This window comes from Felis catus, chromosome B4 (assembly GCF_018350175.1).
Source record: "Felis catus isolate Fca126 chromosome B4, F.catus_Fca126_mat1.0, whole genome shotgun sequence".
Classification (NCBI taxonomy): domain Eukaryota; kingdom Metazoa; phylum Chordata; class Mammalia; order Carnivora; family Felidae; genus Felis; species Felis catus.
The window spans coordinates 70,565,461-70,709,639 of record NC_058374.1 but is presented as its reverse complement, the minus strand read 5'-3'; the positions used below and the strand labels follow the sequence as shown (position 1 = coordinate 70,709,639).

Here is a 144,179-nt window from a genome sequence, read left to right as displayed (position 1 = left end):
TGTAGCCCAATATCCAAACAAGGTATCTTCGGACTACTCACATATAGTCTTGGTGGACTAGAATAATTGTGTCAGATTATTTTGGACTCTATTTTTTGGGAAGTTTTGATGTTCTGACACTTTCAGATTTATAATTGTGAGACACTTAACATTATTCTGGACCTTATATTGGGTCTGGAAGAGTGTCCAGCACACACAAAAAAATCCTTTTTAGAATTTCAGACCTTTCACAAGCCTTCTATGTGAGCTCTGTTGATAAAAGATGACATTAATGGGGAATTAATATTGTTTTAACAGAAGGTTTCTGTTCTTGCCTTATTTCCGCTTCCCCTTCCCCCAGTTCCTGACTGTTGAATCTACTAATGGGCTTTTTAGCAGGTTTTGGCCTGTTCCAGTTCTTAAGCCAAGTCTGACTGGGGCAGGAAGTAATGTTAGCCAAGTCTTCTGAGGGGGCTTCAATGTGAGTCATGCTGGAGGCCTGCCTGGTTTACTCGGCCAAAGTGGGAGTCTACATAGCTGCATCACCTCTGGGCCTTTCCCTCCTCCCTCCCACTCCCCCTTGTGTTAGATCAGACTTCTGCCTCTTATTCCACTCCTCGAACACTACGTGAAAGCCACAGAGACTTAGAAGTTTAATAGTTCCTCTTACTATGTTCGTGTTAATGAATATATTGCTGTAATATGCTGTATTAAATGATACACTGTCTCAGTGTGTGTGTGTGTGTGTGTGTGTGTGTGTGTGTGTGTATGTGTGTGTGCGCGCACGTTGGGGCAAGGGCGTTGAAGGAAAAATAGAAAACCTGATTGGCTAGAAAAAGTTTAAGTCTTTGGTTTGATTTAGAATAGGTTCATCAGGGCATCTACTTAACTTCTCGTAAGTGGGATGATACAGTAGCCAAAACAGTACACTGACAAAGTTTACTTTCATGTGAATTTACTATTCTCTCTGGGATAACTGACAATTTGGTATGGTATAAGAGTTCCTGAAATTTTTCTGCGCATTCACGGTTAATGCCATACTCAGAACATTCTTTATTCATTCAACTTTATGTATCTATTGAGCATGTCTTCTGTGCTAGACATTAGGGAAATACAAGTGAGAGAGGGTAACAGCATCTATGTTGTAGAGACCAGAGTGATGGAGAAAGTGCTGATGAAGTACAGGATAGGAGTGCCTCACTTTTCCTAGGGCATGCAATGCCAGGGGACATTTCCCACACTAAGGCCTGGGGCATGAATGAAAGAAGTGGAACATTATCCATTCATTCAGTGGATATTTCCTGAGCATCCATATGTGCTCAATGCTATTCTGGTGCTGGGGACATAGACTCATGAAACAAAACATCTGATGCCCCTGACCTCATGGCCCTTACGTTCCAGTGATGGGAACAACAATAAACATCACAAGTAACATAGGTGTTTCAGGTGGTGATAAAGGCTATGGAGAAAATTCCAGCAGGGAAGAAGGAATGGGAGTTTATGGAGCAGATAGGACAGAGCTAGGCTGGCCAGGGAATGTTTTAATGAAGGGAATTTGAGGAGAAGGAGTGAGCCTCATGCCTATCTGAGGGAAGAATGATCTGGGCCTAGGGACACTAGTAGCTGGCCTGTGATTTTGGAGAAGCAGTGGCAGGGCCAGACTGGCTGGAGCAGAGCAAAGATAGAGATAGGAGGTGAGGGCAGAGACATAATGGGGAGACCAGAGTGTGGTGCCCCTTGGGTCATTTTCAGTAAGTTTAGCTTTTACTTGGCATGAACTAGAAAGACAATACGATGCACAAGAACCAATCAACAAAGGCCATCCCTCTGGCATGAGTTCAGGGATGAGCAAGTGACTCAAACCCATCAATGAAGCCCCAATCCAACTGGATCTGGGGACTTTGTACATTGGCATCACTCTTCTGAGATGAAGGTGATGGATCTGGATCTGTGTAGCCATCTTGTGTCTACATAGGGACTGACAATAAAATGACATCAGCTTGCAGTTTACATATGTTTTATTTGCTTAAGTGTGGGAAGAACATGGATAACACTTTTATTTTTATAAGTCAAATTTGTAGTATTTTTCTACAGTGGTTAACAAAATAGCAAGCTTTTAAAAGATGGTTTCTCATGCTCAGGTGGTGCTCCTTGCTAAACAGTATTGTGTTGAGCAGGAGTAAAGCCAAGGAAAGCCAAGAAAGACTTTAAGAAGTCCTTCCTTATTGGGAAAAAAATCATGAATCATTTCAATACAGACCATAGCTCAAAGGGACAAAAATTAAGAAAGGAATTCAAAAGGATCAAAAGGAACATCCAGAATACAGATAGGAAAATTACTTTTCTTTTTTTCTTTTTTTTTTTTAACGTTTATTTGTTTTTGAGACAGAGAGAGACAGAGCATGAATGGGGGAGGGTCAGAGAGAGGGAGGCACAGAATGTGAAACAGGCTCCAGGCTCTGAGCTGTCAGCCCAGAGCCAGACACAGGGCTCGAACTCACGGACCGTGAGATCATGACCTGAGCTGAAGTCGGCCACTTAACCGACTGAGCCACCCAGGCGCCCTGGAAAATTACTTTTCAAATTATAAAGTATTCTGCTTGACTAACTCAGAACCCAAAAGGAGGAGTTTGTGCCTTTTTCTATAATGTGGAGTTTTTGAAGACACTTTTAAAGAAATCATTTGGATGTCCTACCTTCAAAAACAGCTCCTAGCCTAGGTCTATAGTTTGACCGTGTCTGAACAAATTTAAACTAAGATAACAGGATTTATTTAACTATTTTCCTCATTCAAATGCACATCAACATCGCAGAGGTACAAGTTCTTTTCTCCCTGCTGCGTTTTAGCCTTTTAAAAACAAAAGAGTAGGGGCACCTGGGTGGCTCAGTCAGTTGAACATCTGAGTCTTGATCTCAGCTCAGGTCACAATCTCCTGGCTTCCTGACTTCAGTCCCCAGTGGGGCTCTGTGATGGCAGTGGGGAGCTTGCTTGGGATCCTCCCTCTCCCTCTCTTTCTCTGCCCCTCCCCTGCTCATGCTCACTCTTTCTCTCTCTCTCAAAATAAATAAACTTAAAAAAATAGTAGAGTAAGATTTACACATAACTATATACATACACAATATATGTTGCAGAATTGAGACTTACTTTATGCCAAGCATAATGACCATTTATTAAGTACCTTATGAATGTCAGAAATTTCACGTTTCCAATTCTTATAACAAACCCTTAAAATTTGTATTATATTTCCTATTTTTACATAAGAATTGAAACTGAGGCATAGAGAAGTATGTGAATTGCACAATGTCAAACAGCTGGCAGATGGGAGGTTTGGTGGAGACTTTTTTTTGGCCAGGCACTGTATTCAGCACTTTACAGGTGTTACTTCATTTAAGTTTTACAACAGTCCATTAAAGGTGAGGATATTTAAGAGGAGATTCAATAAAGATAGAGGCAAGACTTATCTGGGTTAGCCTAACTCCAGAACCCCTGCTCATACCAGTATATAGTTTGTCTTTCTAAATGACTTCTGGGGACACCTGGGTGGCTCAGTCGGTTACGTGTCTGACTTCAGCTCAGGTCATGATCTCATGGTTCAGTTCATGGGTTCAAACCCCACGTCAGGCTCTGTGCTGACAGCTCAGAGCCTGGAGCCTATTTTGGGTTCTGTGTCTCTCTCTTCTCTCTGTCCCTCCCCTGCTCGCTCTCTCTCTCTCTCTCTCTCTCTCTCTCTCATTCTCCCTCTCAAAAATAAATAAACATAAAATAAAAGACTTCTGAATTTTCTACTTGAAAGCATTGCTAAAGCTCAAAATGCGTTGTACTTGGTTTCTCATTTAATTCTCAAACAAGTCCAAATGGTTAGTTTTCACCCAATAATTCAAAACTGGACCTATGGGCACCTGGGTGGCTCAGTCAATAAAGCATCTGACTTCAGCTCAGGTCATGATCTCACGGTTTGTGAGTTCAAGCCCCATGTCAGGCTCTGTGCTGGCAGATCAGAGCCTGGAGCCTGCTTCAGATTTTGTGTCTCCTCCTCTCTCTGCCCATCCCATGTTCATGCTCTGTCTGTCTCTGTCTCTCAATAATGAAAAAATGTTAAAAAAAAGAAACAAACAAACAAAAAAAAACTGGACCTAAAGAAATGAGCACTGCCTACATCTCTCTGGAAGAACTTTTGCTTCAAAACCTGATGTGTGCCAAACTTCCGGGTTATTAGTATGTTAAGGCTTAGTCTTCAGATTTCCTTTTCCACAGAACACATTTTGGATGGTCTGACATTTGGACACATGTGGAATACTCAACAATGCAGCATCGGGTTGAAATGGCCTTGAGATGACTGTTAGCTTCAGAAATTATATTTGGCCAACTAGAAAACCTCTCAGGTCTGAAAGGATTCTTACCACCATAAGGGATAATATAAAATCTATTCTCATTTGTCAGATTTATGGTTTGTCAACACAGCAAATGTGAGAAAATTTAGTAGCAAATTCAATGCATGGAATGATTTCACTAATATCAATTAAGGAGAGAAAATAAATCTAACCAGAGAAGCTATATCCCTTAAAAATCATTGAAGATATTTAAAAGTTTGTTTTGGACTTACATTTTTTGTGTAAACCCTCAAAAGCAGTAACAGAGGTTAAATAACCATACTAAACAATGGGTTTTTATATTTAGGAAGAACTAGGTTTATTAGTATTTATGTCTAATAGTTCTCAGCTTACTTGGACAGTGATATATGAACGAATTCTAAACTGCCAGTACATTGAAGGACAACCTAGGTGAAGTAATCAAAAATATTTTTTTTATCAAAGATTTTCCTCTTGTAAAATGCACATAAGATTTTCAAAATTATTTACAATAATTTGATTCATTCTTGAGATAATCCAGACCAAAATATGAATGACAATTGAATTACTTTCTGATTTGTATCTTATTTTACCCATTTGCTCAAAATTTGGAACCCAAATTTAGAGTCTCATGTTTTAATATAGCTTCTTAAACGGGTCTCTTTTGGTCATATTTGTTGTTGTTTATAATTTTCTCTCTCTTCTTCTATCAAAATCTGTTATCCTTATGGGACCAATAAACAAATTCATGACTTCAAGTCAAAAATCATAGCAGTCTACCAGTAGGATTCATGTTACTTAGGGATTGGAAGGCTTAAAGCTAACAAGAGAAATAATAATTGTGCAACTTCAGGAATTATACATTCTTTCTACAAATATTTATTGAAACCCTAGTAAATGCTAAGAATGAACATAGTGGCTAAGAGCACAGACTCTGGAGCCAGGCTGTCTGTGGGAAAATCCAGGCCCTACCACTCACTCTCTGTGGGTGACTTGGAGCGAGTTTCCTAATTTTCTTACTCCCATTTCCTCACCTTTATAATGGGATGATGATAATAATAACAACATCTCATGGGTATTGGAGGTAATTGAGATTAAATGAATCAATGTAAGTGAAAGATTAAGAACACTACCTGCCACCTTATGAAGTTTGCATACGTAGTAGTTAAAGAATGATTATCACTATAATTGTGACAATGAACCAGATACACCCATTGCCTTCACAGGGCTGAGAGGCATGGTATGTAGAGCACAGAACTGATAGTCATCACAGGCTTGTTATAGTCTAGGTACAATGGAATTATGTTATTTATTATATTATTTAATTCTTATAACTATTTCAAGGAAGGTTTTATGCTTTTCAGTTTAGAGGTGAGAATATTGAAGTTTACAGTGATAAAATAACTTTGCTAAAGGTTCAGCCAGTAAATGACAAAACCAGAATTCAAACCAGAGTTCTATGCATTTCACCACACACAGCTGATGAGTTACATAAAATGGCTTTACTTACTAGGAAGACAGTAGAGCACAGTGGTTTAAAGCACATCTGAAGACACATCATGAGGGTTTTAATTCTGTCTTTTCCAACTCCAGAGAACGGGTCCGTGGGCAACTTTTCTGTGCCTCAACTTTCCCGCCTATAAAATGATCATAATAATATCTCGAAACAGAGATGATATAAAGATTAAATGAAATAAGTTCTTGAGTTGTACTAAGTACTCATTTTTATTTGATTCATGGAAATTAGACAGTGTATGTGGTTGTCTTTCAACTTCTCATTTCGTGTTCACAAGTGTCAAAGCCAAGTTTCTAGAAATTATTATGCAGGCTCTAGATGATTACTTGGCTAATTTAAGAAAATTAGACTCTCATCATTTAATTACCTATAGAGCCCAGAACATTCTAGGCAGACCGACAGTTAGCTGGTAAGCACTGCCGAAAACATACTGGCCTTTCAATTATTGAAACACAGGCCTTCCATACCAGATGGTAAATGATTTAGGATATTGAGCCCAGGTGTTCAGTGCCTGCAGGTGAGGGTCACTCTCAGCAGCTGCAGAGTGGACTGAGATGGCCAATGACAGAAACATCCACGTCACTCATATCCTGCTCTGGAGTGGCCCAAAGTTGATGAGGGCGACAAGGCACATAACAGGGCAGATGGTGGGGATAACAGTGATGCTGGTTGGGTCAGGTGTCTGGATGTAGGCTCAGTGCCCAGCCTCTCGCAGGCAGCAATTAAGTACCAGCAGGCATCTAATACTACTCATTTAATGGGGAGAAACCTTCCCCATTGTGCAGTTGTGCAGTTCAGATAGGGGCATCTTTGAACCAGTAACAGTAACATCAAGCAAAAGAGCACACCAATAATTCCTAAAATTCAACAAATGACTTTAAATTATTAGAACGATTTGGTGATCTACGGGCACAATGACTCCTATCACTTTGTAAGCAATTCTATGTTATCTGTATCTTGGTTTATTTAGAAAATAAGAAAGATTAAAAATGTTTAAAAAATTTTTATTTGTTTTGAGAGAGAACGCCCAAGCTGGGGAGGGTCAGAGAGAGAGGAGAGAGAAGAGAGGAGAGACAGAGAATCCCAAGCAGGTTCCACACTGGGAGCACAGAGCCTGATGTGGAGCTCCTTCTCAGGGACAGTGAGATTGTGACCTGAGCCAAAATCAAGAGTCAGATGCTTAACAGACTGAGCCATCCAGGCACCCTTAAAATTTATCTTGATTTAACAATTGACTCTATATTATATTTTTATTTCCGGTTGTTAAATATGTTTAATTACAGGCAATTATAGACATTAGAGAGACCACGGTACGAGAATAGCAATATACCACATAGGTACGTAAAATATATTTGTACAACGAAGGATGGAATAATCTCTCCCAAATAACCCAAAACTTTGTTTTCTAGGTAGTCTGCAGGTGCAGTACACAAAAAAGGAATAAAGGAAAGTGGGGGAAACTGCTAGCCTTGTCAAGTATTCTAAAAATGAACCTTTTCGATTACTTGTTTTTGTCTGGCAATATTATTGCCTCCTGTTTCTGTTCGCTTTCTTTAGCTGTTCGTTTCCTTTTCTCTCTCTGAGGAGCATTTGCAGTTCTGAAGTGGTTAAATGCCCCCATTCAGGGTCCACAAGCTTGTATTCACCTGACAGTATTGTCAGAAAATGTACCATCATCAAAAGACATTAGAATCAGCATGGGCGTGGGCCAGTTTTCGGAATCTAAATCTGGACACATGGTCAGACCACGCTTCCTCACGTCATGAAATACCTAGTCGGGTCTACCACTTGCCATGCACACAGGGTGCAAACAGGATGAGAAGGCTGCCGCCTCAGGGGCTTTACGGTCTAATCTAATCTGGAGGCCAGGTTGCTCAACGGTGACATACCATCACAATTGCTTGCTACAGAGGTGGTAAGAAGGAAGATGATCCTCTACCCTCTGGGAGAAGGGAATCAAATCTGAGGATACTCTTAGCAAAGTTTTGGAAGAAAAGCATTTCCTTAGCAGGCAGGTGTTAGGATTGTGGGAAGGACATTCTGGGCCAACACAGGCACACAAACAGGAACTACCGAGAGAACATAATCTACCCCATGCCTGGACAACTCAACATTCTCCAGGTCTATGCACCTTGAAAAAAAATTCACTCGGAAGCCTTGGGATCTGATTTGTCTTGATATTTTATTGTGTTTTATCCAAGTGCCTTGGTTCTCCTAGAAGCAGGATGACTTCAGAAAGGCAGCTTATTGGTTACAGCTGAAGGAGCTTCGGACAAGGGAGGAGAGTGACTTTGTCCTTTTGCTTGTTAACATAAATGTAACCTTTGCTTCGTTTGTGGGACCAACGTTCTTTAATGTATCTTGGGTTGGATACTGAGAATTTTCTCAGTAGGCTACCTTTGGAAATAAGCTCGGGGCTGAATCACAGCAATTACAAGCCTGAGATGAAAGGAGCCACATGTACACGGAGGCCTTTTAAAGACCCAGCCAGGCTTCATTTCCTCTCACGATGGGAGGCTTTGGGTCTCTACTGACTAGGATGTAACCACAACAAAACAATATCTCTCTGTGTGGGTTTTAAAAATAAACTGAAGTGATTTGTATGTACAAATGGCATCTTAGAAGAAGGAGTGTAGAAAAGCCAAGTTAAAAAAGAAAACAAACAATGCTTGAAATCCTTCCTTTTCTTTTCCTACAGGTTTTCTTCCTCAGAACTGTTGTCTGGAAAACTCATCTACTGTCGCACTGCATACTGAGCAGCTCACTCACCCTGAGTTTTGCTTGGGATTCTAATGCTATTATTATAAATAGTATTATAGATAGGCTATAGCACTGGGCCTTCGCAAGGATAACTAAACGCCTCCAGGCTTTTAAAAGGAAACACGGGGAATTTGCATTTATTGTCTTGGCTGCATTATTGGCAACATAAAGGATTCTTTGGAGGCTTGAGAGGTGGGGTCAGCCATGTCATTTGCATTTTAGGAGAGCTTAATCAACTGATTAATGACACAGAAGAATGTATCCACTCACCTGATGTTTCATTTGCATAGTTTATCAGTAGGAGATTTTTTTCTGATAATTTGCATACTCTACTGCTTTCACAATTAGGATAACGATGAGAAACCATCAAACTCTATAAACAATGGCCACCGGCTAAATCTAAATACAGAAGGGGAAATTAGAATTTATCTAGACCACTGACGTTAACAAATATATATTTTTAATTATTATAATTGCTACTCAGCAGAAATTGACCAAGTCATACAGGCTTCACACATTAAATTATTTAGACTTTATAATTATCTTTAAATAGATTTTATAATTATCTTTAAATAAATACATCTAAATAAATTATTTAGATTGTATAATGATCTTTAAATAGAGTCTTATTCCGAGTAACTTAGGGTGATTGAATCATTAGGTCAAGAAATTAGTTAAGGTATACTTTATATTCAAATTCAGTTTGTATCTGAATGTGCTTTTTACTTGTAGAATCTCCAAGTATGTGAAAAGTTATAAGAAGGCATTTACATTAAAGTGATATGGAGGACAGTATTGCATAAATCTAAAATATCTAATTAAAAAATAAAAATTTCAGCCAATTGCCAGTTATTCTGTCTATACAAATATCAGAATGCTGACACACAAGTGAATATCCCTCCATATATGTATATAATTAAGTTTATAATTATCAAATAATGTTTTTGAAATAGTTTTAAAGGAATAAGTAATGGCATGAAAAGTCAGTCCACCTTTAAAATTCTGCTTTCATTTCTGATGTTCTGAAATACTTTTAAATATAGGAAATAAAAGGTACTTTGATAAAACTCAACAAAACATCAAGACAGATCAGATCCCAAGGCTTCCACATGATTTTTCTTTTTCTTTTCGGGTGCATATGCCTAGAGAAAACTAAATTGTCCAGTCATGTGACACATTGTGTTCCCCCCGCCAGATTCAAGCATCTGTGACTGTGTTGGCCCGGAATGCCTTTCCCATAACCCCAACATTTGACTGCTAAGGAGGAACTTTCTTCCAAGACTGGGTTAAGAGATTTGACTTGTTTCCCCACAACAGGTGGATGATTCTCGTTTGCCAGCTGGGTTGCAATTATCGCATTATAATAATGTAACTATGATATTGTGTCTTCCAGAACTGACTTTATAAATCACTGTATTTAAATAAAAATTTTTCTTAATGTTTATTTTTGAGAGACAGAGAGATAGAGCATGAGTGGGGGAGGGGCAGAGAGAGAGGGAGACCCCAGAATTCGAAGCAGCCTCCAGGCTCTGAGCTGTCAGCACAAAGCCCAACGTAGGGCACGAACCCACAAGCTGTGAGATCATGACCTGAGCCGAAGTCGGAGGCTTAACCGACTGAGCCACCCAGGCACCCCTTAAATTGTTGTACATTGAAAAATTTTACTAATTCGTAATCTTCTTTGAGTCAAAGGAATGTAGGTGCATGAAAAAAGAATTTTCTCACAAAATTTTATGTACCTTTTTGAGTAGTTCCAATAAAAAACTGAATTTTGATTGAACACAAACTTTCTTTTAAAAACATGTTCAGGAATACTATTGACTAGTTAAAAATACTCTGGACAGTCTGAAAAAGTGAAAATGACATTTTCAAAGGTTCCTGTTTTCCTTTATTTAAAAAAAAATTTGTAATGTTTTATTTTATTTTTGAGAGAGACAGAGTGTGAGCAGGGGAGGGGCAGAGAGAGAGGGAGACACAGAATCAGAAGCAGGCTCTGGGTTCTGAGCTATCCACCCAGAGCCTGATGTGGGGCTTGAACTCATGGACTGTGAGATCATGACCTGAGCTGAAGTTGGATGCTTAACTGACTGAGCCACCCAGATGCCCCACCTGTTTTCCTTTATTAAAATTGATAAAGTAGAGCTAATTTTTTAATTGAGTTATAATTGGCATGTAACAATTTATTAGTTTCAGGTGTACAACATAATGATTAGATATTCTATATATTGTGAAAGATCACCGCAGTAAGTCTAGTTAACATCTATCGCTTTACATAGTTTCAAAATTTTTTCTTGAGCAGACTTCTAAAATTTACTCTCTTAGCAACTTTTAAATGTGCAAAACGGTATTATTAACTATAGACACAATGGTGTACATTACATCCCAATGACTTATTTATAACTTTTTTTCAATATGTGAAATTTATTGTCAAATTGGTTTCCAATTTATAACTTTTGACAAGCTTCAAAATAGAACTTATAAAAGAATAATCGTAAACACTTGTGTTTTTTTGTTTCAAGTGGAAATATCTGATGGGTTCACTAAATGTCTAAAATCTTCATATAAAATCACCGGTATTAAGATATTTTATTCAGTCTACCTGGTAAAAGTAAGCAATACAATAATGTCTTCTGGAAATTAAATAGAACTCTTGTTTTCCCCCACACCATTTGCTTCCTCCAAGTTTTCCGGTGTTGGTGAAATGGCCAATGTCTTACCCAGTTGCTGAAACCAAACTCTAGGCAGCATCTTTGATTCCTCCCCTCCCCTACTGTCCATGCAGTAGGATACTCCCTTTTGTCGGTCTACTCTCCTTGGCACATCAAGATCTCTGAGGATCCTGATGGTTTTTTGCTGGCGTTCAGCTCCTAGTTCAAAAGCCATCCCCCCCAGTGAGTAATTCCCAAGCATTCAATCTGAATTAGCGCTCTTGCCCCTCACAGCCCCGTGGGGCGTCAGATCAAGTCACTCTGTTCTACTTTCTTCACATCATTCAGCAACACCTGGTGTATTGCTCACTGCTGTGCTTACTTGTACTGTTTTCTCTACCAGAACATAAGCCCTCAAAGGTAAGGACATTTTCTTTCTTGCCTTTGTACCTAACAAAATGGTTGCATATAATACACACTCAAAACTGTATTTTAAATGGATATTTGAAAACAGATTTTTAAAAATTTGTCTCATCCGGGATGGCTGCGTGGCTCAGTGGGTTAGGCATCTGACTTCAGCCCAGGTCGTGCTCTCGCAGTTCGTGAGTTTGAGCCCCACATCGGGCTGTCTGCTGTCAGTACACAGCCTGCTTCGGATCTTCTGTCCCCACCTCTCTCTCTGCCCCTCCTCCCTGTAAAAAATGAATAAACATTGAAAGAAAATAAAATAAAAGTTCTCTCATTCAATAAGTACCTCATTTGTGCCTAGTATTGTGCTAGGACATAAATTGAAAGACAAACATTTTATCACTTTCTACTAACTTGAAAAAAATTAGATAACTTGGCATTCTTCCCTGTGCCTCCACCCCTTCTGTTTCCATCTCTCCTCCCAGGGACCTTACTCACAGGAAGAGAGAATGGTGAAATGGAATAGCACGGAGTTAGATAGGAGTTTGTGACTTCCAAACTGTGTGATCTTACACCAGTTGTATTGACTCATAGATGCTGTGTTTCCTCCCTTGAAAAACTGAAATAATTGTTTCTATTTTAGTGGTTGTTGTGAAAACTGAATATAATGATGAATGTGTGTAATAAATATCTTAGCACATTATTGGCTTTCAATAAATGGAAGCTTTTATTGCTACTATCTCATGAAATGATCTGAGGTCAGTCATGCACCAAGCCAATTTACTTTTGAATAGTGCTTGCATAAGCCCAATTTCTGAGCAGGTAATTGGCAACTAGCAAGCATACTAAAATACAATACGTATCATATTTTTAATGGTCTGACTCCTTTCCTTTCTTTAAGAATAAAGCAAGAGATAATTGTGACTCTGATTCCTGTTGTTTCTTGATGTGGCTGCCAGATTGCATGGCAAGCCCGTAGGCGGGAGTCTGTCAGTAATGGTCCAAGTGAGTAATAAGGTGCAGTCATGTCAGAAGCGCAGAGCATCATCTCATAGTTGGGCAGTGTGAGGTCAAGTGGCTGGCTAAGAAGGTAGCATTCTGTAGATTCAAAGCAGAGAGAAAGAAAAATAGTTCTTTCCATCCAGGAGGCAATATGAAGTATATCTGACTGTATGTTATTTTAAAAAATACTCTGGAGCTAAGAGAATATGTCTCTGAGGCGAAGAGACGGATCAACTATGGGAACTTAAGTCAGCAGCAAAGAAGTAAATTTTATCATAAACAATTAAATATCCGACAGGACTAATTTTATTTATTGCTCGATAGATAGTATCTTTTTAATCTAAAACAAGCTCATATAATAAGTTAGGTGCTTTGGCAAAAGGATCTAAAACACTTTCAGTTCCACTTCTATTTAGGCTTAAATCACCCTCTCCTTTTCTTCAATTCTTGATTAGAACTCTCAACGAAATTACCGTGTCTGGTATATATATCACCAGCTCCACTGGAGATACCAACACCTGAAGGCAAGTGTATATATGTGCTTGCGTGGGAGTATATACGTGCCTGCGTTTATGTTTTCATGCACACATACGGTGTTTCCTGCAACTACTGCTCTGACCCTGGGGGAGACCTTCAATCCTCTTCCCTTTTACGTAACTGAGATAACTAGAGGTTAATCTGCCTCTTCATCTCTTGCTCTAACTGGGACTAAAGCAGAGCTTGGGACCCACCGTGTTTGAGGGGTTGCAGGGGAACCTGGGACTCTGCTGTTGTGTGAAATGGCCCAATGCTGAATTAGTTCTATATTGACTAAACCCAGTAGAATACTTTGATATACGAACTCATCCAGGTCTATTTGTGGTTGAATCCAATCGGAGTCAATATTGAAGCTGGTTTCTTAGAGCTACCTTATATCTTCCTTGGAACCACCCCAGAAATATAAGACACCTACAGATTGAAGGGGTCTCAGTATAACTACAGTAGAAACAAACTCCTTAGGCTTCCTAGAGCAATTCATACCAAATCCCTCCAAAGGCAATGGTAGGGGGATAAGTTTCAGAATACTTTCGGCCCCATGAGAATCATCTATAACTATGCTGTCAAAGATGGTAGCTACTAACCCTCAATCTCTATTAGAATTACATTTTAAATTAATTAAAGTTAGATAAAATAAAAAATTTAGTCCCTCAGTTACATAGACTACAATAGTCACATGTCTATGTATTAACACAGATGTAGAACACTTCCATAAGAGCAAGACCAAAGTTTGGGGTAAACTTCAAAGTTAGTGCTTCTTGCGGGCTTCCAATAATCCTTTGTTGAACAGTTGAGTAACTCATCGATTTTCTACACCTGCTCGAGCACCTGCTGCCCCTTCTGTGATGCTAATCAGGCTTCTAACTACTCATGCAATATCTCCATTAAACTGCGAGCTCTCTGAAGGCAAGCGCTATGTCCGTCTAGTTTATCATTGTATCCCTAACATCTAGCATGATGCCTAGAACATAGTTATTGTGCAATAAATATTTGTTGAATGAATGAATGAGTGAATCCTAACCTTCCTTGTATATATCACTCATGGATAAAATGCCAATTCCTTGGGGTTAGTGTGAGGACTAAATGAAATAGCATAAATAAAGTACCTGGCACGTGCCTGACACTTAATAGGTGTTCAAATACCACTTCCTCTCTCACTCTTTGATTAATAGAAGCCTGGGTCTATTGGATCTACAGGTCAGAGGGACTTCTGGTCAAGCCAGTAATTTCCCTGGGTCTCAGCTGTTGTGTTTCCTTCCCTTTGATCAAAAGCTTGGCTTAAGTTATTAACTACAAGGGAAAGAGATCAGAGTTCAGTTCTGCTATTTGGCACTAATGCAGCAGTTCTCCAAGGGAACAAAGTACTAACTCAGAGCAGTTAGCTTCATAATTCATTCTAGAAATCTCTTCCAGACTAAAATTCTGGCCTTTTACCAACCATCCGGTTCATTCAGCCTTCTCTTCTCCTATCAGAATTCTTAATGCAAACGGTGCCAGCAATTAAGTGTCGACACCATTCCTACAGATTCCTAGACATAAATTAGCACCGCAGGGGCAATTGGAGGGAGAAATTTGGACTGAATAGTAGTTTAGGATGAGCGCTTGAAGTCTTTTTCTTTGTCCTTGCTCTCTGTGTTCAACTCTCCCCCTAAAATGCTACCTTTGTGTATTTTAGAAGTAGAGAGGGATGGCAAAGTTTTGTTTAGCTTAGAGGCAGTTATTGGAAAAGCCAATTCTAAGACGTACAAAACAAAAAAGGGAAAGGAAAAGACCCTGAGTGTTTTCCAGGGTGGTTCTAAGTATTATGGAGCATGTTGTGGAAAAATTCTTAGCCATCTGCTAACGGATATTAGTAAAAGTGGAGACTGCGCTAAATAATAAAGTGTCGGGTTGTCCTTTACAGAAAGTTAATAAAAAGAAGGAAGTGAAAGACTGCTCATTATTTTTAATGACTGTGCTTTCCAGCAGAGTGCCTGTGTCTCCCTGCCTTTACTTTCTGCCTTCTTTCAGTTCATTATAACACACTAAACTACTCCTTAGAATGATAGCTTTGTTCCGAAGCTCGGAGTTTATTAAGAGGCTCTCAGTCCCAGGCTGACCGGTTGTTAATCACAGTTCCAGTGCCCAGGTGACGATGCAAAGGTGTGTCCGTGACACTGTCCACGGAGCAGTCACCAGCCATGACTGCCCTGGATTTCCTTCGGAGCAGGTCCACGTCGTCTCAGGGATCCAGCCCTTAAGTGCTTCATTGTACTTGGTGGGTGATGTAAGTTTTAGCCATCCATAAAAGTAACCGTTACCAGAAGAGTTCCTCTCATTTTGGTAAACCAGGAGAGAATATCATGTGGTTGGTAGTCTTGGTCTTTGAAAATTCCACATAGATGTAATATTCCTATCACACTTGCTATTCTGGTTTTATTAGTTCCCCATACACCATTTGAATGTATGAACTTCATGCTGTACATTTAGAGTAAGTAGCTTTCTGTATTAATATCTTTGGCTATCAACGACCCGAGATCCCCCAGAGAAATTAGGGAAATGTGGATAATAAATTCAGTAATAGTGAGATAGAAAAAACAAGTAATCCTTTATTTAATGATGATGCCAAAAGAAGGTAAACTCTTTAATTTAGGCACATATGTGTTTCAAGAAGTAGTAAAGTATTGAAAGCCAACAAATATGAATGAAAATACTTACACAGAGAGAAGGGATGAAAATTCCAGATCTAAACTCTATTATTAGGTTATACCTGCTGTCTTTGTTAGGTTTTTCTTTTCAAAAAGCCATGTTTCTCTTTCTAAATAAGGGCTAATTTGGCTGTGCTCTGGAAAGCCCTTTGAACTTTGTGTTCACAAGTCCTTGTGTTTTGAAAAAGAGATACGTGCTCCAGAGAGCGCCTGAGATGGGTAAGTGACACCAGGCCCTTGAGTGGGTGGGGTCGGAGCAGGAAATGTGGCAGCAGCATTTTCTCTGAACTGACTGGGATTTAGTCCCTTTGACATTCTTCAGGCAAAATAATCAGACATTTACTTATTTATATACTCAAGAATTGGAGTGACACTGCCTGATTTACTTGCGTTTCCATGTGAGCATATGTGTTTTTTAAACAAAATAAATGTGTCTTTTTGCCAAAAGTATTCAGGCACTGTATCCTTAAAAAAGACTTGCTAGAAATAAAGTATATGTTTATTCATTAGCTGTCAAGCACTTCTGGGCTTGGTACCCACACAAACATGCTGTTTAATGTGGAGTTTAATAACATTTATATAGAACTGAGCTGACTATCTTGGTGGAGAAAAATCCATACTGTCCATACTGACACAACATGATGTTTTGTTTGTCTCCATTCAGGAGAGGAGAAGTTTGACTAGGGCTATCCAGCTTTATCTAAACACTGCCATGCTGTTGATGATGATGATGATGATGATAATAATAATAATAATAGTAATAATGCACTTTACTGTCATTTTAGAAATGAAGAATGAAGCCAGCCAGCCAATATGAAAGAAAAACGAACATATTATAGTTTTCTGCAAAGCCCAGTAGAGATTTAGTCAGAGCTATTTTTACCTTCTCCCCAATGATTTAACTTTCTTGTCTCTTGACAACGATCTAGCGTTGTTTGATCTATGCAGTTTGAAAGAGACACCGTTGATAAGCCGCTGAGCAGAAAACGAATTAGGAAAGAAAGAGTTCATTGGACTGCTGGAAAAATAACAAAGTGAACAAAGGAAAGAAAGCAAATGTTCTGTTCTGTCATCGACCAGGCTTACACTGCATGGAGGGAGTTAACAGTCATTTCCCCAAGGCCAGGCCTGCTCTACTTGACTTGTTATTAGAGTCCGTAGGAAAATCATCAGACTTGGCTGGGACAACACGTTCTAAGAACTGGTGATGTGAGAGGAGTAGGGATGGTTCCACGGAACATGAGGAACGATAAGAGGCGACACCTGGGGTGAGAGGGTGAAGAAATAACATTTAGGGGCAGTTAAGTGTTAATCGCATTGATAGTTAAACTACTCTGTTAGGGGTTACAAATTGAGAAGTTTAACTGCATTTCTGTTTCAGGATGGTAGGCTTTCCTGAGTCTTGTGGGACAGGTCTTTGATTTTCTAAGTGTGTACACACACACCCATGTGTCATTGCATGTGTGCAAGAGAGACTGAAGAGAAGGAAGAATGGAGAAGAAAGCCGTTTCCATTGCATACATCTCTGCTTCGAATTGTAGCATTTAAACAGATAAAAAACTATTACCAGTAGATTGGGACACACTGTCGTCTTGAAAACTCAGTTTGCTCATTTATGGGAGGCAATACTAACCGACTCACAGCTTAGTTACAAGCATTGAGTAAGAGGATACGTGTAAAGCATACTTTAATATCTATATAGGAACAAATAAACATTCCTTTTTCACCTCTCCACCCCAAGATCTATCCTGATAACCACCCCCTTTTGCAACCTATCCAGGACAGAACAAACAAGAAAATAATCCACAGTAAGCTACTAAATGCGAGAACTAAATGCTTATCCTACCTGTACCTGAATATATAATGAGGGTTGGGTAGGATAGAATAATGGAGAAATAGGTGTTCAGCAGATTATTGGTTTTCAATTTAGATTCCTATCTATTTCACTCTGATTATTTTGGCTGGATGCCCTAGGGTAGCACTAAGGGGACACATTGCTACAGTAATAAGCCCAGATTTGGACTAAGAATAACTTTTAAACAGTTCTACCTCTTTCATCTTTTCTCTTGTCAAGACTATTGAGCTCATTAGTTTAAAGTACCAGCATGAAAAAGAATTCCTAAAAACAGATAATGTTATGAGCCTTGGGGAAATACTCTATTATAATCTGCTCTACAGATACATTTAAAAAATAGCTCTACAAGAATTATTGCTCAATTAAAATAAGATTCCTATGACGTTACATGCTCTATGTTAATAAGTGTGAGCTCATTTTGGCCCACCTGTTATTACAGTGAACACCACAGTGTTGTGGTGAAGGGTCAGACAAGACCGGAACAGAGGATGTAGGTAACCAGGAAGCCAGAACTCAGAGCGGAGAAGTTAAAGACAACAATGGGTCTCCACTGAGAGAAAGAAGGGAGGCTGGGGGTTGTGCAATAAAATTTCTTTGTACTTTAAAGCTTAGCTTCCTGAAAATGTTGCAATACCATTGCTATCTCCAGAAGACTAAAGTTCTAGGCTTGGTAAGGAAGGAGTAAATGGAAATTGCATAAAGATCATTTTCTTCCTGGAACAATATAAAAATTTTGGCTGCCTTTTCTGGCAGAGAAATGTTGAATTATATTCCTTTTTCATATAATATATGGCTTTTCTATGAGATAAGTCTTTAGGGAAATGAACCAACATCCTTTCCCACCCTTACAAGTTGTCAGATTATTTTGTTTTGCAAATTTGGATTTGCTAGAAGTTATCCACTGAGATGGGCCAAGCAGAAAAAATGAAAGTGTGTACCACACACAATCATAATCAACTCAACATAACTGCAATTTCCCATGGAGCCCAGACTGTCATTTCCCAAATGTCATCCATCAGGGGTCAAAACAAGTTGAGACTATTTGATTTAATATTATCTGATAAACAGGATCAGGTCTGGACAGCACCTTAAAGAAAGTTCTTTGGGGGGCAAAAAAGCTTCACCCAGAAAGGAATAATGTTAGATAAATTTTACCTTTCCAAGTCAAATTGAACTCATGGTAGAAGATAGTTGATCTACTGGATGAATAAAACAGAACTGGATTCTGGTTCATTTTTTCTTAAGAACTCCATGTCTGCATACTTTCTGCCAGGTTTTTACAATATTATTGGAAACACATTCCAAGTGGTTATCCATATCCAAAGATTAGAAAATTCTATATTATTTGCACTGTTGATCCATTGCTACTGTAGAAATGATTTGTTTTTCTGTGTATAATGCCTCTAAATTTTATACTAAAATGCTCCCCAGGAAGCTTCTTACATACAATGGGCAATCTCTGCGTTGCTCTGTCAATAATAATGTAAAGTAGATTAGCAAACTACTTTTCTATTAATAATTAACCATTAATAAAAAGGTGCATTAATGGAAGACTTGTGACTGAAATCTTGGAACAGTTAATCCATTCGTTATATCATAAAACCTCATCTGCAGTTTGATTTAACACTGTAACCCCTTAGAAACTGGTCTGCCATATAATTGGATCTTAATAAGTATTAGTGGAATGAATGAATACATCGATGAGAGTTTATGAGTCTAATAGCTTTATTCAAAATGCTGTTTTGTGAATTACCACCCAATTTGTAAGTGCCCTTTCCTACAAAAATGAAGAATATATGGATACTGCCCTGATGACCTTACAATTTAAGCGGACGGAAAAAACATAAATCGATGAAACAATAAAACCACCAGCAGCAAGTCTGGCATTAGAGGAAGACAAAAGATGGTGTTATGAGAACTCAGAAGAGAGAGATGATGCTCAGCTGTGGTTGTACCACCCCAAAAAGAATATCTCAGTGTGGTGAGAAGAGCTAGCATAAAGTAGGCATAGACCCTGGAGCTGGACAGCTGAGATCAAACCCTAGTACAATCTGGCAAAGTTGGCCATGTACATTGGTGAAGTTACTTGGCCACTCTGGGTAAAATGGTGATAATAATAGATTCTGCTTTACAGAGTAGTCGTGAAGATTACCCCAGTCCCTATATGGATTAACCTGATAAAGGCACAGTAGCAGGCTCACCTCTACTACTGGTGATCTCATTCTTACCATACTTGGCAGGCCTTCTTTCCAAATGTTAGAATGTTGAAATTATTCAGCTGTCACCACTAACAGCATATTCTAGAAGGAAATGAATGTCAGATCACCTTGGAACATGTAATCCTGGACTCTGCCAATAGCTACTACAGCCAGCTGCTGAGGGAGTCTCTTCTTCAATGCAGTGTGGGTAGATCTGATCCTCAGCAGCATTTCTATAACCTGCTGGAAGTCCTCACAACATTTGCAGTGGAACTAGCACGTTGATACTTCGTCTGGCCACCAGCACACTTGACAAGAGCGTAAAACCATGGGTCGGGGGTGGATGGGAGCTGAGAAGGGAGGGTCTAGATTCTTAGATTTACAAACCTGTGTTGCTCATTCAAAAAACCTCTCTGATAAATACAACTTCCCTTCATGCCTTCAGCGAATGTTTTTCATAGGATGTGAAGAATTTACGGTGAAAACAACTTCATCTGAGAATCTAGGAGGCAGCTAAGCCCCAACATTCTTTACTTACTCATAACTTTCCAGGAACTGCAGTTGCAATGGCTTGATTCCTGAGACCATGGCAGAGCATTCCTCATCACCCTCATTGAGTGTAGAAAGAATGTTAGTCCTGGTCATTGAATTTCTTCTGATCGGAAATCTTCTATCCAGAAATCTCTACCCCCAAGTCGGCCTTCCATACCAGGCACAAAGACCTGTCTATATACACTCCGTCCAATTCACTAACTTTTTGGGGAAGACAGTAGAGCTATAGAAATAGTAAGTAAATATTCTTTAACATTAATAGCACATTGGGGCACCTACGTGGCTCGGTCAGTTAAGTGTCTGACTCTTGATTTTGGCACAGGTCACGATCCCAGGGTCGTGTAGTGAGCATGGAGCCTGCTTACGATTCTCTCTCTGTCTCTCTCTCTTCCTACCTCTGCCCCTCGCTTGCTCATGCTCTTTTTCTCTCTCTCTAAAAAATAATAAAAAATGAAATAAAATTTATAGCACCATAGAATGTCTTCTTGTGTAGCTTCATTACTGAGCAGCAACATAAGAAATTACTGGCTCCTAACAACAGGCTTATTTGTGCTTTTCCTTTAGTTGTTAACAAAAAAAAAAGTGAAAGAAAAATAGTGAAAATCAGAATATAATTGTTTATAGGTTTAACATCCGGGAAATTAACTTGCTTTCGGTGCAATCATGTCAGTCAAAATGAAAATTAAACTCATTTTCAAAGCCAGGTTTACCTGAATTCAACATACCCTCCAAGACTTAAAAAATAAGAATTAAAACTGGTACCACTGTTGTGTTTAGCTTCTTATAAAAACTGTTGTGTTTACTTTAAAATTCATTTTCTTCCAATCAGTTTCTTCTTAATGAAATACAGCATGCATTTATATATCTGATTTTCAAAGAAGGAAGACAAAAACTTAGCTTATATTACAGGTGGCTGATTTTGTTTCCTGCCACTACAGAGAGAAAATTCTTTGACTGCTAAACTGTTTTACTTTGAAGTGGACAAGAGAGGGCACTCATGTATTTCATATATAATTGTGCATAATTTTTTTTTCAGCTATTAAAGGATTGACTCACAATCCTTATTGCATTTTTAAAAATACATTTTAAAAAGGATTGGAAAAAATACAAAATTAATATATAACATGGATACAAATATACTATTGTTTATCAATAAAAGGGAGCAGGAAAAGAGAATTTTTGGAAGATAACCGTATACATCTCTTTAAGGGGATTTTGACAAACAAACATTTTTTGCTACTAAGTTTGATTTTAATGCACTCTGAAATGAGCATGCCTTAAAAAGTACTATTTGTCTGTTTAATCAAAATTTGGCAGAAGCTAGATTGTTACTTAAAAAGAATGATGTCCTTTGGCTGATAACAGGGAATTGCCAAAATTTATAACTGAAAAGAATGAGGTCATCTCAACTCAGTTGTAAGGAGAGGACTGTACCCTTTCCAAAGGGCAGTCTAATGCCTTCTTTGAACCAGCCCACTGAGCGGAAGCCGGGGCCTCCTAGCACAGGCCGGGAGGGAGGTGAGAGGCAGAGCCTGCTCTGAGTCCTTGCTGTAAATGTCACTTCTTGCCCCTGCGCCACTCTATTCCACATCCAAACCATCTTTCTGCAGAGGGTCACAGAGCCTTTATGTGGGTGGATGCTTACACTTTTCCCAGCATCATTTACCCGCCAAGTGTTAAATATAAAATCCCAGCCAAAGCCTTCAGACAGACATTCCTGGTGGACCTCAGATGGGAAGGAGCCCCGAGGACAGCATCCTTATCCAAAGATCAAAATGTAGGGCAAACAGCCAGAAATCATCAGAGGCTTCAAAGCAGAGAAAGAAATCAGGCATTCCCCCCCCACCCCCACCCCCACCCCAAAGATAAGGGATTATTCATTATAATCTTTTCCACAAGTATTTGGTTCAGAGTTGGAGAACAAGTCATAACTTTTGCTACCTTTAAATATTCTAATGTTTTTAAATTCTTAAGGTCTTGCCTGTTGTAATGTAAAACACTCAAAAGCACAGAGAAACAGTGCTGTCTCCCCCGTTAATTTCAGTTTTTAGCAAGACAGAGTGCTCTGCGGAGATATAGACGCTTTTGTGAATTTGATCTTGTTTATTGATCCTTACATGATTCTCCTAAATTGTCATAATAGCAGCGATTACTTCTGATGCATTATCAATGGGAAATGAGGATTCAGGACAAATAGAAGCTGGTAGTGATGTGAAAGCTACATCTATTTATTCATTCAGGCTTACAACAATGGGCAGTTGGAAACAGTGAATGGGTGGGAGTGAACTGACTCAACATTTATTGATGAGCTTACTGAGTGTGCGTCAATCACACAGGGTCATGAAAAGAAGAGATCTCGGGGAGATATGAAACAGAATCCCTATGACATGCTCTGTGGCCACCATTCTCAAACTTTTGGTCTCAGAATCTCTTTATACTTTTAAAAATTATGAGGACCCTAAAGAGCTTAAGTGGGTTATATCTATCTATATTTACTATAGTAGAAGTTAAAAAAAAGATTGAAATGTTCAATTTAAGGAACAGTAATAAACATTTTCTTATATCCCTCCCCCCACCCTGTGCCATACACACACAAAAATTACTTGTAAGAGTAGAATTGTTTTATACTTTGAACATCTTTGCAAGGTCTGGCTTAACAAAAGTTAGCTAGATTGTCATATCTGCTTCTTCATTCAATCTGTTGTGATGTGTTATTTTGGTTGAAGTATATGAAGAAAATCTGGTCTCACACATACAGAGTTGGAAAAGGAAGGAGTATTTTGATAGCCATTTTAGATAATTATGACTATCCTATCATACTATTCAAAAACTGGAAGTTTCTTAAGGATTAGTTACCATATAGAATCTGACACTATATTCATGATTTTTTTTGCACTCTGTTACATTGGCCTATCTTGCACCTTGAATATATGTGTTTTTATCCATGCATGATTTTTATAACATCATGACTTGTTATTTGGAACATAGTGGTTCATTCTTTTATGCAGATCTGCCAAATGTACAGTAGAAATCTGCACTATGAGGGGCGCCTGGGTGGCGCAGTCGGTTAAGCGTCTGACTTCAGCCAGGTCACGATCTCGCGTTCTGGGAGTTCGAGCCCCGCGTCGGGCTCTGGGCTGATGGCTCGGAGCCTGGAGCCTGTTTCCGATTCTGTGTCTCCCTCTCTCTCTCTGCCCCTCCCCCGTTCATGCTCTGTCTCTCTCTGTCCCAAGAATAAATAAACGTTGAAAAAAAAAAATTAAAAAAAAAAAAGAAATCTCCACTATGAGTGTATATTCATGAGAAAATTAGCTTTTGTAGGCAAATAATATACCACCATTGTTATAAAAATTATATGACTTCACAGATTCCCTGAAGGTATGTCAGGGGACCCCAAAGGCCCAGGTTCTTGGAAAACAGCTGCTCTCTGCCTTTTTTTCATCCACAGAGTATAAACCTCTTCCTTCTACTCCTACAGGTACCTTGCTATCACCTCTTTGAACTTCTTTTGATATATAATACATATGTCACACTTTTTTTCTCATTTTAGAGTCTTTGCTAACTTCTTGACTTTCAGTAAAATTTTAGTTTATTACTTTTTTTAAGTTTATTTGTTTTTGAGAGAGAGAGAGAGAGAGAGGGCAAGGGGTGGGGGGGGGGGGGGGGGGAGGAAGGGGAAGGAGGAGAAAGAAGCCAAAGCAGGCTTCACGCTTATCAGCACAGAGCCCGACATGGGGCTGGATCTCATGAGCTGTGAGATCATGACCTGAGCCAAAATCAGGAGTCAGATGCTTAACCAACGGAGCCACTGAAGCACCCCTAAAGTTTTAGTTCAGATGCTTTTTCTAAGCATTCTACTTTGACCTTTAATCTGAATTAGGTGCCCTTTCCTACAGGTATTACTCAAAACATGATTTGTCTACTTTCCTGAAGTTTCTAAATAGGTTGAAACCCCTAACAGACAAGGATTATGACTTGTCTTGATCATTATGTAACATTAATAAAGCTGGGGTTTTTCTTTTCCATTTTAAAGAATAAAAACCAGGAAATAATGGTATGGGGTAGAGGTAGAGATGTTTTTTATGCTACCTTAGATTCTATTTCCTTTGGTCTAGTATTAGATTCTTAAACTACTAGAATCTAGTATTAGATTCTTCAGATATAGCTCAAGTATGTTATATGGAATTTTCTCTTTGTAGGCAAAGATAATCTCTCTGCTAAATCCTCCCATTCTGCAAGGCACAGGTCAGCCTACACAGTCTTTTTTAAAAAAAAAGAAAAAGTGCTCCTGACCACTTCCATCTCACAGCTCTTGCTCATTCCTTTGAACGTACATAGCCCTAACATATTTTCATGCTGTAGATTTGGCAACTTACCAGTGCTACCTTTTAGTAGTGGTTTTTTTGGGTCTATATTTCCCCCACAAGCAGTGAGCTTCTTGAAACGTCCTCTTTATCTTTGGAGGCTCCCCATAAAATTCACATTTCCTGACACACAGCAGATGATTAATAATTAATTTTAACTGACTGGCTGATTTGTCATTGTGATCTCAGTCTTCTTTCCTAAAGGACCATTCCAAAATAATGTATCACTGACTTTGAACTTGCAGTTTGGTCTTCTATTACACTTTGATCTGGAAAACCTGCAAACTGCAAGGCAATAGTTGTCCATATAAGAAGAAAAGCACACCCTTGTTCAAACTGTTCTTGATTTCATTCACTGAGTACCTTCATCAAATTGAATAGGCCTGTGCCCCAAATAATGTGTTTTTTCTGGAAACATCTCATTGTGCAAGTAACAGTTGCACATAACAGAAAAGCAATTCAAAACATCTTAAGTAAAAAGGAAATTTATTGGCTCATACAGTCGTTAAGCCCATGGGTGGAGATGTTTGCATTTAAGCCTGATTAAATCCAGAAGCTCAAACAATAATAGCAGCTTATCCATCTCTAGGATCTACTAAACATCTATTTGTTTTTTCATCTCTCTTCCTGTTGGCCTCATTCTCTCATGCCTTAGGAACTCAAGGAAGGTCTGGCCTCTGTGCTTAGAGCCTATAAGCCTCAAGAAATAAACACACTATCTCCAGCATCTACCTTTGCAGTCTCAGTGCAAGCACACCGATTGACTCAGCTTATGTCATGTGACCATCCCTTAGCCTAATCGTTATAGATCAAATAGTAGAGTGCCATGGTTAGATAAACCACGATCCTATGTCCCCTACCTTCACTCCCCGGCCAGCCCTAACCAGATGGGATAAGAGTGGGGTAAAGCCTAACGGAAACTGAGATGCTAGACCAAAGAAAGATTATCATTTATGTCAAGGTTCAAAGATTTCTCTGTAATAATAATAAATTGTTGTTTGGGCAAGACAAGAAGTATTTAAAATTGGATACAAAGAAAAACAATGTTTGGTTTATCAAATAGGAAAAATATTGGTTACTTGGAGAGAAAGAAGTATTTCATCTTTAAAAAAATAACTAGATTCAAATTTGGAAGAGAAGAGATATGAATTTATCAACATATTAGCTGTGGATTGTAGGCAAATCATTTACCCTTTTTTTTGAAATGTTTATTTATTTTGAGGGAAAGAGAGTGAGGGAGAGGCAGAGAAAGAGATAGAAAATCCCAAGCAGGGATCCTCTACGCTGTAAGAGCAGAGCCCAATGTGGGACTTGATCTCACGGTTCATGAGGTCATGACCTGAGCCGAAATCAAGAGTTGGACGCTTAATCCACTGAGTCACTCAGGCACCCCAAATCATTTACCCTTTCTGAGTTTCAGTTTCCTTTCGGTTAAATGAAAGAATTTTATATTTTTGTTTTATGCTTTTAGGGAGAAAGTTAGATAATGTATTTGAAGTACCTAAAATGGACCTGCCATGTAGTGGTTCCTTGATACATGTTCAATCCATTATTTTCCTTCTCTCTTTCCCCTCCTCTCTACTGCAAAGGATGAGGCCAAAGTGACCAGCTTTGGAGCATTCAAGGTCCAAATACACTTGTCACCACCTGTCCTGTTCACACTTGCTCTAAATTAGTGGTTGTCACCTTAGGTTATACATTAGAGTCACCTGGAAAGCTCTTAAAGCTCCTGATGCCCAGCTGCACCCTAAACTAAGTCAGAGTCTAAGATAGGGACTCAAGCAGTACTTTTATAATCCTCTAGGTGATTCCAATGTATAGTCAAAGTTGACAACTCTCTAAATTCCTCAATTCTTTTGGCATTTGATACACACGTTAGTGGTAAATTATGTTGTTAACATTTTCCAAATTTTGGGTTGTTTCTGTATTAACCATGTCTTTTGCTTTATGTATTCTGGTGCTTTGAAATCTGGGGTTTTGTTGACACTGGAGAGACCACCTCCCCCAGGTGTAGCCAGTTCCTAGAAATGGTAAACAATTGCCCTGCAAGAGTGCTTTTCAAAAACAAACCAACCAATTCAGAGCCCACCCCTCCAATCACTTCCTTTGTTGGGCTTTCACACTCTGAAAGTAGTAGGTAGATAGATAGTAGCTAGGTAGATAGATAAGTAGGTAGATAGATATCTATCTATCTACCTACACCCCAGGGCCAGGTACCAGACAGCTACGGAGAGCGCCTATGTCTTAAATATGCTAAAATTATTCAAACTAGTCAATCCTAAACCTGCTTACCCAGCCTCACCTGTTTCTTCCTGGAGGAACTGCAATAAAGCCTCTCATCCACAGTGTCTCTACCTCCCTGCCTCCTCACGGACGCTTCCTGGTGTGGGGTTTCTTGACGGGTGTGCCCTCCCCGCTGCTTGGGAACGTGAGTAACACGCTCTTTTCAATGGCAATCGCCTCCCGATCTGGTGGTCTTACTATGCAGCCAAGTTTCTATTAATCCCCATCTTTGTAAGTTCCTCCTGTCAAGTGGACTACAAGCACTTTGAGGGAAGGGACTACATTTCACATTTTCTTAGTGTTCTCATAGTTCTGAATTGAGTGTGGTTAGTGTTGGCTTTTCGATAAATCTTTGTTACAGGATTCAATTTAGGACCTATGGATATAGAATATTGTGTTAAATTGAAAAGTATTCACTGGAAAAGCCCAAATATTTACCTAACGTGAATTGCAATCCATGTTAGTTCTTCAGGAAAATTGGTACAGGGCAACGTGAGAGACTAATATTAGGAGTTTCTAATGAACTCTGTGTAGTTCTTTCCTTTGTATCTCTTATTCATGTTCTCTTAAAAAAAAAAAACACCTAGGCTCATGATTTGATGTTTTTAATAGCCTTTTAAAAACAGGTTCTCACTTGCTTTGAAAACCAATATATCCATGAGGCCGAGAACAGGTTAAAACCTGGTCACCTTATTAATACATTTAGTGGGGGCCAAGATCAGGTTAGGACTTGGTCACCTCATTATTACCTTGTTGAGGCACCTCCAATTTAGTAGCCAAGCAAGGTATTAATGAGGTGGCTGAGTTCTAATCCACTTTTGGCTCTAGGAAAGGCACAGTGTGTAAGGCAGATTAGGACATGTTGTGAAAAATCCCCATTAGATATCAGTAATGCAACTTAACTATAAAAATAGTATGGTCACAAGATTATTAAAAATAATAATGCGTTCTTACCATACCAAAACCAAGCATTGTCCTAGAAATGTCATTTCATACCCAGAACAAATCTGTATGGAAGATTCTATCATCATTTGGAAGTGAGGAAATTAAAACTCTGAGAGGTTAAGTAACCTATCTAAGGTCACACAGCGAATTATTGGGAGAAACTGTCTGCCTTTTAGAACTGTCTGCAGTCACGCCCCATTCTCCCCTCGCCAGCCTTGGCTTATTTGGAGAACACTCCCCAGGTGATTTTGATGCACAGCTGGACATGAAAAATAATGAACTTTGGCAGTATTTTATAAACTGTGGGTCATGATGCACTTGTATGTAATGGAGTCAATTTGGTGGTGTGCAAAAACCACATAAAATTAAACAATATAAAATGGAAACTATCAGTGCATCACATGTAGTAAAGGTATATATTTTTCAAGAAGCTCTTGCTACAGTTTTCTATGTATACTGGCTCTGGATGAAAGTGGATTTCTTGCTGTGCTTATGGGTTCAAAGGCATTTGAAAGCTAGTCTAGGGATTATGAATTAGCACTACAGGCCAAAGACCAGACGGTAACTCTCTTGGAGGAGAGCCGTGTATTATTGGAACCAACTACCTAACCGATTTCTTGTTGGAGAATCTTTGAAGGGAGGTGAGGGGACAATTAAGAGCTGTAGGAATGGGATGGGGCAGGCTTCTGGGATAGAAACTGCTCTGTAAGAAGAGAATGCCTCCCTCATTTGTCCTTCAAATGTAGAAAGCCTCATGGTTCTTGTGGTTACGTTTCTCTACTTATTAGGCTAGAGGGTTTTCAGCTAACATGGCTCATGCAGAGACATGTGACTTTGATTCTTACATGATAAACCCGAGATAGTCTGAATAAAGCTGGCTTGCCAGGAGTTATGCTCGAATCTTCGCATGGCAGCAGACGAGATGTTTCTGTATTTTTGCAGCTGCCCCTGACTCTGGTTTGAACCAAACCACTATCAGCTGCAGACCTCACACCACTGTAGTTTTTAATACTAATAAAACAAATGTGGTTTAAGAAGATGGGAAAAATAAGTTTTACCAAATGTTGCAGTTTTGTTTTTTCTGAATAATATTTCCTGGTACTTTGGGAAGTTGGTTTCACTTTGAGCTTTAACTTCAGGGAGTTTCTCTGAATTATTCCCATTTACAAGTTGACGAAGCTGAACTAGTATAACCTGAGGTACGAGCACGCACTGTCAAAATTGAGGTTTAACAAGGTAGCTGTTACTTTAAAACCAAACAAAACAAATGCCAAACGCCGTGTATTTACTTCTTAGAAGAAAGAACATTAAAAGAATGAAAAGTAATGTTGAGTAAATATTGCTGTCGGTGTTTTCCTGGAGGCTGTGTTGCAAATCCTATAAACATGTTGCCCAACACTTGCTCATCTTGCCAAAACCCCTTTTCCAACAAGGTGCATACACATGCCCCCAAGACTGCCTACACACGTCCATTCTGACCTGAGTGGTTTATAAGTGCTTGTGACTGGAGCACTTCTTGTTTCCCCAGCAATGTTCCTGCTTGCAAACGAGGTAGCCATCAAGCTGAAGTTTTCAAGTAGAATCACAATAGGCAACATAGGGCATCTTCTTCTCCTGTTTGGAAAATTGTTACTAACCTCAGACATTAGGTTACGGATTATAGAGGTAAATATTAGCCTGATCTCTTTCCAAACTCTTCCCTGACCCCACCGCAGACGACATCATGCAATCACTGAAGTTCATGAAGTTATTTATTCCATTCAAAATGTTTCACAGTCTGCTAAGTGAACATGTAGTCATTGAAGTTTTATGTAAAGACCTGTTTATATAGTGTTCCAGAAATACTCACACACAATTGCGCACAAGTAGAGTAGAGTTAAACCACTTCCAGGGTGTTTCTGGTCTTGCTCAGCGGCTGATAAAGTCCCCAGAAGTACCTAATAAATAGGCCAGTAATTTTTGGTTACAAGAAAATAGATTAAAATCCTTACATACTAATAAATTGTGAAGGTTTTTTAGCTTTTTTCTCTTCTCCGCTTTTGATGTAAACATTCATAATAAGTCCCGAATCGATAAAACCTTTAAAAATAATTCCTTTATTACTAAAAAAAAAAATTAAAACCTACCAAGATTTCTAACTTCTGTCAAAGTTTCATGTCAAAATAGAACAATAATAATGAAAACGGTTAAACGACTGGCATGTCCGTGTGTGTGGGGGGGTTTGACACAATTTGGATCTTCTGCTGTAGTTGCCACTGTCAGTGTTTTATATGGAATTAGATGCCAGTATGAAAAAGAGTAGAATAAGCTTGCTACTTCTCAGGGCTGGTTATTACAAAGCTGTGAGGCCCCCCCCCTTTTTTTCTTTCTTTCTTTTTTTTTTTTTTTTTTTGAGAGAGGGCGCGAGTGACGGACAGAGAGAGAGGGAGAGAGAGAATCCCAGAGGGGCAGAGAGTGGGGGTGGGGAGAAGTTGGGCTCACCCCAGGCGCGGGCCCAGACTCACAAACCCGAGAGATCTTGACCTGTGCTGAAATCAGATGCTTAACTGACTGAGCCACCCAGGGGCCCCCAACAATTCATGCGTTTGAAGTGTGGTCAGCTCAGGTATTGATGAATGATCTTGTTGAGTGTACCAACCAAATTGATTGTGCCAGAAGTTTTAATTAAATTGAATGCACTCAGATAAAAATCCTTTTATAGATGGAGCAGCTGGGTGGCTCAGTTGGATAAGCGACCGACTTCGGCTCAGGTCATGGTCTCACGGTTTGTGGGCCCAAGGCCTGCACTGGGCCCTCTGCTGACAGCTCAGAGCCTGGAGCCTGCTTCCAACTCTGTGTCTCCCTCTCTCTCTGCCTCTCTCTTGCTCGTTGTCTCTGTGTGTGTCTCTGTGTGTGTCTCTGTGTGTGTCTCTGTGTGTGTCTCTGTGTGTGTCTCTGTGTGTGTCTCTGTGTGTGTCTCTGTGTGTGTCTCTGTGTGTGTCTCTGTGTGTCTGTGTGTGTGTCTGTGTGTGTGTCTGTGTGTGTGTCTGTGTGTGTGTCTGTGTGTGTGTCTGTGTGTCTCTGTGTGTGTGTGTCTCTCTGTGTCTCTGTGTGTATGTCTCTGTCTCTGCGCGCGTGTCTCTGTGTGCGTCTCTCTCTCTGTCTCTCAAAAATAAACATTAAAAAATTACAAAAAAACTTTTACAATGTATATATTCCCTATACCAACACTACCCACAATGCAATGTGTCCATTTAAGCTTTATAAAATCTTTATTTGTTGAGATTTTAATGTATACTTTTTCTCTATACCAGAAATACAGATGCAAGCATTAAACTAGAATATATGTGCTGTTAGTTTTTTTTTTATTAAGTTTTATTTCTAAGACAAAACAACTCTCAGTATATCACGAATCCAAGACAAAAGAAAGAAATCAAGTGATGCATCCATGGCCTAATTATGGAATAAAAACTGCCAATAGTGACATGGTTCTACTGAATTGGCTACCCCATCGTAAAATTTATTCGTGAATGTTGTTCCCAGTATCTGTATTCCATGCAAAACTCTGAAACAGTACTTATCACACAGGATTGTGGTTGCTTATTTGCTTGGTTTCCTACAGTTCTTGAGAGAGAACCGTCTGCTATGCCTGTGGCTGGGTATATATTATATATATTATATACCAGTGGCTAACTCCATTAGCAGGGTTTTTTTTTAATTGAGGAGCTCAAACTAACACACCCTTATATATACGCGTGTATACATAAGTGTGTATATAAGTCCATTATACACATAAGTATATAATGCCATCCCAGTCACCAATGAGTTTTCCCATTGAAGGCATTGTCCCACCAGAAGTGTGTGTGGGTTCCTTTTTTAACAAGAAAAATTGCCAGCAATATCCAAGTGTGCAGGAGAACAGGAAGTCCCTTTGGGATTGCTGAGGGCAGTGTCCTTTTGAAGGAGATTTCTAATAGCTCTGGCTATGAGGAGTGGCCCCAGTGGAAAGCATGTGGTTGCCAGAAAGAAATGATGTATGAGGATTCTAGGTTTATGCAGTGGTAGCTGCTGGGAAACTTGAAGTAAAAGAGATGAATGCCTAAAGCTGCACCCACAGAAGCTCATGCATGGGTAGGGCACCCTTTACCAGATTACCAAGGAAATGGAATCTTCCTTCACGGTAGTGGACAAGTACTATCTCTTGGGATATTTAGAAGAATAAAAAGCCCATGGCACTAAGAAAAGATACAATGGAGTGAGCCCTTTCAATAGTCCCTAGAATTTAGACAAGTGGGTAGGAAATTGGACTTTGTGCTAATAAGATGTGTAAGGATCAAAGAAATTTACAAATAAAAGATCTATGATTATGTTTGTAACTAAAGGTATGAAGCTATTGTGGATAAGTGTGTGTGTATTTAGCTACCAATAGTCAGAAATATATAAAAACTCTACTGCGTGACTGAGAATTTCACTTGAAGAGAAGGGTAGTTGTAAAACTGTCACATTTGTAAAGAAGAAAACACTTTATGGATGGCTAAAATAGGGATTTTTTTAAATATTGGAGTCTTCCCTTCTATAAGAATTACTGACTCATCATTCAACCACTTGTTATTTATTTATTTATTTATTTATTTATTTATTTATTTATTGTCAAAGCAGACAGTGTATTAGGGAGGAAGCCTGTAGTCTGCTGGGACTCTTCATTCCCTGGGACGGAAGGGAGTTAAGGAGTTTGTACTCCTCAATACATTTGACGTTCCAAGAAATCTTATAACAAAAGAGGAAGCAATTAATCTATGAAAGTTTTTTTTATAAAAGGGAAAGCACTAATACTTTGAGGGGAAAGAAAAGTTGTCAGGATCAACAGTAAATGCTCTGTGGATGAAAGGCACCTGCACAGCAACGGGGAGCAAATGGGGAGAATGGGGAACAGTGGTCAAAGAGGAGCACTCTGGTCACTGCCGGAGACCCAGGAGGGGTCTGAGGCAGGACAGGGGCAGCAAATAACCTTGATACTCACCCCAAAGGAGGGAACTGGGGGATACTGTCAACAGAATAGAACATTATCACAATGGACAACTGTTGACTAGGAACAGCCAAGGTAGAGAGGTTTACATCCAGGAGTAAAACATTCTTGTGACTTGTCCCCATTTTCACTCTCCAATTCTGTCCTGTGAAAGGAGATATAAGGGGGACCATGTTCAATAACAGGTTCCAAAAAATTTCAGAGAAGATGAATTATTTACAAAAACTGAGTGCTTACTGGGGCATATCCCTCTAAGCCACACAGTGGCAGTCCTAGGCACAGAGCACACACTCAGTCAATAGCATTTGAATTGAACCAACAGATGACTAAATATTGAGTTGCCTACTAAAATGAACTAAGGTCAAATCCCAGCTCTGTCCACTATACGGACCATGCACTTCCAAAATATTTTCATCCTTCACCCTCATGGTAAAAAAGTACTTGTTTTTGTCTTTCAACCAGAATTTAAGGCAGATAAAGATCAATGCTATGATTATTATTATATCCATTACCTTGCACAATGTTACAGTTACATAATAGCTACGCAATAAATACTTGAGTTTATTAAGAGTAATAGTGACTTGCAGGATTTATTTATTTTTTTGTCTGAAAATGTCTTTATGTTAGAAGCCTTCGTGGAAAAAAAAATCAGTTTCATTGAGCTGTAACTCATATACAATAAAATGAAACACTTAAAAAATCTACATTTCAGTACATTTTGACAAATACATACAGGTATATAGCCAGTGCCACAGTCATGATATAAAGCATTTCTAGCACTGTAAAGTTCCCTTATGCCCCTTGGTAGTTCACTCCTTCCCCCAGTTCTTGGCTCTGGACACTACTTCTCTACTTCTGTCACTAGAATGTGATGTAAGTAAAATCATACAGTGTATACTTCCATTTAGTACAATTCTCTTGAGATTTATTGTTGCGGGTATCAGCAGTTCTTTATTGCTGACTATTTGATTTTATGGATATACCATGATTTGTTTATCCAAGAGTTGATAGACATTTTTCATTTTGGCTATTATGAGTAACCTGTTAGAAACATTGGAGTTTATTTTAGTGTAAGCATAGGTTTTCATCTGTCTTTGACAAATACCTAGGAGTTGGATTAACAGGTCATATTGTAGGTGAATATCCAATGTTATAAGAAACTGCCAATCTGTTTTCCGAATGGACTATATACATACCGTTTTGTGTTTCCCCCAGCAATGTGTGAGAGTTCCTGGAATGCTTACCCTTGTCAGCATTTGGTATTGTCAGTCTTTTTCATTCCAGCTATTCTAGTGCACATGAAATCGTATCTCACATTGTATTTAATTTGCATTTTCCTAATAACTAAGAATACTAAGCATTTTTTCATATGTTTATTTGCCATTCATTTTGCCATTTATGTATCTTTGGCAAAGTGTTCAAACGCAATTTTTGAATGGAGTTGCTTGCCTTTGTATTACTGAGTTTTGAGATTCTGTATGAATTCTGGAATAGGTCTTTTATTATATATTTTGAAAACATTTTCTTCCGGTTGGTGGCCTCTTTCATAATGTGCTATTTGAAGAGCAAAAGGTGTGAATTTTTATGAAGTTCTATTTATCAATTTTCTTCCTTATGTCTTATACTTTTAATAATCTAAGAAATTTTTGCCTAAAGTTAAGATTTCCTCATAATTTTTTCTAGAAACTTAATATTTTTAGTTTTTCCACTGAAACTTAGGATCCATTTTAGTGTTTAGTATGTTGTTAGGTAAAGATAAAAATTTCCTCCTCCCCTTGTCTCTATCTCTACCTTTCTTCATTTATTCACATTGATATCCATTGTCTGTGCATCATTTGATGAAAGGACTATCCCTTCCTCATTACCTTAGAACATGTATTGAAAGTTTATTTATCAAATACTTGTGGATCTTTGTTCCAATTTGTACATCTATTCTCCTGCCAATCACATGTTATCTCAGTTACTAACTTTACAGTAAATATTGAACTCAGGAAGGATGCATTCTCCAACCTTATTTTTCTTTTTTAAATTGTTTGGACTATTCCTCACACTTCCCCATTTATTCTATTTATTTATTTTTTATTTTTTATTTTTTTCAATATATGAAGTTTATTGGCAAATTGGTTTCCATACAACACCCAGTGCTCATCCCAAAAGGTGCCCTCCTCAATACTCATCACCCACCCTCCCTTCCCTCCCAACCTCCATCAACCCTCAGTTTGTTCTCAGTTTTTAAGAGTCTCTTATGCTTTGGCTCTCTTCCACTCTAACCTCTTTTTTTTTTTCCTTCCCTTCCCCCATGGGTTTCTGTTAAGTTTCTGAGGATCCACATAAAAGTGAAACCATATGGTATCTGTCTTTCTTTGTATGGCTTATTTCACTTAGCATCACACTCTCCAGTTCCATCCATGTTGCTACAAAGGGCCATATTTCATTCTTTCTCATTGCTACCTAGTACTCCATTGTGTATATAAACCACAATTTCTTTATCCATTCATCAGTTTATGGACATTTAGCCTCTTTCCATAATTTGGCTATTGTTGAGAGTGCTGCTATAAACATTGGGGTACAAGTGCCCCTATGCATCAGTATTCCTGTATCCCTTGGGTAAATTCCTAGCAGTGCTATTGCTGGGTCATAGGGTAGGTCTATTTTTAGTTTTTTGAGGAAACTCCACACTGTTTTCCAGAGTGGCTGCACCAGTTTGCATTCCCACCAACAGTGCAAGAGGGTTCCCGTTTCTCCACATCCTCTCCAGCATCTATAGTCTCCTGATTTGTTCATTTTGGCCACTCTGACTGGTGTGAGGTGATATCTGAGTGTGGTTTAGATTTGTATTTCCCTGATGAGGAGCGACATTGAGCATCTTTTCATGTGCCTGTTGGCCATCCGGATGTCTTCTTTAGAGAAGTGTTTATTCATGTTTTCTGCCCATTTCTTCACTGGGTTATTTGTTTTTTGGGTGTGGAGTTTGGTGAGCTCTTTATAGATTTTGGATACTAGCCCTTTGTCTGATATGTCATTTGCAAATATCTTTTCCCATTCCGTTGGTTGCCTTTTAGTTTTGTTGGTTGTTTCCTTTGCTGTGCAGAAGCCTTTTATCTTCATAACGTCCCAGTAGTTCATTTTTGCTTGTAATTCCCTTGCCTTTGGGGATGTGTCAAGTAAGAAATTGCCACGGCTGAGGTCAGAGAGGACTTTTCCTGCTTTCTCCTCTAGGGTTTTGATGGTTTCCTGTCTCACATTCAGGTCCTTCATCCATTTTGAGTTTATTTTTGTGAATGGTGTGAGAAAGTGGTCTAGTTTCAATCTTCTGCATGTTGCTGTCCAGTTCTCCCAGCACCGTTTGTTAAAGAGACTTTTTTCCATTGGATGTTCTTTCCTGCTTTGTCAAAGATGAGTTGGCCATACGTTTGTGGGTCTAGTTCTGGGGTTTCTATTCCATTCCATTGGTCTATGTGTCTGTTTTTGTGCCAATACCATGCTGTCTTGATGATTACAGCTTTGTAGTAGAGGCTAAAGCCTGGGATTGTGATGCCTCCTGCTTTGGTCTTCTTCTTCAAAATTCCTTTGGCTATTCGGGGCCTTTTGTGGTTCCATATGAATTTTAGGATTGCTTGTTCTAGTTTCGAGAAGAATACTGGTGCAATTTTGATTAGGATTGCATTGAATGTGTAGATAGCTTTGGGTAGTATTGACATTTTGACAATATTTATTCTTCCAATCCATGAGCACGGAATGTTTTTCCATTTCTTTATATCTTCTTCAATTACCTTCATAAGCTTTCTATAGTTTTCAGCATACAGATCTTTTACATCTTTGGTTAGATTTATTCCGAGGTATTTTATGCTTCTTGGTGCAATTGTGAATGGGATCAGTTTCTTTATTTGTCTTTCTGTTGCTTCATTGTTAGTGTATAAGAATGCAACTGATTTCTGTACATTGATTTTGTATCCTGCAACTTTGCTAACTTCATGTATCAGTTCTAGCAGACTTCTGGTGGAGTCTATCGGATTTTCCATGTATAATATCATGTCATCTGCAAAAAGTGAAAGCTTAACTTCATCTTTGCCAATTTTGATGCCTTTGATTTCCTTTTGTTGTCTGATTGCTGATGCTAGCGCTTCCAACACTACGTTAAACAACAGCGGTGAGAGTGGACATCCGGGTCGTGTTCCTGTTCTCCGGGAAAAAGCTCTCAGTTTTTCCCCATTGAGGATGATGTTAGCTGTGGGCTTTTAATAAATGACTTTTATGATCTTTAAGTATGTTCCTTCTATCCCGACTTTCTCGAGGGTTTTTATTAAGAAAGGTTGCTGAATTTGGTCAAAGGCCTTTTCTGCATTGATTGACAGGATCATATGGTTCTTTTCTTTTATTAATGTGATGTATCACATGGATTGATTTGCGAATGTTGAACCAGCCCTGCATCCCAGGGATGAATCCCACTTGATCATGGTGAATAATTCTTTTTATATACTGTTGAATTCGATTTGCTAGTATCTTATTGAGAATTTTTGCATCCATATTCATCAGGGATATTGGCCTGTAGTTCTCTTTTTTTGCTGGGTCTCTGTATGGTTTAGGAATCAAAGTAATACTGACTTCATAGAATGAGTCTGGAAGTTTTCCTTCCCTTTCTATTTCTTGGAATAGCTTGAGAAGGATAGGTATTATCTCTGCTTTAAACGTCTGGTAGAACTCCCCTGGGAAGCCATCTGGTCCTGGACTCTTATTTGTTGGGAGATTTTTGATGACGGATTCAATTTCTTTGCTGGTTATGGGTCTGTTCAAGCTTTCTATTTCCTCCTGATTGAGTTTTGGAAGCGTGTGGGTGTTTAGGAATTTGTCCATTTCTTCCAGGTTGTCCAATTTGTTGGCATAAAATTTTTCATAGTATTCCCTGATAATTGTTTGTATCTCTGGGGGATTGGTTGTAATCATTCCATTTTGTTCATGATTTTATCTATTTGGGTCATCTCCCTTTTCTTTTTGAGAAGCCTGGCTAGAGGTTTATCAATTTTGTTTATTTTGTCAAAAAAATGACCAACTCTTGGTTTCGTTGATCTGCTCTACAGTTTTTTTAGATTCTATATTGTTTATTTCTGCTCTGATCTTTATTATTTCTCTTCTTCTGCTGGATTTAGGCTGTCTTTGCTATTCTGCTTCTATTTCCTTTAGGTGTGCTGTTAGATTTTGTATTTGGGATTTTTCTTGTTTCTTGAGATAGGCCTGGATTGCAATGTATTTTCCTCTCAGGACTGCCTTTGCTGCATCCCAAAGCATTTGGATTATTGTATTTTCATTTTCATTTGTTTCCATATGTTTTTTAATTTCTTCTCTAATTGCCTGGTTGACCCACTGATTCGTTAGTAGGGTGTTCTTTAACCTCCATGCTTTTGGAGGTTTTCCAGACTTTTTTCTGTGGTTGATTTCAAGCTTCATAGCATTGTGGTCTGAAAGTATGCATGGTATAATTTCAATTCTTGTATACTTATGAAGGGCTGTTTTGTGACCCAGTATGTGATCTATCTTGGAGAATGTTCCATGTGCACTTGAGAAGAAAGTATATTCTGTTGCTTTGGGATGCAGCGTTCTAAATATATCTGTCAAGTCCATCTGATCCAATGTATCATTCAGGGCTCTTGTTTCTTTATTGACCGTGTGTCTAGATGGTCTATCCATTTCTGTAAGTGGGGTGTTAAAGTTCCCTGCAATGACCACATTCTAATCAATAAGATTGCTTATGTTTGTGAGTAATTGTTTTATATATTTGGGGGCTCCTGTATTCGGCACATAGACATTGATAATTGTTAGCTCTTCCTGATGGATAGACCCCGTGATTATTATATAATGCCCTTCTTCATCTCTTGTTACAGCCTTTAATTTAAAGTCTAGTTTGTCTGATATAAGTATGGCTACTCCAGCTTTCTTTTGACTTCCAGTGGGATGATAAATAGTTCTCCATCCCCTCACTCTCAATCTAAAGGTGTCCTCAGGTCTAAAATGAGTCTCTTGTAGACAGCAAATAGATGGGTCTTGTTTTTTTTATCCATTCTGATACCCTATGTCTTTTGGTTGGCGCATTTAGTCCATTTACATTCAGTGTTACTATAGAAAGATACGGGTTTAGAGTCATTGTGATGTCTGTAGGTTTCATGCTTGTAGCGATGTCTCTGGTACTTTGTCTCACAGGATCCCCCTTAGGATCTCTTGTAGTGTTGGTTTAGTGGTGACGAATTCCTTCAGTTTTTGTTTATTTGGGAAGACCTTTATCTCTCCTATTCTAAATGACAGACTTGCTGGATAAAGGATTCTCGGCTGCATGTTTTTTCTGTTCATCACATGGAAGATCTCCTGCCATTCCTTCCTGGCCTGCCACGTTTCAGTACAGAGATCGGTCACGAGTCTTACAGGTCTCCCTTTATATGTTAGAGCACGTTTATCTCTAGCTGCTTTCAGAATTTTCTCTTTATCCTTTTATTTTGCCAGTTTCACTGTGATATGTCGTGCAGAAGATCGATTCAAGTTCCATGTGAAGGGAGTTCTCTGTGCCTCTTGGATTTCAATGCCTTTTTCCTTCCCCAGTTCAGGGAAGTTCTCAGCTATTATTTCTTCAAGTACCCCTTCAGCACCTTTCCCTCTCTCTTCCTCCTCTGGGATACCAATTATGCGTATATTATTTCTTTTTAGTGTATCACTTAGTTCTCTAATTTTCCCCTCATACTCCTGGATTTTTTTATCTCTCTTTTTCTCAGCTTCTTCTTTTTCCATAATTTTATCTTCTAGTTCACCTATTCTCTCCTCTGCCTCTTTAATGCGAGCCGTAGTTGTCTCCATTTTATTTTGCAACTCGTTGATAGCATTTTTTAGCTCCTCCTGGCTGTTCTTTAGTCCCTTGATCTCTGTAGCAAGAGATTCTCTGCTGTCCTTTATACTGTTTTCAAGCCCAGCGATTAATTTTATGACTATTATTCTAAATTCACTTTCTGTTACATTGTTTAAGTCATTTTTGATCAGTTCGTTAGCTGTTGTTATTTCCTGGACGTTTTTCTGAGAGGAATTCTTCCGTTCGTCATTTTGGATAGTCCCTGGAGTGGTGTGAGACTGCAGGGCACTTCCCCTGTGCTGTCTTGAATAACTTGAGTTGGTGGGCAGGGCCTCAATCAGACCTGATGTCTGCCCCCAGCCCACCGCTGGGGCCACAGTCAGACTGGTGTGTGCCTTCTCTTCCCCTCTCCTAGGGGCGGGATTCACTGTGGGGTCGTGTGGCCCGTCTGGGCTACTTGCACCCTGCCAGGCTTGTGGTGCTGGGGATCTGACATATTAGCTGGGGTGGATCGGCAGGGTGCACAGGGGCGGGAGGGGCAGGCTCAGCTTGCTTTTCCATCAGAGATCCCCTTCGGGAGGGGCCCTGCGGCACCGGGAGGGAGTCAGACCCACCGGAGGGATGGATCAGCAGAAGCACAGCCATTGGGTGTTTGCGTGGTGCTTGCAAGTTCCCTGGCAGGAACTGGTTCCCTTTGGGATTTTGGCTGGGGGATGGGCGAGGGAGATGGCGCTGGCGAGTGCCTTTGTTCCCCGCCAAGCTGAGCTCTGTAGTCAGGGGCCCAACAACTCTCCCTCCCATTGTCCTCCAGCCCTCCCGTTATCTGAGCAGAGTTTTTAGCTTATAACCTTCCAGATGTCAAGTCCCGCTTGCTGTCGGAACACACTCCGTCTGGCCCCTCCGCTTTTGCCAGCCAGACTCGGGCTCTGCTTGGCCGGCGGGCCACCCCTCTGTCCTGGCTCCCTCCCGCCAGTCCGTGCAGTGCACACCGCCTCTCGGCCCTTCCTACCCTCTTCCAAGGGCCTCTCGTCTGCACTTGGCTCCAGAGACTCCATTCTGCTAGTCTTCTGGCGGTTTTCTGGGTTATTGAGGCAGGTGTAGGTGGAATCTAAGTGATCAGCAGGACACGCGGTGAGCCCAGCGTCCTCCTACGCCACCATCTTCCCAGGATCCTTCACCCATTTATTGTAGATGCAACTTTCTGGGAGTTTGGTTGGAATTGCTTTGAAACTATAGATCAAGAGAGATAATTGACCTCATAATTATATTCTATGAACTTGCTAGACTCTCATTTCTAGTTTCTTTGTGAGTTCCTTAGGTTTTTACACATAGATGATTATATCGTTTATGAATAAAAATAGTTTTACTTCTACCTTCCCAATCCATCTAAGGATGAAAGCCAACTTCCTTGCTTTACAGTAGAAAATCATTAAATATGTTGCTGTAGGTTTATGTTGAATGGCCTTTATCTAGTTGAGGAAGTTCCCTTGTATTCCTAGTTTACTCTTTTTTATCATGAATGACTGTTAAGTTTTTACAAATGGTTTTTCTGTATCTACTGAGAAAACATGCTTATCCCCTCTAGTTTGTTAATATGGTAAATTTCATTGATTTATTATCAAATGATACAACTACCTTGTATCTCTGAGATGAATCCTACTTAGTGATGGTATAATTATCTGATAAAACTTATTTCTGGATTCCATTTGCTACATTGTCTTAAATGCAAAATTCTTAAGGTTACAAATTAGTCTGCTGCTTTTTTTTTAAATTTCTTTTTATTTTTTTATGTAGCTTTTTTTTCTTGTAATGTCTTTGGTTTTGGTATTTGAGTATTTCTGGCCTCATAGAATGAGTAGGGAAGTGTTCCCTCTTATAGTTTCATATAGAATCTTTTGAAGAAAATAAATTCTATTAGTAATATAGTTTTAGAAATTAAGGATACAAAGTGAGATTGGAATTCTGTGTCTTATAATACTTTACAATATAAACACTAATCTTTCATATAAAAGATATGTCATAATGTAAAATTACAGATAAGGATCAAAGTTAATAAAACATGTTATCTAGATTTTTGTTACGCATGCTACAGAAATGAATTGTAAATCAAAACAACTTAGAAGGTAAGATTGCTTTTATAAAAAATTTAATAACAGCATTTTGAAACCACACCCTATATTACATCATCCAAAAATAGTAATGAGTAGGGTGTGGCGAGGGAAATAAAAATCTATTGAATTTTTCATTTTATATAGGATAAAGTTAAGCTAAACCTTTCATTTCTTGATTTCAATTTTATGGAAACAAGGTTAATGTTTAAGGAATGTTTTACAGTACTTAAATTCTATTACTAATAGAATTAAAAGGAGTTTACATAACTACCATATTTCTGCAGAGTTTAAAAGAAAATAAGTCCATATGTTTATACATGTATGTATATACATGTGAATCTATCACATATTGTTAGTAAAAAATAAAAAGCTCAAGATGAGAACTACAATTTTAAACATGGAATTTATGAAAGAAAACAGTTGTCAGTTTTACTCCTCAATTTAATAATAATCATGGTTATTTAAAAAAGTTTCTTAAGGGGCGCCTGGGTGGCGCAGTTGGTTAAGCGTCCGACTTCAGCCAGGTCACGATCTCGCGGTCCGTGAGTTCAAGCCCCGCGTCGGGCTCTGGGCTGATGGCTCAGAGCCTGGAGCCTGTTTCCGATTCTGTGTCTCCCTCTCTCTCTGGCCCTCCCCCGTTCATGCTCTGTCTCTCTCTGTCCCAAAAATAAATAAATGTTGAAAAAAAATTAAAAAAAATTTCTTAAGCAGAAAATCTAAAGACAAAGTGCCAGAGAATTTAAACAACAACCAGAACAATATAAGGATTCTCAAGAATTATCCAGCAAAAACAAAAAGAAAAAGTAAGTATTGGAGTTAAAACCTGAGGCAAAAAATTAAGTGGGACCAGAAACATGTCAATAAAATATTAGATGCATATAAAGAAAGAGAAAGGACATATGTTATTAGAATAAATAACCTAATTGCAGGATAAAGCAAAACAAAACAAAAACAAACAAAAAACCTTGGACCTTGGAAAAAATTTAGCCAAACATAATGGCTTGAGTGACATTACAAACCTATCTCTGCTCTTAACAAGTAAAACTGGCATAAACATAAATGAGTATAGAAGTTAAGTTATAAGTAATGCAGTTCAAGGTGTCGATAAATGGATATATAACATACCAGCAATCATAGACTATAACTTAAAATATTTTAAACTTTTCATTAAAAAATGGTATATGAAAGGCCATGTATCCCTTATTTATCTTCAATTGTTAACTCCTAGACTGTATCACTTCATCCCACTCTGCATTATTGTAAAGCGAATCCAAGAGCTCATACCATTCCAACTATTGAAATTTACTTTCTAATCTTTAAAACATAACTTTAATAATATTATTACACTTAGAACTTAACAATTATTCCTAAACCTGATCAAATATCTTTTCAGTGATTATGATTATTTGAACATTTACTTGGTCAAATCAGGATGATGGCACATCTAAAAGAAAATAACAGCTATCTTCAGAAAACCAGCTTTACACTCAAACTCCCGGGAAAAATTGTAGAAGAAAGTACATCAAAATGCTAAAATATTTATTTCTATGTGGTGAAATACAAGCTTTTAAAATTATCTTTTTATACCATGTGAAAATTTTCTAAATTTTCTAATACCCAAGAGAACATTACAGTCATTCATTATCATAAATAAACTAATGATGCACTTGTTAAATGAAATCCCTTTTAATCTGGTTAAGAATGGTAACCAAGTAATTAACTGTTGCTGTATGTTTTCTTAGGTTGTGAAATATTTGTCTACATGTAAAATACAAACAACAACAGAAGAGATTATCAATAAGAAAACACTTCTTTTCAGTATTTTGTCTCTAAATAGAATTTTAAGGCATAGTTCCATTAGCCATAATGTTCATTAAGGTTCAAAAAGCAACCCTTTTTCAACCAAGTGCATTGCATTTTCAGATTCACTTTAAAGCAGAGTCCAGGGACCATTAAATTTAGGTTAGTAAAAAGTATGTATATTTGTATTACTTTGCTATTTATATCCAAGAAGCTCATTTCAGGAAATAGTCTAGATACTCAGTGGTATGTTTGAACCATAGGTCTGTTTCATGTCTTGTCCCTGTTGAGTTGATGTTCCTGCATGAAACTATGCTTAAACTCCTCTATTTATTTTTCTGTTCCTGAGTTCTGTCTGAGGCTTCCTAAGATATTGTTACAAGGATCTTCTTTGTGAACTGTCTACAGGTGTCTCTTATTTCGTAGTATTAAAAGGCAAAGTGATCTAGCTTGGCGTATAGCAGAAATTCAAATGTGTAGGCTCTGACATTTTTCCTCTTCCTCCTTAGGCATGCCCTTCTCCCATCCCCCCCATACACCTACACCTTGTTTGTTCTCTAAGAGTCTCTGATGAATCCAAGGATCTAAGGACATTTTATCCTCTATTGGGCTCAAAGTTTAGGCTGAGGAAAAATACTTCGGAGAGGAAAAAGAAGGATGTATCCCACATATTCCAAACCCTTTTCTACATACGTAATTCCCTCACAATACTACTGTGTTGTTAGCAACCTAATTTGTTCTTTTTTCCTAGGTGTTTACAAATTTAAAAATTGAATTTTCCTTGCAAAGAAGGCCTATTCAATGAAACTTCAGTTCTAGAATTTGAGATCAGTCACAAATAAGTTGGGGAAGGAGGATAGGGTTGAATTGGTGTACTTGGGGTCAGGAGGAGGGGAAATTTGCATGGCCTTCCTTAAATCATGCAAGGTCATTAGTAGCCAATTCTTTCACATCTGGGTAGGGAAATATTTTGCTAGTGGGCCCTCTGGAACACTACTCTTTATTTCCAGTACTTTTACTCACCCAAGGGCACATACCTGGTATATGGCAAGGGTTTGGATCAAAGAAGGGGTGTTCTAAGGAAAAGCCATGCTCATTCTTTCTTGAGAGATTGGTACATAATTAATTTTTTAAGTGTTTATTTTTGAGACAAAGTGTGACTGGGGGAGGGGAAAAGAGAGAGAGGGAGACACAGAATCCAAAGCAGGATCCAGGCTCTGAGCTGTCAGCACAGAGCCCGACGTGGGGCCAAACTCACGAACTGTGAGATAATGACCTGAGCCAAAGTTGGATGCTCAGCTGACTGAGCCACCAGGTGCTCCAGTGCCTAATTAACTTACTGCATGTTTTACTAGTCATCTTCTGGTGCATTCCATTCGGGGTTGTGTCGATGTCCAAAATGAGGTTAAAGTTTGGTCAGGTTGTTCCAGTCCCATTCTCCTGCCACCTTCCTTTTCATTTTTCAGTATATTCCTATACCATAGTTTATTTTTATGTTCCAGTGATTTTAAACCTCAGAAAATAGTGTGAACATGAAACAAAGGTCTTCGGTTGGACAGATTGTAAATATTTCCAATAAAAAATGAGATGGTTTCATGTTTTGAGTTCAAGTTAGATGTAGGCTGTGTAATAAATATATAATAACTTGAACATATAACATCTTTGCTTATACAATCAAGCTGTGGAGTTTGATGTATAGAAAAACACAGTTAGATCTTAGCTGAGCAAAGCCTTTATGTCGACTTGTTTCTAGAATAGGATTCCCTCCAGTCTGTGAACCTGAGGGTCTGAATCTCACTCTCAGACTCTAAAGAGAGAAATGTGGTGAGAGAAAGAAGTTAGTTCCACTGGAACCGTTACCTCAACTATTTGTCTCTGACTGCTACTTAACACATGCTTAACCAAGACCTTTGAAACCTACTACCTCAGACCATTGAAACAGCAATTAGCATTGCTAGCTTCATATGGAAAATAAAAAATGCTAGTTCATAACTCCAACTGTCAACCCACTTTTCCCTTGAGTTTCAGTTAAAATGTCCATGGATGAATACATTAAGGACAAAAACTGGCATCAATCTCAAGAAGTAAAGAAAAAATGATGTGTCAAAAGTCCAGGTGAAATTGACAGTAATTATATCCTTTTTGCAACCCACGAATGTGCCCAACCTTCATGATCCTGAGTAGAAAAGACAGCCCCAGAAGGCAGCATTACTCTTTGACATATCCACAGTCTGCCTGGGAGAACCTAGGTCACACAGACCTTAATTTGGGTCATTTTGTGGATTTTTATCTTTATATAAAATGCTGTGAGATTCTGTTGAAGGGTTTTAAGCAAGAGAGTTATTTACACTTTTCAATAATCACAAGGGCTGCAGTGGAGAGAGTGGCTTTTAAAACCTAAAAAATGTGTTCAAGACCAGTAGTAGATGGGGGAGGACAATAGTATTGGAGATGGACAAATAGAGAGCTTTCGGATGTAATCTAGGAGGTAAAATGGAGAACCCATGTAGATTGACTGACTGCAACTGGTGGCAGAATAGGGGAAGTAAAGGAAAATGATAAACCTATGTTTATATAAAAGCTGTAACACAATTATTTAATCCAATTTAAAAACAATTTACTTTCCTATTTAAAAACAACAAAAATAGAAAAAAAATTAAAGCCAGGAATAGAAGGAATCTTCCTCCTAGTAATGGTATTAGTCTTAAAATAATAGCCAACCTCATAATATAGTTTCATAAAACATAGTTTAATACACTATAGTTTCAATTCTAAGATGCCTATTTCAGAATTTAATGTTTCTGAAATCAGGTGTGTCCTACAATTACGGGAAAACTTTAACAACTTACTAGCCATCAATCAGATGACTGTCATGTGCTATCTTAACTGTATAGAACAAATCTGTCTTTCAGGAGAATTTTTCAGTCTCTTGCTTATCTTACTTTTTCCAGTTTAGAGATAAAATCCCCTGTCTAAAGTTAAATAAACTTTCCTTCCGTAGTCTCCCAATACTATCTTCTTCTCATCATATTTTAATTCTTATGTACAATAAAGTTGGGTAGACATAGATTCAAATTCCACATTTCCTTCTTATTAGTTAACATCACCTTGATCAGATAGTATAACCTACCAGAATTTTAATTTCATCACCTTAAAATGGAGATTGGTGGACTTTTATATTCTAGAGTTGTTATGGTGTTTAGAAGGATGCATTTGTAAAATATCTTACGTTAAAAGTAATGAACTATAGCTGCTCAATAATGGTAGTTATTATTTCACCACGATGCCCCTCTATCATCATGTGCTCCAAAGAAGGGAATGATGTTAAATCCTATGAAAGCCAACTTAATATGTACCAAACTCTACTCATCCTATCACTACCTCAACATTTTTCCATGACCACTTCATTTCCTAGTTGCTTTATTCTAGTTACCACTGTGGACTTGCCATCATTCTTTGATTTCCCCCATCCCCCTAGAATTCTAACATCTGCTCTGTTGCTAAGCCTTACTGCCACTATCTCCAAAGTATTGCTTGTATTTGTCTCTGCATTTCCATTTTTATTTATTTTTATTCAAGTTATCAACTCTTTAACCATCAGCAACTTTAAATCATTACAGTAGCCACTTTACGAGTTACCCACTTTTATCCCTATCCCTTGCCAGCATCTGTACTTCCACTTGCGGCCATATTGCTATTTGCTGTCTCAAAAGTTTTCGAGGTTTCCCAATAAATAGTCAAAAGTCACTACTTAAGCTCTTCCATGTCCTGTCTATATCCAACTCGTATGAATTGATTTCCCATTATTCTCCTATAAAGACTTCAGAGCCCAACAACATTAGTCTAGCAGCTGCTTCAAAAACACTTCTGAATTTTCTTGAGTCTTAACTCCTATTTTGCTTTTGCTTAGAGATCTCTTCTCATGATTGAAATACTATTTCTTCTTCAAGGTTTAGCTAAAATGTCTGTTCTTCTATGATTTTTCCTTAATTCAGCCCATTTGACCAACAGAATAAAAAGTCTGCTTTCCTCTGAAACTTCATAGCACTTTAAGCCTCAGATGTACCCCTTAGCCTAGAGGGATTTGCATGATAACTTAGCAATCCACATAATAGCTTTCCAATCCAGGGTTATCCCAAAACCTACAAGTGTTCTGTGAAGCTAATCATTTTGTGCTTGCTCAAAAAGATACTCTGTAGGTAAATTTTCACCATTTATTTGGAGAACAGCATGAATGTTGCATGAAGAATGGACAGAAGTAAGCCACCACCATTCAAACTAAAGATTCAGCCATGAATTTTTGATAGGACTCAAATCATATGTCACTCTATAAACCAAACCTGATACACTTATCATAAAAATCACTTTAATAGGAATCTATTATATAAGCATGTCCCATGATGGTGTTCCTCACCCTGTACCCAAACTGTCCTGTCAAGAATCCCTGCTACTACATATACTTCTCTGTGTAAAGATTCTGGTATACACATTTTCTTTATTTTATTAAATGTTTGAGTCTCCAATGATGTTTTAGTACCCTATGTAGACTTGTGTTTTAAGCAAGTACCTTATTTCTATATTTTGATCTCTGGGAAACTTTCAGGTGCTGAAAAAACACAAAAACGATCCCAACTTTTTGAAGCAAAAGAAATTATGTCATAAGTAATTGCATGTTTTTAGTTTATACCTATTTGGGAGGAAAATAGGAGTTCAGTGAACATGTTAATAAGATATCTGATGATAGGGGCACATGGGTGGCTCAGTCGGTTAAGTGTCGGACCCTTGATTTCGGCTCAGGTCGTGATCTCCCAGTTCGTGGGATTGAGCCCCGCATCAGGATCTGCACTGACAGTGTGGAGCCTGCTTGGGATTCTTTCTCTCCTTCTTTCTCTGCCTCTCCTCTGCTTGTGTGCACACAAAATAAACATTACAAAATATATCTGTCTCTCTCAAAATAAACATTACCAAAAAAAAAAAAAGTATCTGATGCTAAAGAGTGATGGAAGGGAAAACCAATCTAACTCTGAATACCAGATTATTGCTTCCCTTAACAAGGGGTAGCCCAACCTTGATGCATCTTTCTTTTCTCATTGGTGACAACCATTTGACAACATATGTTACTGTGATATCTAACTTTCTGGACATGAACTATGAATAATGTCAATGTTACATACAAACAATAAACTATTCTGAAGGATTTTGAACATGCACACATACAAATTTTAATTGGTATACTGCCGTATTTGTAGTGCAATACAAGGATGAAAATGGTTGAAATTAACGATTCTCTCATCTCCCTTTTTGATAGCCCCTTTTTCAAAGCACTAGTATTACCCATTTAGAGGGTGGATTGATGCCAATGCTCAGAGCACTACTTCTTCCTTCCGCACACCAGATGGTACTAAAAATTCAAAATATTTCCTACAACAACTGTATCTTTGACAACAAAATTAATACCAGCTGAAATAACACTGCTATGTGAAGGGCATAATGATCAGTCTCTTTAGTCTAATATTACTAGCCATATTCTAGGGGATGGCGTGAAACAAAAAAAAAACCCAAAACTTGGTGTGATCAACTCTTGCTACATGTCGATCCGGTGTTATGTTCTCTCCAAAACCAGAAGCATAACCTCTAGTACATTTATCATGGCACAGCTGCTTCTCTCAGAATGTGAATTACACCTTCCCCTGGAGCAACGATTAATCCATTAACACATTTTCACCACTAAGTTTTCCCAAAGAGCATCATATTTTTAACGTCTGTCTTTATTTATTTGAGGAAATAAATCTTTTAAGAAGGATAGGACTAGAAGTTAATGTAAAAATTCCTTAGGTTGAAATAGTATCATCTTTTTCATTATAAGACTTAACAGATCTTATGAAAAAATGAGGACTTAAAACCTGGTTTAAAATACTTAGAAGTGTATAACTTGAACCTAACAGTTTAATAAAACTTTATATCTGATTGTGCATATCTACAAAAATATTAAACAGGTAGGAGTTGGAAAGTCAGATGGTAAGGATGATGAGTATAGTCTAAGTGCAAGGGTAATTAACTTATAGTGTTAAACACCTTACATGGAGATAGAATAATAGTAACGACAATATAATTTTCGTTCACTTAGGTGAGTTAAATAACACACTAGGTAGATGTTCTATATGGCTGTAAGAAAATAATGCAAAACTCTAAGCTCTACAAATAATAAGTGAATACTATTAGCTCTTCAGGAGAAGTTTTGTTTCAACAGAAGACTAATTATTAGGTTATTTAGCAGTCTGCCCTTAAGAGTTTAAAATATGTTTGTGTCACCTGAAATCAAACATATTGTTGTGGTAGAATAGATTATTTTTAAACTAACTCCTATTCAATGGAATCTAACGAGAGGAAATTTGCTGAGGGCCTCACATAAAGTATAGTTTAGGAAAGTTTTCATTCGTACTTTTGTCATTAAAAATCAGATAAGTCAGATTTCCTCAGATATATTTTGAATGAAAATTTGAAAAAGCAATCAGTAAAATATTCTTGGTAAGGGGAGTGAAGATAGCCAACTTCAATCATAATATCAAGATCTCTTATTCAGCACTGTTGATTCAGCTGGGTAACTCTTTCTTGTCAGGGAGAGAGTAGTTGCCCTGTGCATTTTTGGATATTTAGCAGCATCCCTGTTTTTTTCCCACTGGATGCAGTTAACATCCTCCAATTGTGACAACCAAAAATATCCCCAGGCTTTCGTGAATATCTCCTAGGTACAAAACCTTCCTCAATTAAAAACCACAGCTCTAGACTAATATATTTCAATCATTAAGTATGGATTTTATTTAAGTGGATCAAAAAATTACAATACCACCAAACTAGAAACTCCTCGAGGGTGTGGACTATCTTCTTACCATGACTTCCTAGTATAGCTCTTGTAAAAAAAAAAAAAAAAAGGGGGGGGGCAATTAATTAAAGGAGACAAATTATAAATGAAGCTGAAAAAGAACTGCAAAGAATAGTAATTTGTATCAGTAAATACCTGGAGCCTATTTGTGAAAATAAATTAAAAGTGTGCTGGACAAATAAGAGAAAACATTTTTTTGGTTCAGGGTGAGTTCACACATACGTGAGCACTTATCAGAAATTCCATGTACTATTTTAAACATGTAAAAGCAGTTGTAATTTGTTGGTTGACAAAACTGTGACCAGATGAAGATGACAATAGAAAGCACAGGAATTGGTCTCCCCACCTTGACAAAAATCTCACTGGCAGAACCTGTGTGATGTAACTATTTTGGAACTTTGGAGTCTGTTGAAAGCTTTCAACTTCCAAGGGAAGACTTGGATGGCAAGTTGTAGTTAATTTTGGTCAGTTTTGACTCTTAGCACAGTGGCAGCTACCCATCAGCCACATGGCTGGCAGCTGTGCACGTGTCCTGGAGTAGATTGCATATAGTGTCTGGGATCCAACAAGGGTAAAAAGGATCCCATCCTCCAAATAGGGATCTATGCTCTGACTGATGTTTGCTGCCTATGATCACAGAGGTGTAGACAAAGAGGCATCAATTATTGTTACACCACCTCTTCCAGCTGAAGTGACTACCTGGGGACTTAAAAGGCCAGCACTCTTTTTATTTCCCTCTATTTTTTACTTTTGTCCCTTTCAAGAGCCAGATATAAAGAATTAGAACGTTCAAAAATAACTGCATATATAAGGAAAATTCAAAAGTGACCATACATACTCCGGGGAAGGCTCAGAAAAGACTTCAAAAATAACTGCATATATAAGGAAAATTCAAAAGTGACCATACATACTCCGGGGAAGGCTCAGAAAAGACTTGAAGAGACCTTAAGTTTATACCTCCAGCTGGTCCTTAGTGTGGAGATTCCCTGCAACAACAATAAAAAAAACAAACAAAAACAGTAACCAACAAACCCTGGGGAAAGGAGAGACTCTAATTTCCAAGGATACCAAATTATTACATTCAGATGTCCAGTGGTCAACAAAAAATCACAAGGCATACATAAAAACAGGAACAAAAACTAAAAAGGGAAAAAAATCAACAGTAACTCTCCCTGAAAAAGACTTAATGGCAGATATACTAGAAGAAGACTATTAAAAATATTTAAATACATGAAAAAAACTAAAGCGATATAGAGAAAATTGAAATAATGTGTGAACAAAATAGAACTATCAAAGAGGCAGAAAAGCTAAAAAATTCTGAAAAGCTTAAAAGTACAATAACTGAAATAAAAGAATTTGCTACAGGGATTCAAAGACAGATTTGAGCAGATAAAAGAATCCATCAGCTTGAAAATAGGACAGTGGAAATTATCAAGACTGAGAAACAGAAAAAAAGATTGAGAAAAGCCAACAGAGCCTAAGGGACCTGTGGGACACCATCAAGTAGTCCAAAAATGCATTGTGAGAGTCCCAGAAGGAGAAGAAGGCAAGAAGGGCAGAGAGAATAATTGGAGAAATAATGGATGAAAACTCCCCAAATTTGATGAAAGACATGAATACAAACATCCAAGAAGGTCCATGAACTCCAAGATGAGCTAAGACACCCACATCATGACACATAATCATATTTCAAAAGCCAAATACAAAGAATCTTAAAAGCAGGACAGGTGAGTCATTACATATAAACTATCCAACAAATTATCAGCAGATTTCTCATCAGAAACTTTGGAGAACAGCCGACGGTGGGACAACATATTCAAAATGCTAAAAACAAAACAAAAAAACCAGGCTATCAGCCAAGAATCCTAAACCTAGCAAAACTGTCCTTCAAAAGTGAATGAGAAATTAAGACCTTCTCAGATGGACAAAAGCTGAGGGAGTTCAAGACCCCCTGACCTTCCCTGCAAGAAATGCTGTAGGGATTCCTGCAAAGTGCAATGAAAGGACATGAGACAAGGACTCAAAACTGTATGGAGAATACAGATTTTAATAAAGGCAAATATACATTGGCAATTATAAAAGCTAGTATTATCGTAACTTTGGTTTGTATTTCCTAATGTAGTTCTTAATTGAAGATCCTGATGCATTTTTTAAACTTTTTTCTAATGTTTATTATTTTTGAGAGAGAAAAAGTGTGAGTGGGGAGGGGCAGAGAGAGAGGGAGACACAGACTCTGAAGCAGGCTCCAGGCTCTGAGCAGTTCGGAGCACAGAGCCTGACACAGGGCTCAAACTCAGGGACAGCAAGATCATGAACAGAGCCAAAGTCCTACGCTCAACCTACTGAACCACCCAGGCACCCCCATCTGGATACATTTTTAAAAATTATTACTTTATGTAACGGGGTGCACCATGTATAATGATGTAATTTTGTGACCTAAACAACCAAAAGAGGTGGGATGGAGCTATTGAGAAGCAGACTTCTTATATATTACTGAAGTTAAGTCGGTAAAAATTCAAATTAGAGTATCCTAACTTTAGGATGTTCAATGAAGTCCCCATGGTAACCACAAAGAAAATAGCTATAGAATATACACCAAAAGAAATGAGAAAAAATTAAAACATTTACTACAAAAAAATCCACTACCTGCAAAAGACAATATTGTGAGAAATGAAGGACAAAACTATAAAGCATATAAAAAAACAGCACTATGACAGTGCAGATAATCTTTCCATATATATAATTTATATCCATATAAATGGATTAACTTCCCCAATCAAAACACAGAAATTGACAGAATGTATAAAAACACATGATACAGGGTGTCTGGGTGGCTCAGTCGGTTGAGAATCCGACTTAGGTCATGATCTCTCAGTTCATGAGTTCAAGCTCCATGTCAGGTTCTGTGCTTGACAGCTCAGAGCCTGGAGCCTGCTTTAGATTCTCTCTCTCTCTCTCTCTCTCTCTCTCTCTCTCTCTGACCTTCCCGCACTCGTGCTCTCTTTCTCAAAAATAAAACATTTAAAAATTAAAAAAACACAAAAACCCACATGATCCAACTATATGCTGTCTACAAGAGATTCACTAGAGAACCAAGTGTTATGTAGGTACCGGTGGCTCACAGTACTAGGCCTTCAAGCTGTGCTCACAGTCTGTTAAAAAAAAAAAAAATGGTGTCATGCTAGATCTGACCTGTAGATTTTAGTTTGCCTGTAGATAGTTCCCCTAATCTATATGACTAGAGCATGTAAAAACGTCCCTTTTAAAGTTAAGAAGTTGCTACTAAGAAAGTCATACAATCAGTGAATTTCTTTGCATTTTGGAAGCAAGGTATATTGCACTGAGATATAAATATAACCTATTGACCTTTGGCCTAAAAAGCCAGTTTTGACTGGGCCCATAGAAAAAGTGCTCCAGTTGGTTCAGGCTTTAATGAATGGAGTTCTGTCACTCACCTGACCTAGTAATTTCAGTGGTTCTCCGTATCTGTCCGATTAAAAGACCATGTGAAACATTTGGCATGAACTAGGAGAAAAATTGTAGTGGAGGGCCCAGGATTTCAGAGCAGAGCCTTAAATTCTGTGGCAACCATTTACTTTTGAACAGTGTTAATCTGGCAAACGTTGAACACTAAGTGGACATGCAATCTAAGGTTCCCAACATGAACTGAATGCTCTATGATCTACATAGACATAAACTCATTCTAAGCAGTACTTCACCAACAAGTAAAAGTGAGGAGGGAAAAAAAGTTTCCTGTAGAAAAACAAGTAAGTTGCATAAACCAGTTACTTACTACTTCTTGCCTTCCTATATATGCTGCCTTGCCAGTTCTTATTCAGCTTATTCACTTATGATTTCATGGAGGTATTCTCCATGATGAGACAACTAAGAAGGAATAGTTAATTTCACTTCTTGTAAATGTTATCTTCATGGTATTCTGACACCAGTGGGAAATGGACCATGGATGCATTAGAGCCCATGGAATTGTGACCATAATAGATTATGAAGAAGGGATATTTGGCTAGTGCTAAAAAAAAAAAAAAAAAAAAGTAAAATAACTTTTTTTTTCTTCTTTCTTTTTTTAAAGTCTTAATTTAAATTCTAGTTAGTAACATACAGTATAATATTAGTTTCAGGTTTACAATTTAGTGATTTAACATTTCCATACCTGGTTCCCCATCACCTATTTAACCCATTCCCCTGCCCACCCCCACTCTGGTAACCATCATTTTTCTTTTTCAGACAAAGGAGAGATGATGGTCTAAATCAAGCATACATACAAATCTTAAGTTTGTGACTCCTGAATTTTTAGGAAGAGCTATAGAGGTAAAACTCCTAGAATATGTCCCATGTGAGTGTTGACCAAAAAGCCCACACTTATTGACAAGTTCTATAGATGTCCGTCAGCCTCATTTCTCAGTCTGTGCCAGTGGGTTCATGGCAGAGTAGCAGAAATTCTGAGTTGAACGATGTCAGACATGGCAGTGTGGACTAAGTAAGTAGAACTCCTTCTCTTGCTCTGGACCTAATCAAAAGTGATAGCCTTTCAGGTCAAAGATAAAGTATTGTATTTATACCTCCATGTAATAGACTTTGCCTCCAAATGCAAAGAAACTCCTCTATTATTGTGTCTCCTAGTAGAAGAGGGTCTTGATGAAAAGGGTCATGTTCTTAAGGGTAAATTATTTGCATGGGCTTTGCATGGACAAAATGACTTGCTTTCACTAAGACTGACTCAGCTACTGCCATCGCTGACTTTTCCCTTCGCAAGCAGTACAACCTACCAGGAGTTTCCGTGTTCTCAGGGCAACTAGCTAGTTACCTGATGGCTGGTTGATTAAAATGGAATGCTTTCTTCATGGGTGGAAGCATTTATTCCAATTTGTTCTCCTTTGAAGATACTTATTCTAAATGTGAGTTTGTTTCCAGCACTATTATCAGTGGACTCCTTAATGCTTTATATACCATTATCATATTTCATACCACATGTATTCTCCTCATTTTACAATTAAAGATTCAAGGCCTAGAGCAGATGCCTGTAAATCTGCTGTTCTTACAAAGACTCCATTTCCTATAAGCATCTGGCCTTATGAAATGGCTGAATGCTTTGTGAAAGACTCCTGTATTTCACCATCTGGAAACAATGCTTTGTGAGGTTGGGATGCTGTCCTGCGGGCAACGGTATATGTTCTAAACCAATGACCAATATAATTATACTATTTCTTTTGTAGACATGATCTAGGAGTCAGAGAATAAAAAGGTGGACATGGGGAATTTCTCCTATCACCCCACTCGCAAAATATTTTTTGTTTTCTGTTCCCAAGATTCTTGGCTCTATTGTTTTCCTTTTAACCAAATGGCATACCATGTTTCTACTGAATTGGAAAATAAAACTGCCAGCTATCATTTGGGGATTTTTCACACCATTGGCTGAATAAACAAAAGCAGATTTGGGATGTTGGTTGGGTAATTGATCCTTACTATTAGGGAAAGATGGGATTGCTGCTATTTAGTGGGGATGAAGAGGGCTATGAGTGGACACAGGAAATCTTTGTGGATGCTTCCTTTTATTGCTATGTCTGCTAATTTTGAAGAATAGTACAAGAGGGTTAGATCCCAGCCAACTGAAATGTACATCAGAATTAAAGGAACTTAGAATGTAAAGTAGAAAAGGGAACTCATATATGCAGCTAAGACCCCTGACAAACTGTGGAAATAAAGATTACTGCCTCTGTGTTTATATGTGTATGTTTATATGTATACATATATGCAGATGTATCTATGTATTCATGTGCCTGGCTGTGCACTTAAGTTTATGCACAACATATATGTGTATGTGTGCATATGCATACCTTTATATTTTTTTCCTGTGTCATTGTATATAGGCACATATTGGGATAGTTATTAACTTTATGATTTTTTCCATAGTTGGTATGATATTGAATCAGTGTCTTGATGGAACTAGAGGAGGAATAGACATCACCCTCAAATTCCAAACTTGGAATTGGGTGCCACCTAACAAAGAATTGAGGTGCTTCATTTGTTGAGAGGGTAAGCATGCTTGGATTTCTATGAACAATGGTTGCATTTTGTTACAAAGGAGTAATTCTTAAAGTTTAAAAAAAAAACCATGACCTTCATATGTGCAAGGATGATGAAGTGGGTATTGGTTTTTATGGGGAAAGAAGAGTTCATTGTCTCCTGCTATAGAATCTAAAAAAAAAAAAAAAAAAAAAAACCCAAAAAACTGCATACTTACTTTCTCAGCACCCTATGCAGAGACCGTGGCAAATTCCTTTGGGGGCAGTGGTGTTGGAAGTAGTGAAGTTTCACTACTTCAGTTTCTAGGAGTGAAGTAACCAGAGCGTTCAGAGTTGCAAGAGTGATGTCCAGAGCTCAGCAGGAGTTGTGCTAGTGAGGCAAGTTGTGCATCCAGTGCTCCTTGGGGCAAACATGTGATCCTGTTGGCCTACTGGTGTGGCATGATTTGCCTGAAGTTCCAGCCACCCAGCCTCCCTTTGATTTGGGCGACCTGTTCTCTGGCCTTCCACATGGTTCTGGATATCTTCCAAAACCTTCTAAATTGTTTTTACTGCTAACTCAATTTTTGATGGTTGTCTTAGGACCCTAATATAACATAACAACTCCTTATTCAAAAGATTTTTTCTTACCTGTTATGTTCCAAAAATTAAGTCACACAATAATGTATTTGGATTGTTTTCCAGTTTTCTAGTTACATTTATTTTCTGCCTGGCTGTACTGATGTACTTCATGGTAAAAATTCTTCAGAGAGGGAGGGATTTATGTAGTTCAACTTAACTTTTCTGAGTCACAAACAAGGAATGTAAATTTTGAAGTCAAATAATCTTAGTATATCTGATAAGATATAAATCCACTCAAAGTAAAATCATTAAGTTATATTTCACAAATAATATATCATTAGTCATTTTCTGGTTTCTGCAAGTCTTGGATTCCTCATTAAAGAAACAAAAAATAAGAATAAATTCTACAATTTAGCAATTAAAAAACATTGTTTCAGTAGGTGGTCTGAGATTAGGCAAAACAAGCTACTCATTTCTGAAAATTCTTGGCAGTTTTTCTTTGACTACTGCTTAGAAATAAATAGTAGCTCTTCCTGTCATCTGCTTTAATGATCTTGTTTCTAGGGTCACTTTGTTGTTTTCACTGAGGCCCTAACTAGTTTGTCATAGCAAGGGAGGAACTAGTCAACATAAACCTATCGTTGATATTAATGACTATCAGCTTTGTGAGGACCTCAAAGTTGACAGCATACCAATTTTGAGATCCAGGCTATTGTCATCATTCCAGACTTAATTGCTTGGCTTAAATCATTTTCCATGAACACAGAACCTACACTCTCAGATTTTACGGGTTTGCACCAGTGACACAAGACCAGATTGAGCACTTTTCAGCTGGAGAATAAAGTACCCGTGAGAATAGCACTTGCACACCTGCTCTCCATCCGTCTAGACAACGGGCACTCTTTATAGGCTCTTTGGGGATTCAAGACCAAGTCCCAAAGGCTAAGGCAGAGACGAAGACATTGTTGGTTTTCATAGCGAATGGTATTTGATAGTGGAGTTTCAGGAGAAAGATGAAACACACGCACACATCCCCTCTTAAAACAGCTCAGCAATGAAGGTATGCTCCCTATATACTAATCATTTTTAATCTTGTTCATTTAATAGATTATGCCTCTCTTAACAAAACGAAAAGCAAAGTTCTGTTAGTCCCATGAGAATGTGACTCCCAAGTGAGCAGATGGTGATGAGAACTCCGTATGTGGCACCACTAGAGATAATTTGCTTTATTTCAACAAAAAGGGGAAAGACATTTATACTACCAATTTCCTTTTCAAACATCTTATTTTACTTTATTCTTGCCTGTTTTTAATGAGGTTGCAAATCAGTTGTCTTGACTACTTTAGTATCTTAGGTAAGGGATTGCATAATGTTTTGACCAATGTGTCAGAGGACAGGTCCCCAAAATAAAATGTTGATGTCACTGCTTAGTTCCTGATTTATTGGCTCATCTGTAACTGCATAGAAGTGTCTTTACTGTGAAATAAAAAAATTTGTTTTTTGTTCCTGAGATACATAGACAATCACATGAAAATTGCAAGTACATATTTTATGGACTTGATATTTTGTTAGACCATAGTAATTTGATATTTTTAGGTCTCAGTTGACAACCACTCTAAACAAAACAGAGGAGAATCTACATCATCCATTCAATTGGAATAAGTAGGCAACTCTGTATAGTTTTCTCTGGGCAAATTTTAGGTTAAAGCCTGATGACAACCTTAGGAGTGAGGTTTTATTAGCTCTGTCAGAAGCAGACTTACAAAAGGTTAAATAATTTATTCAAAGTTACAGAGCTAAGAAGTGGCAGACTCACTATTCAAACCTAGATGTATTTGACTTCAGTCATATGCTATTTCTACTCTATCACAATATTAACTCCCTAAAAAGTATTTTGTTCCATGTTTAATGGACTTATTGATTGTTAAAAGAAGCAGTTAATAGTAAACATAAAGGGTAAGATAAGAGAGGAAATTGATGTGTATTGAATGGCAAAGACATTCACATTGGTTTTGACCTATTGTTGCCTAATCTTTACAAAAATCTTACTGATACCATTACCTTATTTTATAGACCAAGAAACCGGTTCAGAGAGTTAGTTAATTTCACAATAGTACATAGCTAATAAGTTAGAGACTCAAAACTTGAACCTTATGGGGGTGCCTGGGTGGTTCAGTCGGTTGAGCATCCGACTTTAGCTCAGGTCATAATCTCTCAGTCTGTGAGTTCAAGCCTTGCGTTGGGCTCTGTGCTGACAGCTCAGAGCCTGGAGCCTGCTTCAGATTCTGTGTCTCACTCTCTCTCTGCCCCTCCCTGCCCATGCTCTGTCTCTCTCTGTCTCAAAAATAAATAAAACATTAAAAGTAATAAAACTTGAACCTTATGTGTTTGAACTAGAAAGACTGAGCTCTTTCCACTAATGAGGTACTGTTTTCAACTGATTTTTCAAATGCAAGATGAATAATTTTGTGCAGGAACTAATATAGAACCAGTGTGTAGAAAAGTGAAGTAACTTCTTTGCAAAGGTATCTTCAAGATGTTATGGGACAATGTATAGATTTTAGGAAAGGACCAAAACAAGCTTATAGGGTATGTGGTAGATTTTATCCATGTGTCTAGAACTGTTTTTGTTTCAATGTGATAGGCGGCGCAAGAATGGTACAGTTATGCATTACAAGACCAAAGTAGAGAAATAGGAATACTCTAGTGCAGTCACAACACCTGTAGTAATGATGTGGAAAATGTGTAATTTCTTATTTAGTATTTAGATACATTGAGGTCTTCTACATTTACATGTTACCCTAATTAATACTTATATCTAAGGTGGTCATAAATATCAATAATATTTATGAATGTAAAAGTAAGAGAAAAGGCTGATTTTGAATATCCCATCTACTATATTATCAGCTTTGTAGCTAGTTCAATAGAATCTACTTCTTTGATGCTCACCTGAAAAAATATTATAAGGCTTGGTTCAAATTTTCAGAATGGTAGTCTGGTAATGTGTATCAAAATGTAAAAGATGAATACCATTGATACAAGAAATTCCTAAGAAATTTCCCTAAGAAGCTAAGCATTCAAGAGCCAAAATAAAATAGGTATCAGGGTGAAAATTAACCCAAAAGACATAGTCCTACCAATTTTGAAAGTAATCCCCTATTCTTTATTTTTTTTTTAATTTTTTAATGTTTACTTATTTTTGAGAGAGAGTGTGAGTGAGCTGGGGAGGGTCAGAGACAGAGGGAGACACAGAATCCCAAGCAGGCTCCAGGCTCTGAGCTGTCAGCACTGGGCCCAACACTGAACTCGAACTCACAGACTGTGAGATCACAACTGGAGCTGAAGTCAGATGCCCAACCGACTGAGCTATCCAGGCGCCCTAGTGATCCCCTATCCTTTAAGAAAAAGAACTGTCTGATAGAAAATAGTATAATTTTTTCAAGTTGAGGTTAGGGGCAAGGTCACAATGAGAAAGTCATCTGTTAACAACAGGAACCAACAGTAATATGAGGGTGAGGGATAGAACTCAAAACAATTGAAGGAGTGGCATGATGGGAAGTTGGAACCTGAGTTTAAAATGGCAGGAGCATTTTTAACAACATGAAAACATAATGTAAAATGTGGACTTGTTTGCCTCGTTATGATACACTTCCTTTGATCTCCCCAAATCTTTGATGCCTCACACAAAGACAACTTGTGTGTTAGGATATTTTTGGAAGATATTCAGGAAGAGGAGTTTGACTCCGAAGAGAAAAAATATAAGCAGAGTGATGAAATGATCATTAAACCAAGTCAGTGGAAGCAGGAACTCAACCCACCAGTAATGATGAAAGTAAGCACCCCTTCTGAATATATAGAAATCCTTGGAGAGGCACTAAATGATCCACAATTTGTGGAATATAAGTTGAATCAATTATGTATAGATTTTAAGATGAAAGTTGACACCTGTTGATCTTTGAATTATAGATGATGCACAAAGGTGATGATCATATATTTTAAAACAAAAAAAAAATCACCAAAACTTCAAATTTTCATTCACTAGGATAAAGATACTTATATTTACTTCCATGATAGATGTTTATGGGCACATTTGACACATTTTTCTTTTAGCAAAAAAATGTTAGAATACTGCATTCATCATTTGATCCCAAGTGAAAATAATTGTACAAATTTATTTACACAATTTGTATATTTACATATACATATATATGTACACATATACACAATTTGTATATGTATAAACACATGGCAAAAAGGTGTTTACTCAAAATTCTAAGTGTTTATCCAGGGTGGGAATAGAAAATAATCAATACAAACTATTCTAATTTGTATTTTTCTACATTAAAAGTGTTTTTATAAACAGCATGCATTATATTTTAAAAATTCAGTATAATTATTTTCAAATTAAAAAAGTAAAGCTAAAACATTTACTTCTCATGGTTGCTAGGTGAAGTGTATGTTTAATGAAACGTAGGACCCTAGTACAGCATTCAGTTCATTACAGGTGCTCAGTAAGAATGAATTTGCTTTGCTCCTCTTCTCTGTACGTTTCTTACTTTCAGCTTCAGCTTTCTTTTCTGTAAAATGGAAGAAATCAGTAGTTATAACCTGGCAAATTATCAGAAACTTCTAGGGGAATTAAAGACAAAACAAAGCAAAACAAAACATCAGTAACAACAACAACACCACCACCAAAAAAGAACAGTTTCCTGGGGCTATATGCCTGGAGATTCTGATTTAGGTAATTATTTAGATAGGAAAAATGTTGACTCTGATGGCTTGTAAGGTATTACTCACTCTGATATTCTAGAATGGACTTATATTGCCATCCTATTTGATATGTCTGATTATTCTACCCAGTTGAACATTGGTGTTAGATTTTATTTGGAGTAGAATGAGCAGGTATTGCAAAGTTTTGAGCAAGGGAATTAGTTGATACTATTAATGTTTTTTTTTTTTAACTTTATTTTTTACTCTGAAATATTTTAAACATACAAGAATATGAAATCATGTATGCAGAAACTTTTTTTTGGTCAAATCTTGATAGATCAGAACCACCGTTAATGAACAGATAGACCACTCTTGATGAAATGGAAGTTCCTGGGTACTCCTATTTTCCTCTCCCAGAAGAAACAACCACTACGAAGTTAATGTTTATCATTATCATGGATAGTTTCATAATTTTACAACATGATTATGTACGAAAAATCTATAGCAGTTTTATGCTTTAAAACTTTATAATAGTATCATAATGTAATGTTTAGTAACCTTTTCCTTCTTTTCAAACTTGCATTTTTGAAATTTATTTTAGTGTGTATCTCAAGTTCATGCTTTTAAATTGCTGTTTAAGAATCTATTATATGCATTTTTATTAAAAAATTTTTTTTTACATTTACTTATTGAGAGAGCGAGACAGAGCATGAGCATGGGAGGGGCAGAGAGAGGAGGAGGCAAAGAATTTGAGGCAGGCTTCAGGCTCTGAGCTGTCAGCACAGAGCGCAGGCTTGAACCCACCAACTGCGAGATCATGACCTGAGCCGAAGTCGGACGCCTAAACCGACTGAGCCACCAGGTGCCCCTATATATATATGCATCTTTAAAGGAAGCTCCCCAAATGCATCCTCTGCCCCACTCTAATAATTTAATAACTAAAATAAATAATTGAGGCACAAGGGAAGATCAAAATATCATCTTTATTACTGATAAAAACTGAATTATAAAGACAAAGCCTAATGTGAGGATCAAATGGTCCTGCTAATTCTCTTTCTGATCTGAAGGCACATTTGAATCTGTAAAGCACAAATGGACTCAGTTCTTGGACCTGCCCTGCTTGGGGAGAATAATTAAAAGACAGAAAAAAGGACCAAATTCCTGTGCTAGGACTTCAGAAAAATTAGCACCACTTATGTGAGAAATGATGACCCACGGTTGTCATCAACTACCCAGGTAACTTAGCTCATTTCCATGGGGAGGAATAAGAATAGGGTAAAATGCCATTAATATCTTATTAGTATCTTTAAATAGCAGAAGGTCTTGATTTTAATTAAATCTATTTTTTTTCAATTTTATAGTTTGTGTTTTATGTATCCTAAGAAATCTTAATGTACCCCAAGGTAACAGATAATATTCTATATTCTTGAAACTTTATATTATTAGATTTTACATCTAGACCTATAGCCAATTTTTAGTGAATTTTTGTGTATAATGAAAGACAGTCATTTTTTTTTTCCCATATGGATATCCAGATGTTCCATCCCACTGTGGAAAACATTCCAATTAGAAGACATTTAAGAGAGATAACAACATGGATTGACCTTAAAATGTATGACTAACTCAAATAAGAAAAAAATTAAAATAATACTTTTAGTTTTTAGTATATGACAGGATAAGTTATCTGAATAAATTTCCCAGTGGGAAAAATGCTGAATAAAAATATATTTTTAAATGTTTTAGTTTAAACACATTAGTATGCAGAATTAGCATGCAGAAAAATTTTAAGCCAAAAATCAAAAGCAGACATTCAGTAAGATAACTAAACACCAAGGATTAATTTTGCCCTAAGCACTTCAGCTCAGCTCAAGGAATCTTGAATTTCTACCCTGATAGCTGAAATGGAAAAAAGACAAATGATAAGGATTTGAGGTGCTTCTGGGATTAGGATTCTACCTGGAGACCTCATCATAAAACTAGGGCCTAAATGGACAATATATTAAGTATCAAAAATAAACCAATTATGCAGAAGATGTGAAAAAATCATTTTTTTCAGATTTAAATGCTATCAAAAAGATAACAAAAAATCTCCTTGAGTATTCATGTGAGAAGGCAGCCCTCAAATAAGTTTATAACCCCAATTAATACTACCTGTGTGGTCTGTGAAAGGTTAGGATTAAAATTCACTTCAGCATCATTTTGGTTTAGTTGAAAGCCAAGTTGCAAAAGTAAAGGTGAAATCTATTTAGAGGAATGTGGTTTCAAAAGTTTAAGATGTTCTAAAGAAAATAAACAGTTTACATTCAAAAATCATAAAACACATGGAAATAAGTCATTGAGTGAAAAACAATGAAAAAGAGCAAAGAATATCTGACTCTCAAATATAAAATACTGAAATCATGAGAGATAAATTTACCTAGACTGTTCAAAGAAATTGAGCGGTGTGCAAATATAAGCAAGATAGGAAGACTCAAAAATGCAAAGACAATTTGAAAAAAAACAATATTCTAGAAATTTGAGAAAACATACTGGTAAAGTAAAATAACTAATGAAGAGCTAGTTAAATTTAGAGAAAACTGGAAGTTATGCTTGCAGAAATTGTTCATAAAACAAGGTAGAAATGGTGATATAAAACTGTAAGAACTTGGGGCGCCTGGGTGGCGCAGTCGGTTAAGCGTCCGACTTCAGCCAGGTCACGATCTCACCGTCCCTGAGCCCACAGCCCCGCATCAGGCTCTGGGCTGATGGCTCGGAGCCTGGAGCCTGTTCCTGATTCTGTGTCTCCCTCTCTCTCTGCCCCTCCCCCGTTCATGCTCTGTCTCTCTCTGTCCCAAAAATAAAAATAAAAACGTTGAAAAAAACAAAAAAACAAAAAAACCTGTAAGAACTTAAGAGTTAAAGATGATAAAATAACAAGGTCTAATATACAGTTTATTGAAGATCCAGAATGAGATAACATGAAGCAGCAGCTGTATTTAAACAGGCATTGGTTGAAGATTTTGTTAAAAGTCATCAACTCTAACAGACACAAAGTTGAGTGAAACTTAGGTAATAAAAATAAAAATAAATTTATTCCTAAAAAATTATAACAAAATTGAAACAAATAAGGCAAGTTCTTAACAAGAATGGCAATTACATTGAGGAATGACTTTTTAAAAAAAATTTTGTTCAATATATGTTTATTTTTGAGAGACAGTGTGAGCAGGTGAGGGGCAGAGAGAGAGAGGGAGACACAGAATCTGAAGCAGGCTCCCAGCTCTGAGCTGTCAGCACAGAGCCTGATGCAGGGCTCAAACCCACAAACCATGAGATCATGACCTAAGCTGAAGTCAGACACTTAACCAACTGAGCCACCCAGGTGCCACCCAGGTGACCAACTTCTTAATAGCACCAATGAAAGCCAAAAGATTCTCACTAAAGCAATTGTAAATGAGATGTTCAAGCATGAAAAAAAATCCCAAATAGTATATTGGAATGAAGAGAAAAAAAAAGATTGTAAAGATATTGATAAATATGTGGGTAAATAATAAAATAATAGTAATACTACTTTATTGAAAATACTATCTTTTCCCTATTGTTTGTTCTTGCCTCCTTTGTCATAGATTAGTTGACAGTATAATTATTTTGGGAGTCTCTATTCTGTTCTCTTGATTTATGTGTCTATTTTTATACCAGTACAATACTGTTTTTTATGACATTTTGACAATATTGTTTCCAATCCATGAGCATGGAATATCTTTCCATTTCTTACTATCACCTTCACTTTCTTTCGTAAGTGTTTTATAGTTTTTGGAGTGCATGTCTTTGACTATAGTTTATTCTTAAATATTTTATTTTTGGTACAATTATAAATGCTAGGGTTTTTAGTTTCTCTTTGTTACCATTTTGTTAATCTATAGAAACACTTCTGATTTCTGGGTATTAATTTTGTATCTTGCCACTTTGCTGAATTTGTTTATCGGTTCTAATAGTTTTTTGGTGGAGCCTATACATAGGATCCTATACATAGGATTTTCTATGTATAGATCGTCATCTGCAAATGGTGACAGTTTCATTTTTTTCTGTACCAATATGGATGCCTCTTATTTCTTTTTCTTACTGCTGTGGCTAGGACTTTTAGTAATATGTTGAATAAAAGTAACAAGAGTAGACGTCTTTGTCTCAGTTTTCATCATTGAGGATGATGTTCACTGTGGGTTTTCATGTATGGCCTTTATTATGTTGAGGTATTCCCTCTAACCCCATTTTTTTTCTAACATAGACATAAACATTTTATTTTTTAATTTTTTAATATGTAATTTATTTTCAAATTGGTTTCCATACAACACCCAGTGCTCATCCCAACAGGTGCCCTCCTCAATGCCTATCACCCACTTTCCCCTCTCCCCCACCCCCATCAACTCTTAGTTTGTTCTCAGTATTTAAGAGTCTCTTATGGTTTGCCTCCTTCCCTCTCTGTACCTTTTTTTTTTTTTTCCCTGTCCCCTCTCCCCTGGTCTTCTGTTAAGTTTCTCAGGATCCACATATGAGTGAAAACATAGGGTATCTGTCTTTGTGTGCCTGACTTATTTCACTTAGCATAACACTCTCCAGTTCCATCCATGTTGCTGCAAATGGCCAGATTTCATTCTCTCTCATTGCCAAGTAGTAGTCCATTGTATATATAAACCACATCTTCTTTATCCATTTGTCAATTGATGGACATTTAGGCTTTTTCAATAATTTGGCTATTGTTGAAAGTGCTGATATAAACATTGGAGTATAAGTGCCCCTATGTATCCTGTATCCCTTGGGTAAATTCCTAGCAGTGCTATTGCTGTCTAACCCCATTTTGTTGAGAGTTTTTATCAAGAATGGATACTGAATCTTGTTAAAAGTGTTTTTTTTTGTTTTTGTTTTTGCATTTATTGAAATGGTATGATTTTTATCCTTCTTTTGTTAATGTATATGACATTGATTTGTGAATATTGATCCATCCTTGCATTCCAGAAATATATCCTTCCTGATTGTGGTGAATGATCTTTTAATGTATTGTTGTATGTGATTTGCTAATATCTTATTGAAGATTTTTGTATCTATGTTCACCAGGGAGATTGGCCTGTAGTTTTTTGTTGGTGTGTCTTTGTCTGGTTTTGATATCAGAGTAATGTTGACATTGTAGAATATATGTGGAAGCTTTCCTTCCTCTTCTACTTTTATGGAATAGTTTGAGAAGAATAGGTATTGACTCTTGTGTAAATGTCTGATAAAATTCCCCGGTGAATCTGTCTGTTCCTGGACTTTTATTTTTTGGTAGTTTTTAAATTACTGATTAAATTTCTTTATTTGTAATCAGTCTGTTCAGATTTTGTATTTCTTTCTGTTCAGTTTTAGAAGATTGTATGTTTCTAGGGATTTATCAATTTCTTCTAGGTTGTCCAGTTTGTTGGCATATGGTTTTTCATAGTATTCTCTTATAGTCGTTTGTATTTCTGTGATGTTAGTTCTTCTCTCTTGTTTCTCTTTTTTCTTGATGAGTCCGTGTAAGGGTTTATTAACTTTATTTTTTCAAAGAACCAGCTCTTGTTTTCATTGATTTTTCTCTATTTTTTAAGTCTCTATGTCATTTATTTCTGCTCTGAGCTTTATTATTTTCTTTCCTCTACTCACCTGGGCTTTGTTTCGTCTTCATTTTCTAGTTACTTTAGGTGTGAGGTTAGATTATTTATTTGAGATTTTTCTTGTTTCTTGAGGTAGGGCTGTATCACTATATCCTTCCCTCTTAGAGCTGCTTTTGCTGTGTCCCAAAGATTTTGGGACTTTTTCATTTTCACTTATCTCCTTGTATTTTTTAGTTTCTTCTTTGCTCTATTGACACATTGGTTGTTTACTGTCATGTTGTTTAGTCTCCATATGTTTGTATTTTTCCAGCTTTTTTTCTTGTGATTTATTTCTAATTCCATACTGTTAGGATAGAAAAAGATCATGGTATGATTTCAGTCTTAAATTTATTAAGGCTTTTTATGGCCTAACATATGATCTATTCTCAAGAATGTTCCATGTGCTCATGAAAAAAAAAATGTGTAGTCTGTTGTTTTGGGGTAGAATGTTCTGTATATATCTGTCATGTTTATCTGGTCTAATGGGTCATTCCAAGACATTGTTTCCTTATTGATATTCTGTTTGGATGATCTATCGATACATGTGAGTGTTAAAGTCCCTTCTATTATTGTATTACTATCAATTTCTTTATGCCCATTAATATTTGCTTTATTGTTCCAGTTTGCTCATTATTTTCAAATATACATGGAACTTTTGAAAATTGTGTTTAGTCATTAAGATAGCATCACCAAAATTTAAAAGATTAATATCACATAGCACTTATTTTCTAATCTCAGTAAAATTTAGAAATAAATGACCACAGAAATCAAAAAGCAAAATTAGAAAAATTCTAAACATTTGGATATTTTTATTTATTTATTTATTTTTATTTATTTTGGGGACAGAGAGAGACAGAGCATGAACGGGGGAGGGGCAGAGAGAGAGGGAGACACAGAATCGGAAACAGGCTCCAGGCTCTGAGCCATCAGCCCAGAGCCCGACGCGGGGCTCGAACTCCCGGACCGCGAGATCGTGACCTGGCTGAAGTCGGACGCTTAACTGACTGCGCCACCCAGGCGCCCCTAAACATTTGGATATTTTTAAAACATACTTATAAACAAGGGAAGTTAAGATACATTATAACTAAATGAAAGTAAGAATATGTGGCAGAACCTAGTAAAAATATTGATAAAGAGAAGTTTACTACCTTAAACACTTAAACCACAAAAGAAGCAAGTGATACAAGAATAATATCCTTGTTTCCACTTAAATTTCAAAAACAGGCAAAGATATACAATATACTGTATAAACATGTTTGCCCAAGTATATAAATAAAAGTAAGGGAATTATTAGTATAAACCTCAGAGTAATGGTTCCCTTGTTGCATGGAAAATGGACAAATTGAAGAATTTAGGAGAATTGAAGAATTTAGGTATAGGGACTTCTGATTCCTACTAATTCTCTATTTCTTAAACCAAATAATAGATTCATGGATATTCATTATATTATTCTTTGAACTGTACATATATGTCTACATATTCAATAATTTCTAACACATTTTATAGATAGAACTCACAGAAGAAAATCAGGGATGGAAATTTGAAACAAGTATACAAAGCAGCTGTATATACTAATTCTCCCTTTCTCCCTCCTTCTATTCTCTCCCTCCTTCCCCCCATTTATACACACAAACACATGTCCAAGGAAACATCCCAAACACATCAGAGTATCTGTTTTCAGTGGAGCTGAGAAGAAAATAAAATGAAATTAAACCACAAGCAGTGGAAGCAGGGCCCACTAATGATATTATGTCATAAAGCGAGGAATATGCGTAACGGAACCCTCAATCCCTGTGATTCAGCAAAACGTAAGGAAACCAAAAACTCAAAACAGAAAGAAATAAGAATTTTAGAAATTTCCATTTCAATGAGGACTTACTAGACCACCCTACTTAAACTGCAGTTTAAATCCTCTATCAGCTGCTGTCCTCTATTCACCTTATTCCATTTCCTATCATTTCCTGTTGTCGTTGTGAGTTTTTCTCACTGAGAGCCTTGAATAGTACCTGACACATAATAGACAATAAATAGTACTTTGTACAAAGCAACCATTCAACTTGTTTTTGAGTGAATGGAAATATGCCTTCTAAAATTTGGTTATGAAGTAGAGTAGGGTGAGTAGGAATGATAGAGGTCCAGGACTGGTTTGGTTTTTTTTTTAAATAAATATGGGAAACACTGATTCTTAAGTGCTCATGGGAAGGATCCTCTTCAGGGAGAGGGTGAAGAAGCATGAATTAGAGATTAGTAATGAAGTGAGGTCCCTGAGATGACAGACGTGGTGGGACCTTGCTCACACGGGAAAGAGTTGGTCTTTGAATAGAGAAGGGAAACTACCTTTGATTTAAGAGAAGAAAACAAATGTGAAGATACATGAAGGTATATAGATTTAACTGCTGTGATATTGAAGGGCAGGAAGGAGAAGGGAGAAATTGCCAATTGTATTTTGAAAATACAGTATTTACATGGTGGAGCTTAGTCTAATGCCTATTTGTAGCCCTCAAGTAAATTTTGTAAACTACTTCAGAAGAAACAAACCAAACAAAACAAGCAAAAAAACAAAACAAAACACCCAAAACAGGTTTCTTTCAGGAGTCTTTCCAACAGGAGAAAATGAAAAATCATTCTCTAGAGTCTAGGAAAGAATAGTGTGTGAGCTAATTCATCTACCTGGTGCTGAGAATTTGTTCCTTGGGGAAGTCAAAACTAATTATGCTTGTGCCAACCGAGAGTTGGTCTGGAACTCATTCTTCCCATGGTAGTGATGATGTGTCATCCACAGAAACAGCAAGAACATCATTATCAAGTGTGTACTTCAAGTAGCTCAGTCTTAAAAAAACTCTGGATTTCTTCAATTACCACCCAATAAGACAAAACTCATAATGAATGTTAGAAAATCTATTTTTGTCTTTGATGATATGTTTGAATGAGTTTTGAAATTTGAAGATTTTATCATCATAATCTTTCATGCTAATCATTTCATTTTTTTAGATGGAATTTAGATTTTAGCTGGCTAAAATCCAAGTAAGGTTCTTGTTAAACATTTCAAACATAATCGTTCAGGTGTTCAAAAAAATAAAAAAAAAAGTAAGTGATTTAATTTGTAGAAGCTCCCAAATTTTCTTTAGAAAAGAGGTTTTTGAAAGAAGCCATTTATGGGACAGATAGTTCCTCATGAATGTAACTCCGCAGCTGAGAGATTAGAGAGCCCCTCCCCAACCTTGGAAAACAAGTATGGAAGAGCCCTAAGGAGAAAAGGTAGGAGGAAGGCTAAAGGAGAGACATCTACAAAAGCCTACCCTCAGGGAAAGAGATAATTCAAAGTACAAATCCATCCAAAAGAAATGTCTAAAATTACTGTTTAATTTTTTTCATTCCAGAGGTGTTAGAACTCAGCAACAATTTGAAAATCTTTGCTGGGTCTGGAGTATGAGTGTGGAACAAAATTGTATGCTTTAAAATATGCACACAATATTTCAGAAATTATCACTCTGTATGGGAGTAAACTTTATAAATTATTGGATTAAATTTAAGGTAGGAGAAAGTATATGTTTTTCTCAGGTCCTTATATACTATATGTTTAAAAGTTTTCCTATAATTTTTTATTAATAAACTGATTTATGAAGAAAAGAATAATTAGAAGAAATAAAATATTTTTGTTCTAAACTTTTTGGCTCTTCCTGGGTACTAAGTACCATATGTTCTTATACTTTTGATCTACCTTGTCAATATAGAACTAGTAGGACACAAAGGATATCCTTGCTTCCTGATGTTTTGAGTTTTTGAGTTGCTCAATATCAGTAAAATTCCATACTCAAGCAAGGCTAATTGTATCATGTTCATTTACTTCAGTTGGTTCATAGATGATATTCGTTTTGATTTATTTATAGTTGGGAAAAAGCATAGATGTAAGAGACTTAATATACAGCAAATGGCCAAATCACATACAAAAATAGAGCTATGACCCACAACCTTTAGTAATCAGCCCAGGAAACTAATCCATTATCTATGGTAACCAGCCCAACTATAAGTTAGACTTGTAGAATATTGGATTGCTATCTATAGCTACTAGAGTACAAAGCTGAACAATAACCCCTGCAACAATCAGCCCCAAATGGCCAGGACTTGATTAATAACTGCCTTAATTTCCCTAATTTTTGTCCCTACTCCAAACTTAGGACCAACTTGAAAAAGCCAAATATACATTCCTAACCCATCACATAGGATTCCCATTTCTAATTAACCGGCCTCCAGCTTCCCTATGTCATCAAACCCAGTGAGGGCACCCCTGAAGCCTTCCCTTTTTTTCACAATAAAGTTTTCTCTGTGCCTGCCTTTCAGTCTCTGCCAAGACTTCAATGACAGTAGCTAACTCTCTTGCTATGGCAAGCTTGGAATAAATAGCCATTGCTTAGTCTCATTTGGTTGGTCTTTGTTTATTTCCACATGTTCTGTCATAATTTCTCCTCTATACAGTTCCTACAGCATCTGTTCTTCCTTCAAAAGGGCCTCTATACCTCAGTCTATCAGCAGATAGACTCCCGTCCATGCCTAGCTGATAGCTACTCACACTTCAGATCTCAGGTCCATGACCCCTTCTACAGCATTTCATTCAACTAGGTCATATCAATGTAAGTCAGATCCTTCTAGCACCAAGCACTTCTCTGGACATGTTAGAATTGTTTGAATCAAATTACTGCCACTTTCCCCTACTATATTTTAAGGTTCCCAAGGGTGGTTACTATACAATTTGCCCATCACTGTATTCTGAGATGATAGCCTCCAGATAGTAGGTGCTTGATGAATACCAACTTGACAAAGGAAATAGTGATTTCTATTCTACTTTGTAAAAGGAATACACTACTTAATAATAGGGCCTGGGAGTGATTGACCTCAAGAGGCTCTTATCTTTCTGAATCATTCACCTTTTACATAGGGCTTATGAGTTGAAGCCTCTACATACTGTCCCATTGGAAATTACCCCCACTACCTCCCCTTGATCCCGATGAGTGTCCTCATCTTTCATTAGGTATTTGACAAACTCTTCATTTCTTTTAAGACTCTGGTATAAATCCACTTCCTCAAACAGCTTTGATGACTCAAGCCTGGTTGGTGTCCTTTGTGGCCCCTCACCTTGTCCATATTTCTATGTGTTTTGTTATAATTATTTATTTACATCTTCTCCCCTTTAATCCTGAACTCCTCAAAATAAAAGCCTGTATTCTATTCATCCTTCCAAAAAGAAGGCAGTATGTACTTGTTGAATAAATTACCAAGTCATAGCAATTAGTTTTTACTGTGTGCTAACCAAGTACCAATAGATCATACTCTTAGTTCATTTATCCTCAAAATAACCCTGCAAATCCAATAGTATTATCTTCCTTTTTTAGATGAGAAAGATTGAGTCAGAGGTATGTGAGTGCCTTGTTGAAGGTCACACACCAAGTGTATAGCAAAGGTAGACTCAGTTCAGACATGTTATACTTCAAATTGGATAATCTGAACTTCATGCTACTTTAAATATAGATTCTATGATCAATTATCTAAAGTCTTAGTTTTGTCTAATTTTTTTACCATGTAATATACTTCCCATTTATCCCCTAAATTCTCCTTTGATTGTCTAGATACCATATTTAGGGAGCACACATGAATTCATGAACTTAAAATGCTTAATCCAATATCATCTTCCATATTTATATTAAAAATATTGCTTAAAGTTATTTGGAAAGGTGCACTCTTCTCTAAAACATAAAATGTCATTCCTTAAAAATTCTACTTCCTAAAGAAATTTATGTTTAAAATGTATATATTAATCACTTAATGTTAATCTTTACTTGTTATTTTCTTGTACACTTTTTTTTAGAAAGCAAAAGTTCCCAGACAATAAATCATTCTCAGATTTCTTTGCCTAACTTCTATACATAAATGAGTTTCTAGATGGTTCTATGATGAGTTAAGGCCTTACAGGTGATTTAACATCACAGAACATCAAAGTTCATTGTTGACATTAATGCGATGAAATAAAAAGCGGTAATGTTTGAACTGTTCTCAGTGTGCTATTTGCAAAATGTAAAATACTCATTAAATGTAACCCAGAGTTTATAAATTGATTTATGTCAACACATGAACTAAACACTACCATTTACTGTAACATGCTTTTTATTAAACACATCATGAGATCAAAATGGCAGTTACAACAGCTTATTCTTTCATATTAAGTGGAGGTATGAAGCTGTTGCCTGTATTTAAAAAGGTAATAACAGTCATTTTGCATTTCTTTTCAAAGCACAATACATCAGCTAGAGCTCAACTAGTATTTCCTACTAAAAAAAGACCTCAATATGAAGAGGCAAGAAGCAAGGTAGTAAATTACATTTCTTGGGCTTCCTTGTCCTAAATAAAATGAGAATCAAGTAGATTTTATACTCCTTAAATCTTGTAATATCTAACGTACACTTTAACTGTTTCTCCCAATTACTCACTTTCTTAGCATAGACTATTTTTTTTTCATTTATGAGTTTTTTAAATGTCTGGTAAAGGCTATAAAGACAGTTTATATAATCCTTAAGGAAAAATAGATTGGCTGGTAAATATAGTCCTAGTTTATTCAAAGATGTGAATGCCAGACAAAGGTAGCTTGGTGATATTTTCCCTTTCTTCTTCTCCTTTTTTTTTCTTCAACTTTTCCCCATGATTAGAACCAAAGTCAAAGACCAAGCATCTGCATAGGTGCAATATATAACATTTGGCACATACTATATGCTTTCAAAGAATGAGATGTTATTTGGTTCTCCCTTAAGTAAGCTACCATGATAATGATTGCTTCTCTGCCCAATGTTCATGTTTTAACACTTTCATCGCTGGTGGGAATAAAAAAGAAAAATGGAGAATGGAGGGATACGAGGAAGTGGAATAAGAAAACTTCTGAGTCAAAGATTCCCATTGGGAATATGTTAATCAAGACAACAGTGTTTTGCTTGACCCAAGCAGTGTTTGACTTTTTAAAACAGAAAAATTTCATATCCCTAATTCCACGAAACTTAAGACACATCCTGATTTCAGAGTTGTTGAAATGTGGAAAAAATATTTTAGAAACAGTGAAATATGGTAAATATCTGGCTTCTTTCAGCAAATTAAAATATTTGATCACACTAGCTCTGTGAATCCATGTGGTAACAATAGCTTCTGTCAAGTAGTGGGTGCTCCATTTGGTTTCCTTTCCCTTCCTCCCTTCTTCCTTGTCCTTTCATTAATCCACACATACTAACATAGTGTCTGCTAGGAGCAAAGACACGATCCTGGGCTTCAAGGAGACATTGGTTAATGAACAGGTAACATTCCTGCCTTTGAAGAGCTTACTTTTCAGCTAGAAAAGACAGGCTTTAAATGAATAAATTAGTCCTGTGATCATTTCAAACATGGAAAGTTCTATAAAGAAATTGAAATCAGGACATGGCATATAGGGTGATTTGGGAGGTCTGGGTATCATTTTCGATGATGTGATAAGACCTCCTTGAAGAGGGGAAATTTGACCAAAGCCTTCAGTGATGAAAGGAGCCAGTCCTATAAAGTCCTTCTAACTTTCTGACCCATCTTTTCTTGTGCTGTTGGGTTTTTTTGTTTGTTCTCCTTGGAAGACCCTTTCTTTGAACTGACTTGTTTATATCTCTGAGCCTTTACCTTGATTCTCTTCTCATCGCATTTTTTTTGATGATTTTATCAAAGATTTAACTATGACTTAGCCCTTTTAGTATTCTAGTATTTTTATCTTAAATCCAATGCTCTATCCTAAGCTCTAGAACTATTTTTTTTAACTACCTAGAAATAGCCTGGAAAGTTCACAAGCACCACACTCTAAGTAGATACAAACTGAATTACTTATTTATTTCATCCTTAAGTTTCTCCTTCTACTGAACTAGAGTAATTATTATATTGTATGCACTATTTTAACATTTGTATTCTTACTATGTGCCTGAAACTGTTCCAAACACCTTACAAATATTGTACAAGACTGTATATTTATTGAAACAAGGAACTATGTTTTTCATCTACCTACTGCTCTTTGCATATAAAGGACTTTGAATAATGCCTAGTGAGAAGAAAAAAAAAAGAATCAGTAAATAAATACAATGAATGTAGAGAGTTATTGAGAAGAATGAAAAATGTTGCTGATCAGACACATGGTAGCCAGCAATGAGGGTCTAGTCATGTTGGTGCTCTGAATTTATGGAAGGTTCCACTTTGCATAGTTACATTCTGCTCTCTATGTCTAAGCATAGGGAAAAATAACAAAGGGGGTGCCTGAGTGTCTCTGAGTGTCTGACTCTTAATTTCAGCTCAGGTCATGATCCTAGGGTTGTGAGATTGAGTCCTGCATCAGGTTCTGCGCTGAGTGTGGAGCCTGCTTGGGATTTTCTCTCTCTCTGACCCTCCCCCTCCCACCTCTCTCTGTAAAATAAAATGAAATAACAAGGAATGTAGCGTTGATTTGAAGTTAGATTTTGTAAAGTGCATGTAGTGGAAAGATAATAGCACATGAGAATAGCAGGTGCTGGACAAAGTGGATGTCAGGTCATCATTCTTAGGTCTAAGCAGAATGGGAAGGAAATATCAAAATGATTGATAAAGGGGAAATAGTTTTTATTAACTTACCTTTATTTCTCTAAGACTATGAGAGCAGAATAGGATTGGGAGAATAAAAGAAATGTGAAATATGTGTATGCACACACACACAGTTTTTATTCTGTAGTTGTTCTTGCCCACAACTTGGATCACTTGAGTTTAATCTTTCTCTAGAGAAATGATTACCCTAATCCGCATGGCAAGATCCAGAGGATGGCTTGGAAAGAAGAATGAAGGTGAAACTCTACAGAATAGCACCATCCATAAGAAATGTGATATGAGTCACATATCTAATTTTAATTTTCTACTACCACATTTTAAAAATAAACAGATGGAAATATCCAGTATACTTTATGTAACCCAATATATCCAAAATATTTCATATATATTCAACAGATAACAATATATACCATATATAACCATAATGAGGCATTTTACCTTCCTTTGCAATCAGGAGTGCATTTTACACTTAGCACACCTCAATTCGAGCTAGCCATGTTTCTAATGATAAATAGCCATTTGTGACTAGTGGCTACCACATTGGACAGAGTAGATCTAGTAGATCTACCACATTGGACAGAGTAGATCTAGAGTAGATCTAGGAAGTCAAGGAATGGTGAAGTTTGGGGATGAGATATGTTCACCACATGGTTGCCAAAATCTTCCTGTATCTTGATGGGATTTAGGTATTACACAAGAAGATTGAATCAAATGGCAAAGATTTTGATAATCTGAAAGAAAGGAGAAGATGAGAAAAGTTAGGTATACCTCCTGGTCATTTAGAGGATTGTTGAAAAAGGACTTTCTTTCTACCTGTATCATTTATCTTCAAGACATTTATATCAATAGAGGAGTATGATAACATACAGGGAATTTTCTACAGGTTTTTTAAGGTGTTCTTTTGGGAACTAAAGCTGACAACTGTCATTTCACCTAGGTCTAACTACTTCAAAGTTATAAATTTACCTTTTGTTGTAAGGAAAACATTACAGAGAAACTTTAACTTTTAATTTTTAAAAATAGTCTCTAACCATTTCCACCTCTCTGAAGGGTTGTGCCACTGCTGTCAACACAAAAGCCCCCTGAAATGGTGTAACTTTGAAACACAAATGTCAAGTGAGTAAGACACTCAAAAAGCTTCATCTTTCATATGTGTCAAACATCAATCAATGTGTTGCCATTTTGGGGGGAGAAAAAGGCTAAGTGTTTTTAAAATCGGTTTTTAATATATAATTATATCTACTCATTATCTTCCATTAAAAAGTAATAGGCCAAGTTCTTTCAGTGCAGAATTTCAATTGACTCTAGAAAATGAAAATGAGTTTCTGCTTCTTCTAAACTACAATTATGATGCCATATTTTAAAAATATCTTGATCTTGATAATGCTATCAAATGAGAGTCACCTTCAAAAAAGACTTTAGAATATTTGACTGGATGCCGAGGGTTTTCATGACCATGTTGTTCATCATTGTATCTCTGAAACCAATAATCAATTCTTGGCTATGTGATATAAAAGAGATCTAAACGTTTCCAAAAACGTTTTTTAGACAACTGCATCAGTACATTAACCCAATTTAAGAAAGTGTGCTAATTATAAAAACAAAGATGGGCCCATTGAAAGTCTGTTTTTCTTCTCAAAATCCATTAACTACTGAACCATTTCGTTGCCTACTGACACCAAAAAGAAGACAAAGCAAAAGCAAAACAAAAACAATAAACATTAAGACAGATTTTTGGGAACATTAAGCAGTTACTGGCTTCTGGTTTTGTGCTAGTACATTATGATAAATATAAACTATTATTTCTCACTGCTGGTATTTCACCTTATGGTGTTGCATCTGTGTTTAGCCAAAAAATGCCAGATGGCATTGAGAAACCAATTGCTCACTATGCAAGAACAATGACATATACATTACACATAAACTGACAAAGTTCCAGCAGCTATCAAGAGAGCCAAAAATCCCTCCAATCACTTTTGTCAGGCTCTTACAATTAATGGAGTACAGACGCCTTGGAATATTCTTTGGAGATTCTTCTCTAAGGATAATCATACATGCTTAATTATGTAACCATGGATGCATCTTTGAACTTTTCTCCCACCCACATCCCAGCCTAGAAGACTATAATTTCAAAAGCTCCTTTATTAGGTCACCAGCTATTGGCTTCTGATTATGTTGTCTTTCTCCCATCATTTGGTAGAAGATCTAACCTTTTCACACCACTTCATGATGCAGAAGTGACCAGTGGAACAACTACCCAAGAAATCAAGGCTGTTATAATTTTTCAATCTGATTTTTCTGCTCATAATTGACTGTTTCTTGAGAAGCCTTTTTTCCATTGTAAGAAATTAGTTTGGATATGTGCAAACAACATATTTAGAAACTCTTTCCATTAAAGCAGTAACAAGTCTGGGGACACAGAATAAGTTATTTTAAAAGTGATGTAAATATTTGTAATATATGCCACATGAAGACCCTGAATCAAGGAATATTGGTCAACAACTTTGACTTTTCCTAGGTTGTTCTAAAGGACAAACTATTATTATTGTAGATACCTTCTATCGTTTGTTGTAAACCTGACAGTAACCACCACAGCTGTATACTAATTATATAGAACACATAGGTTATCAAACAACCTTATTTGGGGAAATAGCCATGCATTTACTTAAATTGAATGTAAAGAATTTTTCAAAGATTTCTGGTCCTGGTGGTACTATGAATTTATGCTCCCCATCCCAAAACAAACATATGGCAATGGTAAATAAAATATGAGACCCAAAACAAGAAGATATATCTGTATTTAAGCTAAAGTCTTTGTGAACCAGAAAAAGATCAGTAACAAGCTGCATGGAGGATGAAGCCATGGGCCTCTGCTGGACCTTAGGTCTTAGGAGCCTGGTCGTTGGATTCCTAAGGGTAACAAGGACAAAAATCACCACATACAGATTGGTGACCTGGATCCAAGTTCATGAAAGCAACAACAACAACAACAACAACAACTCCAACAAAACTGGGGCTGGGTAGGACTTTTCTGCCCTTGAAGAGATGGAAGAAGTCTGTGACTGCTGCCTGGGGTTGTGGCTTTTGAAAGCTGCTAGAGTGAGCAGAACAACTAAACAAGCAGCACTTGGGCCAAACCACCTGCTGATTCAATGACTAACTTTGCAATTTCTCCATTGTCACCCTGGAACAAAAATCCACCTGTGGAAACAGAGTGGGGGATGTGGAGAAAGGGAATGGTAAGTCATTTCCACTATTATGAGCCTCAACATGAATCTTCCAATCACATACAGAAAATGTAACATTAAGAAAGAGAAGCAACAAAATCAGCAAAAAGAAGTTGTATTCACTACTGACAAAATGCAAATAATATAGAATCTTAAAATGACTTAACTGTATGTTAACAATCCTAAAACTGGTAAGGATAGGAAATTAACCATAAAAATAATGATAGAATACAAATAGCTATAAATTAAGGTCAAACCAATATGAAAAATAACCAGCTAACAATCCTTGAAATGAAAAATACAGCCACTGGATTGAAGAATTCATCAGATAGGAATTCTAGATTGGATCCAATCACGGAAACAATGTGATAGTACCTAAAATTCAGCCTAATGAAGCACAGAGAGATGAGAAAAACAAGAAAATCTAAGGAATGATAGTTAGATGGAAAAGCTCCAATGTATTTCTAGTAATAGTTCTAGTAATAGAGAATATGGGAAATTGTGAAGAAACTGTCAAAGAGATAATGGCTGAGAATTTCCAGAACTGCAAGAAAAAACTCAGAACTTCTTAGGCTGAAATAGTACAAAAAGAGTAGGGCAGAATAAATAAAATCTACATCCATGGGATACATCATAATGAAATTGCAGAACATTAAGCCTAAAGAGATAATCTTGAAAGTTACCAGAGAGAAAAGACAGGTGGCCTGTAAAGGGTCAACAACTAGACTGACAGATTTCTTACCAGCCAAAATATGTTTCAAAAGTAGCCTGAAGTAAAAGTATTGTTGTTGTTGTTGTTATTATTATTAGTGACTTAATTTTTTAAAGAACAGTTGAGGTTTACAACAACATCGAGAAGAAAGTATAGAAACTTCCCATTTACCCTTTGCCCCTACATATGCATAGCTTGCACCATTATCAACTTCACTCACCAGAATTGTACATTTTTTTTAACCAAGGATGAACCTACACATTGACCCATCATAATTACCCAATACCCATTTTTTACCTTAGGGTGGCTTCACTTAGGATGTATTTAAGTTTCTCCCTGTCTTTTCATGGTTTCATATTTAATTTCTTTTTAGCAGTGGGTAATATTCCATTGTCTGGATGTACCACAGTTCAATTCTCCATTCACCTACTGATGGACACCTTGGTTGTTTCCAACTTTCAATAATTATGAATGAAGCTGATATAAATATATTGGTGTGCAGATCTTTGTGTGACCATAAGTTTTCAATTCCTTTGGGCAAATATCAAGGAATGTAATTGTGAGATCATATGGTAAAAGTATGTTACATTTTGCAAGAAACTATCAAACTTCCTTTCAAGTTACTGAACCATTTTGAATTCCTATTGCTCCATATCCCTGCCAGCATTTGGTGGTGTTAGTGTTCAAGATTTAGGCTATTCTTTTTTTTTTTTTTTCCCAACGTTTATTTATTTTTGGGACAGAGAGAGACAGCGCATGAACGGTGGAGGGGCAGAGAGAGAGGGAGGCACAGAATTGGAAACAGGCTCCAGGCTCTGAGCCATCAGCCCAGAGCCCGACGCGGGGCTCGAACTCACGGACCGAGAGATCGTGACCTGGCTGAAGTCGGACGCTTAACCGACTGCGCCACCCAGGCGCCCCTCAAGATTTAGACTATTCTAATAGGTGCATATTGGTATCTTGTTGCTTTGATTTGTATTTCTTTTTTTGTAAGTTTTTTTTTCTTAATGTTTACTTACTTTTGAGACAGAGAGCATGAATGGGGTAGGGACAGAGAGAGAGAGGGAGACAGAATTCAAAGAAGTCTCCAGGCTCCAAGCTGTCAGCACAGAGCCCTACGCTGGGCTTGAACTCATGGACCTCGAGATCATGACGTGAGCCAAAGTCAGATGCTTAATTGACTGAGCTACCCAGATGCCCCTAATTTGTATTTTTATGATTATATATGATGTGAAACATCTTTTCAGATGCTTATTTGTCAGTTACTTATCATTTTTAGTGAGGTGTCTACTAAGGTCTTTGGCCCATTTAAAAAAATTCAGTTATTACTGTTTTAGGAGTTCTTTGTATATTTTGAACAAGAACCCTTTATCAGATGTGTCTTTTGTAAATATTTTCTCCAAGTCTTGGCTTGTCTATTCATTCAGCTGGTATTGTCTTTCACATAACAGACATTTTTAATTTTAATGAGATCCAACTCATAAATCACTTTCATGGATCATGTCTTTAGTGTTGTGTCTAAAAAGGCCCCACCATACACTGAGTCATCTAGATTTTCTCCTATGTTATCTTCTGGAAGTTTTAGTTTTTGCATCTTACATTTATTTCTAAGGGCTATTTTGAGTTAATTTTTGTGAAGAGTGTAAGGTCTTTGTCTAGGATCTTTTTTTCCCCCACTTTAGGATGTCCCATTATTCCAGCACCATTTGTTAAAGAGGCTTTGTTCAATTGTATTGCCTTTGTTTCTGTGTCAAAGAAAGATAAGTTGACTATATGTTTGTGGGTATATTTCTGGGCTCTCCATATCATTACATTTATCTATTTGTCTTTTATATTCCAAATACTACACTGTTTTGATGACTGTAGATTTAGCATAAGTTTTGAAGTCAGATAGTTTGAGTCCTAACTTTTTCACTTTCAATATTGAGTTTGCTATTCCGGGTCTTTTTCCTTTCCTTATAAACTTTAGAATCTGTTTACTGATACCTATAACTTGCTGAGATTTTTACTGAGATTGCATTGACTCTATAGATTGAGGTGGAAAGAACTGACATCTTGACAGTATTTTTTTCTATGAACATGGAATCTCTCTTCCTTTAGTTGATTTCATTTATCTGAGTTTTTCAGTTTTCCTCATATAGGTTGGCTACATATTTTGTTAGGATTATGCCTAAGTGTTTAATTTCTTTGGGAGCTAATATAAATAGTATTATGGGTTTTTTCCAGCTTTATTGAGATAGAATTGACATACAACATTATGTAAGTTTAAGGTCTACAATGTGTTGATTTGATACACCTATATATTGCAAAATGATTACCTCAGAGCATTAGATAACACCTCCATCCTGTCACATAATTACTATTTCTTTTTTTGTGATAACATTTAAGATCTGTCCTTTTAAGGGCGCCTGGGTGCTCAGTCAGTTAAGCGTCCAACTTCAGTTCCGGTCAGGATCTCATGTCTCATGGGTTTAAGCCCCACGATGGGCTCTGGTGCTGGCAGTTCAGAACCTTGAGCCTGCTTCAGATTCTGTGTCTCACTCTCTCTCTCTGCCCCTCCCCCTCTCACACTCTGTCTCTTTCTCTCAAAAATAAAATAAACATTAAATTTGTTTTAAAAGATCTGTCCTTTTAGCAAATTTCAAGTGTATATTACAATATTGTTAGTTATAATAACTATGTTGTACATTAGATCCCCAGAACTTGTTAATCTTATCATTAGAAGTTTATATCCTTTGACCAGCATCTCCCTATTTTTCCCACCCCCTTGTCCCTGGTAACCACCACGCTACTCTCTGTTTCTCTGAGTCTGTCTTTTTTGGATTCCACATATAAGTGATACCATACAGTATCTACCTGTGTCTGACTTACTTCACTTAGCATAATGGCTTCAAGATTTATCGAAGTTAGTTGCAAATGGCAGGATCTCCTTTATCCAATCATCTGTTGATGGATCTTTAGGTTGTTCTCATACCTTGGCTGTAGTGAATATTGCTGCAATGTGGGTGTGAATGCATTTCTTCAAGATTCTATTTCATTCACTTTGGATATATACCTAGAAGTGAGATTGCTGGATCATATTATAATTCTATTTTTATATTTTTAATTTCAAATTCCATGTATTCATTGTTGATACACAGGTGAATAAATAATTTTTTTAAGTTTATTTATTTATTATGAGGGAGACAGAGACAGCATGAGTGGGGGGGGATGAGGCAGAGAGAGAGGGAGACAGAGAATCCCAAGTAGGCTCTGGACTGTCAGTGTGGAGCCCAATGTGGGGTTCAAACCCATGAAACCGTGAGATCACAACCTGAGCAGAAACCAAAAGTTGGATGCTTACCAGACTGAGCCACCCAGGCACTGCAGGAGTAATTTTGTACATTAAACTTGTATCTTGCAACCTTACTATAATCATTTTTTAGTTCGGGGTGGGGAGGGTTTTTGTTTTTTTGTAGATTCTTTGTATTTTATACATAGATGATCATGCCATATGTCAACAAAAACAGTTTTATGTCTTCCTTCTCAATATGTATACCTTTATTCCTATAGTATCAAGGATTTCCAGTACAGTGTTTAAAATAGAGGGATGAGGGGTGCCTGGGTGGCGCAGTCGGTTAAGCGTCCGACTTCAGCCAGGTCACGATCTCTCGGTCCGTGAGTTCGAGCCCCGCGTCAGGCTCTGGGCTGATGGCTCAGAGCCTGGAGCCTGTTTCCGATTCTGTGTCTCCCTCTCTCTCTTCCCCTCCCCCATTCATGCTCTGTCTCTCTCTGTCCCAAAAATAAATAAACGTTGAAAAAAAATTTTTTTTTTAAAAATAGAGGGGTGAGAGAAGGCATCTTTGCCTTCTTGATCTTAGTGGGAAAGCTTCAAGTTTCCTACTATTAGGTATGTTATTAGCTATAGGGTTTTGTTTTGTTTTGTTTTGTTTTTCGGATAATCTTTATCAAGTTGAGAAGGTACCCTCTCTACTCACTTTATTCCTACTCAACTGAGAGGTGTTTTTTTTTTTTTTTAAATTTTCTAATCATGAATGGGTGTTGGATTTTTCAAAGACTTTTTCTTTCTGTATTGGTAAGATCATGTGATTTTCCCCTTTTTGGTCTGTAGTGTGATGGATTATATTGATTGACTATGAATGTTGATTCAGCCTGGCATACCTGGGATAAGTCCCATTTGGTTGTGATAAATAATTGTTTTCATACTTTTTAAAAATTAAATTTGCCAATATTTTTTTTAAGAATTTTTCATATCTATGTTCTTGAGATATATTGGTCTGTAGTTTTCTTGTAATGTCTTTGGTTTTGATTTAGGATGATGCTGACCTCATAGAATATGTTAGGAAGTATCCTATCTCCTTTTACTTTTGAAAGAGATTGAAGAGAATTGATAAAATTTCTTCCTTAAATGTTTGGTAGAATTCACCAGTGAACCCATCTGAACCTGGTACTTTCTGTTTTGCAAGATTATTAATTATTGATTCAGTTTTAATAGATATAGGCCTATTCAGATATTTCTTCTTGTGTGAATTTTTATATTTTAAGGATTATATCTTTTAAGAAATTAATCCATTTCATCTAGGTTATTAAATTTGTGGGCAGAGAGTTGTTCATAGTGTTCCTTTATTGACCTTTTGATATCCAGGGGGTCTGTAGTGATGTCCCCTCTTCCATTTCTGACATTAGTAATTTTTGTCCTTTCTTTTCTATTTTTTCTCTTAGTATGGCTTATCAATTTTATTGATCTTTTCAAAGAACATTTTGGCTTTGCTGATTTTCCTTATTGATTTCCTGTTTTTAATTTCATTGATTTCTTCTTTAATTCTTATTTCTTTTCTTCTGCTTACTTTGGATTTAATTTGCTATTTTCTAGTTTTCACATGTGAAAACTTAGATTATTAATTTTATTTTTATTTTTTTTAATTTACATCCAAATTAGTTAGCATATAGTGCAACAATGATTTTAGGAGTAGATTCCATAATGTACCTTACCTGTTTGGCCCATTCCCCCTTCCACAACTCCTCCAGTAACCCCTCTCTTTGTTCTACATATTTAAGGATCTCTTATGTTTTGTCCCCCTCCCTGTTTTTGTATTATTTTTGCTTCCCTTCCCCTGTGTTCATCTGTTCTGTGTCTTAAAATCCTCATATGAGTGAAGTCATATGATATTTGTTTTTCTCTCACTAGTTTCGCTTAGCATAAGACCAAGATTTCATTCTTTTTGATTGCCAAGTAATACTCCATTGTATACATATATACCACATCTTCTTTATCCATTCATCCATCGATGGACATTTGCACTCTTTCCATACTTTGGCTATTGTTGATAGTGCTGCTATAAGCATTGGGGTGCATGTGCCCCTTCAAAACAGCATACCTGTATCCCTTGGATAAATACCTAGTAGAGCAATTGCTGGGTCATAGGGTTGTTCTTTTTTTAACTTTTTGAGGAACCTCCATACTTTTTTCCAGAGTGGCTGCACTAGTTTGCATTCCTACCAGCAGTGCAGAAAGAACCTCTTTCTCCACATCCTCGCCAACATCTGTTGCTGCCTGAGTTGTTAATGTTAGCCATTCTGACAGGCGTGAGGTGGTATCTCACTTCTTACCCAACATATCTCCAGGGGCAAGGGAAACCAAAGCAAAAATGAACTATTGGGATCTCATCAAAATAAAAAGCTTCTGCACAGTGAAGGGAACAATCAGCAAAACTAAAAGGCAATCGAGAGAATGGGAGAAGACATTTACAAATGACATATCAGATAAAGGGTTAGTATCCAAAAATCTATAAAGAACTTATCAAACTCAACACCCAAAAAGCAAATAATCCAGTGAAGAAATGGGCAAAAGACATGAATAGACACTTCTTCAAAGAAGACATCCAGATGGCCAAACGACACATGAAAAAATGCTCAACATCACTTATCATAAGGGAAATACAGATTATTAATTTTATCTTTCTTCTTTTCTAATACATGCATTCAGTGTTACAAATTTTCTTCCAAGCACTGCTTTCACAGCATCATACAAATTTTGATAAGTTGTGTTTTCATTTTCATTTAGTTCAAAACTTTTTATTTTGTCTTTAACCTATGTGTTATTTAGACATGTGTGGTTTAGTATCTATGTATTTTAGAATTTTTTAGTTATCCTTCTATTATTGATTTGTGCTTTAATTCCACTTTGTGCTTTAATTCCACACTGAGCAGACATGTGACTTCTATTCTTTTAAATTTCTTAAAGCAATTTTCATGGCTCAGAGTGTGATATATCTCGGTGAATGTTCATGTGAGCTTGAGAATATGTATGCTGCTGCTGCTGTTGGATCTGTTTATCTACAGATGTTACTTACCTACTGTTGATTGATAGTATTGTTGAATTCACCTATGTCCTTACTGATTTTCTTCTTGCTGGATCTGCTTATTTCTGAAAGAGCGGTGTTGAAGTCTCCAACTGTGATAATGTAGTCCTCTATTTCTCCTTGCAGTTCTATTCGTTTTTGTGTCACATATTTTGTTGTTCCATTAGGCACACACACATTAAGAACTGTTATGTCTTCTTTGAGAACTAACTTCTTTGTCAATATGGAATGTCCTTCTTTCATGCTTGACAACTTTCCTAGTTTGAGAACTGCTCTATCTGTTCCTGAAAGCTATTCCTGTTTTCTTTTGATTAGTGTTAGCATGATATATTTTTTCCACTTACTTTTACTTTGTATGTGTCCATAAGGTAGATTTCTTACAACATAGTTGGGTAAATTTTTTTTGATACACTTTAATAATATGTCTTTTAATTAACGCATTAAGATGATTGGCGTTCAAAGAGATTGCTAATATAGTTGGATTAATACCTACCATATTTACTCTTTTTTATTTGTTGTCTTATTTGTTTCCATTTTTCCCCATTCTTTTTCTGCCTTTTGTCGTTTTAATTAAGCATTTTATGTGAATCCATTTTCTCTCCTTTCTTAGCAAATTGCTTATACTACTTTGTTTTATGTTTTTTAGTGGTTTCCCTAGAATTTGTAACATAAAACTAATCCAAGTCCAGTTTAAAATAAAAACATACTACTTTATGGGTAGTGTGAGAACCTTATAATAACAAAATAATCTTAATTCTTTCTTTCTGTCCCTTGTATCATTGCTATCGTTCATTTCACTTATATATAAGCATACATAGAATGTATATATGTGTATGCACATACATGGGTGCTCTCACACACACAAACAATTGTCTGTTAGGTCCGTTAAGAATAAGAAAAATAAAAGTTTTATTTTACCTCACTTATTCTTCAATGCTCTTCTTTATGTAGGTACAAATTTCTGACCTATCTTATTTTTCTTCTCCCTAAAGAACTTCTTTTAATATTTCTTGCAAGGTTTGTCTACTGGCAACAAATTCCATCAATTTTTGTTTGTCTGAGAAAGCCTTTATTTCTCCTTCACTTTTGAAGGAAAATTATGCAGAGTACAGAGTTCTAGGTTGATGGTTTTTTTCTTTCAACACTTTCAGTATTTCACTCCACTCTCTTCTTGCTTGTATGGTTTCTGAGGAGAAGCAGATGTAATTCTCATCTTTATTCCTTTCTAAGGTGTTTTACCCGCCCCCCTTTGGCTTCAAGACCTTTTCCTTTATCTTTGATTTTCTATAAATTGAAAATGATATGTCAAGGTACAGGGTTTTTGTTTTGTTTTGTTTGGCATTTACTCTGGATCATGTTCTCTGAGCTTCCCCAGTGTGTGGCTTTGTGTCTGACATTAATTTGGGGAAGTTCTCAATCATTATTATTTCAAACTTTCCTTCTGTTCCTTTCTGTCTTTCTTCTCCTTCTGGTGTTCCTATTACATGTATGTTACATGTTACATAGTTGCTCCACAGTCCTTGGGTATTCTGTTTTTTCCATCTTTTTTCTCTTTGCTTTTTGGTTTTCAAGGATTCTATTGATAAATCCTCTAGTTCAGATTCTTTGCTCAGCCATGTCCAGGCTAATAAGCCCACCAAAAGCATTCGTCATTTCTGTTACAGTCTTTTTGATCTCTAGCATTTATTTTTTTTCTTAGAATTTTCATCTCTCTGCTTACATTGCCCATATGTTCTGGCATACTGTCTATCCATTAGAGCCCTTAGTGTATTAATCATAGTTGCTTTAAATGCCCTGATAATTCCAACATCCCTGACGTGTCTGTTTCTGACACTTGTTTTGCCTCTTCAAATTGTGTTTTTCGCCTTTTGGTATGCTTTGTGGCATTTTATTTATTTATTTATTTTATTTTATTTTATTTTGTTTTGTTTTGTTTTATTTTTATTTTATATTTTGTTTTATTTCATATATTTTATATTTTATTTTATTTTATTTTACTTTTATTTTTATTTTTATTTTATTTTATTTTATTTTATTTTATTTTATTTTATTTGATAGCCAGACAAGATGTGGTGGTAAAAGGAATGGCCATAAATAGGCCTTTAGCAATGTGGGGATGAGGTGTGGGGGAGGGGAAGCATTCTATAGTCCTATGATTAGGTAGGTCTCAGTCTTCTGGTGAGCATATGCCTCTGGACTGTGAGCTTCACAAATGTTTCTCCCTATCACCCCCCCACCCCCCCCCCCCAACCTTAGCTGGGACAAGATGGATAGTGTGGACTGAAGTTGTTCCCCCTTGAAAGGCTAGAGCTAGCTGAAGCTGAAGTTGGGTAGGTATTTCTTTTCTCCAGGTTAGTTAGGCTGTGATAATACCCCAGCAGGTTAAGCTCTGGTTAACTAGTTCCCCTGAGGGCAGGCCTTGTGAAGAACAGAGTGCTCTGGCAAATTTCAGAATGGTTCCTGCCCCCCCCCCCCCCCCCCCACGAGCAGGAGGTGAGTTTTCTCTGATTTTTACTGAGGGAATCTAGTCCAGCTCCTGGAAGTAAATCTCACAACATTGAGGGGGCCTCTGTGTCCCCCCGAAGTTTTTAATTCTCAAACTTGTCCACACTGAGCCTCCAGCAATTCACCAATTACAGTCCAGGTTTTCTTACCCCACCACTGGTTCTGGTGAAGGTTTCTGCTCCTGAGTCTCTGCTCTGCTAAGTTGTGACACTCTATTTGTCTGTCTGATTTTCCAACCATGGGGGCAGCAGTTTGCCTAGCATTTCCACCTCTTATGTATCCAGGAAGAGTTCGTTTTTCACTGTGTTCAGATTTTTGTTGTTGTTAAGATGAAGTGACAATATCTAAGCTCCTTCCATGTGGAATGGGAAACTGAAAGTCTGAAGGCAAGTTTTCAACCTCAAGACAACTGAGCATAAGTAGTAGCATCTAGGCACAAAGCTAAATTAGTCTTGCATGAAAGGCAACAGTTGAAAGGAGGGAGGATTTGAGGTGAACAACGATTCTGGGATCATGTCTGAACTGAAGGGAAGGCAATTAAGATAGAATTAATTTAGTTTCCGCTGTTGGGAATATTGGTGTTCCATCAGTGATTAAAGGGGAATTCTGGAAGCTCTCTTCTAGAGCAGCATTTTCCAAACTCGTTCCATGGAACACTGATGAATGAATAAAAATCTCTGTTAAATCTCTGTTAAGGAGCTTCCATTGTCAAATATTATTGGAAAATTCTGGGTAAAACAAAATTAGGTTTCTTCACAATAAAATTTATCAGACCCTTTACTATATGGATATGCCCTGTAAATCTCCAAGACAGGTGTTTAGGATGCAGGGTATTTAGATTTTCAAACTTTGAATTTATGTGGCTATTTCTTAATAAGGGCTAATGAGGTAATCCACAGCAGATGCTTTGGAAGAAAAGCTTTAGATTTATCTGGTCTTTACCTTTTCACTATATTTTCTGGCAAGTCTCTGGTGACACAAAGTAAAGTAAGCAAAGTTATTCTCCCGTACTATAAAACTCACCACAAACTGCCCACCCTGACAATTAAACACCATGTTAGTTAAGATAGAGTCTTACATATGCCAGGTTGCCCTGTAGTTCAGTCATACTTTTGTCTATTTTGCCTTCCAGCCCTCTTTGCCTTCTTTGATCCAAGGTGGAATGGTTTTTGCAGCTAAAAAGGCCACTCATTAAAGACCTGGTCATTCTTTACCTGTTCTACTGTTTAAGGAAACTGCTAAAAGTGCGACTTAAAGCAATTTCAAAATTATGTGTTAACCTACACATAACTAGTTTAATAACACTTTCTACCATTAATGGGAAGAGTCCACAAATGATGGATACTTCATCTGGTCCTCTAGTTCAGGACTTTAAAGTTCTTTCCTTGAATAAACAACTAAATGCCTTTTGGAAGAGTACTACTGAAATGAACAGAACTTCTGGTTTGTTATCATCCTAACGGAAAATGGTATTTTATACAATGGTAATATATTTGACACTCAGAGAAAAATATACTTGGTTAGGGTAACATTCTAGAAGATGAACCACTCATACGATCTTCCCATTCTGGTCCCTAGAATGACAAGTGCAAAAGTCAGGTGGATATACCAGTACAGGTATCCTCATGTAATAGGTCCTGGGGGGGTCTCTAATGTATGACTGCATATAAAAAGAAAAAAAAAAGGATTATACGACAATCATTAAAACCCTAATAAAAGGGTGCCTGGGTGGCTCAGTTGGTTGAGCATCTGACTTCGGCTCAGCTTGGAGCCTGGAGCCTGCTTTGGATTCTGTGTCTCTTTCTCTCTCTGTCCCTTCCATGCTCATCCTCTGTCTCTCTCTGTCTCTGAAAAGTGAATAAAGGTTAAAAAAACAATTAGAAAAAAAACACAATGAAGATGGGGCGCCTGGGTGGCTCAGTAGGTTGAGTGTCCGACTTTGGCTCAGGTCATGATCTCGCTGTTTGTGAGTTTGAACCCTGCTTCGGGCTCTGTGCTGACAGCCCAGAGCCTGGAGCCTGCTTTGGATTCTGTGTCTCCCTCTCTCTCTGCCCCACCCCCCACTCACACTCTGTCTCTCTCTCTCCTTCAAAAATAAACAAGCATTAAAAAAATTAAGAGAAATAAAAATAAAACCACAATGAAAATAAAAACTAAGTCCACCTTTCTATGTAAATAACAATAACATCTAGCACTTTCATAATGATCCCCGTGGCCTTGATATGTAAGCACTTTCAATACCTGAACCCATTTAACCCTTACACAAATGCTATGAGAGGGAGAAATTATCCTTAATGTCTGGAAAAGACATTATAAATGCCTTACAGAGCTTGCATTACAGTATATATGTTCAATGTGCTGTGCAAAGCTGCAGTGGATGTGGCATGTTGATTCATTCCCATCAATCCTGCATGTGCATCTGTGATGTGTTGCCTCAGATGATCTGTTTTTCCACTGAATAAATCTGTACTTTTAATAAACTCCAGAAGTAAGTCGGAGGGAAGTAAATCAAAATTTAAAAATAAAACACAATAACATAAGAGCGTCTATGCCTCTGCATTTTATGGGTACTGCATACTATTATCTCCATTTTAATACTGAGGACTTGGTGGCTCGGAGAAGTTAAGAAATTTGCCCAAGGTCATAGAGCTGTAACTGGTGGAGAATTGATTTAAAGGAAAGCCGTTTGAGTCTAGAATCCATGCTCTTATTGGAACTATAAATACATAAAACAACTTACAAATAATACATAGTAAGATTTTGATATGAATTTGCATCCTCTATGCTGGTCCAGTGCAAATTTCTGGCCTTCCCCTCCCCTGCCCCCAAATTACTTATCTATTTGTGCCCCACTCTGTTCTATAGCAGAGGAGTGATTTCTTTATTTCAGGTCTTTTATTGTTTATAATTACAAAAATTGTCAAGAGTTTTTCAGAGCTAGTCCTAAAGATGTTCATAGTGCAAAACGACTGTTCCAAGCTGCTCATGAGCAACAGGATGGTCCTGTCCTGCTACTTTGCAAGCTGCCATAGTAATACTCTATTGTGTTGGGGAAGAAGAACTCCAATGGGGTCCAAGCTGAACAAGAACTGAGTGCAAGTGTGGATACCATTATACTTCCTGGCAGACTCTATTAAATGGCCACCAAGGTTCTGATATCTTAGATTGACTATTACTTTCATGACTATTGTCAGGCAGGTCCCTCTCCATGTCATTATATTCATGTATACATACACATACATCTATAGTAAAGTGGAGAGAATTGCAAAGAGAACAGTTTTCTGGTTGCTTTTCACATGTTAACATGATTTCCCTATTCTATTTTTTTTTAAATGGCAAATTCCTGAATGATCTTACTCTGAAGAATGATGCCTCAGACCAAAAATAAATTTTCATGGCCCAGAGATGTGAAAAGTCAATTTATTACAATAGGCTTTCTTACTGTAGGTCCATGTACAGTTATGAGAAAATTACAATAAGCTATTAAATTATTAATTGTATAGTTTCCACAGAAAGAGGTCATAAAGTATTTAAAATCTAAAAGAAATATGAATTGATATGAGGGAGAAAGAAAGGAAGAAGAAAGGGAGAGAGAAAGAAAAGGGAGGGAAGACAGCAAGATCAAAGATTTAGAGAATTGATGAATGTCTGAATTGGGGGTGAGGGGCACAGGAAGTACCTGGCTTCAATAGGGCACATACAGTTAGAAAAACAGATATTGTCGGAGATATTGTTTTCAATATTTTTTTTCTTGGTTTATGAAATTTTTCTATTGGTTTATGAAGTTTAATATCTATGGCCAGAGAAAACTCACTATGAATAAGAAGGAATGACGGGGCTGGATCGTCTTTGCCTGTGACTTGACAGACACATTCCTAATTATCAGGAATGAGTTACAAAAATAGCTAGATCTGGAACAGAAGGAGGGAGAGTGGTTATCCTCTAAGGAAGGTTACTATTCATGTTTAGATAACCTGTTTCAATAGCCCATCCTTAGGTAACAAAGAACCTTAATAAAATTGGACCTATAATATTTAATGCTGTGTTAACATACATATTTGAACTTTTGATTTCAGTGACTAAAAATTTAGATGCTAATAAATGTCTCTGTTTCTAGAGTAAATGAGTTCTATTGTAGAAGGGATAGGCACACAGGGATATGGTATTTGTTTCTGAATTTAAAAAACCCTAAGTCTAAAGCATCAGTCAAACATCCAAAAAATATTTTACATGGAAAGTTTTACTCTGCAGTTTTAAAGTAATGACCTATGTCTCAGCCATTAAAGTAGCAGCTTAACCCCATTTACTTTTTTTCATTAGGGTTAAAGACTCATAGGAAGATTCTATGGAAAAACAGAAGTATGGGATATTAGAACTATAAGGAGCAATAGAATATTTTAAGAAATCAGCATTTTGCCTCTCAGCATTCCTTGTGCTATGCAATATGCCTAATAAGAAGGCGGAATATAATTTAATCCAGTATTATAGCAGTAGTATAGTAACTACTCCTTTAGTCTTTATCATTATTATTGTTGTTACTTTTAATTTATGTCTGTGCCCCATACAGTTTATCATGTTACATATAACTTGTATTTTTTCATGTATTGAAATTCAGAATTGGGCCTCTGACTTAGTTGACCAGACTTCCCATTAAAAGACTTGGGAGGATGCACCCCTATGTTTATTGCAGAATTATGTATAATAGTCAAGATATGGAGGCAACCTGTGTCCATCTATGGATGAATGGATAAAGATGATGTGTGTGTGTGTGTGTGTGTGTGTGTGTGTGATATTACTCTGCTCTAAAAAGAATGCGATCTTGCCATTTATGACCACTAAGATGAACCTAGACTATATTATTCTTAGAGAAAGACAAGTACTATATGACTTCACTTACACATGGAACCTAAAAAACAAATCAGACAGAAACAGACTCCTAGAGACTAGTGGTTGACAGAAGAAAGGGGAGGTGGAGGAATGGGCGAAATAAGTGACAAGGACTAAGAGGTACAAACTTCCAGTTATAAAATAAGTCACAAGGGATGAAAAGCACAGCATAGGGGATATAGTCAATAATATTGTAAAAGTTTATGTGGTGACAGATGGTAACAACTCTTATCATGGTGAGCATTTCATAATGTATACAATTGTTGAATCACTGTGTCATACACCTGACACTAATATTCTGTGTCAACTACACTTCAATTAAAAACTTAAAAAATATTTGTGAGGATCCTTTCCTTTTGGCTCATACAAGATGATTTGATTTTACTTATGTGGTGTTAAAGAAATCATTTAAGATCTTCTTAGTGACTGATTTGCTTTCCTAATTTATTTTGCAAATCAAAACAGCACTAACTGACCATTCAAAATCCTTAGCTTGATACTGGTGATACCCGCTTAATATGAGGTCATACATATTTTCCAAGATTCCTAGAGATATTTTACCAGTAGAAAAAGTTTCTTTGAATGTCCCAATCCCTGTAACCCACAGAAAGTAATGGTTTGTGCTAAATTGCCCTCTTTTCCTTAATCCAGTGACAAATGGGACAATTACGTTAAGAGATACAAAACTATTCTTGTTCACTTTCTGCCATGTCACGTTTTCTATTTTAGGAATGGAGATCACAGTGATGTGTCTGCTTTATTCATGCATTGCCTCAGATAGCACCATATGCTTGAGAGTTCTTAATACATGCCATTTGATGATTGATTTATACACTCCATTTATAAAGTGCTAATGTAAAAAATGGCAAAATTCAGTCTCCTGTTAAAGTAGTTTTTACATTTTTACAGGAATGTCTTTTATAAACAATACTAAATATTACTTTAAATTCATCAACAGCTCTTGGTGATTCGTTGATATTCTGTGACAACAGAATGTACATGAATTGTGCAAATAAATATGTTCTGTGTTAGGCGAACAATGCACAGATGGTTTTAAATTTTTAAGATGGATTCGTGGCCTGTATATTTTATAAAGACTCTTTATTGCAACTAGTCTGGAGAGTCATTCTGAGAGCTAGACTATTACAAGCAAAATTTAATAGAGCTTTAGAAAGAAAGGGGGACTAGAAACACTTTGCTTCATCAGTACAGCAAAACTCTGTGATTTTGTCTAGCACATAGGTCCAAAATTCGTTGCGTGCACCAGAAATGGCCATAATTTTTTGCCAGTTGTTTGCCATTCAAATAATGATTTGAGAGGGAAACATTTATAAAGCAATTCAGGTGACTTTCCAGGTTATGTAATATGGTTGAAAATAGCATGAGCTTCTGAATCCATCACACCAATAAACCTGCCTCTCTGACATTCACATTTGTCATCTGTAAAATGGAGGAAATATTATGTACCTCAAAGGGTTAAGATAGTGAAATGAAATAAATTATCACACACGAATGGTGAGATTTCAGTGGGTAAAATGAGATGAATGAATGCTCAGTAAGGACAGTTATTACCATTTTTATTATGTCAGCTTCTCTCTCCCTAAATATGTAGGACCAGCATAACAAAGGCATGGAGAATAGAAAATGCAAAAAGTTAAATATCAGGTGAGAAACTTGGAATTTTATTCACTAGTAAGAGACCATTAAAAATTGTTTTAGGGGGCACCTGTGTGGCTCATTTGGTTGTGCGACTGGCTTCAACTCCTGTCACGATCTTGGATCTTGGCGTTCAGGAGTTCAAGCCCCCCATTGAGCTCATTGCTGTCACCCTGTCAGCGCAGAGTCCGCTTTTGATCCTCCCCAATCACTCACTCTCTCTCTCTCAAAAAATAAATAAAACGTTGAAGTCTTCATTAAAAATGCTTTAGAAAGAGCAAATAACTTGATAAGGCTATTATACTTGCCTTATGATAGCAATTCTCAAATTTTAGGGTACGTGAGAACCGTTGGGGTATGATTGTTAAAATTGGAGTTTTGGGGACATCACCCCAAGAAGTTATGACTAATCAGGTCTCAAATGGGATCTGATTCTATTACAGAAAACCCTGGAGTCACATTTCATAAAGTGTAACTTTAGAGAAATTAACCCAAATGCAATATTTAAGGGTGCTTTGGAAAGGGAGAAACTAGACACAAGCAGGTCACTTAGAAACTTGCTACTCAAGGCATGTGTGGCTGGCCTGTTGCATTAAGAGGACATTGGCACTTGGTAGAAATGTCAAACCTTGTGCCAAATACAAAACCTACCAAGTTGGAGTCTGCATTTTGTTTCAGCTTTATTGAGGTATAACTGATAAATAAAAATTATTTCTACTTAGAGTGTACAGTTTGGTGTTTGATATACATGGTGAAATCATCACAATCAAGCTAATTAACACATCCATCTATCCATAATCTCACACAGTTACCGTTTTTTTTCTCTTCCTCCTCACCTTCTTCCTCCTTCAATGAGAACACTTAAGATATACCCTCTTAGCACATTTCAAGTATGCAATACAGTATTGCTAACCATAGGTATATTGCATTTTAATAAGATTCATACATAAATCTTCTACATGTTAAATATGAAATGATGAACCTATGATAATTGATAGCACAGATGGAAACCAATAGAAGCCTGGAATTGGGCAGGGGCAGAGGGAGAAGAAAGAATTTAAAAGGAGAGGAGATGTCCTAGTTGACATTATAAATTGTCAACTTAAAAATTCAGCCCGCCAAGGTCCCCTCTCTTTGGGTCAGGCTCAGTTCATAATGGAGATCGTTTTTTACAACACGGTCTGGGACTCACCACCTGCGTTGTGGACAGAACTCAGTGGATCTGTAAGAAGGAGTGAATGCTCACCTTGGATGGGCCTCTGCTGTTCCTGCACACAGCAGAAGTGGAGTTGAATATCCTCCCTAGCAGCCTTAAGAACAAATTTCAGATTTAAGTAGAAATGTAATGGAGTAGACTTATTCTCGTGAATAATTATTTTTTAATTATATGATTTGTGTTGAAGAAGTCCTTAGTTGTGTCTCTTAGGAGCCTATTTGTCCTTCTATTGTGGTTATTTTGATTCTGGTGTTTAGCAGCTTTTTCTTTAAAGAAATTCTGCAAGCCAGGCTGAGACGCTTTCAAATAACCATCTGGCCTCACCTCCCACCCTGGTGTGGCATAAACACGGAGATGACAGAGGAGAGGCAATTATCAGAATCATTTCAGGAAAGCAAAATGAGACATTTGAGGGTAAATGGGTACTTGGCAAAATTTGGGCATGAGTATGGGGCCCTTTTAAAAATGCCTTCTTGACACGGTAGCTTCAAGAGGCTGACAAAGATACTCACATCTCCTCCTTTGAGTCCCTCGGCGATTCTCATTTTCCAAACTGATGTGCTGAAGGTGCTAGGATATTGTTTCTATGACGATGAAATATATTATTACCCACCGAGTTGAGTCTAGAAGTCTGTAGCTGCACAGCTGCCTTACTAATTACTCTCCTAATGTGATAGAGGGAAAAGTACACTGTAATTCTGATGTACAGTAGTTTCATGAACATAGCATTAGTGCAGAACTTCAGGGGTGCCTGTATTAGCTGGATAGTGAGGCTGAATTAAATATGGGGTAACTATTGAGCTAGCAGAGGTGTTCGATTAGCTTAATGGCGGAGCATGCAATTTAGAAGCTATAGGCTCTGAGTTTTCTCTCAGCAGCAATGTCTAAACATAATTAATCAGTTGCTTTTCCCAGTAAATGACACTAATTAGTTGCATTCTAATTGCCCTGTGTGGCGTAATGTTACTCCATTCTAAGTGCTCTACAGAGCAGTGACATGGGATCTTTAATACATTATCATGGATTTCCATGTAATTACAGTCCTTTCCAATGGAGTGAAAGGAAAATATTGTAGGCTCTTTCATCAGGATTCAATAAATAACTTATACCACCTCTATTAAGAAATAGAATGATTGAACCCCTTCCTTGTTATTAGCATGTATGTGATTAGAATTGTATATAGTTTCAAGTGCCAGACATTGGAGCTGAAAATACGCCCTTTTCTACCTATAGTCTTGCTAGATGATTTTCTCTCCCAAAGGAAATTATTCTAATTTGTCTTGAATTTTATTAATTTCCTAGAATCAGACACATAGAACTGACTTGATTTGATAAATGGAGAAAAAAATATTGAACTTGTAATCTAATTTCAATGTTAGGTGCTTAGTCTGTATCTGGTTGTATTCTTTATTCTTTATGACCCATTTTCCTCCTTGGTAGAAGATTAACTCATTGTTTTATATATTTTACATTGTGCTTTGTGCTTTAGTATTTGAATTGCCTAAGCAATTCTTGAGCTTCTTTCTAGAATGCTTTCTTCCAAGCATTCATGGTTCTAGAAAATCGTTCTTTAAAAATGATTTTAAACTATAGCTGAAAAGGGAAAATGTTCTTGGGTCCTTTTTAAGTTTAAATCTTATAAGGTAAAAAATATGTGTGCTCTAAAGAAAGAAATGTGATAAAGCAGAATAAAGGAAAAAAGGAAAAAAAATCTGTATAAATGTGCTAAAGTATTAGAAATGAGAATAGGACTTCCAAACTTGATAACTTAGGTAACTTACTAATTCTTCTAAAAGCCTAATTCATGTAGATTTTAATTATTCTGGTTTTGTGTGGATTTGATTTTCTCATTCCTTTGAATAATTATTTTTTTATTTCATGATATACAGTGAAGAATTCCTTAAATGTTTCTCTCAGGAACATATGTGTCCTTATGTTGTGTTTAGCACCTTTATCTTTAGGAAAACTCTGTCTCTTCCTGTATCTGCTAAGTCATTCTGTAGGCATGAGAACTCTTCTTCAATTCTGAGATTTATGGTATGTACAAGCTTTAGAGTTCTCTAAAATACATATGACCCGTGAAGAACTTAGTGTGCAGCCTGGTGTAAGGATATTTCCCTATTAGGACTTCCTGAGGTTTGTAAGTTTGTTACTGAGTGTATTTATTTCTCATTAGAAATGTAAATGACTGAAGAAACTTGCAAATTAAATTTTCTTTTCTAAAATTCTTCTAGCTTTTGAAAACGGAAAAAAAGGTTTAAATTATAGGTAGAATCTTTTCTAGTTTCCAGCTTTTCACATTCCTATTATTAATGGATAATAATATTCATAATGAATAATAATGTCATCACTGTATCAGTGCATGTCCCCTAAATTCAGTTTCTTTACTAAAAACATGGAAATAAAAACTGGGTGAAGTGGATGGTTTTCTAAGACAATATGGTACCAACAATGACTCTGGGAAAGAAAGAAAGAATTGAAAAACTCAATTTAACCAGGAGAAAAAAAGAGAGTGAGAGAAAGGAAGTTTTCATGGGGCAACCCACCTAAAGCACCACAACACTTAGCTGACTTTCTAGATTTTATAGGGTAATTCAGCTAAACCTTAAAAAGCACATAATTCAATGCTCTTTTAACTGTTTCCAAACATAGAAAAAGAAGGAAAATGACCAAGTTTGACTTAGACTGTTACAAGTCAATTTCATTTTTGAATATAGATACAAATATCCAAAATAAGCACAGAATCCTTAAGCACATTAAAAGAACAATACTTTGGGACCATGATGAATTTTACAGGAAAGTAAGGATGGCTTAATGATAAGAAACCTATTAATATAACCCATCATATGAATACATCTAAGAAGAAATAACTTGTAATACTGAAAAAGCTCAACATGTTGCTTAATTAGAATTTTTTAAAACCTCCAATAAAAATAAGACTAAACCAAATACAGCAAACATGATAAAATGTATCTTAATGAACTTTTCACTAAAGTCAGGAACAAGATAAGGATGTCCACTATCACCTCTGTTACTTAACATTTTACGGGAGATCATAGCCAAGACAGAGACAAGAGAAAAAAAATCAGAAGTAAACAAATTTTCATGGAAGAGATAAAACTCTCACTATTTGCAGATGTGATATATACAGAAACCAAAGATGATCATTTTAAAACCATTAAAAACAATAAAAGGATTTAGAAAGCTGGTGAAACAGAAAATAAAACAAAATGAAGATATTAACTGTTCATATACACAATATAAAATTTAAACTATAATGGAGGGGTATAGTATTTTAGTTTTGCAAGATGAAAATGTTCTAGACATCTATTGCACAACAATGTGAACATGCTTAACACTACACTACATTCATAGGATATATAAAAATATATATTTAACGGAATAGTTAATATCCTGTTTATAAAAGCAACAAAAATGATAAAAAGACATCCTTAGAAAAATATTTCTATATGAACATAACTTTAAAATGCTATTTAAGAATACAGAAGACTTAGGAAAATGGAAAAACCATACTTGGATATGATATACCTGTCATTTCTCTCTACATTACTCTATACATTTAAATAATCACTGCAGGTATTGATTTTTTTCCAGTTTTATTGAGGTATAATTGACAAATTGTATATATTAAAAGTGCAGTGTACAACATGATAATATACATTGTGAAATGATTACCACAATTTAGTTAATTAATATATCCATTACCTTACATAGTTACCATTTTTTTGGTAGTATGAACACTAAAGGTTTACTCTTAGCAAATTTCAAGCATAAAATATAGTATTAACTATAGTCACCATGCTGTACATTAGATCCCCAAAATTTATTCATCTTACAACTGAAAGTTTATACACTTTGACCAACACCTCCCTATTTTGCCCTCTTCCTAGCCTCTGACAAGCACCATTCTACTGTTTCTATGACTGACTTTTTTTTTTTTAAAGATTCCATATACGTGTGATCATACAGCACTTGTCTTTTTCTGATTTATTTCAGCTAGCATAGTGTTCTCCAGATGGATCCATGTTGTTACAAATGCCGGGATTTCCTACTTCTTTATGGCTGAATAATATTCTATTGTATATACAGATATAAATATATATACAATATACAGATATATATTTATATCTGTATATACAGATATACGTTTTCTTCACCCATTCATTTGTTGACAGACACTTAGGTTATTTCCATATCTTGGCTATTTGATAATGCTATAAAAAAAATGGGAGTGCAGATATCTCTTTAAGATAGTAATTCCACTTCCTTTGTCTATATCCTGAGAAGTGGGATTGCTGGATCATATGCCAGTTTTAGTTTTATTTTTGAGGACTCTCCATACTGTTTTGTATAAAGGCTGTACCAATTTACAATCCCACCAACATTGTGGAAGAGTTCCCCTTGCTCTACGTCCTCAGCAGCACTTGTAATCTCTGTGTCTTGGATAATATTCATCTTAAGAGATCTAAGGCAATATCTAATTGTGGTTTTGGTTTGCATTTTCTTGATCATTGGAGATGTGGAGTACCTTTTCATATGCCTGCTGGTCATTTGTGTGTCTCCTTTGGAAGATGTCTGTTCAGGTCCTTGGCCCATTTGTAATTAGATTTTTTAATTTTTTGGCTATTGAGTTGTAGGAGTGCCTTATACATTTTAGATATTAACCCCTGTGAGATACATAGTTTGGAAATATTTTCTCCTATGTCACAGTTTGCCTTTTCATTCTGTTGATTGTTTCCATTGCTGCATAGGATCTTTTTGGTTTGATGTAGTCCCATTTGTTTTTGTGTTTGTTGTCTGTATTTAAGGTCACATTAAAAGAAAAAAAGTATTGTCATGATCAATGTCAAAGAGCTTTGTTCCTATTTTACTTTAGAAGTTTTATAGTTTTAGATCCTATATTTAAGTCTTTAATCCAATTTGAGTTGATTTGTGAATGGTGTGATATAGGGGTTCAGTTTCACTTTTTTTCAACAATATCTAAAAACAATCCTACCATGATCAAGAGGGATTTATCTCTGGGATGCAAGGAGGTTAAACATATGAAATCAGTCAATGTGATATATTATATTAGCAGAATAAAGGGTAGCAATCACCTGATCATTGCAATGGATGCAATAAAAGCATTTGACAAAAATCAACATCTTTTTATGAGAAAAAACTGTCAACAACTAAGGTGTAAAAGAAACATACCTTAACATAATAAAGGCCATGTATGGCTAGTCTATAGCTAACATCATACTCATTGATGAAAAGTTGAAAGTTTTCCTCTAAGATCAGGAATAAGACACATTTAAGCACTTTTATTCAACATAGTACTGGAAGTTCTAACCAGAATACTTAGGTAAGACAAAGATATAAAAAGCATCCTAACTGGAAATAAGTAAAATCATCTCTGTTTGCAGATGACATGACCCTCTATATAGAAGAGAAAACCGTAAAGTCTCTACCCAAAAATATTAGAAGAAATAAATTCAGTGAAGTTTCAGAATACAAAATCATATAAAAAATTAGTTGTGTTTCTATGTACTAAAAATGAGCTATCAGAAGAGGAATTGAGAAGACCATACCATTTACAATACTATCAAACATTGTGTACTTAGGAATAAATTTAACCAAGGAAGCAAAAGACCTATACACTGAAAACTATAAAATGTTGATGAAGGAAATTGAAGATGACACAAGTAAATGGAAAACTAGCCTATATTTACATGGATTGGAAGAATTAATATTGTTAAAATGTCTACCCATAGCAGCGTACAAATTCAACAAAATCCCTATCAAACTCTGAAGGCATTTTTCATAGAAATAGTAATAATAATCCTAAAATTCACATGGAACCTCAAAAGACCAAAGCATTTTTGAATAGCTAAAGCAATCTTGAGAAAGAACAAAGCCAATGGTATCACATTTCCTAATTTCAGATGATGTTACAAAGCTATAGTTATCAAAACATCATGGTACTAGTATAAAACCAGACACATAGACCAATGACAAAGAATCTAGAGTTCAGAAATACAACCACACATATAGAGTGAACTAAACTTTGATAAGGGCACCAAGTGGGAAAAGGATAGTCTACAATAAATGGTATTGGGAATATACAGTGGAATATTACTCAGTGATAAAAAATGAGATCTTGTGATTTGTGACAACATGGATGGACCTAGAGGTTGTAATGCTAAGTGAAATTAGATAGCTAAAGACAAATACCATATGAGTTCTCTTATATGTGCAATCTAAAAACAAAAATGAACAAAAAAATAGAAACAGACTCATAAATACAGAAAACAAATTCGTGGTTGCCACAGGGAAAGTGGTGGGGGCCTGGGCAAAATGGGTGAAGGGGAATGGGAGGTACTGACTTCCAGTTAGGGGATGAAGAAGTCATAAGGATGAAAGGTATAGGGAATATAGTCAATGGTATTGTAATATCATTGTATGGTGGCAGATGGTAGCTAGACTTGTGGTGAGAACAGCATAACCTATAGAATTGCTGAATCACTATGGTACACCCAAAACTAATGTAACATTGTATGTCAACTATACTTCAATTAAAATCAATAAAATAAATGGTACTGGGAAAACTGGATATCCAAGTACAAAAGAATTATTGATTTATTTATTGTTTTGTTTGGAATAATACAATCTAACTCACTGGAAAGATAAACAGCAGACATACTTTTTAAAAAGGGGCAATGTATGTGAACTAGCTCTACCAGATATTAAAATATAAAACATGACTAGAAAGACAATGGGAAAAAATTGATAGTCAAAAACGAAAACAAAACCCTAACATTTATATGAGAATTTAGCATTTCACAATGGATCCAAAAATGGAACAAAATAAAGTTGGATCCATATATCACATTACACAATAGGAAAAAGGGCAAATTACATTATATAATAAGAATAGTAGAAAGAAATATCTGAGAATTCCTTTATAATCCTATAATGGAGATAGCCTTCCTACCTCTGAATCAAAATCCAGATATCATAAAAGATTGGCATGGAAGGAGTCAATATGGTGGAGAATTAGGGGGGCCTGAAGTTCCCTCATCCCTCAAAAACAGCAGTATTGAGGCCAGAAGACTTGGAATTCCAGGAATCCAGGCTGCAGAGTGACAGAAACATCTCCAAGGGCCCACGTGGACAGCTTGGTGGGCCATAGGTGTGTGATTGCAAACTGGGAGAGATAAAATGGGAGCTATAGGCCTGGAGGAGAGGGATCCCCTTCTGTGGAGAGACAAAAGGAAGAGAAAGAGAGGCTGTGGAAGTGTAGGATTGTATTTGGACAAGAGAAAAAACCTCTCCAGATCACTGACCAGGGAATGAAAAAAACAAAGAACCAATTTCTAACTTGGAAACAGCCTTAGGGGTGACAACCCAGGGTTGTGGGACTTCCTCTGGACTGGGACCAGCTGCCCTGTACATGCACCTGGGGGAAGGGGGAGCCAGCCCCAGGCTCAATAGCGAGCTCAGAGGTACAGTCAGAAAGCACAGTCCCTTCTCTTGAAGAAGGTGGGAAGAAGGTATAAAGGCTCTCCAGAAGGACAAAAGACCCTGCAGGCACCAGCTAGCCAGAGGCCCTTTGTTGGTGGGGCAGAGTGGCACTACCCTGGAACCGGTGCACATGAAGCAGGATCCTTTAAGATGTCGGGGTTTGAATCCCACCAGACCACCTGGGAGGCATGGAAGATTGTGGAGCAGGACAAACTAGCTGCCTTGGCACTGTGAGGACAACCTGAACAGAGTGGTCTGGGATGTTCAGTCTGGGGAGAAGAAACTGGGGTGTCGCCATTTTTCTCCCCATCACCAACAAGGTAGGGCTTCAGGGAAAGGGACAGCTGGTCCACAGTGTAGGTGGAACCCGCCTACACCAAACCACACCCCTCTATGCCTGGTAACTGGGTATCTAACAGAACAAGTTTGACACTGATCTAACCAGACAGCTCCTCCTTCAGATCAGCACACCCACCGGTTCCAAGGCATCATCAAATATTGGTCCAGAGATTTTGCATTTTCTGATTTGATTCTTGATCAATTCTTATTTTACATATTTACACATATTTTTTTTCTTTCTTCCTCTTATTTCTTCTCTATTCTGGTTGTTGGTTTGTTTAAGCAGATGTTTTTAAACCTATTCTTTTTACACCTCTTCTGTATCTCTTTATTTTCCTCTCTCTCTGGATTAAGCCATATAGTTTCTCTGATTCTCTGCCTGGTCAATTTTTTTTTCTCTTCTTTTTCCCCACCCCTGTCATTTCTCTCTTTATATGGGACAAGGCTTCTTCCACCACACCCTTATTTAAATTTTTTCCAGGATTACTTAAATGAACAAATCAAACACACCTGGTGGAAGGTCCAAATCACCACTATGACTAGGGAGATAAAGCAACCAGAGTCACAACAGAGAGCACACAACACATTCCAAACACATCTCTTGAAGGGCCAGGCCCTGGACAGTGTATGACTTGTTTTTAATATAGTAGTGCTCGCAGGTGCAGGACATATAACAAGCTATTAAAGGACAGAAAACTCGCCAAAATGGCTAAGTAGAAGAATTCTCCTCAAAAGAAATTCGAGGAAGAAATGACAGCTAGAGAATGGCTCAAAACATATAAAAAATACATCTGATTAAAAAAAAATTAGGATAATAGTCATAAGATTATGGGCTTATAATCTTAAGGGCTAGGAAAAAAAGCATAGAAGACAGCTGAGAATCTATTGTTGCAAAGATCAAGGAGCTAAGAAACAGTTACAACAAATTAAGAAATGCTGTTAATGTGGTGCAAAATAAACTAGATGTAGTGACAGGAAGAATGGAGGAAGCAGAGGGGAGAATAAGTGAAATAGAAGATAAAATTATGGAAAATTATGAAGTTGAGAGAAAAAGAAGAAAATACTAGACCATGAGGGGAGAATTGGAGAACTAAGTGATTCAATGAAATGTAATAATATCTGTATCATAGGAGTTCCAGAAGAAGAAGAAGAAGAAGAGGAGGAGGAGGAGGAGGAGAGAGAAAGGGGAAGAAGGTTTACTTGAACAAACTATAGCTGAGAACTTTGCTAATTTGGGGAAGGAAGCAGACATCCAAATCCAGGAGGCACAGAGAACTCCCTTCAGATGTAACAGGAATAGGTCTTCTCCACAGCATATCACAGTGAATCTGTGCTGCGAACCTTGCAAAATACAAAGATAAACAGAATTCTGAAAGCAGCTAGGGACAAACAGGCCTTAACCTACAAGGGTAGATGTATAAAGGTAGTAACCGACCTGTCCACTGACACTTGGCAGACCAGAAGGGAGTAGTAGGAAATATTCAATGTGCTGAAGAGGAAAATTATGCCCCCCCCAAATCCTTTATCCAGCAAGGCTGTCATTCAGACAGTGGGATGTATAATGAGGTATGAACTAGGTGAAACTGGGAGCCTTGGATAAGAGTGACTGTTTTTATAAGTGAGGATTTTTAAGTACTTTTTAGTATGTTTTAAATTTTTGAACATGTACATTAACTATTTAAAAATTTAGATGAAAAATTCATACTATAAAATATTTAACAGGAAAGAACGTGACAAAGAAAGAAAACGTTAACTCAGGTATGCAAAATAATAACAGCAAGACCCCTTGAAGGAGTCAAAGTGGTAACATCAAGGAGCCTGCAGGGATTTTGTTAGTGCTAGAATCTCCTTCACCACGATTTTCCCCATTTTGGTTCAGTGGCTGTGGGAGCCCAGAATGAAGATGCTGTTTGTGAACAGAGTCGGAAAGAGAAAGAAATGCTATAGGATCAGAATACCTGCAAGAAAAGAATAAGAGGGTCTCTGCTCCCAGAAAGAGCAAGGAGAGCTCTTTTATGTGTTTGTTTTACTGTGCTAGGAGATCTCTCCTGGCAACTTCTAAATTTGTTGGTTTAGGCTAGGGCTAGACAAAACTGACTTCTTGACGATTATCATGGTCCCTGCTTTCATACTTGTGCTCACATGGATTACCAGGTACAGACAGGATCTGGGGCACTGCAAGAGAGAACACATTAACCTTAAACCATCATACGCCTAAGGATCAGAAGCCCAAGAATCAGAGTCTGAAACTGCTCAGAGAGATTTCATTTTCCTTACAAGATGAAGATCTATTCACCAAGAAGGTACGGATGATTCATTTGGGAAAATTTGCTTATTTCTATTTGACTAAACAGAACAGGAAGGAGGGAGGAAGGGGTGTCTTTACTTTTCTCCTTTTTTCCTTCAAATGCTTCTTTGCTCCCTTCCATGAAACTTGTATCCAGCTCCTGGTGTTCTGTCTTCCCTTGAAAGTCTTCTCATCTCTTATTAATAACTTTTCCAACTACTTTATTTGGACCTGGTTTTCTTATTGAGGGTGTGTGGGGGTCACTCATAGAGTTTTCTAGCTATATTCTCCCAAAAGAATTGCAATGTTATCATCACCAACCTCATAAGTGAAGGATAGTAATTTATACGTACATGTGCATCTTCAGTGCATATTATTGGCTCTTGATAAAAGGCAAATAGTAATGATGAACATTGAAATACGCCTTTGCAAGATACCAGCCAGCAAACTGCATGAGCCATTTTGAAAACAGATTCAAAGGAAGATGTCCTGAACTTTCATTTCCCGTCTGCTGGGTTTCTTTGAAGTGGGAGTTAACCCTGACATGAAACAGCTCCAGAAACTGAGCCATGCCTAGTTGTTTTTGGCCTGATAATTCAACCCCCAGTGATGACTCCCACACACAACTGGGTGTCTTTGATGACTCAGTCTTCTCCTCTTCAAGATAGGCCTCTAGACATTTCTGTTTCCTATATTCTGCACTACAGCCTTGGTGGAAGAAGAGGATAATAGCTTCATTTAACAAATAAAATCAAATGCATTATCTGCTCCCTCTCTAACACAAGCCCTTCTTACATAGAACCTTCCCTCCTTTGTTCTTGTTTGAACTCTTTTAATCCAGAGTCTGTTATTCAACTGGACAGAGAACTCCTCTCCTGGATGGCAATAAGCTGAAGGAAGATGTTGAATGAATAACCCAGGTAGAGTGATTTGAAGCTGTTTTTCATTTTTTCAAGGATAAGAAAAAAAAATGCTTTGTTTGTAAACACCATGGAATTTGGTAAAACGTCTTTAAGACTGAAGCCTATTTTACTCCAGCTTCATTGAGGACTGAGGTACTGGGGTGAGTTTAGAGAAGAATCTCAAAACTGCACCCCCTGTCATTGCCACACACACTAGACTAAAAACTGTAATTAACACCTGCTTGGAAAAAAATAATCCTCAAAAAGCAGAACATGGATCCTTAGAAAGGATTCATGTTCTGTAAATTATTTTAAATCAGCGTCAAAAGTGATTTCCTCTAGGAGAACTAAATTACTACCTTTTGAAATCAATTCTTAGTTTCTTCTGCTTTACTAAGTAGAGCGTTTTTATTTTTTTTAATGTTTTTATTTATTTTTGAGACACAGAGAGACAGAGCATGAGTAGGGGAGGGGCACAGAGAGAGGGAGACACAGAATCTGAAACAGGCTCCAGGCTCCGAGCTGTCAGCACAGAGCCTGACACGGTGCTCCAACTCACAGACTGTGAGATCATGACCTGAGCCGAAGTCGGACGCTTAACCGACTGAGCCACCCAGGAGCCCCCCTAAGTAGAGCATTTTTAATATAAGAAAGTCAATAAACATGAAACTCACATATTAAGTTATATTTCTGACACATCAAGCACTCCATCTTCCTATTTCAGACTAAAATGTTAAAATAGATGTATTATTTTTAAAATACGCTTATTTTTCTTTTTTTCTTACAACGTGTGTTGAATTTATGGAGCTTTTCTTTTATGTGTGTTCTTTATTTTATGTGGAAATATGCAAAAAAAATGCATTTTTATAAGTGGAGAAATTCAGCTTCTCAAGATAGAGGTCCTATATAGTCAAATAGGCTAGAGGTCCTATAAAATCTCCATAAAAGCTCTAGTTCTGTATTATTCTGTCTTTGGCCACTAAGATTGAATAAATATTTAAAAGATTCTTTACACAAATGGCATGCTGGATTTTAACGTGGCAGGTTTTTTACAGAAATCTGTGTTGACATACTGTTATACACTTACTAATATATAGTTATCAATGCACACACTTAACTTATTCTCTAATTATCTGATGTATTTAATGTTTGTTGTCTCCCAAAAGATGGACCCCTTGGGTCAAAAGGCCTGTCTCTGTCTCCTAGAGAAACTGATATATTGTTAAATAGTAGAAATTGAAAAAAAAAAAAAACTTCACAATCCCTCTGCTCAACTCCTAATCCCGCCTCTTACTACCATTCAGATTCCTTGACTATAAAATGAGAATGTGTTTCTATTGCATAGGGTTGATGAGACCATGATGTGACAGGGCTTCATGAACTATAAAACCCTACAAAAATATTTGGCTCATCCTGGAAGGGTGAGTAGCACTCAGCTAGATGAAAGCTTTGGAGAGGAGGAGGAAAATCTGGGCAACACATAAAAGAGAGGGAAGTGGCCAATCTCAGCTCTCAGGCCTTAGCGTTTCCTGGCCAGTTCTTTCAGGGCTAAGTCACTGTCTGATGTTCATGCTGCTCTGGCCTCTGCTTGGAATAACATCCCTTTGTCTCCACAGGCCAAAGCTATCAGCAGGTTTCTGTCAAATAAATAGATCATCCTTCGTACCCCAGAAAGCTGTCAGGCTCAATACTTTGCAACCATCTGTGCATCCTTCTTGCCTTTTCTTCATCCTCCTGCATGAGCAGGGCTGATGACCATGTGAGTATTGTTTCATGGCCATTTTTTCCTTTCCATGTTCATAGTCACTATCTTACTCCAAGCTCTTGTTACTCCATATAGAGAACGGGAGAGATGCCAGAGGACTGGACACAGGTAAATGTCTCCCTCCCCCACACCCTCGAAACAAGAAGTAGAAAGATTCATTAACAATAGTTTGGTGATTTTAATGTCAAACCCATCCCCAAAGTTTTGAAACTTAAAAAATTAGTAACCATTGGAAGGAGATATGATCTTATTTGATTCCTAGCATTATTAGGCAGCAATATGTGACATGCTGTGGGTACTTTGTGTGTGAACTCGACATTTGACAGAATGCATTCTCTCAAATCATGTGAGTTAAGCACAGGCATGTGTTAGAGTTATATAGAAGTCAATACTTATATTCACCATACATAATAGGCTCATACTCTAATGAAAGAGAAAGCTACAAATGTGGAATATGGTACAGATTAATATAAAATGATACAAAGAGTTTCAGGGATGGGCATGTGATATTGCAGGCACCTGGGAGAGGAGCAGCTGACTCTGCTGAGACCAAAGGATCAGAGAAGACTTTTTGGTTGGGGGGAGACCATGACCAAAAGCAATAAGGCAAGCAACATTCTGATGTGTGCAAATGAACTGCAAGCAATTTAGTGTTCCTGGGGTCCACAGTTCCTATCAGGGAAGGTCACATCTTGGGGGCAGGAAAGGGCTTACTTCTTTCCTAATATTCTGAAATCAAAATGAAATACATAGGCTACAAGTGAGTAAAATAGAATGAATTAGTAACCCATAGAATATTTCTGTCCAAAGATGCTGATTAGTGGCAAGGATAAGGAATTAGATAGGGATATGCTACAGGACAGTTTTTGTTGCTTTATTAATTCTTACATTGAATCTACCATTATTTACTAAGCACCTAAGACTCACTAGATGTTGAGATTGAAATGGCATTGGAGAAAGAATCCTTGTCCTCAAGGATTTTGGAAGCTAATGAGGTGCCAGTGCAATACAGTTTGGGTAGTGATTTAAATTGAACTAATGAATGCAGATAAAGTAAAACTGGAAGCAGTAATTTATGACTTACCATAACCAGGGTCCCCAAATGTTCTGATGGGTTTCATTGACAGGCTGACTCTAAGCAGGCTGTTAATAGTAATGTGTTGACTATTTCTGACCAATGGAGAATGATTCAACCTGTAAGGTGCTCTTTCCACCAACACATTAGGGCCTAGGACTTTTCTATTCTTACAGAAAGAGACAAATACAGGAACATCATTCATACAGCACTCAGAGAGGAAATGAAAAATACTGGAGAGAAAGAAACCATTTTAGGGTAACATTTTTCTTATCAATTTATATCCAGCATAATAACGGTACATAAGAATGGTGACCATTTATCTAAATAGAAAATGTAACATGCAATATTAATGCATTTTACTCTGATTGATATGATGTGGGTAAGGCACTGGAATCTAATATTTAACACAGCTCTTGGGTTATGTCTATGCAGGTGGTCTGAATTACTCATTGGGAGGAACACTGCTTAGGAATTAAACCCTGAAGGTGAATTTGTTCAAAATGAGTCAGCAGCCTGAATTTTTAGTTATCCATTTGCTTAATAATTTTTATATAATTGAAGTCTAAGCTGAATACAATAAAATGCACAGACCTTTAAGTATTATGTAGGTCAATCAGTTTATAGCCCCATGTAACTGCCGATACATAAAAATGTAGACGAGTTTCTTTCACTACAGAAAATTCTTGTGTGTTCCTTTTAGTCAGTTCAGACCACTACCACCACTTTCTGATTTTTATCAGTATAGATAAATTTTCCCTATTCTTGGGTTCAACATAAATAGAATCACACAGTTTGCATTCTTTTTTGTCTGGATTCTGAATGTTTTTGAGAGTCATCCATTTTACTGGAGGCAGCTGTAGTTTTCAAAATTTTATTTATAGTGACTGAGTTGTATATCACAATTGCTTATCCATCTCCTGCTGATCAATAAACTGTTTCAAGTTTTTGGTTACTGTGAATAGGCTTCTGTGAATATTCTTTTTTTTTTTTTTTTAATTTTTAATGTTTATTTTCGAGGGAGAGAGAGCGAGCTTGAGCCAGGGGAGGGGCAGAGAGAGGGAGACACAGAATCTGAAGCAGACTCCAGGCTCTGAGCTGTTAGCACCGAATCTAACGCAGGGCTCGAACTCACGAACTGTGAGATCATGACCTGAGCCGAAGTCAGAGGCTTAACCGACTCAGCAGCCCACGTGCCCCTCTGTGAATATTCTTGATTCGTACTGGATTAATACCTAGATGTGGAATTCCTGGGTCATAGTGTTTAACTTTACAAGAAACTGTTAAATAGGATTCCCAAGTGGTTGTACCACTGCATATTCCACTAGCAATATATGAGTTTTCAGATGTTCCAAGTCCTTAAAAACATTTATTGTTGGTTGTTTCAGTCAGCTCAAACTGCCTTTATTACCAAAAAAAAAAAAAAAAAAAAAAAAAAAAAAAATACCATAGACTCAGGGGCTTACAATTCTGGAGGCTAGATCGGGCTAGTCCAAGGTCAGGAGCAGTTTCTGGCATGATCCAGTTCTTGATGAGAGCTCTCTTCCTGACTTGCAGATGGCCACATTCTCCCTGTGTCATCACATGGTGGTAAGGGAAAGGGAGAAGATGAGACAGAAAGGAAGGAAGGTAGGGGAAAGAGTGAAGAGAGAGGGGGCAGAGGATCCAAAGTGGGCTCTGCAGTGACAACAGTGAGCCTGATGCTGGACTCAAACTCACAAACCATGAGATCATGACCTGAGCTGAAGTCGACACTTAACCAACTGAGCCACCTAGGCCCCCCTCTCTTCCTCTTCTTACAAGGACATCAATTCCCTTATGAGGGCCTTACTTCAATGACTTCATCTACGCCTAATTACTTCCCAAAGGTTCCACCTCAAATTCCATCACATAAGAATTTTGCAGAAGCATAAATCTTCATCAGTCTTTTGATTTTACCAATTGTAGTAGATGTGATACTGTAATGTTGTAGTTTTAATTTGCATTTCCCTAATGGCTAATGATGTTAGGTACCTTTTAATAGGTTTATTGGGCATTTTTTTTTTTTTGTAAAAAATCTTTTCAAGATTTCTGACCATTTTTTAAGTTGGATTTTTTGTATCTTCATAACTGATTTATGAGTTCTTAGTATATTTTGTATAAAAACCATTATCAAATATTTTGGAAATAATTTCTTCTAAACTCAATGAAATTCAATTTATCAATTATTTTTATGGTTACTCTTTTTATTTGTGTGTGTGTACAGTGTAAGAAATTTTTGCTGTCCTAAAGGTTGCAAAGATATTTGCATTTATTTTCTTTTAGAAACTTTGAGATTTTAGTTTTGACATTTAGGTCGATGAGCCATGCCAACTCTTTCCATAGAAAGTGAGGTAGGGCCTAAGGTTCATTTCCACCCACTCCCCCCACAACCTCCTATAAAGTTAGCAAGTTGCTCCAGCATTATTTATTGAAATGGCTTTTCTTTATTGAATTGCCTTTGTGCTTTTGATGACAATCAAGAAAGGATATACATGTGGTTCTATTTCTATATTCTTTTTGTGTTCCCTTGAGCTATTATTTGTGTATCTTATGCCAATACCTCACAGTCTTCTTCATTCCAAAATCTATACTTTTTATTTCCTTATTTTGCCCTATAAAAGTTAAACAACAAATGTAGTATTTAATAATAACAAGTAAAAATGATAAATTTTATAGTATGTATTTTTCATCACAATTAAAAAAGTACATTTAAGGTTATCATATTTCCTGTAAGTACCTTAGTTGAATTAAAAAAATATATATGTGACATTTTTGTTATTCAGTTGTAAAATGTAGATGAGGATAATAATACTACCTGTCTCTTAGGATTGTGGATTGTTATGAGAACTAAATGAGTAAATCACTAAGAAATGTGCTGAATATGTATGTGCTTATGAGAAAATTTAAATTTGCCTTGTCCTCTTTCCTTCAATTAAATAGATTGAGGATATTTTTTCATTTTATTTCTTTCTCATTCTACTAGCCTCCACTCATTTAAAATGTATATTTTATTTAAAAAAGTATATCTTTTTCTTTTCCTTTGATCTCACAGTAGAAACATTGACATGCATAGTTAAAGACTAAAAAGTTAGTCTATTTACCCCAAGGTCTTTAGAATACTCTAGTGCCATTATTTCCTTCCTGGTTTAATAGACTCATTATCTAATACTTTTGCTTATTTTTAATGTTACAACTAATTTAATGCTACAATTATAATTGGTTTATATATTCATTTTTGTTTACATTTATCTATGTTTTTAACATTTTCTTAATCCTCAGACATTTTTTGTGAGACAGAAGAAATCATTTAGGTCTATATTTTTTTCACTGACACTTTTTTTCATATACTTGAAAATGTTTTACTATTTCAGTTACTATTAAAATATAGAGTTGCTAAGCTTTGAACTCTAGGTTTTCACTTTTATTTCCAGGCTTTAAACATATCAGTCCAGAGTTCTATGGCTTCCATCTTTGCTGTTAGGAAATCAGCTGCCAATCTCATTAGGATTTTTTTTTTAAGGACCCTCTTTTCTCTTTTTCTTCTTTAGAGTAATATTTTTGATGCATTGTACTTTCACTATGATATTTCCAGGTGTGAATTTTTATTTATACATTGTGTTTGAAATTCTTAGGGCTTCTTGAATCTAAGGATTCATGACTTTTATCAATTCTGAATAAAATTTGCACCATTTTCTTTTAAATATTTCCCCTCTTCCATCTCTCTCTTCATCTTCCATGTTGATTAATATTTAATATTTCCCTTATTTTAATTCTGTGCTATATTCTGAGAAATTTTTTGTGATGGTATGATTGACTAATTTTCTCTTCAGTTATGCTTAACCCCTCATCTGTGTTTTTGACTTGAACTATATTTTTCATTTCTAGGGCTTTTCTTAGGTTCTTTTATAAATTTTCCTGCTTATTTAATTTTTCACTGCTCATATTTTTTATTTCCATCTTTTATTAAGTGTACAAGGCATAATTATTTTGTATATTGTAACTGATAATTTCAGTACTAGGAGACCTGTTTTAGATATTGTTTTTTTGCAAGAATTTTTTGAAACATAAATTGGATAATACTTCCTCCACAGTTAAACTGCATTCGTTTTTGCTAGGTACTGAAGAGCATTACAGACCTAGATCTACACTGTTTTTTGGATTCAAGAATTTAAAATTATGCAACTTATATTGATTCAGGCATTATACCCATACAAGGCTAGCCAGTGGTCCTGTAATTGATCAGAAGACTTTGATTAATCACTACCTAAAGTGTGAAGGATGAGAGGGCCAATTTTCCTTGCAGTTTTGTGTTTTAGCTTACCCACCTCATTGAAGGTGTAGCATCTCAGGACTGTTTCCAGTGTGACTCCTGGCACTGCAAATCCAAAGCTTTATCCCCAGAATGCTTTGCTCTAGAAGACCAATATGGCCAGAAGTTTTAGAGCCTCCTTATCTCTCTGCAGTTTTGTTCTTGTTTTGATCCTGGAACTGGCACATTTTATTATTTCATAGAGTTGTTTATTTACTTGAAAGTATGGATTTAATCAAACACTTTTATATGTTTATAGCAGGAGGCTTTCAGTGTCTCTGGTTTGCCATATTGCCAGTAACAGACGTCTAAACTGAAGAATACTCTCCATATAATAGATACAATATATTGGTCAGTTTTAGTATTTTATTTAACTTCTCTCCAAGATTACCATTTTGCTTTATAATAATTTTAATGTATTCAAAGTTTTATTTTTTAATTAAGATTTTGAATCATGATTGAAAACTAATTCCCTATCACGAGTTATAAAGAAATTTTATATATATTGTCATATAAATGTTGAAAGATTTTTTTCTTTATTTAGATCTTACTTCCAATTGGAACTGACTACTCTGTATGAAATGAGGTAAGTATAGTATCTTTCCATATACATAACCAATTACCAAGCACCACTTATTGAATAGTTCATCATTTCCTCATTGGTCATGGAAGTTTTTATATATATGTACATTTTTATTAGAGACCAGAATTTGATTAATGACTAAATGTATGTAATGGTCATGTTTCTAGGTTTTTTTATTTCTTATTACATTAATTTTGTTCCTTTTAATTAAAAAAAATTTTTTTAAGTATGCTTCACATCCAGCCCAGAACCCAACATGGGGCTTGAACTCACAACCCTGAGATCAAGACCGGAACTGAAATTAAGAGTCAGATATCAGATGCTCAACTGACTAAGCTATGCAGGCGCCCCTTGTGTCTTTTAATTTTTTTGGAAAATTGTATATCTATTTAAAGGATATATTAGCATAAAGTTTATAGTGGTTTGTTGTAACTTTTTAAAATATACATGAGTTTATCTTCCTTTTGAATCCTGATATGTCTTTTTCTTTTTAGCTTTAATCTGACACTGTCCTGGATTGGGAGCAGTACCTTCAAGTTTAAACTTAGTGGTCCATTTTGACCTGAACTTCTTACTTAAAAAAAAAAAATTATATCTCTTTGTTCTTGGTAGGGAAATGTTTTTGTGACACTATAATTTGTGTTTCCTTGATTTATTACTGAAGGTGAGTAATTTCTGTCTTGTATGTATAACTTCTTTGGCCTATCTGCTCAGGTTCTTTGTCCCCTCTCCTCACTTTATTTTTTTTTTTTATTAGCATCTTGATATTTTTCTTTCTCATTAATAAATATACACTATTTATATATTAAATATAATAAACCCTTATCTATCATATTTGAATGATTTTCCCCAGATATTTGCTTAGTTATGTCTTCAGTTGTATTTTTTAATTTGTATTTTATTCTTTCTTTGCATTACATCACCCATATCCACATATATTAAAAATATGTGTGTGTATTTAAGTATATGTGTGTCTGTATACCTGATTACTGTGGAAAATGTCTAGAAATGGATGAACTCCTTTTCTCAGGTCACAGACTGTTTTGAAAGGATTTTAGAGTTCTATAAACTGAACTGTTAAAATTTATCTGCGAAGGTATTAAGATGGTATGATAACATTTAGGGTTTATGTTACTATATTATAGGATATGTGGTGTATATATATATATTCATTTGATACACCAGTTGATTTCGTTGAAGTTGGTATATAATAATAATAGGTATTTTTTTAACATAAAAAAGAATGTTTCCTAATGGGGAAAAATTAAACAAAAGTGCTCACTTCCTAATTATTTTCTTTTGAAAAACATTACAAATGTATGATAACCTGACTTTGATTGCAACAAAAAATGTCAGAAGTGACATTTCAACATTTCAGTATACTAATCATCTCAGCTAAAAGAAATGTAAAATCAACCAAGGCTACTGTCATTAGTATTTCCAGAGTCTCACAACTAGAGGAATAAACAATTAATATGTTAAAATTATTCACTGTTAACATATCATTACTATCCCTAAACATCCAGCCTACCCATGTTGATTGGACCCTGACAGAAGGGGCAAAAGTGCCATTTAGTTAATAATGTTGTACTGCTAACAAGCTAATAAAAATTGCATTCCAGAGTGTCAGATTAAGAGAGTGGAAGGGGATGGGAGAAGTGTGTTTATAAAGCCAAAGTGGTATGCAAACGATAGCACTGACAGGGTCAAGGAATCAGTTTAAGTAAAATTAGTCATTATACACTACAGACTAATCAATGTATTTCGTGTTTTCACTACCATCTAATCATAAGCCATTTACCTTGACCCTTGAAAGCATTCTCTCAGCAAGACTCCCTCATACAAGAAGCTGTTTAGGGTAGATGAGACTTGATACTCCAGAGAATTCAAAGGAAGATGTTCTGTTCTTTTGATCCACAATTTAATTGAAACACAGTAGTACTTAACCTGGAAATACTATGCCTTGCATTTGTCCATGTCACCATCTGTAATCAATCATATCAATGAGGTTAATTCCACAGTTTCCAAAATATTTTTGCTGAGTTAAAACCCTGTTATTTTTCCATATGAAACTTTTTTTTTTATTTAAAAAAATTTTTTTTCAACGTTTATTTATTTTTGGGACAGAGAGAGACAGAGCATGAACGGGGGAGGGGCAGAGAGAGAGGGAGACACAGAATTGGAAACAGGCTCCAGGCTCCGAGCCATCAGCCCGGAGCCCGACGCGGGGCTCGAACTCACGGACCGCGAGATCGTGACCTGGCTGAAGTCGGATGCCTAACCAACTGCGCCACCCAGGTGCCCCTCCATATGAAACTTTGAAATTATATATATATACCTATATATGTATATAAATAATTTATATCTATCTGTAACAGCTTTTAACTTATTGGTTTACATTTTCCCACTCTGAAGTATCAGGTTAGAAAATTGATATGGAAGTAAAAATTATAGATATCAATTGAAAGAAATTTACGAGTGCTTTATCTTAGAATGACACCCAATAGAGGCAGTGTTAATTCTAATAAGCTATTCTCAAGACCACCCCCGTCCTTTTTTTTAAAGGTTATCAATTGCTTGGCTCCAGTGGAAACTGTCCTCCATATCATCCGCTCTTCTTCTGAGTCATTCATTCATTCACTCACTGTGTACCGGCACTATTCAGAATGCTAGAGATAATATGATAAGTATAAAGAGACACCATTTCCACTCTAGTGAAGTTTACAGGCTTGTGGGAACACAGTCATAAATCAAATAATCAGGATAATGAGCATGTAATTACAAACTGAGATAAATGCTCTGAAGGAAAGGAACAGGTTCTAGGAGAACATAAGGAGGTCTAGACTGGTGAGGAAAGGGGGGTTTCTCTGGTAAAGTGACCCTTGAGCTGCAGTTAACTGGAAGTCGGAAGGAGGAGCATTCCAGAAGAAACAGCCAGTGTGTAAGAGCCATGTGACCAGAGGAAGCCCAAAGCCATTCCTCTACTTCCTCCTCTCCAGAGCCCCAGGGCTAGTGGATTACCGCCAAAGGAGAGTGTCTTGCCAATGCTGTGGCTGCTATTTAGTTTAAGGCTGAATCCATGACAAGGAAATTTCTGGCTGGGGTGAGACAAGTTGAGTTGCCCTGTGCCTGAGACAGCCTGAGCTCTCCTCCCAAAACACACCAGAAAAGACATGAACTTTAGCCCTTGCCTAATAAGAACAAATCTTATTTCAACAATAGTAACTGAGCAGTATGTGACGCCTGAAGCAAAATTGAAATAGCTCAAAATTTTTAAATAAGTATAATATGCACAATTTTATAATATAAAAAAATTATAAATAAGTATCATATGCTTTTTCATTAGCAATCTGAAAAAGCCCTTGAATTCTGTATGTTCGTTATAGACTTGCCCACCTTTATATGGCTACTCACCGGCCACCACTACTAAATCCCTAAGTTCTTAAGGCACAGGGCTGATATGATCTCCTTATGCTTTTTTCTGGCTTATATTTGGTCACTATAAGAAGCCTATGATTCCCAGTTCATTCCACATCTCCCATAGCTTTTATCTCCTTCTACTCCCTCCTCTGACTCATCTCCTACCCTTTTCTAAAGTCCTGAAACACTTCCCCTGGGGCCCGCAGATGTCATGATCAGTCATCAGCAAATCACTCATATCCTTGACCTTTTTGCCATACCTTTCCTTCACCTACATGCTCTAAAATCTGGGTAAGCCCTGAGGATACTGTTTCCCCAAGTCTTCTCACTCAGTGGCTGTCCTCTCTCATACACCTCTTACTTCTGAACCTGAAGATAACTGTAGGTGCCTTCCTAACATTTCATCTTTGCCTCTAGTTACCAGTGCTGTCCCTTTCCCCAAATACTTTCAGCTTTGACTCTCAGGTCAACCCATTATCCCTTTTTTGCTGTAGTCATCTACTGTGCTTGTCATGCCCTGAAATTCTAGCTCCTGGTCTTCTATCCAATGCCACCCCTGCAATATGCATATAGATGCTGTTTATGACACTTGGCCTTCTAGAACCAAGAACTCTTCTCTTTGGATGAGGAGGGTGTCCTCCCTCTACCTCTGCCCTCACTGTTAGAGGCTTTCTCTAGACCTTGTCATCACTGATAACTGCAACCACTCCATAATCTCACTTACAAGCATCATATTCCAAACCAAGCCATGAACTTCACTCTAATTAACATTGACAAAAGCATGTGTGGAACATATTTCCCTAGGAAGTATATTTGCTGTTCAGAAGAATTGGTGAAAGTTGCTATAAAGAAGAACTGATCTTTAAGTAAAGCTGATGTGAGTTTATAGCAAAAGGAGTAGAAAGAAGAAGACAAGGCAGAGGAAAGAGCAAAGGCACTGAAACAGCAGTCAAAAACCTACTTCCAAAAAGCCTCAGTCCCAGATAGTTTTGTAGGTATTTTCCAGCAAAACTTGTAAAGAAGACTTCGTCCTATTTTGTAAAAGTTATTTCAGAAGAAAAGAGTGAAGCCTATCTAGCTCATTTGATCAGATTAGAATAATCCTATACAATGGGATAAAAACAATAAAATAGAAAATGAAGGGTAATTTCATTTATGAACATAAATGACTTAGGAATAAACTTGACCAAAAAGGTAAAAGATCTGTACTCTGAAAACTGTAAAACACCGATGGAAGAAGTTGGAGATGACACTAACAAGTGAAAAGATATTCCATGCTCATGGAGTGGACAAACTGATATTGGCAAATGTCCACATTACTCAAAGTGCTCTACAGACTCAATGCAATCCCTATCAAAATACCAACAGCATTTTTCACAGAATTAGAACAATCAGAAGGTCTCAGGACCTTCAGATTATGAGACTGATGCACTGCTGGCTGCACTGGAGAGGGCAGCTTTAAATAATACTAAAATTTATACGGAACCTCAGAAGACCCCAAAGCAGTCCTGACAAAGAAGAACAAAGCTGGAGGTATCACAATTCCAGATTTCAAGATATGCTACAAAGCTGTAGTAATCAAAACAGTATGTGGTACTGGCATAACAAAACAGATACATAGATCAAGAGAACAGAAAAGAACCCCCAGAAATAAACTCATATTTATATGGTTAATCTATGACAAAGGAGGCAAGAATATACAATGGGGAAAAGTGACTTTTCAGCAGATGGTGCTGGGAAAACTGGGCAGCTACATGTAAAAGAATGAAACTGGCTTATTTTCTAACACAAAATACAAAAATAAGCTCAAAATGGATAACATACCTAAACATGAGGCCTAAAACTGTAAAAATCCTAGGAGAGTACACAGGCAGTAATTTATTTGATGTTAGATGTAGCAGCATTTTTCTAAATAAGTCTCCTAAGGTAAAGGAAACAAAAGCAAACTCAAACTATTGGGACTACATCAAAATAAAAAGCCTTTGCACAGCAAAGGCAACTGTCAACAACATAAAAGACCACATACTGAATGGAAGAAGTTGTTTGCAAATGATATACCTGATAAGGGACTAATATCCAAAATATATAAAGCACTTCTGTAACTCAACACCAAAAAAAAAAAATCTGATTAAAAAATGGGCAAAGGACTTAAATAGACATTTTTTCAAAGAAGACATACAGATGGCTGACACATGAAAACATGTTCAACATCACTCATCATCAGGAAATGCAAATCAAAACCACAATGAAATATCACTTCATACCTCTCAGAATGGCTAAAATCAAAAACACAAGGAACAACAGGTACTAATGAGGATGTGGAGGAAAAGGAACCCTCTTGCACTGTTGATAGGAAGGCAAACTGTTGATGGGAGGAATCTCCATTCTACTGGAGATTCACCAGGTGAATTGGGTATTCACCCAGAGAAAACAAAAACACTAACTCAAACAGATATCTGTACTCCTATGTTTACTGCAGCATTATTTACAATAGCAAAGACAGAAGTAACAAGTGTCCATCAATGGATGAACAGAGAAGAAAAATGTGGTACATACATATATACACATGCTAGAATATTACACAGCCATAAAAAGTATGAGATCATGACATTTGAGACAACATGGATGAACCTAGAGAGGGTACTTTGCTAAGTGAAACAAATCAGAGACAAATACCATATGATTCCATTAAAAAATTGAATCTTAAAAAAGTGAAAAAACAAAAAGCAGGATCAGAAATATAAATACAGAGAACCGATGGTTGCCAGAGGGATGGGGGTTGAGCAAAATAGGAGAAGGGGAGAGAGAGATACAAACCTTCAGTTATGGAATAAGTCATATGAATAAGAAAGCAGAGCATAAACAATACAGTCAATGATACTCTAATAGCAATGTAATGGGACAAATAGTAGCTATATGGTGAACAGAGCATAATGTATCAAGTTTTCAAATCACTAAGTTGTACACCTGAAACTAACGTAACATTGTGTATCAATTGTACTCAATTAAAAAATCCTTAAAATATTAACTGAATCTTTCAGGTATTTATAAATACAGTTCAAATAGGAATCAAAGAGAGTTCATCAGAAATACTATCAACGTAACTCACCATATTAACAACCAAGTGACAAAAACCATATAATTATGTCAATCAATGCATAGAAAATATTGAGAAAATTCAAGAACCATGATTAAAACTCAGAAAACTAAGAATGGAGGGGGACTTCCTTAACTGGATAATCTTACAGACAAAAAAACCTGCAGTAAACATACTTAATAGAGAAAACATATTTATTCCCTGTTAGATGTGGATTATGACAGGGTTGCCCACCATCACCACTAGTCTTCCACAGGGTAGACCCTGGCTAATAGTATAGGAAAAGAAAGAATAGGTGTAAGCTTTGAAAGGGAGGACGTTAAACTTTCATCATTTACAAACAATACAGTTACCTTCCTTAACCCACAAGTTTCAACAACTAATAGTGGTAAGGGAATCCAGCAAGGATTTTTTTTTTAATTCACAAAAATTGATATAATTTACATCAACAGAGATTATGTAACAATTGTATATCCATAGCCTCTATCATTCATATAACTAGACACTACCATCCTCCAGCCCCCATTATGGCAGAATATACTTGGTTCCAAAGTGATGTTGGCATTGGCTCTGTGATTTGCTTTGGCCAATGGCCTGTTAGTGGGCTGAATGAGAACAAAAGCTTTCAACTTGCTTGCACGGTTCAGTTTGGTTCTCTTGCATTCCTGCTAGGCATCAAGAGAAGAATATTCCTTGGGTAGCCACTGTTCCAAGGAGAATGAACAGACATATATAGTGGATCTGCATCCAATCTGTAGCCCACAGGCAAGATAAGCTCCTCTTAGTCTAGTCCTGCACGGCTCTAACTAACCTGAAGACACGTGAGAGACCAGACAAGGGGAAATAGACATGTTTTGTAAAACACGGCGTTTTGGATTGGCTTGCTTTACTGCATTGCTGGAGTAATAGCTAATATAACCAGCAAGAAGCGATTTGAAATATAATCAAAAATAAAAAATCTTTATTATGGTCACTGATCTTGTTGGTACTTAGGTTGTTACTTAGTGTTACTGTGGTAATGGCTGAATAAAATATCAACACATTGAAAATACAATAAAAAATGAGATTCTAAACTTCCTGCCAACCAAAAACTATATTTCTAGATAACAAATAGGCAGATATAAAATATCTAGGCATTAATCTAACAAAGAACACAGAAACCTCCGTCATGTAATCTCTTTCATGTAACATAAAAGATAATAAGTGGAGAAACTTTCATTAATTTAAATGAATAATGCAGGCCAATATTTTGTAAGAATGCATATAACTAAAATTTATATGAATGATATCAGAATAGTAGCCTCTGGGTGGAGGGAAGCAAGTGAATGTTGGAAAAGGAGATAGAAGGCAATCAGTCAATTAAATCAGTACCTTTTCTTGTCAATTGATAGTAAAAGCCATAAACCAAGGAGTATGTTAGTTCAAGCCTCTACACCCAAGGTCCAGAAACAAACAATGGGAAAAAAGAAAGCACCCCTTCTGGAGAATACTGAATACTAAGAAGAAAGTATCACGTATAACATACATATACAAAAAGCTTCCTTTTTGATCAATTAAATACCTTCCAAAGCAGAGAGCATTTAGAAAGGGGGGAAAAAAATCAGAATCTCATTTCTTTTTTTCTTTCAAACTTCTCATTTTGTATGTCTACATATGACTATTTGTGGCTGGCTTTTCAGACACCTGGCTCCCTTCAAGTAAGAAGCACCAATAATTTCTACATCTGTACAAGCTGATACTAATCCTCAGAATCAGCCAAATCCACGGGAATGATCTTTGGGGACTGCAGGGCCTACTTTACACAGGACTTGGATTGCGCAATCCAGAGTGCCCCACACAGCTGCTTGGGGGGAAGAAATATGTGCTATTTTGAAACTGAAAAGGGACGTGAAGACAGGCCAGTTAGGAGGAGCACTGGGCAGGTTCCTTCTCCGCCATGCCTTTCCCAGGGCTTCCTCCCTCCTGAGTCTGGACTTAGGAGATAGAGTGGCTTCCCGCAGAAGCACAGAGCGGGCTGGGGGGGGGGGGGGAGGGAGTGGTGCAGATCCTGGAATCCTGGTCACTCTGCTCCTGCCTTTCCTTGGGAACCAACTTGCATCTACCGTGACACAACAGATACTTTCTGTTACATATCAACATATGACAGTTATATATTGATAATAAGCACAAGGTAATGTGTACATTCTGTGCTCAGCGCAGTGCCAAGTACTCAGCTTATTCTTCTGTTTTTTAACAGGTAAAGAAACTGAGGCTCAGAGAAGTTAAAGTAATTTATCCAGGGCCATGCAATTAATTTTAAGAACCGGGGTATGTCTGATTCCAAAAGATCCTTTTGGTTAGAGGATCCTGCCTCAGATCACATAACTGGTAAAAGGCAGAAATGAGATTTAAAGTGAGGTCTTGACTACCACATTTTTCTTTTTCTTTCTCTCTCTCTCTTTTTTTTTTTTTTTTTACCACTCAATGAAGAGTTGAGTTTATGAACAAATGAGTGAAGTGATCCATCAGTGCTGTTTCATTTTAAAATGAAAACATACTTGGTGAATATGGGGAGTGAATGTTGAAAATATGCTAATATCATACTTTTTTATCAGATTTGAGTAATACATGTTACTGTTGCCAGAGGTTAAAGGCAGCATCAGTCTTAAAACAATTGATTCAGAATAGGTTTTTGAAATCAGTGAGTTAGGACCCAAGACGGGAATGAGCGTAGGGACACCAGAAGGAGATTACAACATAATCCTACCACATAACCATTCTGCACTAAGAAACCTTGTAGCTGGAGTTAGAAAGATGAGTAGGGATACTGTAAAATTAAATACACTTTCATGCCTCAGCTTCCTGAGATGGCAATGGGCATATCACATGAACTTAAGAAATGAAAAAGCAACATTCTATCAACTCTACAGCAGTGTATATTTTTCTGAAATTAAATATGTACACCAAAACTCTGTCTCTGAGAAACTAGTTTTGAAAATCCAACAAAAAATCTGAAGTGTGTAATATTTAAATTCAAAACCACTTCTTGAGCAGAGAGAGGAGTGGCTATATCCAGTCATTGAGGGAGAGTGGGACTTAATGACAGCCCTTTCTAAGGTTCTGTTCCACATTACCTTCTTGTGACCTGAAAATGTCACTGGATGCCGATTTCTCATTCCAATCAACTGCCAAACTGGATAAAAGCAGTTCCTTACAGAAACCCAGATGCTGCCTCTAACCTAAACTGAGCTCAGCGAGTACATCTTAGCCTCCTGTTCCCCCTTTGCAGTCAAGGAAATAGCAGTTGATATCTTAATTGCTGTATCTGGCAGAAAAATCATACACCTGTTGACGGATTGGCTCAAAACAATTTTAAAAGGAAACTTCAGAAGTAAGACAAGATTCTTCTCCGGCCAGCACCACCTGAGACAGGCTACCGAAAGGTAGACGCAGTGCCCTGGGTTGATAGGATGCTTTTCCCCATGAGTACAGGTGCACGTCACCATGCTTCCTGACTGATGTGCGGTCAGCACCTCCTCAGACAATATTAGAACAGGAAATCCCACAGAGACCTGCCAGAAATCATCTCACCAGGACAATAGTTCCGGTTTGTGAATAATGCCTGGATAATGTATTTATAAAAGATGTTGGAGATTTTGAACCTTGGCAAATGATATATGTTTATAAATCCATTCTTAAGTGGACACATATTGTAAATGGGCAGGTCAGCTTACTGGGGATATCCTGTAAAATGTCTTTAATAAATATGTAATTAAGGAATAGGGCTTGATGGCTTTTCTGGATGGAATTCATGTTACAGCTACCTTCAAATCCAATAGCTCAGGCTTGTTTGTTGAAGCTTCTTCTGACCTCAGGAGAATAACTGTATTCCCCAACTGCTACCACAAACGTTTATCTCATTCTGTGTTTTCTTGGTTTTCTAGAGTCTAATTGGGCCACCTCTACCTACACGTGCTCAGCTTTCCAGTGATTTATTTCATATGTTCCTTCTGCTTATTTCAATTTGGAATTTGTTCCTATCATTCCCATATGTCAACAGGTTACTTTAAATTCAGCTGTCTTATATAGGGCCCCAAGAAGACCATGATTTTCATACCAGGGAAAACAGTTACAGAAAAATAAGTTCAGTATTTGTGTGAGCTAGTTAGTTCCAAAGTGTTCATTTCCCACGGATCCCTAACTCCTGCACAAATGAAACTTGAGAAACCTGTCTCCTCACAGAGGCCCTAATGGTGTCAACTCCTTCTGCTTCTCAGACAAATCTTCTGTTTTCTTTTCCGTGCGACCCCAACTCTCCTCTGAAGAGTGATGATGCTGAGTGCTTCGTAAACACCCTCAGCCCAAAGTGGAAGCATATGCTACGCAGAAGCTTTTATCCCCAAATTCTGTAGATCAGCTTCTCGACACAATTGTCTCATGTGGATGGCTCCCAGAGTCAGCTGTTCTCATCCATCTCCTTCTTCTTATTAAGGACTACTGTTCAACTGTTTGAACAAATGGAATGCTTTGAAATGTTCCTTTAAGAAAATGCTATAGCTATTTTATTTTTTTAAAAGACACAACACCATTTAAATATGAGATTGTATTGGGGCACCTGGGTGGCTCAGTCGGTTAAGCATTCAACTTCAGCTCAGGTCATGATCTTGCTGTTTGTGAGTTCAAGCCCCACGTGGGGCTCTGTGCTGACAGCGCAGAGCCTGGATCCTGCTTTGGATTCTGTGTTGTCTCTCTCTGCTCCTCCCCTACTTGTGCTTGCTCTCTCTCTCTCTCTCTCTCTCAAATAAATAAACATTAAAAAATTTTTTTTTCATATGAGAAAGTATTAATTTTACCAGAGAAATGATGACTAAATATTCAAAAGACTTAGTTCCCATAAAAGATATAACACTAGCACTCTTGTGGTGCTCAATTAATGAAGCGTTTGAGTGATGCGGGAATACCAAGGCTTTGTCAACAAAGAATGAGAATATCTGGGTGAAAAAGTCAAATAGCATGATGCCAGTAGTTCACACTGAGAGATCACATTTCAGATAGAAATGTTTCTCTTTTTCCTCAGAAAATTAAAAATAGACCTACCCTATGACCCAGCAATAGCACTGCTAGGAATTTACCCAAGGGATACAGGAGTGCTGATGCATAGGGCCACTTGTACCCCAATGTTCATAGCAGCACTCTCAACAATAGCCAAATTATGGAAAGAGCCTAAATGTCCATCAACCGATGAATGGATAAAGAAATTGTGGTTTATATACACAATGGAGTACTACATGGCAATGAGAAAGAACGAAATATGGCCCTTTGTAGCAACGTGGATGGAACTGGAGAGTGTTATGCTAAGTGAAATAAGCCATACAGAGAAAGACAGATACCATATGGTTTCACTCTTATGTGGATCCTGAGCAACTTAACAGAAACCCATGGAGGAGGGGAAGGAAAAAAAAAAAAAGAGGTTAGAGTGGGAAAGAGCCAAAGCATAAGAGACTCTTAAAAACTGAGAACAAACTGAGGGTTGATGGGGGGTGGGAGGGAGGGGAGGGTGGGTGATGGGTATTGAGGAGGGCACCTTTTGGGATGAGCACTGGGTGTTGTATGGAAACCAATTTGACAATAAATTTCATATATTGAAAAAAAAAAAAAAGAAATGTTTCTCTTTTAACTAATCATTTTGTTATTTTAGCATCTCCATCAATAAACTTACACAGCATTTGGTATAAAGCAATTTCTAAGCTCTTTGGTTCCCCTAATAGCCCTCCTGACAAGGTGGCATAATATTATTGCCATTTGATAGATAACAACTGATACCTACAGAGTCAGCTAGGTTTGACTGCCTCATGGCCAAGACCGGAGAGTAGCATGGCTCTAGCCTGATTTGTCGCGGTAGCATTTCAGCTTGACTGCAGTATTACTAACAATGGGTATTGGCCAGCCTTGCTTCGGTAGCCTCTTTTTTTTTCTTTTTTTTTTTTTTTTTAATTTTTAAACCTTTATTGATTTTTGAGACAGAGAGAGAGAGAGCATGAACGGGGGAGGTTCAGAGAGGGATGGAGACACAGAATCTGAAACAGGCTCCAGGCTCTGAGCCGTCAGCACAGAGCCCGACGTGGGGCTCGAACTCACGGGCTGTGAGATCATGACTTGAGCCGAAGTCAGACGCTCAGCTGACTGAGCCACCCAGGCGCCCCGGTAGCCTCTTAAGCAGGGATTTTGGCAGTACACTTCAGAGCAAAGTAGTCGTCTCTTTTCTGTGGCCAGGGAAGCTTTGCAGCCATTTTTTATTCCATGATGTTACCTTGTTAGTTCTTCGGCAACAGCAGACACACATTGCATTCTTTTCCGTGTTGCTTGTGAGTAGTTACTGAATCTGACCTGTTTTTTAATGCAAACATTATGCAGACTGCAACCAGACAATGGGAAGTCTGTTTGCAACCTGAGCAGGGCTGGATGCAGTCTTTCCCAGTGGGTATCTATCGTTTCAGGTGCTGCTGAAGAATTCATTGTCGAATTTTCATTTTTCAACTGTTTGTTAAAACCACATACCAAGTCAAATTTAATTAGTTATATTCATCCGGCAGATGGTACAATATTCTATAATAAAGTATAAATTCCTTTACTTAATTGAGTAATGCATTTCATATGATCTCTTTTGCAAATATCAAAACTGATTCTCCTTCAACAGGCCTGCGCTTTATTTGGATACAGGCCCAAACAGGTTAAAATTGATTTAATACTTTCCCCCCTCAAAGAACATTATGTAAATGAAAGCAAGTCTGCCCTGAGTGACTTATTTTAATGTCTGCTTCTACATGAATTACATCTGCATCTGGGAGAAAGAGGTGGGAGTAAAATTGTGCGGGAATAAGTTTCTGAAACTTTGAATGCAACATGTTATAGAGACGGTTGTATTTAAATAATACAATTTGTTTCTCACTGGAAGAAGCTAATATCCATTATTAGTTTCCCGAAATCAAGTCTTTGATAATATTAGGTATGTGCTTCATAGATCTGCTGATTTTCCTTCTAGGACAGCCAATTAATCTGGACATTAGAACTGGGATGGGGGTCCTATCTCTATATGTTAATTGCACATTATTACAGGCATCTGTAGCACCCAAACCATTATGGACAACATGGGATAAATAGAATATTGAATTCTTGGTAGATCTTGGATTGCTTCTTTACCACCCAAGGCTCAAAAGGGATTTCATTTCTCCCCAAACATTGTCTCATCACTTGCTGTATGTGCCCGCTTCTTCCTCAGGTAGAATCCATAAAAGGGTACAAACTAATTCACCGAATGCAGAAGTGGAAGAAATTTTATGCATCTTTTATTCCAGAGATGATATATATTCTGTACATCCACCAGAACTGCTTTGCTTCAGTGCCTGTGGTAGCCGTTGGTAATCATGGCCCATGTGGCTTCTTAGTCTTCTTTGACAAAGCCCTCCAGCCAGGAAGTGAACCTTGTCTGCCATCCTCTTTGTTTCTAACTCTTTTATTATGCTCATAAGGAACTTAAGCCACAAAGACGTTTTGTAGAACCCTTTAACTCAGTCACAGAAGTAACTAATGTCCAGGATAAGACTAATAAATATCTCAACTCCTAGCCAAATATTTTCCCACCACATTGTTACCTCCTGAATGAAAAAAACCTATGGCACAGACTGATGGGGAGGAAACAGAACTTTCCTCCACCTTATTACGTTAAGTAGCTAGGGCCTACGAATTAACCTGGCATAAAACAGATGAACAGGAAAAAAAGTTGCAGTTTTTACTGATGTGAATATTTTTTTTATGTGTATAGGAGAAGTGACAGAAAAGATGTGAAAACGCAAAGAACTAGTTAGCAAAAGAGATTATATACCATTTTAACAAACGGCAATACATTGTGGAGAAGTGACTAGAAAGGGGAAAGGAGATTTGGGCTTCTAGTGGTGATAAGTTGTGGGAAGGTGAGTAGATGTACAAGGAATAAATATAATGGAAAACAAGGGTTATTTTGGTAAGGTTTATTTATACTGATTCCTCTCAGTGTGACCCTCTGTCTTTGGTTGTAAGAGTTGGTTTTCTCTTCCTGGAGTCCTTCAACAAAGCAGAATTTATGCCCTGATTTTAGACATCTGAGGGGAGGGTAGAGAACTCTTCTTGCACGTGTTAATTCTCAGTTGCCTTCAGCTTAAAGTAATCATTATGCCAAAGTGCATCTTTTGCATATTATATATCTTTTGGGGTAGCACAGTCTGATCCTTTTTAAACTATAGAGAGTGAGGATATATAACCACTATGGCTTCATGTTTCTTAGCTAGCTTAGTGAAGGCAGTAAGCAATCCTTCCAGCCACATTCACAAGCCATCTGCTCACTATCACTCCCCACTTAATCTCTGGGTGTTCCTTCTAGGCCCTGCCACTTAAAGTTTCTACATTCCAGCTTTACTAGTCATCTGTAAATTATCTAATATTTTTAATTCTTTCAGTTTCTAGATGGAAAAGATTCTACTTGTCTGAGCCTTTTGTGCATCTCTTATGGACCTATGCCCTCAAGTTCCATGATCAAACAGTTCCCTTACTCCTGGTTTCCTGGACTAGAATGTACTACACGGGCTGATCTCTCAGAAACCCTAGTGAGGTGCAAAAAGTATGTCTTCAGGGAGACAGATTTTGAATCTAGTCCCTGTTCTGCTAGATACTGGCAGCAAGACTTTAAGCAGAACCATTATGGACACCAAATTTCAATTCTTGTATGTCACCTAGGCCAGAGTTGAGGCTCAATAAATGATGAATAGTGTAGTTTTGATGATGATGATGATGATGACCACAACTAGTGGTGATACACTCCTCTGTTTTATATAGTTTTCTCTGAAAGAACCTACTTAATTATCTACAGATTTCTTCCTTTCTCCTATTTCTTTCCCCCATCCTTCCCCTTTACATACAAATCAGACACAACCTTACTCAAATGCCTATAATATTCACTTATTTTGAAAAGACAACTATGTCTTGACTTAGATTTCACTGACTTCATTACATGCTAAGATGTAACATTTAACTGTCTTACACAAAAGTCAACTTAGGCATAGCTCTTCCTTTAGGCATCAAGAAGATAGGCCATCAGCAACTGGCATCCAAAGGCTGTGTTGGTCTCTCTCCCCTATTCACTCATATCTCTTCCCTGTAATCTTTGGAGGAGAGTTAGTGGCTAGTTCAGTGTGTCTTACATCATAGTAGGCAATTATTTCTCAAAGAATAAATGAATTAATGTTATCTGGGATGGGGGATAGGAAAAAATAAGGTCAATTCCCCAGCTGCTATGATTTGGGGATAATGAATATTTGGAAATTATTTGGACAAAGAAATGAAAATTACTTAATTGACAGTGATTAAAGCTATTTAATTGACCCTTTTCCCTTTGAAACATAAATAGATGATATAACAAGTTCCCATTTAGATGCATTTAAGCAGAAAGATTCATTTTCTTTTTTTTTTTTTTTTTTTTTTATGAAAAGCCAAAGCACTGGATGATTCATATTTCTAGGAAAATATTCCTATAGGGATTTTCATCTCTGAATAAACATTCATCTTCAAAAGTATGTTTTTAATAAAAAGGAAGGCTTGTGCATTTATTTTATGACATTTCATGGTGAATGAGCTCCAGAGATTTTTTTTTTTTAAAGGTCTGTAGGGAAAAAGGGTAAGGGTGCCTGAGTGGCAGTAGTTTAAGTATCCGACTCTTGGTTTTGATTTAGGTCATGATCTCATAACTTTGTGGGTTCGAGTCCCACATTGGGTTCTGCACTGGCAGTACACATTGGGATTCTCTCTCTCTCCCTCTCTCTCTCTGCCCCTCCCGCACTCACTCTGCCTCTCTCAAAATAAATAAATACACATTAACTAACTAACTAACTAACTAACTAGGTCTATAAGGCTCACCCTAGACATGCCTATGTCATAGGAAAAACTTGTTCTTTGCTTTCTACACACAGGACCAATCAATCCTAGCAGCAGGCAAAGAAGATGGCATAATTGTGGTATAACAGGAATTGTTCTGTAACATTGAACTTCTTGGCATAATGAACTGGTAATAAAAATCCAACCATTAACCCTGTATTGTTTTGACAAGCTATTTATCTCCCTGTTACAATGTAGACAACCCTGTTCTGGGAGGGAAATATTTATTATGTTCTTTCTCAGGGAACATTTTCACTGAAGGAAAGTTCAAAAACATGCCACTGAGTGGGAAAGGATATTTCCTATATATTCTCAATAAATGGCTCATAGATAGAATGAATATGCTAAACATATTTAAAGAAAGGTAGATAACCCAACAGAAAAATAGGCAAATGGCTTGAATAAGCATTTACAATACAGGGTGTTCTGGTCATGCCTATCATTGCTTAATAGGAAACCCTCAAAAAGATTAAACTTGTTTCCAAGTCAATCACTGAGTCCCCAAACAAACCTCCAAAATAATCATAGAAAGACAAAAATATCCAGCACTTGACAAGTGAAAATTCACACTATCTAGCATTTAATGAAAAATTACCAGGTGTGCAAAAAAAAAAAACCAAAAAAAAACAAACAAAAAAACACAGAAAAATATCTAGAATGCAGAGAAAACTCAATAAGACGAGACCCAGAAATCACTCAAGTAATAGTAAAAAACAATATTAAAACAACTTTTATAACTGTATTCCATACGTGTAAGAAGGTAGAAGAAAACATGAATATGTTAATGATGGATTGGAAGATAAAAATGAGCAAAATAGAAATTCTAAAATTCCAGAGAGAAAGAAAGAAAATTTCAGGAGAGAAAAGTGAACCAAATGGGATTAATAGGAGGTTAGATGTTGCAGACAAAAACAGTAGACTTGAAGATGTAACAATAAACTTTGCAATAATATTAAACAGAGGGAAAATATGGTTAAAAAAAAGTGAGCTATAAGGCAACTTCAAACTGCTTACCATATTTGTAATTAAAGTCCTTGAAGGAGAGGAGAGAGATAGAAGCCAGAGAAAAAAATTTAAACACTGGCCAATTATTTTTTCAAATTAGATAAAAATAATAAACTTATACTTCATAGAAGTACAACAAAGCCACTCCAAGAAATACGAAGAAGCTGATACCAAGATACATCACAATCGAGTGACTGAAAACCAGAAAAATCTTAAACCAACAGCTAGAAGAAAAAAATAGAAACATTATGTACATGGGAGCACAGGTATCAGTGATTGCCCTGGGAGAGAGGAGAAAAGGAGGAATAGGATTAAATAATTACAAAGGGGCACAAGGAAACTTTTAGGGGTGATAAATACATTCATTACCTTGATTGTGGTGATGGTTTCACAGGTGTATACCTTCATCAAAACTTATCAAACTGTACATTTTAAACATGCAGCTTACTGTATATCAATTATATCTCAATAAAGCTATTAGTAGCTTCATAATGAGAAACTACTACACAGCCACTAAAATAGATAAAATTAAAAAAATAGTACCAGGTATTATTAGCAAAAGTCAAATGTTCACACACTGTTATGACAGCATAATCAATAAACCACTTTGAAAAATTCTTTGACAGTGTATCTAAAGTTGAACTTGCGGCATACACTGTCCACCAATAATTATGCTACGAAGTGGATAGCCAGGAGAAATAAGTGTATATGTCCACAAGATTACATGTGCACGAGTAGGACTACTCATAACAGCCTCTTCTGGAAAATCTCAAAATCCAAAAAAATAGAGTGGGTAAAGTATGGCATATTCATAATATAGAAAACTGTACAGAAAGTGAAGGAAAGGCTGCTAAACATAACCATCTGGATGACTCTTAGAGACATAATGTTTAGCAGTAACAAATGAGTATGTATCATATGGTTCTAACTATATAAAGTTCAAATAGGCACCACTAATTTAGGGATAGCAGTCATAATGATGGTTCCCTTTGTGGGAGGAAGTGACTGGGAGGGAGAACTAGAGGCAGTTGGGGTGCTGATTATTTATATTTCTTCATCTGGAGACTGGTAACACATTTGTTCAATTACAATTTAAAAAGTAACATACATTTTATAAAAGACCCACAAAACAAAAGGAAATATATTGAACACTTAAAAAATTTTGTTTATGGTGGGGAGAGGAAAGAGAGAGATGGAGATAAAAAATGGTAGGAGGATATGAATAAAGAAGATGTGCCATATGGACATACACAATGGAATATTACTCGGCCATCAAAAAAGAATGAAGTCTTGCCATTTACAATGATGTGGGTAGAGCTAGAGTGTATTATGCTAAGTGAAATATGTCAGTCAGAGAAAGGAAAATACATATAATTTCACTCATATGTGAAATTTAAGAAATAAAACAGATGAACACAGGGAGAAAAAGAGAGGCAAACCAGGAAATAGACCCTTAAGTATAGAAAATAAACCATGGGTTACTGGAGGGGAGCTGGGTGGGGGGATTAGCTAAATGAGTGATGGGGATGAAGGAGGGTACTTATTGTGATGGGCAGTAGGTGTTGTACATAAGTGATGAATCACTAGATTCTACTCCTGAAATTAGTATTATTATATGTTAACTGGAATTTAAATAAAAACTTGGAGAAATAATAAACAAAAAACAAAAGTGATGCATAGAAACATGAAAAAAAAGGTGGAAGGAAGGAAGGAAGGGATTTAACTGTGATGTATCTGCTTATGAAGAAGGGTTATTCATATGTATAAAATGTACTGTTAAGTATGAAATAGTATGTACCATACAAGGCATTCTTACTTTTTCAGGCCCAGATCTATCCTTATCTAAATGTCTACACTTGCTACACTCCTCCCATCCACCCTTTTTACTACCATCTTCCCCATTAACAATAACAACAAAAAGTTGACATTAATTATTTGGTGGTAAAATTAGATAGTAGGTATAGTTCCAAACACAGTTTAAAGAAATCCTGAAATCCTTCAACCAATATGGCAATATCCTGAGATCCCCATATATTTAATTATATCATTTGTCCTCAAAACCCATACTTTCATACCCTTTTTTAGAAAATTCTGAAGCTACTACATGTCTCAATAGTAGGCAGCCCACTAATTAGGTAAGAAGTCCTAAGAATATTGCAAATTCTTAAAGTTTACTGTGAACCACTAAAAATCAATAAAATGCACAATGAGGGGCACATGGCTGGCTCAGTCAATGGAGCATGTGACTCTTGATCTTGGGGTTGTGAGTTCGAGCCCCATGTTGGATGTGGAGATTACTTAAAAAATAAAATGCACAAGGAAAAACAAACTTACAAATCCTAAATCTAAATGAAGATTTCCTACTGAGAATGGAAATATTTATAACCCCCCCCCCAACACACACACACATTTCTAGCATACTTTTAAATGTTCAGACGCAGAGGGCCTTGTAATTTTTACTGTATTCTCTCTGAAACTTCCCTACCATTCACCTTCAACAGATAGATAAAAATGTCTATCTGTGTACAAATAGAGATATAATGGAATATTATTCAGACCATGAGAAAGATCATGTGTAACAGTATGGATGGGAATTATGCTAAATGAAATAAATCAGAGAAAGACAAATACTGTTATGATATTACTTATATGTGGAATCTAAGAACGTGAACTCATAGAAACAGGGTAAGTAGAAGGTTGTTATAGAAGTGTAGACGGAAATGGAAAGATGTTGATAAAAGGGTATAAACTTCTAGTTATAAGGTGAATAAGTTCTGGGCATTTAATGTACAGCATGAGAACCATAATTCACAATATTGTATTATGTACTTAAGAGAATACATCTTAAATGTTATCACCACAAAAAGAAATGGTAATTATGAAACATGATGGAGTTGTTAGCTAACGTTGTGATGATAATCATTTTACAATATATAGATATATCACATCAACACATTGTACACCTTCAACCTATACAATGCTACGTTTCAGTTATATCTCAGTAAAGCTGAAGAAAAATAGGAATACCTGAATACAAATAGATAGATAAGTAATATGTGATATATTCCTGTACTGGCAGATCATACACCCATTCAAAAAGAAAAAAAAACTGTAAAAACTAAGATAAAATAAAGTATATGGATTATCAGATAGAACACTGAGCAGGAAGCTAGTGTCAAAGAATAATGGAAATTTTTGCTACATAGAAATTCAACTGTAAATCTATTATGAGCATAAAATTACAGTAAAAAGTTTAAACTACTACGTCAAAGTTTGAAACAAATGAGAGTAGGCTCATGTACTCCGACAGAATCAGATTACATATTACAATATGAAGTGACGTTAGAGAAAGGTGTTTGTTCAGAATTCCATGAGAAATTTAACTCTAGTAATAGGTATCTATAATGAAATGGCACTTTATCAAATTACTGCAGTGTTCACTGCCAGGTATGTAATACGTATTCAATATTATAAAATCAGCTTAAATGTGGGGACTCTAACATTCCAGTGCTGAAAATATAGACATCCCTGCCTTTGACTCCAATCCCCCTATATATATGTCTGCCACCTAGTCTGGCTTTAGATGTCAAATGCAAATATTTCAAATTTGTTAAAATGAACGTTTGCCTAATGATGAATGTGGTAACTTTGTCACTATTCTTCCTCATCACCAATAATTAAAAACTTAACTCCTTGCAAGATGATACTTTTAAATGACTTCTTACACAACACACTTGTTATTACTTCATCATAGGACATCTTATGACTTTATGTGAGCTCCATATCCTAGCAGTTAGAGATATATAAACAGCATAAAAACCTATGTCTTATGCAGTGTTTAGCAAACTATAATTGTTCTCTCTTTGACATTTGCTTCCTATCTTCCGTATCTCCAAGTCCTTGATGTGCACATTGAAAATGTCACCAAGTCCTCTGAAATTAACATCTTCACATTTGAACCAGACAAACCTTGTTTATTTGCCCAAATCACACATATTCAGGGAATTCCAAACTACAGACAGCTCCTTAAATTTGTATTAACTGTCTAGAAAAACACATACACTCATCCTGGTAGAAACAACATTGTCTTTCATGAGAAATGTTTTCTGACGGGGTAGGAAGAATCCTTTAAAACAAACATGTGTTCCTATATACTGCAGAATTATTAGACTTTGGTTAGATTGTTCTTTTGTTGGAGTGGGATAGTGTATCAAAGAATGAAGTCTTTTCCAGGCAGGGCAGTAAAGAGAAAACACACTAGTGAAAAAAGATCAATCCATACTGACACTTTGATGGCAAAACAAACTTAGGATCTAACCAATCAATCTTTTTCATCATTGCACACTCAGATCTGGCCAAGACAGCAATGCAAAGAGATGTGTTCACCTTCTCTTACTTCTGATGTTATGAGGGTAGTTTGCTTTTAAGCTATTTTGTAAAGTTGGGTGCTAATTTATTCCCTAAAGAACCTAATTTACATCATGATTATTTGTTATGCTCTAAAGTCAGATAATTGTTCTCACCTTTTCCTTCCCTTAACTTAGCTTTTTAACACCTTTTCTAGAGTCTGCATAGATGATTCTGTCATTTTAAAAATACTCTTTCAGGACGCTGTCTATCCAATTTGCAAGTTAAAGTACATGAAACGTGTTACTATCAGAATTTATAGAATTGTTTTGTATTTGACTACCATAAATTTTGTCAACATTTTTTTGACACTGAATGTAGACCATCCTAGACAAATGGTAGGTGCCCTCTCTGGTCCAGAGGATTGAAAATGATAGACACACATACATGTACACATATACCTTGTTGAAAAGTTAATCATAATAGTTACACAGTAACTTTTCAGAATCAATTTCAATTCTCTGAAATTTTGAATAACCTATTAAACACTCTTCCTTCGCAAATAGTAATTAATGAAAAGAATGTATATACAATGTGTCTTACTTTCTATTTTTAACATTCATTGAAAAATATGGCCAAGTTTGTTAACTCAAATGAAAGGAAAATTTCCATGCCATTATTTATTTTCAGAAGAACTAAATATCTACATTTAAATTCAAAAGACAAGAATATAGGGGTGCCTGAGTGGCTCAGTCAGTTGGGCATCCGACTTCAGCTCAGGTGATGGCCTCACGGCTCGTGAGTTCGAGCCCCATGTTGGGTTCTGTGCTGACAGCTCAAAGCCTGGAGCCTGCTGAGGATTCTGTGTACCCCTCTCTCTGCCCTGCCCTGCTCACACTCTTTCTCTCCTTCAAAAATAAATAAACATTAAAAAAGACAATAATATAGAACAGAGTTTCATCCTTTATATTAGTATTTCTTAATATAATTTTATTGCCTTATTACCCACTTAGGATTGTCTACACATTTTTTTTCTTTTCTGGTTACTTACATGAAGCCATTTTTCAAGAATTATAATTCTGCATAGTATTGGCTTTGATAGAATGCATAATGTGTTCCTATCACTTATTATTACTATATTATATATTACTAATAATATTTTCATTAAATATAATATTCCTATGTAGGTAGAAATCTATTAACACTTTTTAGAGGGTTAACTATTTTTGGTGGGGGAAATAACTTGACAAACAAGATGCAGAATGTAGGATAATGAATGTGGACTAATAACAACCCTCCCAAAAAAAGATTGAAAGAAGAAATAGTTAAAATCTGAAGAAGAAATGAATAGAAATCAAGAGAAGCAGGGTAAGGAAGACTAGAGGTAAGGAGGGAGAAATACTACAAAAAGATAGAAGATGGAAGGCTAAGCAGCAGGGCAAGGAGCCAAGAAAAAGGAAGCAGAAGGGAGGGAGCTGGAGAGCCAGCGCGAGTTCCACGTAGTGGAGCGCGCTGGCTCTGACCCATGCAGGGGAGGGGTTCAGAGCTCTGGGGCCAGGGTGTTAGGTCAGCTACCTTAATGCACAGTGGGAGCAACTGCCATGCTGTGAAATCATCCAGGAGAGTGAAGTCAAGGTGTCCTGCACGCTAAGGCAGGAGAGATCTTGGTAAAGGAGACCAATGTACAGAGGGTGGAGTCGCAGGTCACAATATGTGGTGACATCCATGGACAACTCTATGACTTCAAGGAGCTGTTCAGTGTGGGTGGTAAGACCCCGAGACCAACTACCTTTTCATGAGAGACTGTATGGAACATGATTTCTAGGCATTGAAACATTCCTCCTGCTGCTGGTACTTAATGTTTAATATAATGACCACATCACCAAGATCCTGGGGAACCACTAGAGTTGCCAGATCCCCCAAGTCTATGGCTTCTTTGTTGAGTGCCTGTGAGAATATGATTTGGTGACCACATGGTGCTACTGCCCTGAGCTCTTTTGACTACATCAGTCTGTCAGCCATCATTAATGGCAATCTTTTGCGTGCACGGGTACTTTCTCCCTCCATCCAGACTCTAGACCAGATTCAGATGACTGACTGAAAGCAAGAGGTGCCTCATGAGGGGGCCATCAGACCCTGAAGAGAGCTTCTGGTGCTGCCTACCTATTTCACGGTAACATGCAGCCAAGGATGTTGGTCTGATCTGCTGTGCCCACCAAATGGTGAGGGAAGGTTACAGGTGACACTTCAATAAAACTGTGCTCACTGTGCTGTTTCTACCATTCTAGGAATGTGGCAGCCATCCGGGAACTGGATGAACACATCTCTGGAAAGATTTCATTATCTTCCAGGCTGCCCCCCAAGAGACCTGTGGCATCCACTCCAAGAAGCTCGTGGATAACTACTTCCTGTAACCTTTTGACCCCTCTCCCCCTCCAATTCCTCTGGCCTCAGGCCACTGTGATTCTGCCCTCTTCTCCGAAAAGAAGCTGGGCTTTGGGGCTGGGGGACCATCGGTGACTCTGCTGTCATCCTCAAAGAGGACACTTCAAGAATGAGGACTTTTCCTGGAGAGGCTTGGAGCCTCAGCTCCATGTTCCTCTTGTTTCTCCCACTTGAACCATTAATGTACCATTTTTCTCCTTCCCCCCTTTTTTCTTTGGTTTCAGATAAAATTTTGAGGAAAAAATGTATTGAATGAGTTTTAATGAGTAGATTTAAAGGAAAATACTAAATAATAGTTCAGGAGTTATTTAAATATGGAAAACCATGAAAATGTGGCTCTAATGACTACAAGTTAGAATACACTCTTCTATTTCACACTTCTTTCTGAGAAAGGTCCCTACTTTAAGGTTCCCTAGCTTGTGAATGACTCCAGAGTTAATTCCCATAAACTCTGTTATATCTCAGTCTATCAGATAAATTTATTTAATATTTATGTTGCACTTGGAGATACATATTTCATTCATTAACTTCATGATAAACTCTGGTGGGAAACGATGCTCATCAGTAGAGACGAAATAAGATGTCTACAAAGTTTATATCAACTTATAGATTCCAGCCTCGAGTCTGTTCCAGTGCCCACCTCCAGTGAACTTTACCCCTTCACCCACAAATTTGGTGGCCGTATTATGACATTCATCACATTCTCAGGTTTGCAGTTTATGAAAATGTGTGCACAATAAAAGAATGACTAATCTCAATACTTTTAATACAGATTTGAATGTATAGTTTTGTAGATGATGCTGCCTATGCGGTACGATATTGGTCAATCAAGATGTATGTCAGAGTTCCATGAGCAACAAGTTGGTCTCCACCTGCCCATTTTTAAAAACACAAGTGTAACATCTAGATTGTTCTTAAGGTAACTTCAATACCAAAATCTAATATTCATATCTACCTGCATCCTTTCTCAAGTTGTAGCTTTCTTCAGGTTGGGAAGCTTTGTGATTACAATGATGCCTTTTAGCTCAAGTGCAGTTTTGGGGACGATCAATGAAATTCTGCTCTGGAGCATACACTGTGACATAATGGGATTCAGTTTCTGGCTTAGTTTAGCTTTGAGGCAGGGGCTGAAGTTTTTGCAGCTTTAGTATGATGTTCACTAGTTTGCAGAACTTTGAGATCTATGCTAGAAAATAATTACACAAAAAAATAGGAAATGTACCCTATCTTTATCAAAAGAAATAAAAAAGAAAAGAAAGAAAAGAAAAAGAAATAAATGAGAATTTAACAAGGCTGGTAGGGTGACATGTATAAATATGTTATAAAAATAGTCTGTAATTAGAGAATCCTAAGTTTTGGTTCTGGATTCAAGAGAAAAACTCTATATTAGTCTACATAAATATTGAGACAATTCAGAGAAAGGAGAGTCAACATAAACCTAAGCAAAGAACAAGAGCTTTGGAATAAGACAACCCTAGGCTCACATCTTAACTGGGATTTTGATTTCTCCTAGGAACCTTAGTTTTTCTCTTTTTACAAAAAACTGTATTTCTTCTTACCCAGATTGGTGTCTGGCATTTTTCCTATTCTCCTATTCAGGCCAGGACAGCTCTGTTAAGGCTCTAGGTTTTCTGTAGGAGACTCAGTTCCAGCTTCTGCCTCCACACACTATGAGAGTCAGATTAAAATATTAAATTTTATATTAGTAATACCAAAACTCTAGTGCCCAAGACCTAGAGTAGGTCTCAGGTCTCCTGGAAGCAGCTAAAATATAAATGTACTTAACATTTTTGGCTTAGATTTTTTTATTTGGCTTCTTTCTTTTGAGTAAACCTATGTAATTAAATTGTTTGTAATTTAAATCTTCTACTCATGGTTTTCTTTATGTGTTTGTGGAAGAAAGCTGAGTATCTGGTTAACTTAATTTTCCATACTGCCAGCATCTTCTGTAAGAGACATTTTGAGGCCTCTGTATTCCTGGTTGTACTTCTCTGCCTTTAAAATATTACTGCTGTCTGTTTTGTGGTAAACCTAAAATAGGCAGTTTTGTGATGAATGGATGTAAAAAACTAGAATCTGTCTGGTTTTAAGTGAATGAACCCATTGCTAGGAAAATACATTGAGGTGGTATCTGGACTCAAATATTATTAACAAATTGCTAAATAATGCACTATATAATGAGCTATATTTTATTGAACAATGAGCCTAAACAACTTACTTCAGAATATTAACAAGGAAATGTATGTTTCTTAAACTAAATATTGTCTGGTATGATGATAATTTATATGATGAACACTGAAGATGAAGGATATTTAAAAATTTTTTCATAACTAAAATCAACTTTTAGAAAACAATATTTTATGATGGGAATATGAGAACATGGATCAGAAAATGCAAAATCAAAAATATATATTTCTAATGATTTTGAAATTAATTTTGTTACTGTATCATATAGTCTATTAAAATTAAAACAAAAAAATATTCTCTCCTGGAAAATTCAACACTATAAAAATGTCAAATTAGCCCTTCTCTAAATGGGGTATTAATTTCAAAGAAATTTTTTCTAATTGTATCTCCTTGATTTTTGTCTGCATCGATTCACTTTTATCTGTGTTTAAACCCTGCCAACAACATCTAGTTGAAAATGAAAAGACAATCTCTTCTGTTTCACAAACAATAGTGAGCTTGATTTATTAACAAATTGACTAATCATTCTCTTCTGGGATTTATATGGTTTCAGGTCTCATATTTAGGTCTTTAATTCATTTTACCAACATACTAGTTGGTAGTCACAGAACTGGCTACTTCTGCTGGATCAATATGTTGTATTAATTACTTATGAGACTCAGCTCTGATGTTGTTAGTAGCAACACAATTTAGTGAAATCTGTACATCCTATTTTTTTACTTTTACTCAAACTTCACAAATTATAGAAGCTGTTCTTTTCATAACAACTGGGATCAAAATGATCTGAATGTCTAAATAGTATCATTACAGCTTTAGGGAAGTGGTTTTGTACACTGTCTACAAACTTGTGACACTGTTTAATGTCTAAGTATGAAATTATCCTTTGAATTGAGAACCTGTAGAAGATTGCTGAAACTCAAAAATCTATACTACCTCCCTGGTCCAGGTTATTTATATAGATTGATCAAGTAATTGAAAATATTTTCAGAGGTGCGCTTGGGTGGCTCAGTCAGTTAAGCATCTGACTTCAGCTCAGGTCATGATCTCACGTTAGTGAGTTCAAGCCCCACATTGGGCTTTTTGTGTACAGAGCCCTCTTGGGATCCTCTGTCTCTCTCTCTCTCTCTCTCTCTCTGTCTCTCTGTCTCTCTCTCTCTCTCTCTGATCCTCCTTCACTCATGCTCTCTCTCCCTCTCTCAAAAATAAACATTAAAAAAATCAAAGAGAAATTATTTTCAGATAACCACAACATTTGGCATCATAAAGACTTGACTTCAGAGTAATACACATAATTAAAAAAAATAATACACTATTTGTGACTTTGTGCAAAATTATCAGCAGTGGAAGATTTTAAGTTTAACTTGCAAGATATATATTCTCCCATCAAAACCTCAACATAATAAAGGTCATATATAAAACACCGACAGCTAACATCATACTCATTGGTGAAAAATGAGAGCTTTCCCTCTAAGGTCAGAAATAAGACAAGGATGCCCACTCATCACTTTCAACGTAATTCAACATAATACTAGAAGTCCTAACCACAGCAATCTGACAAGAAAAAGAAATGAGGCATCCATATTGGTAAAGAAGGAGTTAAACACTATTTGCAGATGACATGATACTATACAGAAAATCCTGAAGACTCCACTAAAAACTAGAAGTAATACGTGAATTTAGAACAGTGGTAGGAAACAAAATTAATACCCAGGAATTGGTATCATTTTTATACACTAATAATTAAGTAGCAGGAAAAAAATTTTAAAACACCACCATTTACAAATGCACCAAAAAGAATAAAATGCCTAGAAATAAACTTAATCAAAGAGTTGAAAGACTTGTACTTTGAAAACTATTAAGCACTGATGAAAGAAACTGAAGATCACACAAATGGAAAGATATTCTATGCTTCTGGATTAGAAGAATTATATTGTAAAAAGGTTTGTATTGCCCAAAGTAATCTACAGAGTCAATGCAAGCCCTGTCAAAATATGGACAGTATTTTTCGTAAAACTAGAACAAGTAATAATAAAATTTATGTGGAATCACATAAGACTCCAAATAACCAAAGCAATTTTGAC

At 36.8% G+C, this 144,179-nt stretch overlaps 2 long non-coding RNA genes and 1 pseudogene across 3 annotated transcripts; 2 read left to right on the top strand and 1 right to left on the bottom strand.

The window, feature by feature from the left end:
* Positions 1-27,134: 27,134 nt before the first annotated feature.
* LOC109501538 lies at positions 27,135-116,509 on the top strand. 2 transcript variants are annotated; one of them, XR_006600664.1, is made up of 7 exons: positions 27,135-27,284; positions 106,868-107,016; positions 107,842-107,920; positions 109,519-109,661; positions 109,743-109,775; positions 115,617-115,658; positions 116,150-116,509. It is a non-coding gene; the product is annotated as an uncharacterized LOC109501538 (long non-coding RNA). The 2 variants fall into 2 exon arrangements; XR_002159664.2 differs by lacking the exon at positions 109,743-109,775 and having other exon boundaries at positions 27,142-27,284.
* Positions 61,354-97,994, bottom strand: LOC123386579. Its single transcript, XR_006600665.1, has 2 exons — positions 97,363-97,994; positions 61,354-61,891 (listed from the first exon to the last, which is right to left on the bottom strand). It is a non-coding gene; the product is annotated as an uncharacterized LOC123386579 (long non-coding RNA).
* Positions 116,510-126,401: 9,892 nt separating the features above from the next.
* Positions 126,402-140,107, top strand: LOC101080550 (annotated as a pseudogene).
* The last annotated feature ends 4,072 nt before the right edge of the window (positions 140,108-144,179 follow it).